The sequence below is a fragment of the Gavia stellata genome, chromosome 18, assembly GCF_030936135.1.
Source record: "Gavia stellata isolate bGavSte3 chromosome 18, bGavSte3.hap2, whole genome shotgun sequence".
Classification (NCBI taxonomy): Eukaryota; Metazoa; Chordata; class Aves; order Gaviiformes; family Gaviidae; genus Gavia; species Gavia stellata.
This window is the reverse complement of record NC_082611.1, coordinates 19,435,119-19,553,886: the sequence shown is the minus strand read 5'-3', so window position 1 is coordinate 19,553,886 and position 118,768 is coordinate 19,435,119. Positions and strand designations below refer to the sequence as shown.

At 44.3% G+C, this 118,768-nt stretch overlaps 3 protein-coding genes across 3 annotated transcripts; 1 reads left to right on the top strand and 2 right to left on the bottom strand.

Moving 5' to 3' along the window:
* The first annotated feature begins 33,170 nt into the window (after positions 1 to 33,170).
* Positions 33,171 to 45,443, top strand: LOC104263158 (major facilitator superfamily domain-containing protein 1-like). Its single transcript, XM_059826475.1, has 13 exons — positions 33,171 to 33,192; positions 34,337 to 34,437; positions 36,428 to 36,552; positions 36,650 to 36,705; positions 37,478 to 37,621; positions 38,111 to 38,269; positions 39,838 to 39,953; positions 40,831 to 40,931; positions 42,856 to 42,967; positions 43,610 to 43,747; positions 44,325 to 44,464; positions 44,632 to 44,743; positions 45,039 to 45,443. Exons 1-13 carry the CDS (start codon positions 33,171 to 33,173, stop codon positions 45,153 to 45,155), a joined length of 1,443 nt encoding a protein of 480 aa, XP_059682458.1. The 3' UTR covers positions 45,156 to 45,443.
* A 7,567-nt stretch (positions 45,444 to 53,010) lies between these two features.
* JPT2 (Jupiter microtubule associated homolog 2) lies at positions 53,011 to 63,576 on the bottom strand. Its single transcript, XM_059826377.1, has 5 exons — positions 63,503 to 63,576; positions 56,715 to 56,863; positions 56,076 to 56,218; positions 54,098 to 54,143; positions 53,011 to 53,351 (listed from the first exon to the last, which is right to left on the bottom strand). The coding sequence occupies exons 1-5, from the start codon at positions 63,544 to 63,546 to the stop codon at positions 53,167 to 53,169; spliced, it is 567 nt and encodes a 188-aa protein (XP_059682360.1). The 5' UTR covers positions 63,547 to 63,576; the 3' UTR covers positions 53,011 to 53,166.
* A 6,504-nt stretch (positions 63,577 to 70,080) lies between these two features.
* CRAMP1 (cramped chromatin regulator homolog 1) lies at positions 70,081 to 114,935 on the bottom strand. The gene is made up of 20 exons (XM_009807051.2): positions 114,586 to 114,935; positions 105,312 to 105,505; positions 103,507 to 103,660; positions 101,301 to 101,384; positions 98,519 to 98,567; positions 91,107 to 91,192; positions 90,217 to 90,340; positions 89,014 to 89,095; positions 86,705 to 87,970; positions 84,204 to 84,381; positions 80,712 to 80,893; positions 79,968 to 80,042; positions 78,650 to 78,731; positions 77,805 to 77,909; positions 76,611 to 76,789; positions 75,959 to 76,039; positions 74,363 to 74,597; positions 73,931 to 74,095; positions 73,120 to 73,265; positions 70,081 to 70,643 (listed from the first exon to the last, which is right to left on the bottom strand). The coding sequence occupies exons 1-20, from the start codon at positions 114,932 to 114,934 to the stop codon at positions 70,479 to 70,481; spliced, it is 3,981 nt and encodes a 1,326-aa protein (XP_009805353.2). The 5' UTR covers position 114,935; the 3' UTR covers positions 70,081 to 70,478.
* Positions 114,936 to 118,768: the final 3,833 nt, after the last annotated feature.

Genomic DNA, 118,768 nt, shown 5'->3' with positions numbered 1-118,768 from the left:
CAGCCATTTCTGCTGTGACGAGGAGGGTCGAGAGGAAGGAGCTGATGACAGAACGGTTAGTTAATCAGGCCCCACGCTGACGTGCTCTGGGCCAGATGCAACTGCAGCGCGAGGAGGGCAGAGAGGAGACGGACATGCTGCCGCCTCCTGCCACTTCATGTCGCACAGTCTGCACTGGACCGTCCCAATGGAAGTCACAGCCCTCAGATAAATCTTATTACTAGGACTTTGAAAAAGGCAATGTGGTGCTGGGACGCTCCCGGGAGCGCATTCACGCCACGGTACGAAGCACTGGTAAGATGTACCTGGAAAACCACCCATTATTCCTCCCAGCTCTCAGGGAGGATCAACCCAAGCATCAGATGTGGCGAACAGTTACTCAAGGAAGAGGGGAACGAGGGAATCTGTAATACAAGACTAGGCTATCCAGGTGATGCACGGGCACCTCCATGTTAGCAGGACGGGTGGCACAGGCCAGCTCGCCCACCTTCTTCGGCAAGGGAACAGAGAGCTTGGCTCCAACACCTACCAAAGGGAGACCAAGATAGGACAGGGCCAGTTTCCATCACCGCAGCAAAGACATAAATATTTAATAGAGGGAAAACTTAGTAAAGGACAATGCTGGCACAAGAACAAACCAGTAAAACCAGGCCATGAATAAAAAAAAAAAACCCTCCACTGCAATTTAGAAGGTGGTTACCTTTCAGAAGAGTAGAGGCAGGAGATTTAACTGATGGTTTTAAGTCATAGCTTGATATATTTATGAAATGGACTATATAACTCAATTGCTTGCAATACCAAGGGACTGGACATGCTGACTCAGGAAGTCCCACCCAGTGTTATTGTTCTACACTTTTAATTAAGAGTGGGTGTCTTTCTAAGAACGCTAGCGGCAAAACAGTTACAGATTTGGTGCAAAAATTACCATGCGGTAAGACGTCCGTAGGGATCAAGTCTGGAGTAACTCAACTTAAACCAGGACACTCCCTAGCGCTATAACTACACACACTATAGCTACATACGTATTTAATACTAATATTATCTTATGTGTGTGTGTGCATAAACAGACAGTACCAGATCATTCGGTATTAAAACAACGGGTTGAGCGGATGCTGGACGCCCATCACGTCGTGACACGCACAGACCTGCTTCACACAATGCTTCCCCACCAGGCTGTACAATGAAAGCTGGACACTTGGACAGAGGCGTTCTCGGTGAAATTACATGGTAAATAGTAGTTTAAGATAACTTGCCTTATTTCAAGAGCGTAGACGTTAATTTGCTCCCAAATCATAGAGATCACCATACCACAAGTGCAGCACGTGGAGGGCGCCCAACAACCACAATCCAAACTCTTGCCTCCCTGGTTTTTCTTTCTAAATTTTTTAACGTATGACATCGCATTATTGAAGTCACGGTTTTCTGCTTCCCGCATCGCTTCGCACAAGCCTCCATTCAGGGAGATAAAGAGATACTGATGCACTGCTTTTAAACGTTGAACAGAAACAGAGCATGGGTAAGAATGGATAATGAAACAAATATTAATGGAACGAACATTTTAAAAAGAAAAAAAAAAATCAAAATTATGCAAGGTAGTAATGTAAACTTTTCTTCCTTTCTGAGGACTAAAATGTATTTGTACGTATTTTTGTACCTGGAATTATGGTGCAAATTATGTGGCAATTTCGATCCAACTCAGGCTACACACTACGAAAGCCAGCCAGCTGAAGGAACGGAAAGGAAAGAAACCAGGGAGGTGAGACTAAGGTGGGGCTGGTAAAATGTAGGCAGTGGTTCAAATAGCTGGAATTACAAAGATGCTGCAGTTGCATTTAATGCTGCTACAAAAGGTGACTGTGATGAAAAACTGTGTTAAACCATGTAACTACCCCGAGAGGTGCTTAAATCATTATTTTACAGATGCAAAAATCTGTAACAAAGCGAGGGGAAGATTTGCCAAAGAGCACCACGCAAGCGAGCAGCAGCGCGGCCATCGAGACTCCAGCAGAACAGGCAGCAGGCTGGTGGGAAGGGCGAGATCTGCCGCCCGCGCGCCCGTGGCTGGGCCCTAGGACGGGCGTACAGCCCCCGCTGAAGCCACAGCCACCAAGGGAGGAACGCGGCTGACAGCCGTCCCCAGATGGCCAACCTCAACACCACGGCCGTGATCAGCGTGGCGGTCGATGGAGCCGGGATGTCCCTGCGGCTGAACGCGTGGCACGTGTTCTGCTGGAGCGGGACGTCCAGAGAGAGGACAACGAGTGAAACCAGAGACCCTGCGCAGCCCCAGTAGGCGCCCGGAGCCAGGTCACCGCAAGCTCCATCTCCCCTGTGCAGAGCCGGAGGTGCCGCAGGGCTCTGCCAAGGCACCGCACTGGGAAGCCCCTCCGAAGCGGACTTCTCCAGTTATGCTAGCAAGCAAAGGAGATTTCTGGAGGCAGAAGGCACCTAGTACAAGGTATACACAAATCTATAGATTAAAGTAACATTTTAGTTTAAACTGAATGTGCTTTTAAACATAAATGCTCAGATATCAAATGTGAAAGTACAGTAGTATCTGCTGAACACTATTATGATCAAATCACAAATGAAGAAGTATTATTTCTCCAACAAAGCCTTTCACCATTTTCTAATAAAATGAAAACGCAGTAAGAAGTATGACTAATATAATTTCTTCAACATATGTGTGTAAATACCATATCTCCTTATTTTATATGTACATAAAGCCAAATTGCATCAAACCAGTGAGAAACAATTTGTCTTTAAAAGATTACAGAAAAGCACAAAGTGATAAACAAAATAAAACAGATCATTTAGAACGGGAAATCTCTATTTAAATAATTAAAATCAATTCCTGGAGCTTATTTTCAGACACTCTGGTATACTAAGGATAAAACTGATACCAAATCCAATCTAGTACACCCAACACACCTTACAAACAAAGCTTTGGGTGTGCAAAGCGACCAAGCCACACACTCTTCCTGTAGCTGGAACACTGGAGATGACAAATTCCTTGTGCAAGAAGAGCCTATTAAGTATTACGTAAAAGTAACATTTCTCTCAATTTCTCTCAATGGTTTTTTTGTCATACTTACTCCATGAACCTCTCTTCTATCTTAAAGGAAAGGGTATTTCTAGCAGGTATGTGTCATACCCTACAGTACCGCACCCTCACGATCTAAAGAAAAAAAATAAATGTACTGGGTAGCTGCTCAGATCTTCATAGGAAGCAGTCCTGAGGTGTCTCAAAGCTGTACAGCAGAATCTAGCAACACTTTTTCGAAATACTCAGCAGACGTAGAATCCACGGCTGCTATAACGTCTTACGTAACAGAACATTTCTGCTTCCACAGCAGGGGCTTGGGGTCGGAATTTAAGCCTCCCATTGGAGGTAGGGCTGCTTTCTTTTCTAGCAGAGCTTCAGATGAGCTTTATAACTATAGTTTGGAAGGTCAAATTTAGACTGTGTAGAGAAAGACCTCAGAAATACTCCATTATACCCAATATAAATCAGTGGGTATTTCAGTAACAGAAAAAAATCCATTCCATGGGCTTCTGGGGAGAATATTGAAACTTAGCAACAATAAATGCAGTGAAATGGGAAGGCAGACCCTGACAGAGGCAGTCAATTAGTGCCATCATCACCATGAAATATAAACTCCTTAAGATTTAGTAAGAAAAATGCTACTTAATGTATCAGTTACTTGAGCTAAGAGCTCTGAAACCACTTGTTCTGATTTTAGCTCTGATACTCTGAAACACGATCCATACAGTTTCCTTAAGTACCGCTGGAGAAGAACATATGCACCGAATTAAAACGCTGAGAGCACCAGATTCCTCTTCATTTTACCACCACGGGCAGCTCTACAACGAATACCACCAACTCTGCCTACCCACTGCTCAACCCACGGAGGTTTCTCCTGAAAACAGACACTGCCTTCTCAGCTGCAGCTCTAAAGCAAAGAGAGAGACCCAGAACACGGTATACGAGATGTGTCAGGTGAGTAACCAGCAATTTTCACCGTCTTCTAGTCCTGCGCAGGCAGACATGCGCATCTGCACGCACCACACACCTCTCGCCTTACTCCCCGTCTCCGTTTGCTGTGACACGCTGAATTTAGATTGCTCGTTCTTCAAACACATGTCCTAGTGTCCCACTTTCTGCAAGACACAATGTATTTTACAATGATTAACAACTAAATGAAAAAACAGAGGATTCTGGTTTAGCTCAACCAAAACATGTATTTGGATTCTTTTCCAAAGCTATCATTGATCGGTGAAAGAAAACCGTAAAGTATCCTGACACGACACCTCTCTCCATAGTGGGAAGGGGAAGGTACTTCTCCATAACCGAGTTCTTCTAAATGTGTCGTACATCGTGTTGTATACTTCTTCCAAACGTGCTGTTCATAAACGTGTTGCACATGAGCCAGAAATTTCAGACAGATTCTGAAAAAGAGGGCAAAAAGCTAACGTGCCTCTGGGCCATGCACCTTGAAAATACCCAATCATTAACAGATTAGTTAATTTTCTTGGTTTACATTAGGATTTACAATTACTATGTACAATTATCTTTTGGGAGACACTCAGCATGTGTCCAACAGGAAAACCTTCCCGCAGAACACTGCAGATGGAAGGGCAGGCAAGCCTGTTCCGATGCCGCTACGTTCCTTCCCCTCTCCAGAGGGATGAGCAGGTCTGCTCCAGCACAGAGAGGCAACTAGCGTTCACGCCACAAAGCGGAGCGGCTGAGGTTGGGATGGCCAAGCCCCAGTTAGAATGGGAAAGAAAAATAAGAGCGTGAAACTGGTTTTGTCAGAGCCAGTTGAGCATCGCCATCCTGCCTTGAGCAGGTCCCTTCGAACCAGCGCGCTGGGAGAGAAGGCAGACTCCAGCAGCCGTCCCCGACCAGTGGAGACCACATCACCGTCCAGCTCAGGAGGAGAAGGTCCAAATGCTTCCTGTTGACACCTGAGCTAAAGCAATCTGTCCTGCAAAGCAAGAAACAGCTCCAGGGATATCATTCTGGACACCCAGCAGCCCAACGGACTGCACAGTGAACCGCAGACAAACAGAGTACCACACCCAATGCACCAGTTTGAAGGCTGACCACCTCCTTGCAGAAAAGAAGGGATTTTCCACCACAAAATACAGTAGAATTGCAGCGTTTGTCACGGCCCATGTGTGGCATCCCTGGACATGCGGATTAGCTGTCAATCTTCCTGACATCAATGTGCAACCTTTGGCCGACGGTCTACCTATTTGAAAGACTGGACTAGAACTGAAATCCCTGTTGGATCGAGAAGCAGACAGAGGAAAGAGCGGCCCTGCACACATTTGCTGGTCCTCGCACAGCCATAAGCAAGGGCTGAACCTACGAGGTGACACGGGCTGAGCCCACGAGGCTCGCACACACAACGTGATGTAAGTATTTGAGTACCATGGTGCAGTCTCCTGGACAGGACAAGAGGTAACGGGCACAAACTTGGTCATAGGAAGTTCCATCTAAACATGAGGAGGAACTTCTTTCCTTTGAGGGTGGCAGAGCGCTGGAACAGGCTGCCCAGAGAGGTTGTGGAGTCTTCGTCTCCGGAGATATTCAAAACTCGCCTGGATGCATTCCTGTGCAATCTGCTCTGGGTGAACCGGCTCTGGCGGGGGGTTGGACTAGATGATCTCCAGAGGTCCCTTCCAACCCCTCTCATCCTGTGAGTCTGTGAAATGCCGAGCAGGTTCCCACGGGGGACAGGCAGGAGAGGGTCCAGCTAGCTGCTCAGACAGTACTTCACCACCCGAAGGCAATGCAGAGCGGCCACCACCCGGCCAGCACTCCCCAGGTGAGCTCCAGGACTGTGCAGGAGGAGTATGCAGGAGGAGATAAGAACAGGAACAGAGCGGCTCCTCTCGCCTGGGACACCCCATGCTTCCTCCTCAGCGGCATGAAAGGATCTAGCATGCTACGTCTTGTCAGGGGCACCACGACAACCGATGACGATGGAGATGCGTGCCATCTTCATCCTCCTCAGCGGCTAAGAGGAAGAACGAAGGTGCCAGGGTGCCTCTGCTAGATGAAAGATTGCCTCATTCTCAAAAAAGTGAATACTGGCTAGGGATTTTTCTTGAACCTTCAGTCACCACAGTTATTTAAATCCATTTGCAATGGCAGTAAGTCCGAACCTTCCCAGACCTTGGCTTTTCTCTGGCAATTCTATTGCCTGAAACCCCAACGCTGCGTTCTGCCTTCACGTACCTAGCACGTCCCAACAACATCCTTGCAAAATCCACCTGCAGAGCCACAAACAGAGAGTGACTGCAAAGCAGCCTGCTTCATTGCATTGAGAGAAAAAAAAAAAAAGCTTCTCAAAGCCCACTCAGGGATTTCCATTTGACTTATGTGGGTAAACCTGTTGAGGGAAAACCTGGCCTTCATCCCAGATCATCATCATCAACCAACATCCACAATATCATCTTGAATTGCTGTTTAAATAAAGTAACAGCTCATAGTGCTCGCTCAGATTAATTTTACTTTGAAGGTAATTTCTAATAACACACGCTGGTATTTATGAATATTAATAATGTGCCATAAGCTTGCGTGACATAAAGAGGATTTGTATGAAGGATCTGTGTTTGGATATAGATTTTCTTCCTCCAAGATCAGTGAGAATAAAGTAAGGTAACCAGATGGCAAGGACTGATGGGCATTACGTTTGGAAAGCCCGATTCCTCATAAAGAAATACAGATCACATAAAGAAATACATAAAGAAATACACATCCCATGGTCAGCTTCTATTGCCTGTCACAAATCGACTTTGTTAGCTTTCTTTAAATTAATAAAACTTGTAAACTGAAGAGTCTCCAAATTCATTTCTAATGAGTGTAGACTTCACACCATTTATTAGAAAAATTTAGAAGAACTAATCAAATGATTTTAGGAAGTGGCTTTCAACAACTGTTTGTTCTATAACAGCGTCTCTAATATGCTAAAAAAAAGCTATAGTTTTTACATTAAAAAAAAGCATTCCGCACACAAACTTCTTACGAGGAACAAAAAGGCAGAGGGCAGGACAAGCTGCTTCTACATTTCCAAGAGCATTTTTTCCTCTGCCTAACCCCGAAGCATGACATCTTGTACTTTAGCTCGTAGTCTGCAGTTGGCACCCCCTCCATCAGAGCAGCTTGGCAGCTCACCAGCAGAAGGACACATCTCTCGCCTGCATCTCAAAACCACCGAGACAGAGCCCGTGGGGGACGGGGTCCCGGGAACAGACCAGCACATTCTGCATCTTTCAGGACGCCGCACTGCCGCCAGCCTGGCTTCCACCCGCATTGTCGCGTGCCGACTCGCCTTACTCCTGGAGCAGTGATGCACAAAGAAGGAAGCAAATAAAAAAAAGGGCAGGCTGCCATAATACTAAAATCACACTGCGGAGAGGGAAGAGAGCGGCTGCGGCTCTTAAACCTCTGCAGATGGTCTCGTCCCTGGTGTCACACACCGAATCACACACAGAATCACTAAGGTTGGAAAAGACCTGTAAGATCATCAAGTCCAACCACCAACCCAACCCCACCATGCCCATTAAACCATGTCCCACAGTGCCACATCTAGAGGTTTTTTGAACACCTCCAGGGATGGTGACTCCACCACCTCCCTGGGCAGCCTGTTACGATGCTTCACCACTCTCTCAGGAAAGACATTTTTCCTAATATCCAGCCTGAACCTCCCCTGGCGCAACTTGAGGCCATTTCCTCTTGTCCTATCACTTGTCACTTGGGAGAAGAGACCAACACCCACCTCACCACAACCCCCTTTCAGGTAATTGTAGAGAGCGATGAGGTCTCCCCTCAGCCTCCTCTTCTCCAGACTGAACAACCCCAGTTCCCTCAGCCGCTCCTCATCAGACTTGTGCTCCAGACCCCTCACCAGCTCCATCGCCCTTCTCTGGACACGCTCCAGCACCTCAATGTCCTTCTTGTAGGGAGGGGCCCAACACTGAACACAGCATTTGAGGTGCGGCCTCACCAGCGCCGAGTACAGGGGCACGATCCCCTCCCTGCTCCCGCTGGCCACGCTGCTTCTGACACAGGCCAGGATGCCGTTGGCCTTCTTGGCCACCTGGGCACACTGCTGGCTCATCTTCAGCCGGCTGTCGACCAACACCCCCAGGTCCTTTTCTGCGGGGCAGCTTTCCAGCCACTCGTCCCCAAGCCTGTAGCGTTGCCTGGGGTTGTTGTGACCCAAGTGCAGGACCCGGCACTTGGCCTTGTTGAACCTCATACAATTGGCCTCAGCCTCAGCCCACCCACGTTGACAAGGGTAGGGGCAGGACAGGAACCGATCTAGAACTGCAGCAAACCCTTCTCCCGCTTGCAGAGCCAGCTCTCGACCCTCACATCTGAGTCGAGAAAAGGTACCATTTCATTATTTCCCAGCAAATGCCCCTAGCTCACCTTCAGGGGACGGAAAGAATTATCTCCATCACCGTCACCTGCATTAACATCAATCCTAGTCCTGCATCAGGAGACATGCAGCGGGATGTTAAATCTTTGGCTTACAATCCTGTTCAGTTTTATCGCTACAGTTTTTTGTAAGGAAAGGCATGCTCAGAATCTAAAAATTACCATCCTTCACACGGTGGACGTGCTGATCGTCGGCCAAAGCAGTGACGAGGTTGTCACTCTTGGTAAGGATGGCCAGGATGTTTATCTTACCATTTAGGAGGGAAAGGAGAAAATTAGAATCGTTAAAACTAACGCTGTCTATACTTAGATATGAATTTGAAACACAGGGGTCTCCAGAAACATTTTTTGTTGTTGCTTACGTTCTAAATATACGGAGTTAATTTTATTATCTTCAGTTGTTGAGTTTTAATCATAATCTGCGATATTGTCATAAATTCTGAATCATGTTCAAGTGATATCACTGACAAAAGACATAGGAGAAAAATGAGAAAAGATTATTAATACCCCAATGACTTAAGGTTTGTCTCACCCAGAAAACATGGGGACACTTTACAGATGCTCACACTTGTGTTGCTTTTTATTTCTGAAGAACTAAACGGATATCTTTTGGAACCTTAAAACAATAAGGAGGAAAGTATCATAAATATGAAATCTAACATTTGCATGCTCAGTAGGAAAAAATCATTAGAAATATCCCAGTAGTTTTCACGAAAATGAAGAATCCAGTTTCTCTGGGCCCAACAGCTTTTGTAAATCAAGACAATTGCAAAAGAGGACTCGAGGGAAATTGGAAGAACCCTCTAGTAACGACACCGATTCTGCTGCTCCTTCTGTTGGCCAAACCTGACAGCATCCGCGGGCTCCGGAACGGACGAAGAGGGGTCTGAAAAATATAGAGACAGATCTTGTACGCAGATGACTGTGCGGTAAGTCAGCGTTTCATGCTTGCCAGTCACTTTCAACTGCACGTAGTGGAAAGGATCCATGTGATAAGCAAAGCCTTTCTTTATCTGGTGTCCGCTATTCCCAAACGCCCTTCTCCTTCGATGGTCTGAGGTCACCATCAAGCTGCAGAAAGTCCCGTTAATCAGCTCTTTGGGAGGTCAGGTTTCGGCGGGGGGGAACAGAAAGTGCCTGCCCAGGCTGCGACTCATTTCACGGAGAGAGAAAATACAAAGCGGAAAGGGAAAAAGCGCTCGGGGCGAGCACCGGAGGCTGAAGCCCATCACTTTTATCACCCTTCCTCACCGTGTCCTCAAAGGGAATGAGTGTATGAGGGAGGGGTAATATCTAAAGTATCCCTTAACAAACTGGGGACGGGGGGGCGATTTTCAAAAGCCTTTCTGTTGTTTGAGATGCAGACAGGAGCTAGTGAACTTGCAATATTGCCACCCAGCTGGAGAGCTCTTTAAGTACCTGAAGCCCCACAGAAATCTGCAGCAGCTACAGCCCGCGGCTCTCACAAAGGCCCATCTCTTCCCAAAGCGCTGCCCACTGATTTTCAAACAAAACACCGGAGGCATCTCCAACTATTACATAAAAATAAAAGGCTGGTAAGTAAGTGAACGTGCTTATCATGTAAAATAACAATGCGAATAGCAAGCCATAAAGAGGAAGCGATGGCCACAGCAGCATGCCATCAGAAGATGAAGATGTTGCTTTTTTTTTTTGGAAGTGGGAAAGGATGACACCCAGGCGCCTCTCGAACACGCGTCCCGCAGCGGCAATGCCAGCAAAGGGCTTTTACAGTGCACCTCCGTTTCGGGTCCTGCACCTGGGGAAGCACAACCCCAGGCACCAGTCCATGCCGGGGCCACCCGGCTGGAAAGCAACTTGGCAGAAAACTGGGGGTGCTGCTGGACACCAAGTTGACCAGGAGCCAGCAACGTGCCCTTGCGGCCAAGAAGGCGATGGGCGTCCTCGGCTATTGCCAGCACGTCGAGGAGCTGATCCTTCCCCACACCTGGAGTGCTGCGCCCAACGCTGGGCGCTCCAGTACAAGAGAGACAGGGATGTACTGGAGACAGTCCAGTGAAGGGCCACAAGGATGACGAAGGGGCTGGAGCACCTGGAGAAGAGAAGACTCGGGGGATCTCAGCAATGTGTCTAAATACCTGAAGGGAAGGTGCAGAGAGGACGGAGCCAGGCTCTTTTCCATGGTTCCCCGTGACAGGACAAGAGGCAATGGGCACAAACAGGAACACAGGAGGTTCCCTCTGAACGTCAGGAAACCCTTTCTCACCGTGAGGGTGACTAAGCACTGGCACAGGTTGCCCAGGGAGGTGGTGGAGTCTCCATCCTTGGAGACAGTCAAATGCTGCTTGGACACGGTCCGGAGCAACCTGCTCTGGGTCACCCTGCTTGAGCAGGATGGTTGGACCAAAGGCCCTCCAGAGATCCCTTCCAACCTCAACCAGTCTGTGATCCTGTGAAAGTACCCAGAGCACAGATACACCCACGGGGAAGCCCAGAAGATGACATCTCAAAAGACAACCCACTGGGAACATCACACACAGCAAGGCACACTGCTTCAAGGAGTCCCTGCGCTGCCAAAGCTCACGTCACATCACCTCGGAGCAGCACTGCCCACCTCTCGCTCGGGTCCAACCAAAGAACCGCAGCCTGGAAGGCTCTGCCACACGGTCCCATGCCAGCTCCTCGCTCCCAGAGCCAAGCAAAGGCCCAACCACGCTGACGTAGGCAGCGTCACCCACCCTCCAACGCCTGCAGCCCAGAAACACACCTACCACCCCAGGCAGAAGAGCCGTCGTTTAGAAACAGCTGCCACCTTTACTGAGACAGAGGTTTCTTTAACCGCTTTCCAACGGAGGTTGCTTCCAGGTGCTGGACTGCCATGGCGCAGAACGCAACCTACAAAAGCCTTTCACGAGCGGCTCAGGCCGCCTAACCGGCACCAGGTACTTATCTCTATACCATACCTATATGCATGTTTAACCAGCATTCATTTTTCAAATTCTAATGAGCATTAAGTGATGTTGCAAATCAATCGACCAAGATCTTACTTAGCTATTAATGCACTTTTTGTTTCTTCGGACAGCCACCGCCATTCCCTTGTGATGTATGAAATTTCCCTGGAAGCAGTTTTCATGCAACGAGCGGTCAGAAGGCCACCTCCGTGCCTGGCAGAGATCCACCTTGCTTTTCCGACCTCCAAGAAGCAACGCTAACGTACGCCAGCCTGCCCTGTGCTTCTGCGCTTCCCGTCTGTGAAAGCTTTTACGGACATTTACACACACACGTTCATCTTGGAATGAGTGCCCAAACATGACCGACAATCTCCACAAAAACCAGCGTTTAGGGCACACGGTGGTGGTTTTCTTCAAGAGAAGAATCCAGAACATCGGGAAAGCGGTTTACATAAAACAAAACGTCGCATTAAGGGTGGACCCAATAAAGCTTGTTTTCCCTGGGGATTTCTGCCGGTGTCTCCCAGCCCCTGCCCCATCCCAACTCTACCTCCGTGTCTTCTGAGCAGGCACCAGGAAGAGACAGCGTTTGCACGGGCGAAGGAGAGTTGGACCCACCTGCCCCGGACCCACGTGTCGACTCTCCTGCTGCCTGCTACTGACCTGCTCGCTGGCAAGCTCTGCTGTCTCTCCTCCAGGCAGGACCTTCCCTTGGCCTTTCTCTCTTTTGCTTTTCACAAAAAAAAAAAAAAAATAACTAGCCCCTTTTTTTTTTTTTTTACAAATATGGCTGAAAATAGCCACCAGCTTCCTAAGTTATTGGGGGCCACTGCCTAACAGAGCGATCACGTAAGCTTTATTTCCTTAAGAAATCAAGCTAAAACCAATACTTTTAGCCAGTAAAAATAAATAAATACACTGTGTTGGTATACACCACCAGGAATACCAGGGCCACAAAGGTGGTAAATGGACTGGAGCAGCTTTCATAGGAGAGGAGGCTGAGGGAGCCGGCGCTCTTCAGCCTGGAGAAGAGATGGCTTGGGGAGATCTCACCAGTGTGTTTAAGTACCTGCTGGGAGGGAGTGAGGACGAGGGAGCAGGACTCTTCTCTGGACAAGAGCGCAAATTAAACCACGTTAAATAACACCAGAACACAAGGAAGGCCTTTGCTACTGAGAGGGCGGTCGAACGCTGGGACAGTTTGCCCAGAGAGGCTGAGGAGTCTCTGTCGGTGGAGATGCTCAAACTCTGCCTGGCCACGGTCCTGGGCAACCTGCTCCGGCTGACCCTGCTTGAGCAGGGGATGTTGGACTGGAGGATCTCAGGAGGTCCCTGCCAAGCTAAACAATGCTGTGATTCCGCGAAACACCATACCACGCAAGCGATAATCACACAATGTTCACACACAATACAAAACAGATGGACGAAAACAAGATGACCGAAAATCTGGTGCAATCCCACACCTTCAGGACCTTGGAAGTCACGGAAAACTGCAATGTTTAAGCCCCGTAATCGCAGAGACTGACAGCACCGTCTCAGTTCAAGGAACTTCTATTTTCAATCCACTTGCCTCGGTGCTTCTGCTGTCCTATTTTAGGACAAGTGGAAAATATGGAGTCACTCTGCAGCCCAAGTGTTTAGAAAAATAAAGCAATAATTTGCTTTTGGCCAAGACTGTTTTAAAAGACAATATATAGGATCATCTTAGAGAAAGAGACAGAAGAGTACTGAGAAAGAAAACCTTCCTTTACAGCACTGAGCAAAAGTGAAATGAAAGTGGTTAGAAACAGCCCTAATTTAACAAAACATACCTATAGAGTCTGTTTGTGCACAATTTCTGCAGAAAGACGGAACAGCAAGGTTCGATGGTTCTGCAGCAGTGGTAACAAGACAATACAACGCACATTTTTATGCCAGAGAACAATGCCCACTTATGGTTTCAGTTACTTTGAAATTAATAAACTAATATAAAGTAATTATAACTCAGGGTCTTTTGACCCGATATTGCAAGAGAAGAACAGATCAGTTTTTCACCTCCAACTCCCAGCCTCTCAGTGTCACTTTAATTGTTGTAATTAGCGCTCGCAGGCAGATAGGAATGAAGTCTGGAGTCAAATCCTGTTCCCAGAGGAGGATCCTCCCCCCTAAAAGTGACGCTCTCGCCCCAAGACTTGTGGCACAGCACAGGACGCTGAACGTGGCTCGAGATGTGGGATGGACCTGCCCTGGTTACAGCAGGCCACATTCCGGCGGGGAAAACATTCTCCTGTTTTTTGATCGTTCAGGATTACCTGGCAGATAGCAGAATTCTCTGCAACACACAGATTTCCACCTCCGTAACATGTAATTTACTGCAGAGTAAGTGGCATATGGGAAACAGGTGCAGATAAACAACGTACTTTTTTTACATATACGTGCTGTATATTCCACGTATAACTTTGTAACAGGGATTACGTAGAGGCAGAATACTCATTTCTTCTCATAAAAAGCACATTATCGATTCCTTTTTGGTAACAAGTCTCCTTGCAGACACTTATTTCCCCACTTCCACTGAGCTGTGCATAAGGATGACAGAGCATCATCATCATCATCCTCGGTGCTTTTTAAATCTCAGCAAACGCAATCCTGCTGTGGTTCCTGCTATGGTTCCTGAGTTCCGTTGCAGGGAACGTAACTGTTGTCACTACATTTGCTTCCAGAAAACACGTCCTGTATCTACTAAGTCAGGAACAGAAATCCACCCAAGTCCAAAGATGCAAGATCATTCCAACTGGACTGCTCCATTCCCTATTTGTAGTTCCATTTTTTTCCCCCATAAATAGTGCGCTTTTAACAATTTTTATTTCTCAGGAGCTGCAAAATACTGTCTCTACGCGACATTTAGTAAGTCAAGCCTCATGTACTCAGAATCATTTTTCAATCCCTACGTGCATTCGAAAGAATTTTGAAAGATTATTTATGAGTCCATTAATACATAACTAAAACTCAGGACTAAAACTTTAATTGACCGGTTCTCGCTTTCAGTGTTAGTAAAGGACTTCAAGCGTCCTCCTCATCAAGTCAGCAAGATTCTTGCACGCGATTATTAAGCAACAAGAAAACGTCCGTGAAAATACCGCATGGTGCTTCACGATGTTCTCCGGTTCAAAGCTATTTCATTAATTACCCCTCATCGAACCAGAACTCGACTCCCAGTAAGAATACCAAATCTGAAATCTGCTGCTCTTTCTTAGTCTAAAAGATGGAAAAAAACCACTTTTTAAGAAGACGCGTAGTGGAACGAGGGCGACACGGTGGCGACGGACTTTTTCCACCACCAATGCTTTATCCCAGCTCACAGACTACCGCGTCAGGAGGCCGAGCAGCAAACCCCGCCGCTCGCAGTCCTCGGTTACGGCTGAAGAGACGCTCTTGATTTCAGCAGCGGCAGGCGCAGGCGTCGGAAGAGGCCAGAGCGTGAGTCGCCTCCCCTCTCCGTCTTGCCTGCATCTGAGTCTTTGTAAGGCGAGGATTTTCGTTCCCTTCCATCACAGAGGCTTGTTCTCCTTGTGACCCTCTTTCCGACACCCGCTCCCAGCCGGGCAGCTCCGACACGGCTCTTGCGGGAGTGAATCCACGCTCCAGGCAACCGCAGATGCTAACTTGGGAAACTATTTTATTAAGGTTCAAGGTGTAGTTGGGGCACAAACACGTTTCAAAGATCAGATGCGGGGCTCTAAAGGTAATTTTTCGCTCCACCTCAGTAGCTTACAGCCGACACTGAAAAAACTGTACGGCTGCACAGAGATTATCAGTTTAAAAAGCATTTTTTTAAACCGCAAAGCAGCGTAAGCGCCAAGTCCTCTGCGCTCTGGCACTCCAAAGTGAATTAATTCCCCCAGGCCCCAGACTGCCGCTGGTTTTCTTTCCGTTCTTCCCCTCCCGCGTTACGGCGGCGGAGCAGCCCCACAGGCACCCGCCCGGCTCCGCGCTGCCGCGGGAGGCCCCGGCCCGGCCCGGCCCCTCCAGCCCAGGGGCGGGATGCGGCCGCGGGGGCAGCGGCGGCCCCGCACCCCCCCCCCCCCCCCCACAGGAGGGGACACGTCTCGCAGCGCCCGCGCCGCCCGCGCTCCCCTTCTAGAAGGTACCGCCGGCCGCTGCCCGGGGCTCCCCCCCCCCCCGCCCCGGGCCCGCCGCGAGGGCCCGGGGAGGGGGGGAGCCGCCGGCGGCGGCCAATCGAGGCCACGGAAGCGAGGCCCCGCCACAGGCCCGAGCCGCCGCCGCGGCCTCGCCCCCCCCGCCCCCCCCCCCGTCAGCCGCAGCGGGGCCGCGGCGCGGTGCCCCCGCCCGGCGGGCGGCCAAGATGGTCGCGGGGCGGCGTCGCTCACCTCCTCGGCCTGCTTGCGCAGCGCCTTCTCCCGCTCGTACTGCGTGAGGAGCTGCTCGTTGTCCTCCCGCAGCAGCTCCAGCTCCACCTCGTGCTCCTGGTTGTCGGTGAGCACCGAGTCCAGGTTCTCCAGCACCGTCACCACCAGCGGCATCAGCTCCTTCACCACCTCCTCGTCGTAGCAGTGGATCAACCGCTCGAACTCGCGGTAGATGCTGTTGGCGAGGCCCGAGACCCGCTCCGACATCACCGACCCCGAGCAGTAATCGTCGCCCGGGTACCCCCCCACGCCGCCATCGTCCAGCTGGATCTCCAGCATCCTGCCGGCCCGACAGCCCCCCGCGCCGCTCCGCTCCGCTCCGCTCCCCCGCCGCTGCCGAGGCCGCCGCCGCCGTCAGGCTCCGCCCGCCGCGTCACGGGCCGCGGGGACCGGGCGGGGCGGGGCGCGGCAGCACCGCCCCGGGAGCCCGGCGCCGCCCCCGGGCGGTGACCGAGGGAGGAGGCGCGGGGCCGTTCCCGCTCCAACAGCGGCACCCGCCCGGCGGAGCCGTCCCCCACGCGTGGCAGACGCCGCTCCGCTGTAGGGCCACGCGAAGGTCGCACCCACCCGTGGCCAGTTGCTTCCCCACGGCCGGCCCAAGGGCGAAGTACGGGGAAGTACGAGGCACGAGATCCCCACGCGTGATGCGCCGGTGCCGCAGAGCGTCCCGCAGCAGAGGTGCCCGTGTCACGCGTGCTGCAAAGCCATCTGCCCTGGGCGCCGCGCTAAAGGCTCAGCAGATGCAGCCCCACGCGTTGGATGTGGCATTGTGGGATGTCGCTTGATGGACATGGTGCTGTGTGGTGTTGGGTGGGTTGGTTTTTGGTGTGTTGTGCCTTGTTGTTGTTGTGTGGTGGTTGGCTTGCGTGGTTTTTTTTTTGTTTTTTCTTTTTTTTCAGGTTGGACTTGATGATCTTACAGGTCTTTTCCAACCGTAGTGATTCTGTGATTCTGTGATTCTGATTCTGTTGGTTCCTTCGGTTCATCCTCGCTGAAACCCAAACCTGAGTCTCCCCATCCCGGTCTGAACCCCGAAACCAAAGGATTTAGGGGAAATAAGTTCTCCCAGGCCTGGATACGTTAACAAGCTACAAACTGGGAGGCCTTCAGAGTAAGTGGTCCGAAGGTCATGAAGGAGTCGGTTCTTCCCTACTCACACTCTCATTCCCCATCATCTAACCAAACTGCAAGAAGCGTTATCCAAGCTGGATGTCGTTCAGCCTGAGGCCTGCTCCAGAAGGACTCTTTTCTGAGGGAGGGGGACAACTTCCAGCCAGACGAGTATTAGAACCTAATTTTGCAACCCAACTATTGATGTAAAACCTCCAAACACCTTCAGCCGTGCAAGTCCCTTTCCAGTATCAGTGAAGACCAGGGCACGCCTTTGCTCCGTACCTGTTAGTTGTTTCACTTCAGTTACTCGGTTATGTTTCCAAGGTAAGGTAGCCGCAGTTAGTAGATGCCAACGGCATCCTGGCCTGTATCAGAAGCAGTGTGGGCAGCAGGAGTGGGGAGGGGATCGTGCCCCTGTACTCGGCGCTGGTGAGGCCGCACCTCGAATGCTGTGTTCAGTTTTGGGCCCCTCACTACAAGAAGGACATTGAGGTGCTGGAGCGTGTCCAGAGAAGGGCGACGGAGCTGGTGAGGGGTCTGGAGCACAAGTCTGATGAGGAGCGGCTGAGGGAGCTGGGGTTGTTCAGTCTGGAGAAGAGGAGGCTGAGGGGAGACCTCATCGCTCTCTACAACTGCCTGAAAGGGGGTTGTGGTGAGGTGGGTGTTGGTCTCTTCTCCCAAGTGACAAGTGACAGGACAAGAGGAAATGGCCTCAAGTTGTGCCAGGGGAGGTTCAGGCTGGATATTAGGAAAAATGTCTTTCCTGAGAGAGCGGTGAAGCACTGGAAGAGGCTGCCCAGGGAGGTGATGGAGTCACCATCCCTGGAGGTGTTCAAGGAACGTGTGGACGTGGCACTGCGGGACATGGTTTAGTGGGCATGGTGGGGTTGGGTTGGTGGTTGGACTTGATGATCTTGCAGGTCTTTTCCAACCGTAGCGATTCTATGATACTACAGAGAAAGGAGACAAGGACCTCTTCAGGCAGGGGTGAACCAACAGATAAAACCAGAGATCAAAACTGGCCATCTGAACTCCTAAAAAAATTTCCAGCACCTGAGCCCTTGAAAGTATCAGCACGATCGCAGAACTTCATCAACAGATCTCTGCGAGCAGCAGCATGCTCCCGGACAGGGGAGGCAGACTCCAGCACCCACAGCGCGTATCGCAGAAGGCAAATTGATCCATGCGGTCCTCATGTACGTAATGGCATTTGTGCCAAGCCTAATGACAGGGTTGAAATGGGAAATACTGCTCCAAAAGGCCAATGTCACCAGCACCCCCCAGGTCGCGCTGCTGTGACGAGGACATTTCATTACACCGTTACTCATCTCAATGCCCTTTTGCAAAACATCCTCCTGAATAATCTACTTGTGAGGGACACCGCTTTTCACGTTCGTAGCTGAGGAAGCAGAGAGATTCTGAAATACCAAGGACATCCTTTACTATTCTTAACAAAGAAAAGGCAAATAAATAAAATTCTTTACATATATCTGAAATTCAAAAGCTTCTCATTTAAGCATTCTAATTAGAAACAAAAGTGGTTTACACACTAGGTAAGTGATTTGCATCGCTGGAAGAAATAAGCATAGGCAAATGAGAAAAAGAAGAGATTTATTAATTAGCCAAGCTGTTGCTGTCTTAAAAAAAAAAAATCAAGCCCTAAAAAAGATTTTATTAGATGCAAAATAACTGTTCAATCACCTTATGATCAGAAATATTGAAATAAAGTCTCTCTAAAGTTCTCTGAAGGATTATTTTTTCCACTTCCAGGGGGTTTCCAACTGATTGAAATTGAAGTCTAAACCAAAACCGTTGCAGGTTTATGGTGGTAGTTGCCATCTCTAATTTTCCAAATGAAATATTTCAAAGTTACAGGGCAAATCTACGTGTAGAAAATATGACCAAATCATTCTTCAAGAGTTCAACTTCCCCTTGTAGCACCCCAAATTCCACTCCTCCGGTACGCAACCGCCTTGCAGCCGTGTTTACTCTTCTCTCTTTTAGGGGCGCAGAACAGCCCCCGAGAACTCGTCAGCCAGGGAGAGCAAATGGCCAAGCCGACAGCGCAGTAAGATTGCAGGTATCAGGGATGCGTTTTTTGATCTCTGGGGCAACACTTCAGCCTGAGTCTAACGAGCGGACACAGGACTTCCTGCTAATTGTGCTCATTTGTGTTCCTTGCGTATATATTGACACCCAGGGAACTACCGTCCGGTTACGTTTCAGGTGCCGCTCAGCCAAGCCCAGTCTTACTTTTTCTTCCTCAGATTTCTACGAGTCAAGAAGAGACACTTAAAAACCCAATTATTGGAGAACTTAGGCGTTTAGGTTCTTGGAACATACACATTTTACCGTCCCTTTACAGTCATAGAGCTTTTCCTGAAGAATCGATTCATATTTTGTACAGTGTTTTTAAAAAAATTAAAAGCAAAATGGCCAAAGAGAGGCTAAGAGAAGTCTGCAGCCCATTCACTATACGGAAACTTTCTCGCTTTGGGTGGTAAAAGGAGGAGACCAAACAACTGCTTAAATTAACAGCTTAAAATCAGAAATAGGTTCTCAGGTTTGGTGTTGTTACTAAAAGCTGAAAAACTTGGGTAAAAAAAGACATTCCTGTTTTACACCACCACTGAAATCTGCATTTTGCGATGCAGCTGTGTTTAGACTAAACCAAGATAATTTAACAAGTGTTTTTGGAGGCAAGCGATACTTTACAGCGGTAAAGAGTTGTTTGTATCTTTCTAGCTGCCTCTAAATAGTTTGCATCACTAGAGTCCCAAATATTGGCTTTTATTAGACAAACTGAACCAGCCAAAGGACATATAGTCTTTTCTGAATCTCAGCTGGGCACGGCTACAACAAACGGCGTGAAGACCATGACAAAAACCGGGACGTGCCCCAAAGTTACAACGGGGAACATTTTGCTCGCAGATGAACTGAGAGGCCCACTTCCATTTCTGCAGGTGTATTATGAACCGAGTTTCCCTATCTAACAGCCCCAAATACCCAGTGTAGCCTTCTGATTCTGGTGACTCATATTGTCCTCAAAACACGGAAAAATGATGTTTAATCTGAATCTCCAACTTGCTTATTAAACACCTAGAAAAGAAATACCCACTAAACCCGTATGCTAGTACTTAGATGTAGCTGTTTCCCCTGCATGCGTGCAATAAAGCACTAAATCAGATCAATCCAATTGTTTTTTCGACACTGTGTCACATGTGGTGAAGAAATATGTACCACTTTCAAACAGGTCCCCATTTAAAAAGATGTAAATCAGATCTCAAACATTTTCTTGAAAATTTTTTTTAAAAATCGCACAAATGAGTGCCCTCATGTTTTTGTAAACAGTCCAATCTAATATAGTTTTATGTGGATTTAAATGTTCCTTTCCTCAGAATTTATAGGTGACTCTGTTGCGTTAGCATGTGGGGGGAAAAAAGGGAAACAGAAGATGAAAGTGCATTGCTTACTTTCACAGAAGAGGAACGAGACCATCCTGATGATAATGTAATCAAAGAATTGTCCACAGTACCAGCTGGAAAATGTTTCTGTAGCCCATGCAAACTATACAGAGCTTAAGGTGGATGAAATTCTCATCGCCTAAATAGGGTCATTCTTTTATCATTAATAGGAAATAAGGCAGCATCTAAAACTCCAAGTACAAGCCACAAGAGCAGCACGCTAAACACGAGGCAAACACAGGCAGTAAGGTAAAAAACAGCCCCGTTCCGAACAATCTGGTGATCTAGGAAAACAAAATCGACAAAGAAATCTTGCAAAAACACGGGCAACTGGGAATTTTCCCATACAACAAATGAAAACTAAATACTAAGGCAGTTGTACAAAGCAGCGTATGTGTGGGCATACTTGACCGCACCTCGAATGCTGTGTTCAGTGTTGGGCCCCTCACTCCAAGAAGGACATTGAGGTGCTGGAGCGTGTCCAGAGAAGGGTGATGGAGCTGGTGAGGGGTCTGGAGCACAAGTCTGATGAGGAGCGGCTGAGGGAGCTGGGGTTGTTCAGTCTGGAGAAGAGGAGGCTGAGGGGAGACCTTATCGCTCTCTCCAACTCCCTGAAAGGGGGTTGTGGGGAGGTGGGTGTTGGTCTCTTCTCCCAAGTGACAAGTGACAGGACAAGAGGAAATGGCCTCAAGTTGTGCCAGGGGAGGTTTAGACTGGATATTAGGAAAAACGTCTTCACCAAAAGAGTTCTCAAGCACTGGCAGAGGCTGCCCAGGGAGGTGGTGGAGTCACCATCCCTGGAGGTATTTAAAAGACTGTAGATGTGGCTCTTAGGAACGTGGTTTAGTGGTGGACTTGGCAGTGTTGGGTTAATGGTTGGACTTGATGATCTTAAAGGTCTTTGCCAACCTAAATGATTGTATGATGTTATAGCCTGCAAGCAGAAGGAATACAGAACTGAGTGGGATTACAGCGGTATGTGTATTAATGATTTATGTAAGAAATATCTGTCTTTGGTATGTATGAGTCCACAGATTCACAGCAACATACTCAGTAACTCCCATTTTACAAACGCTGATCAGGTCTTACACCTTCTTGAGAATATTGTCTCCAGTTTAAAGATGGAAGAAACTGAGGCAGAAGCGTTAAATGGACAACGTAGGGAAGGACTGCTAGAGCCGGGATTAGAGCAATGGAGCTGTTGAGGGCTAAATGCAGATCCAGAGTCTGCATTTGACCTGTGTTTGCATCTTTCTACAGCAGCGTGAAGCACAGCCGTGGCCGACAGTCTGCCTTGGTGCACTGGAGCTTCCTGACTAATAGAGTTATCAAGGTAAGGGAAATGCCAAAAGGGTTGTACTTGGATAGGGACCAGCTATTCCCTTCTGCAGCACAGCTACAGAAAACCACTGCAGGCAAACCTCGGAGCCGTCAGCTGGATCTTGGGCTCAGCTGATCTTAGACTGTGGAGTTCAAGGAGGAAGGCAGCAGAAAGCCATCTTCTCTGTACTGAGTCCAACCTGGCAGGCTAGAGAAATGAGGTGTTGATTTGTGAAAAGGCTCCCAACATACACATTTGATTCGGAGCTCTTGAAGAAGAGTGCAATTCCAAAGTCGTCATTAGCAATGACCCTAAAAGCTTCATATTACACAAAGGGAAAGAACTTTAAACCTACCCAGAAAGCATAATTGCAATGGGACTATCACATCTCATCAGTAATTAACAGTCTTAAGTCTTATGACTGTTTCATCCTATGTTAGGTCATTATAGCTAACTATATTGCTGGTATACTATAGATTCATTGCATGACAGCTTTTAGAGACAGCTGCATTTATAGTGAAAAAATGGTTCGTCTCCCAAAAAAGGAGAATTGACAGAGAAAGAAAAAATAGAATAGAATAAGGAGAGGAGAGGAGAGGAGAGGAGAGGAGAGGAGAGGAGAGGAGAGGAGAGGAGAGGAGAGGAGAGGAGAGGAGAGGAGAGGAGAGGAGAAGGTAGGAGTAGTTCACTTGGAAGGGACCTAGAATGGTTGAGTCTGAGGTGTAATTAGTTACGAGATAGATCACCAATAAATCATGAGGCATCTGAATGTAACAGTCAGATTTTCAAATGTTCTCCACACAGCAGGTCCAGTCGAGAGCAGCGGATGCGATGGGTGTATACATATAAGCAACAAATGTGAATGCAAAAGATTTAAAACTCAGAAAGTTGACCGACACGTTGGGCCTCGATTCACGCTGTCTTGCATGGGAAACTATATAGACAGAAAGTTGTACTGTCATTCACAACAAAAATAGCAGGCCAGGAAACTTGACTGCATGCTTGATTAAATGCTTGATCACATTTAAAATACTATGAATAAAAATTTACAAGATCAGGTAAAAAGAGAGAGAAACAAGGCAGGTAAAGGGTGAGCAAAGGCTTATTCGCCAATTTATTTTAGTTCATCCCTTGTTACATCGAACTTCTAATTTCATATAATCTAGAAGGTTTGTAAAAAACATTTATGAAGTTTTCTTGCGTTTTGCCCACATACTTAAGAAACTGTATCAATGGGAGTGACACAAATTAAAACCCATTAAATTGCATAGCCTGGTGGGTTCATGGTATTACCCACACTTCTTGACTGTAATCCCAAAAGGTCCAGCAGGCATCCCTGAGGTGAGGTGACCCGAGCTTAATTACATTCTCCTTTCTACGAAAGACCGCTTGTTCAAGTCCTATGACGTTGTTAAAGCTCCTATTGAAAAGGATGGGTGATTGCCGTAACTTAAATTATACATGAAAATATACATTCCTGTATTTATAAATCCATAAGTAATTTAAAGTCTAGAGTTGAGTCACGAAACTGCAGAAATGCTAGGTCCTGCACATGTGAGAAAGAGTTAAAATCACCACTTCAAAATGAATGTTGGCCAGGAAAAATATTTCCTTATTCTCTCCCTCCTGGTTTTTTATTGCATCTAGCGTAGAAACTCATACATGATTCAAATTATTATTTGCTTAGCACTACCAATATGCTAAAAACTAATTGTTCTATAGATACGACTACAAGGTCCCTTCCCTAAAGAGTTTACTTTTCCAAGTAGATAATATAAAGGCAACACACAAGGAGTAGATAGAAACACTGAGACTGAGCAAGTGAAATCAGGATTGTTTTTTAATAACCACGCGATCTCCGATTAGCCTTTTTTTTTTCCTTTGGACAGTTGGAACCTTGCTGTGTGAAAGAATAAATGTTTTTAGGTTTTTATCGCGATGGCACGTGGCCAAGGAAAATATTAAATTGTTTTTAGCAGCTAGAATTTACCTTCAGATAATACTCAGCTGAAATCCAAGGTGCCAAGTTGTTTCTGCAGAAAATGATGGCATCCTATTACCAATATGACGGTTGTGGCAGAGGTGGGATTTCTGTAAACCAGACTTTCTTTACAAGTGATTATTCTTGTTTAAAAATACTCGTACAGCAGAAACTGCTTGTGCTTCCTTTCTGTAAGACAGTATCCGGAGAGCTGACTGGCAGAATTTAGCTGCAGGAATAGGATCGTGTAAAATCTTTTTAAAGATGTTTATGTCTGTCTAGCATAAGAACTGTTTAGTGGTATTCCTTTTCAGTTTAAAAGGAATGCTTGATTTGGCTTCAAATAATTTAATGAAGTTCCATAAGCATTTTAAAGACAATGTTCACAGAAGACCACTGAAAACCCCATGTAACAACAGCAACCAATGCACATATAGCTCATCTCCCTCTACAAAAGCTTCTTCCAAATTTGTTAAGGTCGGGAAAAAATATCCTGGCAGTTTTACAAAACCTCATTCACCCAGTAATTTCTGAACTGTGGTAATGACTTGTGCTTTGGCCAGAGGATTTATGTTACAGAGATATTCAGCCTTCATTTTTAAATAGACAACCTACCCTATCTCTTGGAAATCCTTAGTGGTATTTCCACCTTTAAATTTTTTACTTTTAATTTACAGCCTCGAGATCTTAATATACCTTCTACAGGACTCAGGAGCTGTTTCGAATCAGACGTCGTTCCTTGGTAGGTGCTCTCAGATCACAGACCCTCATATTTCTGTTTGTTCACTTCTCTTCTGGCTGAAGAAATCTGCGTGTAGTTTTCTACATTATTACACAGAGTTTCTATTAATTAAATGGACTGTAAAAAAAAAAGGTAGATAAAACTACATATTGGATACCTTCAAACCAATGAATTTTTTGTATAGACTGGCTATGTACATCTACTCACCCTACTGAGCACTGCATCGCTGTTTTGCAAATAATACTCTCATTTAGTCAAAATTTAATTAACTGCTTTGATGTAGTGCTTCTGTAACCAACGGAGAAACAGGCACACCAGTTCATCCTCTCTAATCTTTTACGTTTCTTCAGTAGTGTAAATGGCACTAGTATAAATAGCCACGACAAAGCAAGAAAAAGCGTTTTCAATCAAGGAGCAGTAGGCAAGACTGTGCAAATACCAAACACGTTCTCAGGCAGTTGTTAGGGGCCGTGTAACAGGATCCATTCCCTGCCTGATCCTAATGGCTAATCAAGGAGGCATTTTGATGTAACCAGAGCCTTACTCTTCAGAGGATGGTGGAGAGAAGAGGAGGAAGTCAGGCCTTGTAGGAAGGCTCAGGAGAATTTTGTTTAGTGTTCATAAAACATTAGTAAAAAGCAACTTCCATTCTGGGTGAAGTCCCTGAGATCTGCAAACGTGGATTTCTGCATCGCAGAAGGCAACTCTCCTTTTTTGTATTCTGTTTTATTTGAGTTCTTTAAAGAACGTAAGAAAGCACTGCAATTCTGGTTTTGAAATGCTTCAAGTAATTCTATTTTTGACAGTATTTTGATTGAAACAGTGATTTGTAAAATCTGACATAATTTTCTTCCCATCTGCTGGTTTGCTAAATTTTAATTGCTGTGATGGTATGGTTTAGCAACAGAAAAGTTACTTTCTCCTCTACCTCTCTTCAGCGCACTTCAGAAGCATTTTCTGGACACAGATTTAAAAATGGCATCTTTGCCTAAAGCAAATTTCTTTTTGACACAGTGCTCCAAAGTTAGCCTATATCCAGTTATTATGTGTCTTCGGATCTGTCACAATGAACTGCTCAACTTGTGCACTAGGTCACTTGTCCCCAGTACTCACAGCTGAAGTTCACTTGAGCTCTGCAATACAGCAGGAAATGATACGCAAATGGTTCAGTGTTTCCTTCAGATGGTCTTGTGCTAATTACCAAACCACTGAGTGCAGCGGTCATCTGCCCTAAGGATCTGCAGGATCAGAGCTCCATCTTCTACTCTGTATTTTATTAATTCTCATTTCTTTATTATTGCTATCCAAGCGGGCTTTTCAGGGCAGATGATAATTACATTCACAGGGAATATTAACACCAAAAACGCATGCAAAGTGTTAAGTTCAGGATATTATTTTTTTTTTTTACTAACTTGCATGTGGACTTCATTTTTTTTTTCTTGCATATTAAATCAATGAGTAGACCTTGAACTGAAGGCAAAAAGGATCTCCTGAATGAGGCCAGGATGTCCTGGCCCGCTGATCTCGGACCTGTTGCTCCCTGCCCTACAGAGAGGGAAAAACAACAATCCCAAAACCCCAAGCAAGCTACATTACATGAAAACCATGGCCGCTGCAAGGAAGTGCATCTCATGGTAAATTAAGGAACGTAGAAGAGTAGAAAGGTAGTAAAACGTGCCGAAGCTCATGATGTTTTCAGAAACGCTGGCTGCTGGTACAAGTTTTATAGTAGCCCTTCTGCACCCGCTACCCTTCCATGCCAGAAAGAGACAGAGAGAAACACGAAGGGAGTAGGATGGGAGATTTCAAATGTCAGGTTTGACACTTAGCTTCTGTGCCAGCGGGTTGCTTTCTTCCCGCGTCCTGGACCTTAACCCCAGCCCCACTTTTACTCCTGTGCTTTCGGCTGACAAACTGCAAGTGCAGGGACACGCCTGGCTGGCAACAATCTTTTCAAGCAGAAAGGGGCAGCTCCACACACCTGAGTGCCTAGAAGATTTACATCTGAAACAACAAAGTTGGTACCGAGCCCGCGATCGGGATGGTTTTCCAAGATGAATAACTCAATAACAACTAGTTTGTTATTAAGCAGGCATTCTTTAATACAGCGCTGGGCAGCACTGGGGATTTGTCCACCATGAGTGCTCCGACGGGTTAGCAAAGCACCTCAGTTCAGATACAGAAACATCATACATATTCATCAGAATTCTAAAAAGGGCGGTCTTATGTGGATGAGTTCCCGGAATTCATTTGCATAGTCCAAGCATGCGCAGTAAAATTAGGGTTAGGGTCTTTTCACCCTCCGGTGGTCGTTCATAGTCTTCCTCACGCTGTCCACTAGTTGAACTTCGGGCTTCCTTTGTCCATACATAGTCATGGGATTGGCTCATCCATCCTTTGGCCTCGGAATGTCACAAAAGGGTCACTTTGAACTAGTTCTTTGGCACTTATCTTGACACAAATGTCCCGAGTCCCTGTTATCAATGATATACTCAGGAGGCATAACGAGCTACCTCAGGGCCCATTTGATCTTGTCAGGAAGGGAGTTACACGTCTTGAAACATCCTATTATCAACTCTGCTCAGCAAATAATTAAAACTATGCAAGTAAAGCTTTTATGTATCACAGTAGGGTCTCAGCCAGGGACCGCCAGTGATTTAACCCTTCATTCACATCAACTCCCCCATTTCTTTCCATTTGCTTTTTCTAAAGTAGGAGAGAGACTCTTGTAGAGCCTCGAGAAACCTAAGCTACATTTAAAAGACACCTTCATTACAATTTAAGGTGACAGACGGATGCTCAGATATGGCAATAAGGGATGCAGTACAAGTACCGAAAGAGTCAGGTTGCCTTTATTACCGGTTCAGCAAAGAGGGAAAATTCTGCCTCTGTGACAAGGGCAAAGAATATAATTAACTAACAAGACTCCTTAGTTTAGTGCCATATTAAATCCACGGTGGGTTTTTAAGGTCTGTCCTGAACCCGTGGGAGGGACGGCTTCTAAGCTAGCTGGAATGAACATCAGCGAATGGAGCAGTAATGCCAGGGAAGGTTACGGTATTAATTATATTAAAGAGCTCTCCCGCAACAGCAGGACATTACAGAAAAAAAAGAATAGCACATCCCTCAGACACCGCAGTAAGCAAACACACACAAGTGTGGGTCTTCCTGCCGTGGTAAACCCTCCTCCTCCCCCCTGCTCCCCCCGCGCATTGGGGATTTTCCTCCCTTCCAGCCCTCGGCGGGGAGCGCACACATCATCTGGTGACAGAACCTCTGACAGCATCAGCAGCAAAAAGGCGTTTCAGAGCTTGGCAGCAGAACAACCTCTGGGGACCCAGCAAGCCTGAGAGAAGAGACGGGCTGGTCCGTAAGAAAAATAGGCCGTCATGAGAAGGATATGGCAAAATATGTTAAATGATCACACATTAATGCTCCCGCTTCCTCTGTTTTCAGAAGAGATACACAATTCCTTGCAAAATGAAGTATAACACCTGACAAATGGAAATCGCTCGTCTGCCTGAAAACGCTGTACTTACTACAGCTGTACTTTTACCTGTTTATGACTGAAGAGATAACAAAAACTACAGGATCTTTTCTTTTCAAAAAGATTTAACGCAACTTGTCACAAAACCAGTTTCACTGTTTTCTCTCATGTAAGGCAATCACTTGGAAACAGAATGCAAATCATGACACGTGCTTTAATAAGTTAAGCGTTAAGCTCAAAGGACTGTCCACAATACTTGAGGAGTCCCTGAAGCTGAGATCCTGGTGATGACAAACCCAGATAAACAAGAGGAAACATATAGCAGAGACGTATAGAGACTGCCTGTTTGAAGGTAGAAAATTGAAGGTATAAAATCAGAAAAAGTGGCACAAGAACTTCAAGGGCAGGAGAAGGACTCGATAGTACTTTGAGTAAGCTTTCTGTAAAACTGACTTACAATTATCTGTGTAGGTTTTTATGAGAGGACTAAAACCAGGACTTCTGAGAGCTTCAGGAAATAACAAAAGCTGCAGTTTTGGAATAAATTTACAGTCAAGGCAAAATGTTACGATGATACATTCATGGATGCACAGGTGTAGGAACCAGGTAACGGTTCAAATAAAAATCAGAATGACTGAACACCTACAAATTCAAGTGAAGATGAATGGAATTTGATAGAATATAAGAGACCTCATAGACAGGAGACACTATTAAAATCATAGGTAGAACCTAAGGCAAACCTTGAGTCAACCAGCGGCCCACAGCCATGCCCCAGACCTTACAGAGCCATCACGGAGCCTCTACATTAAAGGTTTTCCTCAGGGATGGTCTCCATAGGTTGTGTTCAGAATCTCCACCTTATTTGTCAGCTAATTGATTTTTCTTATCAAATATTAATTCTCTTCCTTGAAGCAGTAATGGAAAAAGAGCTCTCCTCCTTCTCTCCTCTGTCTGAATTGGTCTGGTTCTTGCCCAGTAAGTGTTGTGAGTAGATGAGGTTTCTGACTTCTTCAGTTTTAAATTTTTTGCATCTTCCTACTCCATCTGCGACGAAAGCCTATGCTGCTTCTACTACATAAAGACTTCTAACTGGATAGAAGATGGAAATAACAACAGTCTTCAGGGTCAGTGTTCTCAGGTGATTTCTGGATCACAGATTTTTAATCAGTCACATCTATTAGTTCTGATTCTCTTCTAGGAAGCTCTGAGAAACAGCAGAGACACCAGAGCTGCTGATGTACAGATTCAGCAGGAAAGTATTTCACCTGGCCATGCTCAGAAAGTTATCGTTAACTGACAAGACACCTGAAGTACTTTTATGCCTGTCCCCTTCCTCCCTAAAGACAGCCTAAAGTTCTTTTAGGCATGCAGTAACTTGAGTCTGGACAAGCCACCATTGCAAGTATTTGCAATCCCTCACGAGTATTTGACCTCAGCATCCTATATATTAAGTCTTACTAAGGGCTCATGAATCAAACACACTTCCATTCTCTGCTCCAGAACGTTTATGAGCTGGAGCTAAAAGGGGGAAAAAAAGAGTAAAATTCAAAAGGTGAATTAATTCCAACACATCAAATTCACATAGCCTGTTAGCCAAAGATTGAACGGAGGGAGGGGGAAATATTTCATATACGTGGAAAATACGTATTATCTATTTCCATGTATATAACATGGAATATTATGAAATATATATAATTATATATATATATTTCCATATATACTCACACACATACATATACAGAAAATATTTTTCATATATATATATATATATATGGAAAACAAAACACTTCTGAGGGAGAAAATTGGAAGTGTGTGTCCAGACTCACTATGCAAAGTAATCCAGTATCTTCAACCTATTATTTACATTGCAGGAAGCTTATAGGTATTTTTCCCTTCCATCCCTTTGGCACCACAGTGACTTTTGTCCAGCATATTAGTATTTTTCATAAGCGATGTGACTGCAACGCAGGTTCCTGAAGTGTGATACAAATACCGCTAGTGTCACAAACACGTCTTAGAAGTGCTACAAAGCTTCGTACAGAACGGGAACCTGCCGCTGCTCCCAGCAGTACTGGTACACATCCCGCCGCTGCTAGTAACGGTTATAGCCTGACAGGAGATCTGAGAAGCTGGGGGCTTTAGTACCCTGCATGTATGTATTATTTCCAAGTCTGGAATCTTAGATTCATTCTTTGAATTTAAAAAGTAGTGCTGCTGCAGTATATTGATGGCTGAAAAGGCTCTCCCAGATGCCACTGTAGCGATACATGCCAGCAGGCGTCCTTCAGGAAGACGTAAATCAGAAACGAAATGAGGGGCAGCACTGTTAGAAAGAGCTGGACTCGGGAGCATTTCACAGCTTTTGTAAGGAAGTAGCTAGAATCAAAGCCCAGCTAGTTTCCTGAAAATCTGCAAATCAGTAGGAAAGCTCTAAGCCTAGTTTTCAAATCAATCACACACGCAATTGCCTGTTTCATACACACACGCACACACATGCACACATACGCATGCGTATATAAATGTTATTGTTACCCAGACATGTTTAATTTTGCTAAATGCTTCTATAAACCATTTTTATTTGGCCAAAAGAGTTCCTTTCAGCAGCTGGTTCTTCATGTACTGGGTTTAGCTGGGAAGGAGTTCATTTCCTTCAGAGCAGCTGACACGGTGCTGCACTTCAGGCTGGTGAGGAAAACAATGTTGGTAACACAACCATGTTTTCGCTGACCAAAGAGATGTCCCACACCATGTAGCATCATGTTCAGCAAGAAAGCTGGGGGCAAGTTTTTTCCAAGGTAACGGTTGCTTGGGGGCCAGGTGGGCATCGGTCTGTTGCTGGCGAGCAATTGCTTGTGCATCACTTCATGGTTTTTTTCCTTGTTGTGGGTTTTTTTTTTCCCCCTTCACTTATTAAGCCGTCTGTATCTCAACCCACAAGGCTCTGTGGTTTTTTTCCTCACTTTTGCCCTTCCGATTCTCTCCCCAATCCCACTGGGGAAAGTGAGTGAGCAGCTGGGTGGGGGCTCACCTGCCCATCGGGATCAGCCCACCAGAGCTAGCTAAGGACGACAGGCATCAGCAACGTGAAGCACCCTCTGTACATAAGGTAACGATGCTGTTTCAGCGTTCTCCACACCTGCAGACCAAGGGAGCGAGAAATCATAGGGTAGGACAAAATAAAAACCTTCTACATGGCAGCACATGCAATGTCTAAACCGACAGCATTTATAAAAACAGACTTTAAGGATATCTTGTAGTCGGACTCTGTTCACAAGTCAGATGCTCCTCAAATTGTTAGTTCTTGAGCTATTTCCAGTACACACCACTGCTGAAAAACTTTAGTTAACCTGAATAAACTTTGTCTTACTGAACATGTAACATGAGCACAGAGGACATTTTGCGACACGTACCCAGGTTGCCCACGGTTATTTTTTCATCCTGTCCCTTTTCCCTGCTGCATGTGCACCTTCGACCCACTGACACAGGAGTGGGAAGAAACTTCTGGATTCCCAAATCCTGCTGCTTGCTGCGGACAGCCACGCCACGTAACAGAATCACAGAATCACAGAATCACTAAGGTTGGAAAAGACCTGTAAGATTATCAAGTCCAACCATAAAAAAACCAAACCAAAACACACACCACAACACAACAAACACCACGCCCATCAAGCCACGTCCCACATTGCCATGTCCGCACGCTCCTTGAATACCTCCAGGGAGGGTGACTCCACCACCTCCCTGGGCAGTCTATTCCATTGTGTCACCACTCTCTCAGGAAAGACAATTTTCCTAATGTCCAGTCTGTATCTCCCCGGCGCAACTTGAGACCATCTCCTCTTGTCCTGTCACTTGTCACTTGGGAGAAGAGACCAACACCCACCTCCCCACAACCCCCTTTCAGGGAGTTGGAGAGAGCGATGAGGTCTCCCCTCAGCCTCCTCTTCTCCAGACTGAACACCCCCAGCTCCCTCAGCCCCTCCTCATCAGACTTGTGCTCCAGACCCCTCACCAGCTCCGTCGCCCTTCTCTGGACACGCTTCAGCACCTCAGTGTCCTTCTTGCAGTGAGGGGCCCAAAACTGAACACAGTACTCGAGGTGCGGCCTCACCAGCGCTGAGTACAGGGGCACGATCACCTCCCTACTCCCGCTGGCCACACTATTTCTGATACAGGCCAGGATGCCGTTGGCCTTCTGGGCCACCTGGGCACACTGCTGGCTCATCTTCAGCCAGCTGTCAATCAACACCCCCAGGGCCTTTTCCGTGGGGCAGCTTTCCAGCCACTCGTCCCCAAGCCTGCAGCGTTGTGTGGGGTTGTTGTGACCCAAGTGCAGGACCCGGCACTTGGCCTTGTTGAACCTCATACAATTGGCCTCAGCCCATCGATCCAGCCTGTCCAGATCCCTTTGCAGAGCCTTCCTACCCTCGAGCAGATCAACACTCCCACCCAATTTGGTGTTATCTGCAAACTTACTGAGGGTGCACTCGATCCCCTCATCCAGATCATCAATAAAGACATTAAACAAGACCGGCCCCAATACCGAGCCCTGAGGGACACCACTTGTGACCAGTCGCCAACTGGATTTCGCTCCATTCACCACAACTCTCTGTAACCTTAGGCCTGCGTTTATCAAGCTCCGTTTTAAAATCAGGTAAGGCACTGGCCCCCGCTGCTGCTGTGCCTTATTTCATGGCTCTTTGTGCCTTGTTTGGGTAGAAAATATTCTTCAAAGAGGAAGAGAAAGATACGTACCCTTTCGATAGCATAAGAGCTTTGGGGGGTTTGTGGTTTTTTTTTTTTTCCTTCTTCCTTCTTTTCATTACCAGGACTCTGCTCTTGGGATAACTACAGACCTCTCATCTATGCTCGGCCGGTCTCCATCTATCTGCTCTTGTGCAGTATTGTCTACTCGCTTAACTAACCGCTCTCCCTCCCCATCCCTTACATGAGACACTCCCCGAGAACACGCCTTTCCTTCCCCCCGAACACCGCATTTTTTACTGCCGTGCCGTTCCGATGCGCCTCAGACCCGTTTCTTCGGCCCTGCTCTTCCCCCCGCAGCTCTTCCCCCCCTATTCCCCCTCCAGCTCCGCCTCAACCCGCAGCAGCAGGCCCGGGCCCCGGGGCCGCACCGCCGCCGCCCACCGCCCTCACCCGGGGAGCGGCGGAGGCCTCCGCGGGGCCCCGCAGCGGGCGGCCCGCGGGCGGGGCCGGGCCTGAGGCGGGGCCGGCGCAGCGGCGGCGGCCGGGGGCGGTGCGGGCTGAGGCATGGCGCTGGCGGCGGAGCGGGGTGAGCGCCGGCGGGGCGGGGGGAGGCGCGGCCCGGGGGGTGCGGGCCCCGGGAGGCCGCGGGTCGGGCCGCGTCCCGCCGTCCCGCAGTCGCCCGCGGGGCCCGCAGCCCCGGGCCCGGGTGGCTGAGCCGCAGCGGGCGGCTCGGCGGGGCCTGCGGGAGGGCTGGGCCGTGCCCGGGGGGCGAGAGGTGAGGGGAGAGGTGAGGGGAGAGGTGAGGGGAGAGGTGAGGGGTGAGGGGAGGGGAGGGGTGAGGGGAGGGGTGAGGGGAGAGGGGAGAGGTGAGGGGTGGGGAGAGGGGAGGGGTGAGGGGAGAGGGGAGGGGTGTGGGGAGAGGGGAGGGGAGAGGGGAGGGGTGAGGGGAGGGGTGAGGGGAGAGGGGAGAGGTGAGGGGTGGGGAGAGGGGAGGGGTGAGGGGAGAGGGGAGGGGTGAGGGGAGAGGGGAGGGGAGAGGTGAGGGGTGAGGGGAGGGGTGAGGGGAGAGGGGAGAGGTGAGGGGTGGGGAGAGGGGAGGGGTGTGGGGAGAGGGGAGGGGTGTGGGGAGAGGGGAGGGGAGAGGGGAGGGGTGAGGGGAGAGGGGAGGGGTGAGGTGAGGGGTGAGGTGAGGGGAGAGGTGAGGGGTGAGGGGAGAGGTGAGGGGAGGGGTGAGGGGTGGGGTGAGGGGAGAGGGGAGAGATGAGGGGTGAGGTGAGGGGTGGGGTGAGGGGAGGGGTGAGGTGAGGGGTGAGGGGAGAGGTGAGGGGAGAGGTGAGGGGTGAGGGGTGGGGTGAGGGGAGAGGTGAGGGGTGGGGTGAGGGGAGGGGTGAGGGGAGAGGTGAGGGGTGAGGTGAGGGGAGAGGTGAGGGGTGAGGGGAGAGGTGAGGGGAGAGGTGAGGGGAGAGGTGAGGGGTGGGGTGAGGGGAGAGGTGAGGGGTGAGGGGAGAGGTGAGGGGTGAGGGGTGGGGTGAGGGGAGAGATGAGGGGAGGGGTGAGGGGAGAGGTGAGGGGTGAGGTGAGGGGAGAGGTGAGGGGTGAGGTGAGGGGAGAGGTGAGGGGTGAGGGGAGAGGTGAGGGGAGAGGTGAGGGGAGGGGTGAGGGGAGGGGTGAGGGGTGAGGTGAGGGGTGAGGGGGGAGGTGAGGGGTGAGGTGGGCCCTCTCTCCCGCAGCCGGCTACAGGTTCGTGGTGCTGCTCTTCAACTGCCTCCTCACCTTCGGCTCCTACTTCTGCTTCGACATCCCCAGCGTCCTGCAGGAGCAGTTCCAGGGGGTAAGTGCTGGTGTTCGCCGGGGCCGCGCAGAAGAAGGCAGAGCCAGCAAAGCGGAGGCCTTGGGCGCCGGTGGAGTTTCAAAACCTTTTCTTACGCTGGCCGTACGGGAGTCGTGCTCCAGGGTCTTAATGTTCCAGCTGCCCGGGGTGAGGGGGTGTTACCGGCACGGTTGCTGGGAAGAAGGTGCAGGAAGCCGGGACAAGCCGTGAGGGGTTTGAGCTCTCACTGCTGCCTGGACAGCTGCAGATCTGAGAGCTGGCCTTGCTCCGTGGCTGTCAGCTCTCCGGCCAAAGGGCTGCTCGCTCCACTGCTGAAGGTCAGAGTTAGAATAGCGTTGACGCCATTCTGCACCTAGACGGTCCCTAGAATTGACCGTGAGTACCTACACCGGACTGGAAGAGTAGCGATGTTGGAGATAAGAGACTAGAAGAGACTTTCTGGGTCCTCAGATCCAAACCTCCCGATACTGCGGCTGTCACATCACGCGTTTGTTTGCTACCTGAAAGACAGAGCCCTGCAGGGAGATCATAGGAGGACTCTCTCACGTGAAAACTAGTTGTATTCTTAAATGCTAGAAAATCTTGTTGTTCAGGGTTCAGACTGATATCCCAGTTGATTTCTGGGATTTCTCCAGGGATGCCAGAGTCCCAAAGTTCTCACCTGAATTCCTGAATACCGGACAAATTCTTACTTGACTCATTTATCTCTCATTATTGCATCTGTTCCGTGTCTTTTGAGAGATGATTTTACTCCTATGTGCCATCTGCTGGTAGATTAGTCTGGGTAGGCTGAGAGTCACCATCCTCCTCTTTGTCTGCTTCAACAGCAGGGACAGAAATACATATAGCTGGCATGTAACTTTTTTTTTTAAAATGCAGTTAATCCATATCATTCAGACAGGGAACTCCAAGCTAAACTGGCTGCAGTTTGTCATCGCAAACAGGAGTAAAAAGAAAAAAAATAGGTCAGTATTTATTCCTTGATCCTCCACAATTTCTGTAGCTCTGTGGGAGAAGAGACATTTATTTACGGAGTAAAGGAAAGGTTATGTCATGCTTTGTTACCTTGGTAACTCTATAGGGTAGCGAAACCATGCCATATCCTTCTGTGTTAGGTACTGTGCAATGTTTTTATCTGGTGACACTCTCACCATAGTTTTACTTTGGGGAATTTAGCCTCTACCTGCCTTACACAAGTGGTGCAGTGGTAGTCGGAGCATCTAAGACCGGTGCTTGCAGTGAAAACTCTTTGTTCTAGAGAACTGTTTCCCCGCAACCTCGGACATTTCTACTACAGCAGATCTGAGGGGGTTGTAAATAGGATGGCTGTATAAAAATCACGTGGTTAAAATCACGCTTTCCTTGTGCTTATTCAAGACGTTAAGCTTGTGCCCACTGGTGTGGAAGACCTAGCATCCATTTCCTAATGCAGGTAGATTTTTAGTAGTTTTAGGGTTTTTTCCTGATCGTATGGTGTGGAGGACGTGTTGCTTTTCAGTAGCAAACCCGACGTTATTAAATCATACTAGGACTACCCAGTTTCCTACTGCTCAGTAAATGCTTTATAGCTGTGAATTAATATGGACTACTGCTAGGTTTCATATTTACACACTGCTTAAGACTGTATAGTACGTAATGAAGAGTCAGATGAAGGTAAAACTATAGCCAAGAAACTAAGGGATCAGCTAAACCTCATGGTGCAGTCTCCTGGCTTTTCTTTTGGACTGAAACGTGTATAAAAGTGCTGAGCCCCTGCCGCTACTGCCACAGCAAGAGAAAGGGAGGACGTGACGTGTCGATGGCCAGCCATTTCTCATTTGGCAAGGGCTGGCTTCCTAGGAGAAGACACAAGTCTTCTGGTCGTGGAATTGGGAACTGAGGAGGAGAAATAGAAATCTAGTAGGCAAGAACTTAACTTCCTTTTTAGAGAAATGCATGGGTTTTCATCTGTGTCTGCTGTCTGACGCAGGCTCTGTGACTTGTTACGCAGAACTTGACCTGCCCCAATGGAACCCGTCAGAACAGCACCGGGCGTAATAGCACGCTGGACTGCACTGAAGGCTTGGGAATGACACCTGCACAGTACAATTTGCTGTACGCGATCTATGCTTGGACGTAAGTCACTTTTCTCTTGCTTTGGGCGGGTGAGGTAGTTTGCTAGTTGCTTCCCCTGCAGCGAGACACAAACATTTCTGTTCTTGTTTTCTCCTAGAAATGCAGTAGTGGTTATTCTGGCTGGATTCCTGATTGATAAACTAGGAAATCGCTGTAAGTTCTGAGGATTGATGAATTTATTCTTGTACTGAAGCGGGATTTCAAGCTGTTCTTTCAGTGCAAAGGGATGATCAAAGGTTCCACTTCAGTAAGATCACAGAGAGATGGGAGAGGAGGGAGAGCTCTGTGTGCGGAGCACATGACGGTTAGTTGAACAGCTCCATGGGGGCAACTGAGAAGTTTTCAGCCTTTGACCGCTGACCTGAATTTACACAGCAGTGCAGTAAACGTGCTTTCCTCTGACAGGCATGTAACAGGGAATAGTGTTATCTGTTCTCGATGGGACAAACTGATAAAGTAGTGTTCTGTTCCCTGCTCTGACATTTGTTCTGGTGTGTGCCATAATCTAAGACCCCGCGGTCCCAGAACATGCAGTTCTGCTCCGTCTCTGTATCACAGAGGTAAACGTCGCACAGGTGAAAAGACAGAGGCACAGAGAAGGAGATGGCTTGCTCTAGGCCGTAGGCTGTAGCGCAGCTCAGGCCAGGAACAGGGACTCTCTAGAGTTTGGAGTCCTCTATCTGACTTACCCTGCCTCTCTAACCTTCCACCACAACAAAATCATCATTATTTTGAGGATTCACAGGTCATTTTACAAAGAGAGTAGTCTTTACAAAATTAAAATAATGGGAGTAAACTGACGGAAGCCCACAGGTTTACTGGCCTGTTTTGAGGTTGCTCTTTTGCTTTTTGACAAAGAATGCTTTTGTCCTGATCTCAGCATGTCTGTTAAGGTTTGTGCGGTTTTTTTTCTGTTTCTCCCTAGTTGGTGTCTTTGTTTTCTCTCTTCTGACTGTGCTGGGATCATCAATCTTTGCTCTAGGCTCACATTTCAAGGGGTCGCCATACCTCCTACCAATGATGCTAACAGGAAGACTGCTCTTTGGCTCTGGGAATGGGTCACTTACTAGTAAGTTAAGAATTCACATTCTCAATTACACCTCATCAGAGGGTCGTGATACTTTTTTATTTTGCCTCCTAGACCCTCGTCCTACCATTCAGCCTCACCTGCTCCGCACCAGGGACCTATGTTGCTAACACAGGAACACTGCTCCTTGAAGGGTTGCATGGATTTAATGTGTGCGGAAATGTTTAAAAGTCTTCCCCTCTAACAAGTTTGTCCTTCTCCCAAGGGTGGGGACTGACATGTGATTGCTATGCCTTTGGGGTTATTTTTGCTTGCCTTATTTGAGGGATAACTTCACTTCCCACGTCCCGCATGATTTAGCACATTTTAAAATGGACTGCGAAGTTGACACGTACTACCTCCACTTGGGACGCGCAGCGGCCTCTCACCCCCAGCTCAAGCACTCTAGCTTGAGAGGCTGTGTTTACTGGTTCTGTGCAATGCTCTTGGCCAAGTCTGTCTGTTCAAGAGAGGATTTTTGTCTTCTCCAAGTTGTGCAGAATCGTATCACAGCCTTCTGGTTCAAGGGGAAGGAACTGGCACTGGCATTTGGGATAACTCTGTCTTTCTCCCGTCTTGGTACTGTCCTCAACTTCTTCTTCACCCAGCAGTTCGAGGCAAAATTTGGAATGCAGTGGACACTCTGGGGAGGTGAGTTTCTTTGTCCTTTTGTTTTCTAGACCTGAGGCTAGCCTGTTTCATCCAGATATGAAAAGTACCTGAAAGAGATGGTGAAGTTAGGAGGAGGAGGCACATTATTTTCCAGTTTTTCCTGTTGCTTTGTGTATGCAGTGGAGTGGTGTTTTCTTCACTGACGCCTGAAAACCCTCTCTAAAGCTGTCGTGCCAGCCTGGCAGTGCTGTCTGCAGTTTTCCTGAGTTATTTTAACATCTGCAGTCACAGGTAGTCAGTACTTACTGTAGGTTTACTCCCATGGAATGGAAACTTCAGAGTGAAACAAGAGAGGAATCTAATGTGTTTGTTGTTCCGTCTTTTAGCTAGCAGAATGTGCTGGTTCTGTAGTAGTACCTGTACTGGTCTCAGCGTAAGATGCCTTGCACGTGGACTGATCAAAACTGTAGGTTTAAATTACTGCGAGAAGCAGAATCTGAATTACGTGTTTCTTAGTGTGAATCTGTTCTGGCGCTCATATCTTTGGAAGATTTTGAGTTTCTGTCCCCTCTTTGGAGCAGTGAGATGGGATCTCTCTCTAGTGGAAGGGATGATCTGTTTCTCAGTGCGGTTAAGTAGTGGCACTCAGGTACTCTGGTACGCTGGAATGGTGATGTTAGGGAGACCTGCCTCAGGGCATCCTTTGTCTACAAAGACTCAGTGATTATAGGAAAGTGTTATTTCCCAAACAACAAAACAGAGTGGGCCATCACCCATGGAAAAGAGGATGCATATGTGAGATAAATCTCTTGCAGAAATTGAAACCCAATGCTCTCCTCTGATTCCAGCTCTCAGAGAAGAAACAGACGGGCATGACATGTTGCATCCCATCTGACACTATTAGTTTTGTGCTCAGGCAGCATTTGCAAGCACAGCACAGCGACTTCAGTAGCCCGTGAAGCGATAGATACATCAGACAAAGTGTGTATGCGTCACAGAGATTGTTTTGGCTCTTTGAAAGACAAAAGGCATACAGATCTCTTTCTGAGGGAAGGATGTCTGCAGCAGATGCCCCTTCCCAAGCTTGCTCCTGGCACACCCAGCATGATCTGACTCACTTCTCTGGAGCTGAGGGTGCTAACAGGTCAGGTTGCTGTAGTAACTGCAGTAGGTCACATAAATGAAGAGGTATAACTTGGCTTCCAGTACCAGCCCGTGTGTGATCTCTCTCCTGCTCATGGGACCACGGAAGTTTCTGAATGTCTGGCTTGTTTTAAGCTTGGGTTTGTTACACACAGGCCTGCTGCAGTGTAGAAGGTGTTCTGGCCATAGTCCGCCAAAGTGGCCGTCGAGTGGGGCTTTAGCTTCACTGGCCTCAGGCAATTCTGCTGTGTGTTGGAAGCTTAGTGGACAAAGAGCTCAAGGACTCTGACAGGCTGGTAAGAGGTAAATGGTCCTACTATATGGCTGCAGTAGGGAAGGCTGTTAACCTTAAGATAAGCCAGGAGCAGGAGTCCTAGAGAATTCTGCGTATTACATGCAGTTGGTTTTGTCATTCAGCTGTCTCCACGCAGAGGAATTTCTAACACCTCCTGTGTCTTTTCCAGGTACCCTGCTCTGCGTGCTTGGTTTTGTTTCAGCCCTCACGGTCAGCGTACTAGATAAAGTGGGCATGAAGCAACTGGGCTTGGATGGGCTTATCCAGCAAGAATCCAAAAAAGTGGTACGTGGTGCACAGACAGCTTTTCCATCTCAATCCTGAAAGCCTGGGGTGCTTGAGCACTGCTTTGGCCGTGCAGGGGAGCCTGCCGCCCTGAGAGCTGGTCCTGGCCAGGAGAGGGCATTACCACCGCTTGCTTCAGCCTCGCAGAGCTACATCTGGGGATACGGCATCTGCAAGTGTAAATTTTCCGTTCAGAGCCTTCCAGAGCTGAGTTACCACTCTGAGCCGCATTCCTTTTCTGAGCCAGTTACTTCTTGACTGTAGGGGCTCAGAGGAGGATTTTGTGCGTAAAACTAGATGGTAGCCTCTCCCTGGAACTGCTTTTTGGCTCACAGGATGCACGATAGAAAATAGCTAATCTGCTCAGTACTGAACTACCTTTTGCCAGCTCTTCTCTTCCGTTGCTCCTTGCATTCCTCTGGCTAGGAACAAGCATTACAGGCAATAGGTTGCAATTCTTATGTCACTTAAATCTATTAGACAGCTTCCTTCTCAGGACAGTATTCTTACTGGTTTCTGTATCTCAGTGGTGTGACTCCTCTTTATACTGTGTCTTTCCACTGTGTTTCACTTAAGGTTTTGCAGTAGGCTCTTAATAGAGCCTGCTTAGAATAGTCTTTTGCAGCCATAACCTTTACAAAAATAAGAAGAAAGCTTTTTTTTTTGTTTTCTTTACTGAATAGCGTTAAAGAAGGAATGCTTTGGAGTCAGCACATGCCAAATTTCGCTTCGAGGTACATGAGCTGCCTTTCAATTCCCTTTTACCTGCTGTTACTACTTAACTTTTTTTGTGGCTTTCAACGACTTGCAGAAAGTGACATTAGTGTGAAGCTGAAGATTATTTCCTGGTGAGTGAGGGCACGTCTTGTCTTTGCAGCGGATTCAGGACATCCGGCAACTTCCCCTTCGCTACTGGCTCCTGGTCCTCACCATCATGTTCTTCTACAATGGAGTCTTCCCCTTCGTGGCAGACGCCAGGTATTGCTCTATGGCTGCAGTCCCACTGACAGATACAAACCTACCAGAGCCTTGCAGGCCCTCCATTCTTAGCTGACTGGGAAATATGGGGGTAATATGCTTCTTCCTTCCACTCATGAAACACAGAGAAACATGTCTTTAACACCTAGTTAAAGATATGAGGGTTCTTTGACCTTTCTTTCCCTTCAAAGATGAGGGACGCTTCTGAAGGAAAGCAAAAACAACTTAAAGGGAAATGATTCATCCAGTATTTAAAGCTTGGAACACTGCCAAAGGAGGATCAGAAGGATTTGGGAGAAGGGGAAGAAATACTTTATTTAAAAAATTGCCCGTAGACATTTCACCTTTGTGATAGTCCAACAAAGTGGCTGTCTTTTGAGCTGGGTGGAGTGTTAGCTCCACAGGCCTGGGGCAGTTCTGTCCTGCAGTTCCTGCCTATTGTCTGCTGTGTTTGGAGCAAAGCTAAGTTTGCATCAGCTTGGGTTTGTAAGTGAGGAAGCCTCTGCATCCCAGTGCAAGGCTTGTAGGCTTCCTTTTTCGTGCCTTCATTTGCTTAAAACAAAGAAGCAACCTGCCCGACTAAATTGGGACTCCTGCTTCTGTCCTGTGGCTCTGCCACAGACTTGTCATTTTGCTGCTTTTTTCCTATTTGTGGATGATGCGGCTTCTATCACATAATGAGTACCAACTTTTATATTAGCAAAGGCCTGCAGTGAAAAGAAGAAAATTATTTTGGTGGTATTTCATTAGTGATGTATAGTCAGCCACTGTGAAATAGGGAGTGAAGAAATATCATCAACATTGTCATAACAAATGTACAAGTGACCTCTTATTAGTAACGTAGAGCCATCCAAGATGGCAAGGATCGTCAAGGCCTCCATGAGATGGGCTTTCTATCAGTTGCCCTCTCATTTTAACTGAAAACAGTGTCTGTTGATCACACAGAATCCTCATTTCTGCAATTCTGCCTCCCTGTGGAATTTTTTTTTTGCTCCCTGTGGAGAAAAAGTTCAGGCACCAAGAGTCATGTTTCACACATCTTTTCTGGCAAAAAATGCTATGCTCCTTCCCAGTTGGAAAAATAATGGTCCCAAGGCCACCGCTCTTTGGCGAATTCTGTTGCAGTAAATCGTCAGGGAACAGTGTCTTGTTTCATACTTTGCTGACAGCACAGGCTATAAAGGCTCATTATTACTAATGGTAAGTAGCCATGCAAGTAGCCAAACCAGATTTAAGTAGCTACACGATCTCTAGTCTTTCTAAGCTGTTACAACTGTATGACTGTAAATTCTGTAAAGAATGTGAGTAAGTTTTAATGCCATTTTTGTGTGTCCCTAACAGAGGTGAAAGGCTGACTTCTGACAATGAAAATAAAACTTGGTTTGTATGTTTTCTGCTTTAACCAGAAGCCTCCTTAAAGATGTCAAGGGGGAATTCCTAGTACTTCTAAAATGCAGGTGTTCAATTTAAATGCTAATCTTTGCCGCTGGATTATTCTAAAATATTTTTCCTGCCCCTCAGCATTCTCACCCTTGGCTTGATAATGTTTTCTCCCTCTTCAAAGAGAATGTAAAAAATCCATCCGTATGTTTTGGACAGGTGACAGCAAATTGCTGCTTGTGAGCTGTGCTGATGTAATGGAACATATGCCCAACTTTAACCTGCAGTTTTACTCTGCACTTGCAGAAGCGTCTTGAAAGCGGCCATTTAAGCTACCAGCTTCTCTATGGTGTGCACCAATTAAAAAGAAAATAAAACAACAAAGGCTTGGCACTACAAACCACATGGAATCAAACTTGTTTACAAGTCCTCTCATTAAAACCCTTGCTGTCCATATGTTTGTGCTCAGACTTACTTTCTGTCAAAATAACCAGATCAAGAATCCTAATTATGTAATTTCCCCCCCCCTTCATTTTATTTTTAGCAAGTTTATCCAGGATAAATATTCTGGTTACAGTCAGCAGGCAGCCGCTTATATTGCTGGGGCAGTGTACGACAGCTCCTTTGTTCTCTCTGCAGCAGTTGGCATATTAATTGTGAGTACCCAAAAACAGAAGCGCTTGCTGATAACTTTTTCCTAATTTTTTGAAATGTCTTTGTTACAACCCCCTCAACCAGAATTTAGCCTGTTGTTGCTGAACAAGCAGTCCTTTAATTCCTTGCAAACTGCAAGATGCACTTTAGTCTAAATGAAATTACAAGAAATAATCTTAACCTGTTTTTTCCTCTGTCCCTTAATTGAGCTATGGTAGCATCAAACCATGGCAAATGGCTGTATGTTTTGAGAAGTCCGAGACTGGAACAGAAGGGATCCCGATAAGTTTTGCAGGTAGATGGGAAAGGACAACCTGCATGTAATCAGTCCCTGTTTCGTGATACTCTTCCTTTCCTTTTCTCCGTAATTTTCAGGGCATAACGGTGTGGTTTCCCTCCCTCTTTATTAAAGCCTGCCATTTCACATGAATACTGGACACTGATTCTCTGACAAGTGTTTCAGTCTCGGTTCAGGAGTATGCCAGAGGAACTAGTAATAGCTAGTCTGCTACAATATCAGCAACTAGGAAATAGCACCTTACGGCCACTCACACCAGCCCACTGTGCGCAGCCGCTCGCGTCACTGGGATCTGGGGGAAGCAAGGATCCCTTGTAAGAGGCCTTCTGTTTGTTTCCTTTACCAGGACTACGTTGGACTGAGAGGCGTCTTTGCTGTTGGCTGCGCTGTGTTGACGCTGCCAGTCTTCGCTCTCCTGGCATTTACGTTTGTTCCTCCATTAGTCTCTACCATCTGGTTGGGGATTACTTACTCCTTTGCTGCTGTAAGTTCACAACCCCACTGCTGTAGTTGAGTCTTTTGTGGCTGTGCTCCTTCTACATCCTAGATGGCATATATCCCTGTTCTTGCATCCTGGCGAGCAGGTTTAGCAGCCACAGTTTGAAGTCATTGGCTCCCCAACCCTGAAGACTTTGGTTACTAACAAATAACCCCAAAGAATCAATATGGACCAAAATGCAAAGCAGAGTAAGGGACCATTTGATACAGCATGACGTATTAATCTGTTTCTGCTTTTCATAGTGCTTTTTCACCATGAATGTACCCCCTGGATCTCCTTTGAGTCTTATGAGCTAAATCATCGGGTCTAACTCCCCTTCAGAAACCTGGAATCAGGTTATTTCAGTTTCAAATAACGTGTTGTCTATGCTGTTTCAGGCTGCTTGAAAAGGTCAGGGAACAGTCTAGAACCAGCCAGTAGGCTGGGAGGGATAAATACTAGATTTTTGGAAGAGAAAGTATAAATGTTTATTTAGTAGGGATAATTCCTTTTTAAACCAGTGACCATCTAACACCTTGAAATAAGGCTTCGAGTTAATTCCTCTCCTCCTTACTCCTACCAGGCTAGTATGTGGCCATCCATACCTCTTGTGGTCCCCCAGGCAACCTTAGGGACAGCGATGGGGCTTGCAACTTCTGTGCAGATGATTGGAGTTGGCCTTTCGAATCTGATCGTTGGACACATTCTAGGAACAAAGTCCAGGTGAGGATGCTGCTTCTTTTTTTTCAAGCAGAGACATCAACAGTGCTTTAGTGGAGCGGTGTGAACAGAAATCAGTGTCTTTGCAACCTGATGCTGCAAGGAACTATAGAGGTGCCTTAAACATCTTCAAGTGACTAGTTGTTCTATCCTGTTCTGGCCTTTTCTAGCGAATTAAAGATCCCCCTGAGGCGCTGGCAACAGATGATGATCTTGATGTTGGCAAACACTATTGCATGCATCATTGCCTCTGTTAGTCTCAACGTGGTGGACAAGAAACAGGTAAATGTGATAAAAGGTAAAGAATAGCCTTGCATCACCGAGTTGCTTTTATTGACGTAATAGCTGTTGGGTGTCTCTATAAGTAATTCCCCCGCCATGAAAATGGGACTGCATAAAGAGAACTATCTGCTAAAATATTGATGCAGTGCAGAGTAGTCTTACCTAGCATCAAGCTACTGGAGGCTGTATTTTTTTGCAAGATGATGAGGGGAAGGGCCAGGACACAGCTGTAGCAATGCAAGTGGCTGGGAAGAAGAGTATCCTTTTGTTACTAACTGCTTCTTTCAATTTCTAGGGTGGGACACTGAACAGAACAAGAAAGGGAGCAGCTGTGGAGCAGAAGGACCGAGACCCTGCAGATGCAGCACCACTCCTTGATGACGAAACAGGAAACGAAGGCTCTGTCAGCTGAACCTTTGCAGTGTGAGAATGGTGACGGCTGCCAGACACAGCACTGATCACTTCTGTTTGAAAGTGGGTTTTAAGCCTGTGCATTTTAAACATGTTTAAAGGGAATCTTGAAGGGAATTGTCTACAGAAAGGGAACATTTCTGCTTTCTTACACCTGGCACACAAGTGGAAGGTGTCTGCTTTATGGTTCTTAGGCGTTCTCCAACAAACGGAAACCTGCATGGGGCACTTTAAGAACTACCCTACAGTAAGTGAAACAAACCCAGCTGAAGCTTCTTCATAAACCACTAGATAGATAGCTGCTTTCACTCTTGCGTCAAAACTGCCCGCATAAGGTGTGCCTGCCTGGACCACCACTGCTTCTTGTCACAAGCATCCTGTACATCAGCACTTGCTAATCCACATACCTTGGTAGGCCTGCTGTTTCAGTTACTGCTCTAGATCAGCATGCATCTTTCACAAATTACATACCCACGCAAGTGACGTCATTATTCTTTAGGCAGGAGACTGAATTAATCACATTCATTACCTTTCGCACACAAAACTAGCTTAATTGCTTATTACCCTTACTAGAAATGCTTCTGTAAGCCGTGCCTATTCATTTGCCTTCAAAAGCATAAAAGGTTTTGATCTGAAATTCTGTCCTTTAAACCAGGGTGCTTTTACTCATGAATGCTAGAGTCTTCTTTTACTCAGCCAACTGCCCTTTTCACTATGCAAAACGCTCACACACACTCACACAGTGTTTACAAAAGCACAAAGGATGCTTTAAGAGTGAGGTAAACTTTAACATAGCCAAGTACAAAGAACGCTGAACTGAATGACTTATGTAAATTATTACAAATGCTTAAAAGAAAGAGCAGCTCTGCTCAAGTTGCATAGAATACAAACACTAGTAGATTGAAAGCAATTTAGGCACTGAGGGCATCCCGTGAAGTCACATTTTAAGTAGTTGTCATAGAAGGCAAATCCACCCATCAAAGCAAAGTTTTCTTAAACTGATTTACTGAAGAGAATGTGTTCAGAGAGCAAGGTCTTCTAAGTTACACTGTGAAATCATTTCACACCATAGACAATTAAAGGATTTCCCTGTTGGAGTCTGGTGCAGCAGAAATTTGGGGGTGGGGTGAGAAGTCACAGAACTGCAAAATCACAGACTCCTTTAGTTTGGCAGGGACCTCCTGAGATCCTCCAGTCCAACATCCCCTGCTCAAGCAGGGTCAGCCGGAGCAGGTTGCCCAGGACCGTGGCCAGGCAGAGTTTGAGCATCTCCGCTGACAGAGACTCCTCAGCCTCTCTGGGCAAACTGTCCCAGCGTTCGACCGCCCTCTCAGTAGCAAAGGCCTTCCTTGTGTTCCGGTGTTATTTAACGTGGTTTAATTTGCGCTCTTGTCCAGAGAAGAGTCCTGCTCCCTCGTCCTCACTCCCTCCCAGCAGGTACTTAAAACACACTGGTGAGATCTCCCCAAGCCATCTCTTCTCCAGGCTGAAGAGCCCCGGCTCCCTCAGCCTCCTCTCCTATGAAAGCTGCTCCAGTCCGTTCACCACCTTTGTGGCCCATCACTGCACTCCCTCAGTCACATCTCTCTTGTACTGGGGAGCCCAAAACTGGACTCAATACTCCATGTGAGGCCTCACCAGTGTTTTCACTTAGCTGGTAAATCACTCCTGCTAGACCGTGGCTTTAAGTAAACCCCTCAGCCTCCAGTCACTATATTACTCCTCAGTGCTGAAATCCTGCAGTTGTATTTTTTCCATAGTGGAAAATTCCCATGGTGAATTTCTAAATGCAATTATGAAAAACCATTTGCAGCAGTATTACATACTCATGTTGGAGGCTTGTGTACAGAAGGAGGTATGTGTTCAACGGAGCTGATTTTTTTGTGTCAGTACTACCAACACTTGGCTTAAAAGCATTGACTTCAGCCTGGCTGGCAGAAGTCATCAGCTTTCTCAGTTCATATCCTATACGATGCTGCAGCTAAACTCAACGGGCTTTTAGTCCTGTAATGAGTGCTGGGATACGCACTGAAAGTCCTGTACTTGGTTCTTCATGGCAGAAGCTCAAAAGCCAGCCATTCCTGTTTGCCATCCCATAATCTACTTCCAAATTACCGGAAAAGAAACTTTACTCTTCTGTTTTGAAGAAGAGTTGTGACATACTTTCCTTGAAATCTGCCACTGGTTTACGAGGTTCATGACAATGTAGCACTGGAAATCTCCCTGCATACTCTGCTAGGTTTCACTGTGAAGCATTCCTTTGTATTTCCTACAGTTGCCACCTAGGAGAGCTTCTGTTGGTTACGGAGGTTTTTGTTGTACAAAGATACCTACAGATGCTTTTAAAACCCCTTTAATATAATCTGAAGATGTGGGGAGATCCTAGTGACCTTTGAGTCTGCTGCACAAAAACCATCTTTAGGTTGGGAGGATTCTACTAGAGCCTCTTAGAGGCAAAGAGTTGTTCTTAAAAGACTGCTCATGTCTTTCAGCTCAGATTAATAAAGCTTGAAGCTGACCTAACAACAGTAAGGAGGCAGAGAGTGAGCCTTCCTGCAACAGTACCTGCTCATCCCATTAGAGTTCATCACCAGCTTCCTGTTACTCCTGTTTAACTGCTTTTTTGTTAATTACTCCACTGATGACAGGAAAGCCACCTTCACTTTGCCTATCTTCCCAGTTCTTGCTCAACACCTGCTGTTGAGATGCCAGAGCTCATTTCTGAGAAACTTTTTACAAAGTAATTCCATGGCTCTCTACTTTGAGCTTGTCATGAAGATGAAAGGATGGCATTCATAGAGGTTAATGTGCTGCAAGAAATGGAAAGAAACAATCAGCTGTTTTCATTTGATTTTTGTAGTGTTGCACTGATCATGTATGCAGGTAAGCGACAACCCCCACCCCTCACCCTCTCCCTAGCCTTGGGCCACCCTGGAAACAGTAAGCTTTTCAACAATAGTCTTCGGCAGAACCTTCCTCTTGCGTAAGACACAGTGGAGTGCAACTCTTAAAATATAAACTGTGAAACTTGAAAGTGGACTTCAGTTCCAGCAACTCACACCAAAGTGGATTTTCTTTTTGCTCATCATGCTCCAGAGCATGCTCCCAGAAGCCAGCACATTAAACACTTTTACACAGCGGAGCACACGTTTATGTAAGTTTGTGGGAGGCGGCAGTGGAGGAAAAGCCATCATCTTTATGAAGAAGCTGGCACAACACTAAGTTCCCAGTTACTTCCGATAGACCTCTATGCTTTCAATAGACTTTGACACAGAGCTGTTTGTGTTTTTGGCTTAAGTGGCATATAGCATACACCCAGCAGTAGCACGGGACAGACAGCAAAGGCAGCATAGCTACTATTTAAAATAGATGTATGTGTAGGAGGGAGGAGGAAAGCGGTAGGGTAAGAGACCAGAATTAGAAGTTGGCTGGAGCTAGAGGCTGATGGGTAAAGCAAATCACTGCGTTCTTGCTGGTTATGGCCAGCATTTTGACCTGCTGAGGAGGAGGTCCTGTTAACAATATAAGGAGTTGTAGCTTGAAAGAAAGGGAAAGCCAGATTCAAGAGAGGATAATCTTCACCCCCAGAAGCAAGATAAAACAATAAAAACAATCAGGGCTGCAAATTCAGCACAATAATTAAAAACCGCTCTTTCTGCTCTTTGACTGTGTTTTCAGAGGGAGGAGCAAGTAGCAACTGGGCTAGCAGCCTGAACAAGCCAGCTGGCTGTTTGTGGGGGCTCTGTGCATCAGTTCTTGGCTAGCAATAAATCATTACCCAGTCTACTTCTTGCACAGCTGATAACAGGTAATGACACAAATGGCTTATCAGGTGCCAAAGTCTCTCTGTAATCCTGCCCTCTGTTACCAGCAGATAGCCTGTGCTCACAGAGGTCAGGATCCTTTTGCTTTCTCTAGTCTAGCATAGCACAGCCTCCTGGTTGTGACCCTGCTTTATTCCTCAAGAAAAGTGAGGCTCAAGTTTTTCATTGCTTAACAACATTCTAAACCATCACCTTTTCCAACGGAAGCGATACAGGATTTCAGCAGAGCTTCAAGCCGAAATTCAATAGGAGGCACATCCAAGGGCTTGAACAAAGGGCTGGGTAGACAGCTGGCTTCTAAACTATGAAGATGCAAGTTGCCAGCTGAGCACACTCCACATGTTGACAGGCAAGCATCAAACTGTTCTCCACCACATGGTCACACAGGTAGCCAAGATACTTGGACATCCATGCTCCAGTGTGATCATATTATACATAAGCAACTGCGAGAATTTTTCAGGAAACATAACTACCAACAGTTACTAATTTAGTGCTTAAATAATTGTCTCCACACAACACTACTTTACATATGTCCTCTCACTAAACAAGCCCCAAGAACATACTTTAGATATTCCAAGTCTAATTAACCTCTATAAATCCTTCAAAAAACCCACAGTAATGCTACTTAAAACACTGACAGGGAGGACATTAATATTCCTCATTAAGAGTGCAAAGTGGGCTATTTATCAACAGTTATGCAGTGATGTAACAGAATGACAATATCAGACAGTGCTTGCCTAAAAGGTATTGCACGGAAGCTGGCAGTCTTAATCAGGGAAACAAGCCCTGACCTGGGTTAATCAGGTTCACAGGGGATCAGGAGAGATGACACCTTGCAGCTGGGCTGTTCAACAGAACAGTATTGTCTTGTACTGGGCAGGCACGGAGACATATCCGGAATGAAACAGCAGCTATGCCTAGAATTGTACACGTGACTTACGAGAGCATGCAAGTCATCCTTTAACCATGTTCCAAGCTAAGCTTATTATAACAGATCTCATCATTTTCCTTCCAAGACTGAAACAGTAACCTGGATAATAGTCTATCCTAAGTGTTTAAGCTACAAACCTTCAATTTAGGGGCAAAGGAAAGAGGTGATGTGTAGAGTTCCAAAGCATAACTATATTGTAGTCTACCAGTTGGCAGCAGTTCAAAGGAAGGACAATCCTTCACTGCTAATGTGTTATCTATCAAGGATATTCCCAAGTTCCCGCACTAAGTAGATCCTACCCAGAGTGCTGTGCATGCTCAAGAGAAGAGTTCTGAACTATAAATGGCAAAACTCTCAGTGCAAAATACAGGAGTCACTGTTGAAACAAGCGCTGGCCGAGAGGCTCTATAGGGCATCACAATCTGTAAATTGAGGGATGAAGGCAGCAGATTTAGAACACCCCGGCTGAGAGGCCACCACATCCAACTCACCCGGAACTGGAACTTCTGTAGCTGTAGTTACCTCCATGCTGTCAGCCAAGATAGTCTGGCACATGAGGAGAGCTTTATGCACTCACCACATAAAGAGTATTCCGTGTTCAAGGGGAATTACTACATTATTCTACAAATAGACTTAAACATTCAAAATATTTGCATATTTACATCTATTTGCAATGTTGATGAAGAGCATAACAGCATGCCTGCGTTGTACAGAACACCATGGAATGTTGCCCACATAAAGGCATTGGCCTGAACAGCCCGCCCTTGCTACCACCCCTTCACATTCCCCAGGGATAAGAGGTCTCATGAGCAACCCTGAGCAGGATGCCAGGATGCCACATCTCCAAAGCATACTCCCCGCTACAGAAGGCCTAAAAAGATTTGTGCAATTTTCTAATTTCAGATAACAAAATTCACCAGTATATCTACATTGAACGAGATTACCGATTAATTTACAAAAGCAGACATCTACAGCACACAATGAAGTAACAAAATACACAGAGATTTATTGACAATTGCATGATTTATCATTTGATTTCCAATCCCCTTCTGTCCCGGAGAAATGTTCTTACTTGATGAGTTGAAAACATGGTTTAGATTCCAAAGAAAGAAATGCAAGAAAATGAACACAGTTTAACTAATGTAAGGCCTAGCTGGAAGCCGCTGTTTAAAAGACAGGCACTGTAGCCAATGCACATCAGGTACTAAAAGACGCCAAGTCTAAGCTCAGTATTACAGACAGCCTCAATTACACCAGACCCTTCGTTGCAGAAAGCAGCTGCCGGTTGACTTTTCCACACGGTAGCCTCTTAAAACCCTGTCAAGCACTGGAACAAGGAACTGAAACAGATAGATGTGCCTGAGACTCAGCCAGAGGCTAGACAGCACAGACTCAAGAATAGCTGCTAGGAAATATATGTTCGGAAGTAACATAAATCCATTACAGGGTTGCAGTTAGAATCACTGTCTTGTTTTCCTAGGGGAGCAAATAACAGGGGGCTCCAAACCTACCTGAAAGGTACAAAGGCATTGAAGTCCCTACTTTCCATGGCTATTTCTACCCTTAGCATCGCCCCATATATTTCACTTTCACTATTTGAAAAGGCAACTAAGTCTTCATGCAGTCATCCACCACTTCTGACATCAACTGAACTGAGCAGTCTAGTAAGCACTATGATCACAGAGTGGTTTAGCACCTGGCCCAGAGATAGTCCCCTCTAAACAGTAGCAGTTCCCAGGGAACCCGGGCTAGAACAGCAGTGGATATACGCAGATAAGGCCACTTGTTCTTTGGTGTACCTGAACAACTCCTGTTTCGATATGTCAAATTTAAAAAGTCACTATTAAATACATTGAACAGTAAGCACCTAATGTTAACATTCATATATCAAAGCTCTGGATATGATCAGAAAGTCCATTCAGAGAACAAATGATGGGAGCTACCCTCCCCAACAAATGTTTGTGCAAAACATGCACATCTTCCAAACAGGATTTAAGACAGCCAGCACAACCAAAAGGCTTGTATTGCTAAAGTCTTTGTTTCTCCAACGAGGATAGTCTACAGCATGTCTCATAACAGCTACAGCTGTGGTTTGGGGAGAATCCACATAGTCCTCCCAACCTTACCAACAAAAATCTGAGGCAGTCAAAGGCAAACGTAAGGCTGACCAAAGACAAGAGAATTCACTAACAGAGTCAGCACAGGCAAACAAAAAAAAAAAAATGCACTGTGGTGAAGACAGTAGAACAGTCCTGGTTTCTGCAGGGTACAAAGTGAAAACCTTTGCAGAAGCTAAGGCATTTCAATACAGGTTGAGTCAAAGCTAGCTGGCTGGGCACCTCAGTATATTCTCCATGGTAATTGTACGCTTTAGGTTGCTTCTGTTCAAAGAGTACCACCAAAGCTATTGTTTGCACCCGCATCTCTACCAGAAAATGTGCAAGCACTCAACCAGGATACTTTAAATAAAAGTCTTCTAGAAGCACCTACATGAAACAGTAAGTTGGACTGATATTATCACTTGTCAAGAGCTAGTCATAGTAATCTGCAGATTACTGAAGGCATCAGAAAGGCCTGAATACTCTGGGGAGGGGAAGACCACAATATTTATGAACATATGATGGTTTATGAGTATAAAAGAAACTTTCAGCATGTTTTGTCCTTGTATCAGCAATCACATGCTGCAAAGCAAGGGAGAAAAAGAGAACCAAAGACTGAAGACACTCAAAACCATGGTAGCACTACTCGTTCCGGTGGAACGTATTTACACTAAAGTGACTGCAAGTCAACTCACACTGTGAAGCTGCATCCTATTGCCTAGAGGAAAGCATAGCCTACCTGCTGTGCTGCAGAACCTTTCAGATGTGACCTCCAGGTCCCCACCCATTCACAATGTTTCACGTGTTGACTGTATGGATAAGCCTGACTCCACAAGAGTGTCCTGAGCCACTAGCTAGCTAAGAACCTAACAGTCTGATGAACTCACCACAAAGTAGCACTGATCTTTCACAAAGTTACACTAATGTTCCCCGCTGCCACCCACCCAGGCAGTCCAATACTCGCATCTTCCACAGGGCACCCTTTCCCTCCCCAGCCCTCCCTCCCCAAATCATCAGGTTATCCTTCCTACACACTTCAGCATAACCCTCATCCACCCGCCTAAGAATCTATCCACAAACAATAGTCTATAAGCTGACCTCGCAACCACAGACAAGAGTTTCTGTGCAGACTCCATTAGTGAAAGTGAACGGATGACCCTAATAGAAAGCAATACTGGATTTCCCCCCCGGTGGATTGAGAACTTTGTTGTGTGAGCGTGGCCTTGGCCCTAATCGGGGCTCGTGATTGTCTATCTTGGGTTCTGGCTCCTTGCATCGCTCCTCCTTGCCCAGATCTTTTTTCTCGCCTCCATCTTCCAGCTGTGGTTTGATATTTTCTGTAGCTGAATAAAAAGAAAAGGGATTAGATCAACTTGTTATTCTGTAGTGCACGAAGTGCCTCATCCTCTGTAGGCTGCATTATTTCCCACCTCTCCCACCCATGGCACACTAAGGTTTCTCTATATCTGTTCAGGAAACAGGTGCTGAGGAAGAATTTCACTTTTTGCAACAACTCCTCTCTTCCTTCAGCAGTCTTTCTAAGAAAAGATACGTAGGCTAAGCAATATACCTTCAGAATTATTTTGGCAGTTCTAGGCAATTAAGGGATGCCACATACCAATGAATCCTTTCATATTGAGCTTGAAAGCAGCATTCCCATCATCCTTTAACAATAACTCGCTGAGCAATAACACATTTTGTCAGTCAGCTATTTGTTATTTACAACTACAGAGGGCCAAGATTATACACTTGAAGGAGATGGCAAGGGAGGAAGAAGCAATCTGATAGGATGTTTTTCTACATATACAGATTCCATATATATCTATATATACACACATGGTATCAAGCAAAGTGTATACACACAGACACACAGAGTATCAAGACTTAGGCCTGTGGAGTTCTTAGTAAGAGGAAGAGAATGATTTCCTTGAAGTCAAGTGATTAAATTTCTGACTAACAGAAGGAAAACTTCTCAGTTATATTATCCTAAACACCAGCCTTAGCCTTACAATTTTAAGAGAAAGCATGAGAAACTGTTCCTCAGAGCTTATCTTCACAAAGAACAGAGAAAGTAATTTCTCTTGCTGACCTTCTAGCTTCTTTGGTGTTTCATCTTCTTTCAAGACAATGTGATCCTGCAAAGAAACCAAGAACTATCTTAGTATATTATTGTTCTCAAACAGTAACTCTGTCACAAAATCCTTTAGAAAGTTTTCCTTTGTTTCTGATATAAGCTTATCTGTTTATCACAGTAAAAGCCAACAGCTGCAGACACCGTGTGCAGCCCTGCATCCCCCCCACCGCTACATAATCCCAAAAGCAGTGGTAGAAGGTAACTCCTATGTTATGTCAAGGTGCACATCTCGGACAATTCATTGAGACACAGATGAAGATACTACATTAGTTCATTAGAGGCTTAAAACTTCGTCTATGATAAACAGTTCAGTCCAAAGGTCTGGAATTACCATTCTTGTCAGGCACCCACTACCACCCAGGAGAAGCTGGTATGCACAACTACAACACAAGCAGCCCTTGAGCACCCTATCTATATTCAGCAATTACTGTCTTCAGCGCGTATCCACAGTGACCCCAACAGTCAGGTAATTAACAAAACCTTTTAAGACCATTTCCTTAACAATCCCAATTGATTGTCAGAAATACACAGCAATACTTCAGAAAAGCTTGCATGATTTCCCACCCATGAAATTCAGCTTGCAGTAATTTTTGCAAATATGCTATCTCCTTTCCATCCCAGCATTTCCCACAATTGCAGTGCTCTAATTAAAGACATAGGAATTTCTGAAATGTTGTTCTCCATTTAGTCAGGAATTCACAGGAATTAATATGTTACATTTTAAAAAAAGCAACTAAAAGAATCATAGACCAGCCCAATAAAGGGCCACAGAGGAACAAAACAAAGCCCTTTCCTACACCAACAGCACTACTCCTGACAAAACCTAGCTCCCAGACTTTTTTCTCTCTACCTTTCTTACAACCCAAATCCCCCAAAATACAGTCCAGAGTCTGTATAAAAATTTAGACAAAAGCACATTACCAGCACCTTCAAATTTAAGGGGAAAAAAGGAGAAAAAAGTTAAATTGGACTAATCTCTTCTTCCTAAGGTTCCAGGAAAAATGAGACTGCTACTACTTTTTCAGTACAAAGACAGCAAGCTGTGTTTCATGGGATGTTAAGTTCCCATGCTATCTGACATGTCAAAACCAATGCCAACATAGTAGCTACCCACTTAATAGTATCTGCTTAGAGCAAGGCAGCAGGTTGTAAATCTGAATATAGGGCATTTAAATACAGAAATAAAGTAATTGGCAATGTATCTTCCTTTCTTCCAAAACCAGACTTGGTCATAACTACAAGCCTCTCCAACTATTGCACATCCCAGCTTTAAGATCAAAAAATAACAACTGATATAGCAAGACACACTTTTGTCTGACATCACAAAATCAAGTGCATGCTCGACCTGACACTCGAAGCTGACCTTGAGTTAGCTTTTTCACTGTTGATCACTTAAGTTTAACCTCCGGCTAAGGTGCTTTCATGTTGAACATAGATACATATATTTAAGACAGGTGAAGGGCACAGCCAAGTCACATGAAGATTTATGACTGTAGCTCACTGGTGTTCACTGACTTTCCAGAGTTGGTATCAAGATCACCTCTGCCAAATTGCAGAATAAAGAGAAATACCTTCTCCCTATCTAGCTTAAATGCCTCTCAGCTGTGTGCCAGGAACTCCAGCTGTACCTCACTTACGAGGAAGACCAAAGGCTTGGGAAGCACTTTTTTTTCCCCTCTTTTTTTGTGAACACACATCTGCAGTCTAATTAATAGTTTTACTGCAAACTACAGAGCATGCGGAGATCCAATATACCAAAGATAACAAGCTATCAGAAAGAGACTTCAGGAATAACTGTCTAACTTGAAGTTACCCTATGCATAATTCAGGTCATCATCTTAAAAAGAATACAGGCATTGCATTGTAACAAGACTGTAAGATGACTCGCTGAGCTGCTAGCTTCTTGGTTTGACAGCGAAAGAAGTACAAATACCTTAGGCTTGTTTGGGTGTGCTCGCACAACACTGGTAGATACAGGAGACCCAAAGATATCACTTGTCTTCCCACCAGGTGGATTCATGCGTGGACGAGGCTGAGCAGAACTAGAATCCTCAAAAATACCACTTTCTTTTCCCCCTGCAAGGCAGTTGTTAGATTTTTTTTTCTAGATTACTTTGTTTTACCACACTATATTAAAAAAATAAAAAAGATAAGAATTCAAAAACTTCTAGAATCCTACTGCCTAGAGACTTACTTTTGCTTGCCTGAAGATACTAGTTGAAATCCTTTGTTACAAGAATTCACTAGAGGATCTCAGATTCACAGCTGTACTCACTGCAGCTAACTGATGACACAGCTCTAGAATAGAAGCAGTTTCCTTTCATCATTTCCTAGCCCTCAACTAGGAAAGAAGCAGACTTGGATGATGTGCTAAAAAGTCGGTGAACATGTAGATCACTGAAATATTCATATATTCAGAAGTCTGAATAGATTTATTGTTAAAGCCCACTCAATTTGTAAAAATGCAACATAAAAAGACAGACAGATCAGAGTGTTCCACTTTAGAAATACAAAACCAATTCTGTGCTGCAATTCAGATCCCAATCGCGCTGAAGGAGGTGGCCACTCTTACCTGGAGGGTTTGTCCTTTTTGGAATGTTTTGAGGTTCTTCTGATGCTCCAAAGATATTAGATGCCATCCGGTGTGGCCTGCTTGAAGAAGAAACTTCTTCTGTGCTCCCAAACAGATTACTAGAACCTCCTCCTGGGGGCTTCAATACCCTACGTTGCAGAATGAGAGAAGCAAGAGACAAAAGTTTGTTTGAAATTTACAGCATTCAACATATTTGATGTCACCTCCCCATTCTCCCTTGTATGTTATGAATGACTCTCCTGATCTGAACTCACTTCAGGTAATTCTGCTATGTCCATGAATGTCCATGCTATGTCCACTTTTCAAGAGCTATTCTAATAAAATATTCTCAAGTTCAGCACAAGTATTGCCAGCCTCCTAGTCAGTCAACTTGATCATTATGTTATCTATGATTACCTGGAATGGTCATAACACTGCCCCCAGAACAAATGGCTATGCTATCTGTGGTGTTCCAGAAGCAACAGATTAAGAGAAGACATATGCCTCTGGTTAGTATTTTAAAAATAACCATTACAGAATCAGAACTTCTGCTAAATGGCACATACCGACTTTACATCTGTGATACAATTAAAAACCATTGACTTTTTTATTTAAAAGCAGACATTTCATAACTACTGAAAAAATTGCTAGTTTCAACCATCAGTTATCATATCAGCTTCTGTAGAGTTTAGAATGGAAAGGTGGAATGCCAAGAAGCCAAATTTTTAGTGGTTGAGATGTAAATCCATTAAGACCAAAGCTCTGCATCAGAGGTATATCGAATGTATCCTCATAAAAATTGGAGGTTACAATAGAAATGGACTGACTCCTTGCCCAGGTTGGACTCGATGATCTTACAGGTCTTTTCCAACCGTACTGATTCTGTGATTCTGTGATTCTGTGATTCTTGAAAACCTACCAAAAGCCATGCTGTCCTTGAGTAATAAGTCCACAGTTAATACCTACACCTTGTTCAACAGACTTCAGGTCCTGTCCTGAAAAGAAACTGAACCACTATGTGGGAGCAGAATCAGTGGAATTAATTGGAAAACTAACAGAAAAAGCACAGGAAAGTGATGAATACCTAGGTATCAAAAATAACCTTTACGGTTATGTCTACTTGACCAATTACCTACAATCTTAGCAACTAAGCAAAAGTAGTAGCTGAATTATACCTCTTCTAATCTGAATACTTCATCTGGGACCTAAACTAACCTTTACTTTTATACAAAGAGAACAGTTACAAATTGCAAGGTCTTTATCCCACTCTACCTGAACAGAAATCGAACGTCAGTGAATTAATACAACTCATCCCCTCCATAGATCTGTGACAGAAGCAAGCCATCACAGGTTAGGTATCTGCCAGGCATAAAAAGAGGTTCCTCTCAGAGCCAAGATCTACTCCAATGTAACTCTAAGATTTAATTTCACAAAAGCAGAGGTATTTGGCTGCCCTGTGAGAAAATGAGCGTTGTCAGCATTTCCGATCTCAGGATGCAGAAAGCAGTTTTTTCTCCTTCCTCCCAAAGAGACTAGAAGTGCCTCTTTTAGCCTAGGAGCAGCTTATATAGTCAGAACTAGACCCAGAGAGATTGTCTTTACTGCCCAATTCCAGTATTTTAATCCTTAGTACAACTGTGGATTTAATGAACTTCTTTAGCTTGAGGGAGTAACTAGAATTTTAGCAGACAGGACAACTGTCTTGTCCACTGCACATGTAAGATCATATCTGAGCAGAAGGTTTATTTACAATTTAGTGTCCAACAGACTACAGATCCAACTATGCTATAGGCTTTCCACATAGAAGATCTAAACCCGCTATTACAACAGACGCTGTGCAGGCAAATTATGTATTTCAATCACTCACAATGATCCAGAAACCACAAGGCAGTTTAAACATTTAAACTTGGGAGATAGAAGGAAGTGAAAAGGGAACAATAAAAAAAAAGCTAGAGGAGTTTGAGAAGGAGCTCCTATTAAAAAAGTAGGTCTGCTAGTATCCCTCATATGATTTAAGCTATTTCTGACTTTACCCATTCTTTTCAACTATTTTTTTAACGCATCTAGTCTTTCTTAAGTTCTAAGTATACTATCAAAGAGACTGAAAGGAAGAGAAACATAGTTTATACAGATGGAGTTTCTTACACCATAGATTCACTCCATTTACCATGCTGTTTTCTTAACACATGCCTACAAGCGTAGGAGGGAATAACAAAATAACTACATTCAGATTTTTTTGGTTTAAGAAAAACAACCAGTCATAAGAATCAAATTACTTCCCATTCCTGCAAGTGGATTTAAGATCCATAGCAGAAAAAAAATTCTAGAGAAACCCCATTTTAAGATTAAAGGTCTTGATTATTCAGTTAACAAACTTAATTAAGCATCAAAAGAACTCCAACACTGATTAATCTTATATTGTGCTCCCATTTTCAGCTCAGTATACAGACTGCTGTTGCAGTGATTAAGTTAGAGGCACCACTTGAGGTGCTTACCAGGCACTTTGAAATCAGCACAATAGGTGAGCTTTTCTGCCAGCATCACCAAAAAGAATGTCTCGGCTCTACACTCACAAAGTGGATTTGCATCCTCAATTTCAGAAACTTCTAAGTGCTAGGATCCTTCCAGATATTCCACAAACTTTCAAGTGACTGTGACACCAGGTCCATAAAATTCTAACTAATGCAAAGTCAGGTAACTAAGTCATTCACAGGAATTACCAAAGGTAACACTGAAGTACAGCAGCAACAAGGTCTTCCAGCTTACGACAGAAAGAGGACAAGGTTCTGCGCTCCTTCACTTTGGCCAAAAACTGGGGAGAATACAAAGTATTTTCTTGCTGTGTAGCCTCTAGAGCATTGCTGACCTCCTTGTACTCCCGTGTCACTCAGTTCTAGATCAGAGCGAGATGCGCAGGTCTCCCACACCAAATAAGAAAGTAAGATTTAGCCTGTGAATCCTACCAAAGGAAAACAGCATGCTAAACTTGATAAGCCAGTGTGAGCTGCTTCAACAGAGTACAAGGAAATTCAACATACACTTTATAGTAATTTTAGTTTATACTTTACAGTCATTTTAGTTTATACTGGTATTATGCCAGTTTACATAGAGATATTTTTGTGTCTTGTAGCCAGATAAGTTAGATCTTCTTTCTTCCTTTGGGATGAGCAGGGAGGAAAGGGAAGGTGTTGTTTTATTCTTTTAAACAGTAATGAAAAAAACCCCTTTGTTTTCTACACAATCTAAACCTGCCCCTTCTCCTCCTCCCCTCCAGTAGACTAGAAGTCTGTCAATTCATCTAGAACAGCTAAATTAAGAACCCTACCCTGTAAGTTTAAAAGCCTCTACTAATTGCTTTGTTCTCTTCTGGCAGGCTTGAAGAATTTTAATTAGTTCTTGTGGTCTCTTTTTCCTGCATTCTAACACACTTGAATTTGAGTGCCCTTTCCTCATGAAATCTTTCAGCTGACCTATGGAGGAGGTGCCAAGGCTTATCCATTACTTCAAGACACTGGCTATATAAATAATTTTTTTTTTTTTTAATTCCGCCTGAAAGTTGAACACTGAAGTCCTACCAGTTTTCAGACAGTTCTAGTAAAGCTGGTAAAATAGAAGAGTTGCAGCATACATAAGAGAGCATCACTAAGGTAATTAGCAGAAAGCCAACCAGCAAGCAGGTGTTAAGGTTTGGAACACCAGGCTCTAAAGCAAAGACCAGAAAGTTACTGGGAGTGCTCCTGCTGTGGGATCAACACAAATTCATGGCTCATTAAATAGCTCACTCATCGCAAAACCAAACAGCGAGCTTTTTTAAGTCAGTTATGCTCTTGATCTGAAAGCTCTGGAATATTCTGCAGTAACACTGATGGGGAGGAAGGGAACGTGTATTACACTTCCAAGACAGCTACGTTTAACATTTTCAGCTCTACACAGTAGTTGTGAAACTGCTCGTATACTAGATGAATTGAGGATACCTAAGAGCAATGCATCTTTATAGTGTGCACCAACAGCAGAACGATACAATTCCATCCTCCTCTGCTATCAGAGCAACAGCAACTCTTAGACATGCAATTCCTTGTTTTATTTTGGAAAAGCAAAACTTCCTTAAAAATACAAAGTGTCATTGTTAACTTTTAATAAAATGAAACTAAGCAGTTAATTTGATTCAGCAAACTAGATGTTCGCTATATCACTGTACACATTCATTGGATCATTACGGATACATCTCACTGGACAATTATTTAAGTGGAAGCTTTCATTTAAAATATTTTTAGTATCATTTATTTCTAACAGTAATACCCGTGTATTATGAAGTTTTCAAAATGCATTTGCTTATAATTTCCTCACAAAGATTTTCACCTTAGGAAGAGTTATTTTTTCCCCACTTCCACAGCTGTTGGTGGTTGCTGCAGGAATTTTGAATCAGGCTCAGTTTTAATTGGAGAAACCTGTACACATCAAGAACTGCAAAAGCATTTGCATTATCATCAAATAAAGTTTTGTTCAGGGAATGAATAGAATAAGCTCTGGAAGAAGTGTCCTTAAACCAAGTACTTTTTGCTTTTGATGGCAAAGGCCATATGTCAATTGTCACCATCTCGGAGACCGCTCTAGAAAACCCAATAACGTCACGTATAGCAGTGCTGCAGTATGCGCGTTTGCTATGCCAGGTCTCTTTATATAGTTGTGTGTATTGCTATAGTTTGTTCTCAGGCAGGATGAAAACACTCTGCCACAATGCCAGAGAACAAGCTATAACAAGACGACGTTTGCTTCCTGTTAGCTAAAAAGTTATGATGGTCTGCATTCCAGACCCTATCCAGAAACCCAGTTGTGTTTCCAGTTTGTGAGTTAAACATGGTTTCAAAATTACCAGAACAGAAGCTTCTCAGAGACTATACTAAGGGCAGAGCATCCTCAGAAATCTTTTAAAACCAGGTCATAGCTTAGAGCAACTGGAATAAAAGGCAAACTTAAAGCACCCTTACGCAATTTCAAAACACTTCCTTCCTTGCCCTCTGAGCATATGATTACCTCGCAGACGGATTAATCACTCCAGCTCCAAGTTATTGTTAGACTTGAACGAGGGCATGTATCCTAATCTATTTCAACTTCGTAAGGTGAAAACAAGCTAACATCTGCTTATAGAGGCATTTGTGTTAGATCCTCTCAAAGCTTCGCAGAGCATAACCAGGTCCTCCTCCCTCCTCGGGGAGGTACAAACGCAGGGGAAGGAGGGCTTCCACAGCGCCAGGCCTTTCTTCCCGCACGGGAGACCCCCAGGATCCAGACCCCCTCCCCAGCTCGGTAACCCCCGGCAGGAGCTCAACCCTCGCTCCCGGCGGGCCGGGGCCAGGCTCCGAGCGCTGCGGCCCCACGGGGACCCGCCCCGCCCGCTCCCTCTCCGTGTGCCCCACGCGTGGCCCCGAGCCCAAGGCGGGGCCGGGAGCGCAGCGCGGAGCCGGTCCCCACACCGCCCGCTCCCGCGTCACCCCCCTAACCCCTGGGGCGCGGGAGAGGTAAACTGAGGCACAGCAAGGTCACCGGGCCAGCGGCGAGCGCCGCCGCCCTGCGCTGGCCTCCTGCCCCAGCGCCTACCGGAGCGACGGGGGGTGGCGTTCCCGCCCACCACGGCCGAGAAGGCCCCGCAGCAGGGACCCGCTCCCCTCAGCCGGACCCCCCCTCCGCCTCCTTCCCCTCAGCGCCGCGCCTCAGCCGGACCCCCCCTCCGCCTCCTTCCCCTCAGCGCCGCGCCTCAGCCGGACCCCCCCTCCGCCTCCTTCCCCTCAGCGCCGCGCCTCAGCCGGACCCCCCCTCCGCCTCCTTCCCCTCAGCGCCGCGCCTCAGCCGGACCCCCCCTCCGCCTCCTTCCCCTCAGCCGGACCCCCCCTCCGCCTCCTTCCCCTCAGCGCCGCGCCTCAGCCGGACCCCCCCTCCGCCTCCTTCCCCTCAGCGCCGCGCCTCGGCCGGACCCCCCCTCCGCCTCCTTCCCCTCAGCGCCGCGCCTCGGCCGGACCCCCCCTCCGCCTCCTTCCCCTCAGCGCCGCGCCTCAGCCGGACCCCCCCTCCGCCTCCTTCCCCTCAGCGCCGCGCCTCAGCCGGACCCCCCCTCCGCCTCCTTCCCCTCAGCCGGACCCCCCCTCCGCCTCCTTCCCCTCAGCGCCGCGCCTCAGCCGGACCCCCCCTCCGCCTCCTTCCCCTCAGCCGGACCCCCCCTCCGCCTCCTTCCCCTCAGCGCCGCGCCTCAGCCGGACCCCCCCTCCGCCTCCTTCCCCTCAGCGCCGCGCCTCGGCCGGACCCCCCCTCCGCCTCCTTCCCCTCATTGCCGCGCCTCGGCCGGACCCCCCCTCCGCCTCCTTCCCCTCAGCGCCGCGCCTCGGCCGGACCCCCCCTCCGCCTCCTTCCCCTCAGCGCCGCGCCTCGGCCGGACCCCCCCTCCGCCTCCTTCCCCTCAGCGCCGCGCCTCGGCCGGACCCCCCCTCCGCCTCCTTCCCCTCAGCGCCGCGCCTCGGCGGGACCCCCCCTCCGCCTCCTTCCCCTCAGCCGGACCCCCCCCTCCGCCTCCTTCCCCTCAGCGCCGCGCCTCGGCCGGAGCACGCCCTTCCCCCGCCCCCTCTGCCTCCCGGCCCTGAGCCAGAGCACCCGCCCTCAGCGCCGCGCAGCAGCCGGAGCCTGCACCTCTCCCGCCGAGCCCCGAACAAAGCCCCGCCGCGGGCTCTGCGCCGCCACACGGCTCTTCCCGTTTCCCCCTTCAGCCCCGCACCGCCAATCCACCCCCGCTGCCTCACCTGGAGCTGGGCTTGGCCGAGTCGGCCTCGGGGCCCTGGAACATGGTGGCGGACGACGACCTCGACTGCACAGCCCCGCGCGCGGCGCTCCTTCCCGGCTGCCTGGACCGCAGGTAGTGCCGGCGGGCCCGCCCTGCCCTACCGTTGGTTGACCCACCCGCCTATCATGTCGAGCAGCCTATCGAACGCAGCACGCCCTTCCAATAGCCCGCCTGTCCGGTGAGCCTCGCAGAGGGAGGGAAGCTTGAAAAGGGCCCGTGTCGTCATTCATCCTGGCCGCCTCCCATTGGTAACACCGCGCGTCCGTCAGAGGGAACGGCAGAGCCATTGGCTGAGAGGAGGAGCGGGGCGAGCGGCGGGAGAGCATTTAAAGGGCCAGGTAGGACAGCGGCGCTCGAGGGTGAGTGGTCAGGAGAGGGGCGCGGCGTCCGCAGCGGGCCGGGTCGCCTTCTCCCTGGGGGAGCGCGGCCCGGCAGCCACCCCGCCGCAGCCCCGGCTCCAGAGCGTGTAGTCCCTCGCAGACGGACGAGCCCCGCCGGCCCTGCCTCTCGGTTTTTATCCGCGGAGGAGTGGCGCCCGGTGGCAGCGGCTGCGACAGCCCCGAGAGGGGTCGGCTCCGGTCCGTGCTTCAGCCGCGCAGCCAGGCCCCTGGGGGCCTTACGTGGGCATTTCGCCCAAAAACATCGATGTAAAGCAAAAATCAGGAGGAAGACCATCATCATGAGGAATAACCCCTTCATAATGTGGCGAATTGAGCACCGTGTCTGCCAGGAACCTCTGCAGCTTCACCCGGCCTTGTCGGAGCGGACAGGGTTGCACGTCGGTCTCACAAAGCACAGCATACAGGGCTGTCGACCCAGGGTGTAATCTGATCATAAACTTTCTTTCTGCTGCAATTCCCCTCTTTCCCTGTCTCAAGAAACGGTGTCCATCAGTTGCTGACAGCTCTGCCACATGAAAGCCATTGCTTTCCCAGAGAATCTGGGCTCAGGAGGAGCGGGTACAGCCACGCTCAAGGAACCAGCGCTTGCAGGAGCTGGTACAGTTCCACTCGAGGAGCCAACACTGGCATGGCCTTTTTAACCAAACATTTGTGATTGATAGTAACATTACAAGTTAACATTTTCAGCTGAAGATTTTATTTAATGGCTCCACAGCTTTCCATATGCCAAGTCGTAAAGTTAAGAGGCAGCCCCATTGCTGCTTTTGTCGTGAAAGATTAAAACAACACACCAAAACCATGTATTCTAACTGCAACGTCTTGCTTTGTTTCCTTTCTTGCCTTGCTAATCACTCCTTAACACCGTAAAAACAGAAGGAAGTAAGTTTTGATCATTAAAGGCAAAATTAGATAGTCTGGGAGAAAAGAAAGTGGTAGGATTCAGTACCAGCTTTGACGTAAGGTGGAAAAGAATTGAAGGTCTCCTCTTTGCTGTGAGCCTTCATCACAGCATTGGTGGAGGTGAGAAGCTGCACAGAAAGAGCTCGAACTTGGTCATATAGTCCAGTTTTCTCAGTACACAAGTGGTAGAGATGAGTCCTCACTCTTTAGATGAAAAGGAAGCATTAGCAAATATTACTAATAAGGTTTTTGCAGAGCTTTTTAAAACATTCTTCATTTCTCATCATCTAGTTTAAGAAGGCTCTTGCACTTTCTCAATGCGTAATTAAACTAAAGCTGCCATTGTATACTGCAGAGATGAAAATGCTAATGTGTACAAAAGGGAATTAGCTAATGACATAGATCACAGGATAATTCAGCTTGAAAGGAACCTCAGGTCTGGACTCTAACCTCCTGCTCAAGGCAGGGTGAGCTAGATCAGACCAGCTTCCTCTGGGCTTTATTCAGTTTTGTCTTGGAAAGCTCTGAAGACAGACACTGCACAACCCTCTCTGGGGAACCTGTTCCTCTTCCTGATTGTCCTCAGGGTGAAAAAGTTTTTTGGTAGTGGCTATATAAAACATGGTGGCCTGAATACAACCTCTGCATCTAAGTTCCTGCTTATCTGAAGCTGTGAAGGAAAAAAAAGTTAGGGGGGAAAAAACCCAACAAGATATACAATAGCTTTTTTATTGTAGTTTTTGCTTGGTGGTTATTTTTGTGTGATTTTTTTTTTTCCTTCCCCTTGTTACTGGTGACCACGGACAAAGACAGAACATTCAGGACAGACAGCCCTCTTATGTGATGCATTTCTGACACTCACAATTAGCAGACACTACTGGGCATGGAAGCTGTAAAGCAAAAAAAAAAAACCAACCAACCAAAAACCCACCCAACCAAAACCTTCTCTCACCATGGTGAAAATCATTAAAATTCTGGGATGAAAGATGTCAATGGAAGTTATGTCACTGATTTCACTAAAATCAGAATTTCACCTTGGAAGGCTTGGTCTTACAGACAAATTTTTAGCACCCCCTCCACCTGGGGACATTATTATGTAAATAAAGGTTAAATGGAAAAATCTGATAGGGTATGAATGGCAAGTAAGACACTGGACATAAGTTAGACCAAGTATTAGTATGTATTTATGCACAAGAATAAAAACAGCTTTACAAGTTGAATTGGAAATTTAAACAGAGGAAGTTTAACAGCTTTTGTATATTATATTAAATAACCAAAACACCTTTTTCCAAAATTGGTAAAGAATAAATAATATAATTTACAATATGGTACAAAAAATAATCAGTAAGGACAGGCATTCTGCTTTATACATACACTATATAGGTATATTTATAATCTATAAAACAAATTCACATCTCAAACAAGCCAGAAACCTTAGATGATATGGCTTAACTATTCTTAAAAGAAACAGCATTTAATTTTGCTGCCAGAACCATAAGCTCTAAAGCAGTTATCATGTTTCAATAATTACTGATAACTTATTGCCGTAGTGCTTGCCAAGGTTTCACTTAGTTAACATTTACAAATTGCTGTAAAATTAAGAGATTCAAAGGTTTGAAAAGGTTAAAAAAAAGTGCAGTACTTTCCTTATAAATGCATCCGAAGTCTGAGTGTAAAAAAACAAAATGCAACTTCATTTCCACTCTGGGATCTGCGGAGTCAGTAAATGAGATGTCTTATAGATTAATGTGATCCAAGCCATTTCATTCAATTTGGAAATATAAAGAGGGGTGTCAAGAAAAGGCTTAACAATGCCATATTAAAACCAATTAGTATTCCTATGCTTAGTAGATTTAGTGATAAAGGATAAAATGGATTGTGTGGGTAATCAGGATGCAACCCCCAGCAGAAAACCCAGTTAGCGCACACACCGGTAAATCTAATTCTTGGGATGTAGTACTGCTTTTCACCCAGACTATGATGACAACAAATATTGAATTTTCTGCCATTCACCTTGCTGAATCGCTCAGAACTTCCTTATTATATATAGTCACTAAACCAACACGGGAAAAGCCTACAGCAACTAATACTAGAACTGGAGGTTGTTAGTGTCCATTTGTCCTCTCCAATCACCTCACAGTGCCCCAAGAAGCTATTAAGCTAACAAAGTCATGTTTACCTCAAAAACAATCCTGTGTGCATTTCAGTGTAACTTGCTTGAATGCTTGCTTAGGATAGGCTGGCATTGTTACACATACAGATTTTGTTACTTCCATTGAGGAAGCTGAAATAATTAAAATTGAAGAAGTTTTGTGTTTTACAAAAAATATATATATATACACACATATATGTGTGTGTGTGTGTATATATATGTGTGTGTGTGTGTGTATATACACCCCCCGCCCCCCAATTTTTCGCTTAGCAGTCTTAGGCACAAACTGATGATAACTAGTATTGTAAAGCACATCCACCTAAAATCTAGAACTGGTGGAATCAGAGGTGTGTTTAAGTGACCTTTCACATAATAAGGATAACAAATTCTGCATCAATTCAAAATTACCACAATTATCTAAGTTATTTTCAAGTTTTTCCCTGATAAGACTTACTTGTCCTGAAAGGGCTTTATTATTAAACTGCGGTTTGCAAAGCATTACATTTCTGAAATCAAATTCTGTTTCATAATGGCAACTTTTAAGAGGCTGATGCCAAACACATTTCTAACCACAAAATTCTGAGTGCTGAACTGACCCCTGTCATTTCCACTTTGTTATTACTTGGTGGTCCAAGTCTATGTGCAAAGGGTCAGGACATTAACGTTTTCTGATCTCATGGCATCTTCAAAAACAGCCACTATGCTGCTTCATTCTGCAATTCTATTATTCCCCTATGGCAACTGAATGGGCTGAGAAAGGGCAGCGTGGCAGCTCCCTGCATCAGCAGCAGCAGTCTTCACAGATCTTGGTGACGTGCTCTGCCATGTAGGTGCAGCAACACCGGCACTTAGTCTAGGCAACCTCAGAATCAAAACCAGTGTCACATCCACTCCATTACCAGCATGGGTAAACACGATGAGACATTTGTCAAGCTACCTAAACACACTGGAGACCATCAGGCTGGTCTTTCAATATTCGTAAGTTTAAGAATGAGTTCAGATTTTTTTTTTTTATACAGTACTTGATTAGAATGTATCACATCTCCTCCTGCATGTCCTGTAATCCACAGCCACAGTAGGAGCCCTCTACTTTTATCCTGCAAGTCCGAAGGATTTTTGGAGGTACGGCATATAGGATAATCAGCATTGCTAATGTAAGAAGCCAAAACCAAGAGGAAACAATCTGGGAAAGACCTAACAAAAATACAGCTCAACTCTAAGTAAAACTTAAAAAGTTTTAGAGGGAGCGACTCTTGACATTAATGGGCGTCCTCTCCACACCAAGGGTGAATGCTCAGAATGATACACTCCTCAGCATTCATTTTTCTGACAGCTTTCAACTTTTTATATTCTAGGTTTACATGATTTCCTGATATTTGCATCAGAATTCTCAAACAAGGCTCTGTAAGAATAATGAAAGAGAAATAATGACAGAAGGACTTGATATCCCACATGACATGCAGTCAGAATAGGAAGGTAGCCCACAGGTATGAAATTCTCCATTCTTCTAGTCATGGTTGTTTTCTTGCTAGTAATACAGGTTTGCCTCCCTGTTGGGAACATCTGGTTTTACACATCTGTACGGTTCCTATGTCAAAAAGGAGAACATAGCAACCTGATACATGGGGTCTTGGAATGTCATCCAAATCTCACTACTTCTTGAGTGAAATCAGGAAGGTTGCTCTGGGCCACACAAAAGGTGCATCAGAAAACTTGTTAATTTTCTCTTAATGATAGAAAGCCTAAGGCAAACTATATAGCAGTTAAAAAAAGTAACCTACATAAAGCAGGGTAAAGTGACTGGGAAAACAGCAAATCCAATCAGTGCATTGTGAGCAAGGTTACAGAAGAAACTCCCAGTCAAATGCCTTGTAAAAGTAGCTAAAGGTAGGCAGAACTACATCCACCAAGTATAGTGCAAGTTGGGAAAACGAACCCCTGATAATAGCCTAAGAGATGGAGAAGTTTTGTTTATTTATTAATAATATAAAGTTGAGGTTTATATAGGACTAGCCCCTTGGATAAATTCAGAGCTACTTAAAATAGCCAAGGAACATCCTCTTACTGGAGAAGCAGACAAGTGCTTAAAAAAGGGGCACAATAAAGGTATTCTCTCTCATGACCGGTAGGAAAGGAAATAGGAAAAGTCACCTGAGTTATAAAGGTAGAATCGATGGACAACCAGCTGTAGAGAAAGTAACTTTATATTCCTTTGAACCCACTGGTATCAGGATCTGGGTCTTTCAAATATTAAAACACTAACATTAAATGCATAGGGATTTTGTAGAGGGAGTACCAGATCCACTAGTGCCTGGGAGTCACTATAATGAAAAATGATGCCCTGAGGTGCTACAGAGCACCTGGAATTCACAGAACAAGGAGGAACTAAGGAAGGGCTGAGATTAAGCTAGGACTTGACACCTCTCCTCTTCATGACACAAAACAGATCTCAACAACTTCAGCATTAACATATTATTTGTTTCTTAACATTACAATAATCTTTCCTATTTCCTCTCCCCGGTAAATCCTCAGTTTTTGTGGAGAAAGATGGCAATATATACAGGTTTTCAGCAAAGCCAAGACTAATTATGACAAAGCTTTCATAGTGATTCCAAAAAGCTCTTTTGCAGTGTTTCCTGACTTAAAAAGCAACCGTTCTTCAGGGAAAGGAAGAAAGCACTCTCCCAACTCCTGGGATGAACTGTGCAATGTGATGAAGAATCTCAAAGGTGGAGAATATGAGCGCAGTCAGGGTGATGATGATTGTGACATATGATGGGGTTTAAAAATAGAGAAAACGCCCCAAGGATCCATGCAGTCTGGGAGTAGGGTGAATCAGAGCTCTCCCACAAAACAAGAAAGCAGGTACGTGCCCCTGCTGGAATGGTCAAACAACAAAACATAGCCAAAGAAACAGAATGGTCTATAAAAATGAAGCATTGTAGAGTCGCAGTGCCTTTGAAGAGAGTGCAAGAAACTTAAGTTTGACTCATTGATAAAAAGAGTGCCAACTAGGACATGCCAAGATGCAAAATGGTTCCCATACCCACCCCCACCCTTCATCCTCCACAACTTCAATGTGGATCCCAAATCATGGCATTTTGATTACTACGCAAAAAATAATTCATGTAGGGGAGCTTCTGGCACTACCCTTCCCTGCTTGAGCTTCTTGCTTAGGCCATTCCAAAGTACAAGTCCAGGACTGCCCCATAAACTTGCCACCTCATATTGCGGATGCAGGGGGGACAGCATTCTCTGTAATACTATTCCATGTTTTGTTGTTCCCAGTATATTGCACATTCCAGGACTTGCAAGTACTTCTTCAGACCTTTGAAGACAATGCTTCTCTTTTAGAAAGAGGCACACAAGAGAAGGACAACTGAGCCTCACTTGCTTCTCTACAACCTGCCCTTGCCATGATCCAGCGCTGCAAGCTCCAACTTTAGCTGAACAGTCTACACCAGCCTGCTGGTCTCATACACTCACTGTGAGAGATCCCCAATCGGAGGACCACCACCTCCTCCATCAAACAAAATTTCCCTGCGGGTTGGCTCAGGTATTGATAGTTCCTGGGCAAGGTCATTAAAACGTGATATGTAATCTATGCTGTTCTCATTCATCATGCAAGCCAGCTGGGAATCCACCACCTAGAAGAGATGTGAGAGAAAAGAAGAGCTACATGTCAATGGAAAATTCACAGAATCACACAGAATTGTTTAGGTTGGAAGGGACATCTCGAGATCATTTTGTCCAACCATCCTGCTCAAATAGGGTCAGCTAGAACAGGCTGCCCTGGACCTTGTCCTGTCAGGTGTTGAATTATGTCCATCAATGGATATTCCACAACCCCTCTGGGCAACCTGGTTCTGTGTTTGACTACCCTCACATTAAAAAAGTTTTCTTGTGTTCAGGTGGAATTTCATGTGTTTCAATTTGTGCCCACTGCCTCTTGTCCTGAGAAGAGTTTGGCTCCCTCATCTTCATTCCCAGCCTCTCCTCATAAGAAAGATATACTTTATCTCACTTTATCCAAATTAGAGAATAGCTCTTATCCATGGCTAAATGGAAGAGTCCAAAAAAAAAAAAAAAAACCCAAAACAAAACACAAACCCACCAAACACCTATAGTCTCAATGGGCCTTACCTGCCTATCCTTAATTCAGCATTAAGGTGCACTAGTAGATGCACTGTACAAAACCTCTATAGGTATTACCTCTAAAACGTGACTCTGCACAACACTTAAAGGCCTTTCAAAATTCTCCCATCATTAAAGCCATTTTAAATGATACTTGCTTCCTCTGCAGACTCTCACACAAACCCACATCTGCCACAACAGCTGCTCTGGTGTGCCTAAAATGGTGGCTAACCCCATTTTCTTCTAAGGCAGTTTGTAAGATCAAGGGCTGCAATGTCACTTCAAATCCACACAAATAAATTATCATCTATTCCATTAATTATCACACACCTTGATAGAACCTCACTACCAAGCAAGCAGAATCTTCATATTTATGCCAGGAAGCGGCGTTGTGTGAGGAGGCTGAAGCTGCCAAGGGCACATTAAAACAGCATGAGCTTGCTGCAGCTTCTCCTTACAAGGTCTGTACAGAACCTCCTTATCCAAATCCAAAGGGCAACAGAGGAATGACATTTTCCTTCCATGAGGGCAAGCCCCCACAAAGTTACAATGTATACAACATTACACTGAGTCAATGACTGTAAACTGTAGGATAATTAAGATTGGAAGGGACCTGAAGAGGTCTCTAGTTTAACCTCCTGCTCAAAGCAGGGTCACCTAGGAGGACAGACCAGCTTACTCAGGGCTTTATCCATGTTAGTCTTGAAAAGCTCTGAAGACAGACACTGCACAACATCTCTGGGCAACCTGTTCCCCTGCCTGACTGTCCTCAGGGTGAAAAAGTTTTCCTTCATATGTTGTCAGAACATTTCTCAACGGAGCTTTTGTCTGTTCCTCCCACCATGCATCACAACTTTGTGAAGGGCCTGGCCACATCGTCTTGATGACCACCTCCCTGCAAGTACTGGCAGGCAGTTAGGTCCCGCTCACCCTGAAGCCTCCTCCAGGTTGAACAAGCCCAGTACCATCAGCCTTTCCTCACAGACGGGTGCTTCAGCCTCCTAATCGTCTTGGTGGCCCTCTGCTGAACTTGCTCCAGTTTATTTATGTCTTTGCTGTGTCGGGTGCTCAAAACGGGTCACAATATTCTAGACATGGTTTCACAGCTGTTAGGTAGGGTGGGATAATCATCACTTTGTTCAATCTACTGGCTATGCTCCTCTTGAAACAGCCCACGATGCTGTTGGTCATCTTGGCTGCCACAGAACATCCTGGCTGATGTTCAGCTTGCTGTCTATCAAGATGCCCAGGTACTTCTCAGCAGAGCTGTGTCCTAAACAGTCAGTCTCCAGCCTATATTGCTGTCGGGGTTATTCCTTCCCGAGGGCAGGACTTTGCATTTGTCCTTGCTGAATTCCATAATGTTCCTGGCAGCTCATTCCTCCAGTCTGTCCCTCTGAAAGGGAGCTCTGTCCTCTAGCGTATCAAAGCCTTAATAACTCCTGGTCTTCACTCTACCCCTTCAAAAGATTTCAAAACAGAAGGGTAATTCTACCAACAGAAAATATCTCAGCAGCACAGAACCTTCTGCCATTCTCTCAGGTAACTTAGTATTAGCCATTCCCTGCTTCTTCCTTCTGGACCTGTTTTTCCTACGAGTCCTCCAACTGTACTGTAAGCTGCACCAGTATTAACTCTTCTCTCTAGTATTTTCAATTCCTGCTGTACAAAACAGGACACACAAAACAGAAAGATTACCACTCTCTCTGTCAAAACAAAGATAAGCCCAACAAGGTAAACATGACCTCCCCCAGCAAAAAGAACCTGGGTCGAAGGTGCTCATGACAGCTTCTTGCACCAGCTCTGGTGCAGTATACCCTCAAGTCATTTTACATCTTTCCGTTAAGACTGTAACCCCGTTTTAATAAGCTGAGGTGCAGACGTCAAAGCGTCTTTGCCCTAAGTATCTTGGGAAGGTATGATGGACAACATACAGTAACACTGCACTAAAAAAGGAAGCAGACAGCTGAATGCCATCTGATGACATACCTCTGCTACATCTGCCAAAGACCGTGACACAAAAGAGTCCCGTGAGTTTCCATCCAGAAGGCTGGGTCCCAGTAAGGAGGTGCCACTGGCAGTCCCAACAGGAGTTGGCAACATTTTTCGTCCCTTCTCGGGGGAGATGAAACTTGCTGCAAAGAATAGGCACATCAGTAAGTCACTGCACTGGATGTTTGCAATTGGGAGGATAAAGAGAAGGACAAGGAAATTGAAAATGGAGGACAGATGTCCGTTTCTTCTCTCTCTTAAAAATTATGTGTTACCAGCATGAACAGCATCAGCACACTGCTAAGAGTACAAAGACTCATTTCACTGGCCCCATTAAATACTAATTAAAAAAACCACCAACCAAACCCCAAACAAACCCAGTGATCTCATGTCTCTGAGATTATGCTCGCCAAGCACAGAACGAAGCCTATTTTTCCAACAGCAGAGCCAAGGGCATCTTTTCATTTTGGCAGAACAGCCAAAATGTCTCAACCTAACTGATGAGTCAGGCTTCAAACAGACTACAAAGATCTGCCAAGGAATTACTTGTCCCAAGGTATGGGCCCCAATCTAGCAACAGGATCTTTTCAGAAACAGACTTGTAAAGAGAAAGAAAGTGTATTGAAGACAACACTGTTGAAATGAAAGCAAGAAGTAAGGGAAGAATTCTACAAACATCCTACCGGGTTTACAATTTTCTGAAGAACTCACTTCTAATAAAGAATGTGGTGGTTTGTTTTTTTTTTTTTTTTTTTTTTTTGAAAGGCAAGAGCATTTTTGTTGCAGCTCTCCACGTACTGACACTTACAAAACAAGCTGCTGAGAGACGAGTCTGTGGAGTCATTGGGGTACCACTGGGGATCATGGCTGGGAGAGGCAATCCAGTTCTGTTGAGGACTACTGGATGGGGAGGGAAGACTTTTGGAGCTATCACTGCCATTCAGCTTTGCAGGAGAGAGAGAAACACCTTCACCTGTAAGCCAATGAATCACTGATTCAGTCAATGCGGTAAAGTTACAAGACACTGCACCAATTTACGTTTAGAAAGGAAAAAACCCAAAACAACAAAACCCCACCTATATATATGCTAGAAAATAAAGGCTAGGCACATAATTTTATTTCCAACAGATATTAAAAAAAACAACCCAAGAACTGCTTCCTGGAAAAGCTTCTGCTGACATGTAAGATGACAGGGATTTTTTTAATTTAATAGGAAAACTTTAGCTAAGCTCAGACTTACTGTATTGACCAGAGCTGATAGCTATTTCAATGATAGAATCACTGATCTGAGTGGCAGGTTCTCCTTGAGAAAGCACATCTTCAGGTGGTCCAGGCAGAGAAATATCCAAGAGAGCAGAAACATTGGGAGGAGAGAGCCGGGTACTGGAAGCCTCTGATGAAGGAAGTGCAGGGGTGGAAAGACCATTCTGGAGGGGAGTCTTGGACAGTTCCGACAGAGAAAGGACTGATGTGCCCTGTTACAAGAAACAGAGTGAATTGTTCATAAATTTATGAAGGACTTGGAAATCTGTCTGAAAAGCAACAGCTTAGCTCCTAAGCATCAGATTAAAATCAGACTTTAGGGAAAAGAAAAAAAAAGAGGACTAATAATCCAACAGCTAATATTCCTAAAATTTTAGGAATATATTATTGTATAATAAAGTTGTATTATTTTCATGAAAAATATCTGTTAAGCATAAACAAATATGCTTCAGCCCATATCCTGCCAAATCATCTGAAAAAAATATGGGTCTGTAACATTCCAAAGACTATTTAATACAGCCTACATAACAGAAACAAGCATAATAATAAAATTAACATGATTTCGATGAACCTACAAGACAGTTCTTAAAAATTAATAGTTAATTTGCCTTTGTATAGGCAAAAAACCTGTAACTGCTTGAAGAGTATAGATATATTCTAAACTGCTAACTCACTCCTCTTTACAGCCAGACTTCCCAAAACTCAACTGATCTTTTTTAAGGAGTCTCGTTATTAGTACCTCATCATAGAGGTGTTTGTGATTTTTTTTTTTCCCCCTGATGTAGTATATACAAAGCTGTCCTGAGAGCAAAGAACCATAAGGTAAGGCCCCATTACCACAAATAAATGCCTAGTAGGTTCATGTCCTAACATCTGTGCTATTAAAAAAGTCTTCCTCTCCTTTAGGTACTCCAATCAAATTACTTTGACCTTTTTCACATGTACCTGTCACAGAAAGGGTGGACAGCTTCCACTAAAAAAAAGAAAAGCCTGTATTCTGAGGCTTAAATATCTAACGCAAGGTCCCGGATCCCACTGGAGAAGGAGGTTGGGGATAGGATGACAACACTCTTATAACTTAGGTGCTGCCACAGTTACTTTTGAAGAAGTATCTATGTCTTATTGGCTCCAGCATAAAGAAAAGTGATCCTCTGAAGAGGATGCTGGCATTACAATCCCAGTTTTAGTCTTAATACTCCTCCTTCAGCAACATACAAGCAGCAGGACTGCCAATTGCTGAAATCCTTCTTTGTGATGTCTAAAATACACATGTACGATATAGCTATTATAAACTCCTCCACTGTATCAAGAAATATGTAAAACCTGTTTGTCCTTTAGAGGTCAGAGACTGTCAGCTTCACTTTGCTTTTTCAGAGAATGGCACTCACATAAATTTAAGCAGCTTTCCTAAATTTCTTTCACTTCCTCAGATGCTGGAGATGATTTCAATTCCCACAAAAGAGTACCAATAGTGTACAATCACCTGGGAAAAAGGGGTTTTAACTAGTAATACCAGTGGTGTTTTCAGAATGTTACCCATTTCATACAGCTGTTCTTTCAACACATACTCTACCTGGAAACCATCAGGAACGGCCTCCTGCTCATGCCGTGCTGGTAGGCTGATGAACGGAACCCGACACCCAGGGCCTGAGCCCTAGAAGCACAATAGAAATCACGTGAGTAACAAACATTTACACGAGATGCTGCAAATATAGCTGGGGAGGTAATAGACACGTGCCTATCACCGTTTATGCATGCTCTTTTTACATAGCGTGCCTTTCAAAATCGTCCATCAACTCCCCGAGAAAAATTACACGGACTAACAGGTATCTGGGTCTCAATGAAAGAAACAGCAAGGAGAAATCACAGTTTCCATTCCAAATACATCCCTAAAGGTCCGTGTTTAGCCCCAAATTCCCTCCTGAATTACTGTTTATTGAAATGCTCATGTTTCTTTTCAAGCCCAGATTTCTGGATGGCCAACTTCAACAGTCTCACAGCTGAAAACTGTTCCATAGGATGGAACTCTGTTCAATTTAATCATGATTTGATCCCTCAACCCTGAAATACACACTATACAATATAGATTGGGTTTGCTACGATAAAAGTGTCTAACAGCAAGTCCCAGGAGAAAGCTCACTGAAGAGTCATTAGTAACACGTTAATAATGCAATGAAAGAGAAGACACTTAACTACTTTAAAAAGCATGCTCAAGAGACTCTGACCTCTACAGCGGTGATGGAGCCTCCATTCTGATGTGCTACTGTTGACTCCTGCCCTGTTACCACCGTGGTCACTCCATCTGGTGACAATGGAGATACACCTGACAAACCATCTGCATCCAGGACAGACACAGGGCTACCAGGGATAATACCAGCACTTTTAGCTGCCAAGTCGATAGCACCTTTTGTAAAACAAAAAAGCAAAGAAACATGTTACAAGCCTCTTCTTCAGGCAATTACTTTGTTGTGACTCATCTAAAAGATGATTTTTTAAAAATTGCCTGGAGTCAAAACGTAACACATGTAAAAAGCAAAAATGGTAATTATCTGATCAGCTATATCAGTTGTTCCTCTTCACAAAGTATAACATTTCTTTCAGCTGAAACGTTTAATTCTTCTGCCCTGTTCCAATATATTATCAGGTATATCACGAGAGTTTAGAGAAACATCCTTGTTCTACCCCCCTACCCTTTCCTTCTATTTTTTTTTTCTTTTTTTGTCCTGCAAATTGTTAAGTTTTTGATTATGCAATTTCTAGAAATTTCCTATAGTTTACTAGAGGAGCTATAAAAACAACATAGCCTTATTTTGTCATCTTGCTACTAGCAGCCATTTAGACTCAATATAAAAAAACCCTTATGTTGTTGCAGGGTCAACCTCACCCAGATCTTTTAAAATCCACTTAAAACATCTGAATGTCTTCCCATCAGAGAATCCTTTAAGTAAAACACAGAGGCAGTCATTGTTTTCACCTCACTAATCATTCCAATTATGGGACCCATTCTTTTGTTGCAAGATGGTATTTGCTTGGGGGACACCAGCATGTTTTTCTTGTAGAATTCATAATCATGTTAGTAAATAAGCTGTTTTTAAGTTTCTTTCAAATAGGTCACAATCCCTTTTCAAAGCGGTCTTACAAGAGAACATCACAAAAGTGCTCAATTTGGGCAACTTCTAACCCCTTGCTTTGCCTGCAGGTCATTCACAGCGAAGGAACCTAGCTCAGACTGTTCCACCGCTGACTGCTCCCTTTCTGCAGTCACCCAAAGCCACAGAAAGTAAGATATCATTAACACAGCTGTTTTCTTTAACTTCCAAAGGCACTAATGATTTTACCTAGGAAATAGAAACCAATAATGTAACATCATACACATCACAACAGACGATGACTCCGATTCTGTTTAAGAAATAACTTACTAGACAGATGGTTGGTAGCCTGGGTTGGAAGAACTTTGGGCACAATTGGACGAGAAACAGCAGCTTTAGTCAGTGAGGACTGGATTGGCCGAAATGAACCTCTCCCTAGGGTGAAGGATTAAATACCTCTCAAGCAAATGAAATCTAACATCTTTAAAGCAGAGCAGTTCAGTGGAAGCAAACCAATTCCAAGCAGTAGCAAGCTCCAGGAATGCAAGTAGTGAGACTATGAAACAGACTTGAAATAGTAATGCAAGCTACATGCAGCCAGTGCCTTATCACAAAAAGGCAACAGCAAGTGTTGCTGTGTTATTGAAGCTACTTTCATTATTTTCAGTGAAGATAACCTTTAAGGTCTCATGTTGATTTTGAGATTTAAGCCGAGATGGGGGATCACCTGTACTACCATAGTACTCAAGAGTGTATCAGCAGAAAAGGACAAATGGGTAGTATATTGATTTACTTTATGAAATTTAGACATTATCCCAGGTACTAGGAAACATCCATTATAAAATCTAGACAAATTATTACACCCTACAGAAAAAAATTCTCATCTAAGTAATTTATTCCAAAATTTTGTCTCCTTGTAGAGAACTTCTTACTCTTTCCTGCTTTCAATACCGGGAAACGGAAGAAAAAAATTTCTGTCATAATCATGACTTCCTTAACAATGACCCAGGAGAACAATCCCATCGTCCTGTAGGAAGTGACTCAAGCAACCGATAGATGACTGGTTTTGAAAGGATATTTTCCTATTTAGAAATTATTCCTTTCTGCAGTTTTAAGGGACACTTTCTAGTCCATCTCATGGCAGCAAAGAAGTGATAGAAGATAGGCAGACTCACCTGTAATGGACGAGTTGGACAAGATAGAAAAGGAACAGACATGCTGGGACGGATTTCCAGATGGCCTGGGCAGCAGTGTTCTCTATGTGAGAAACAACAATAAACCAAAACATATTTAAATACAGACCAGAGGGTAAAGATCATCTTCTAAGGCACAGAAGTTCATGATACCTTCCAGAATAAGCAGAGTATCTACATGGCACGGCTATAATGCAACAGACACAGCAGTAAGGTCTGTGTAATCTTGAGAAAGAAGCTACAGATAGGAATCGTGTGTTTTCTCTGTAAACTACTGTAGACAAAATTTCCACATGGACAATTCTCAGAGAAATGCTAATTAGAACTATATTCCTTCCTGATTATTCTTGCAGTAATTTTCAAATCTCCCACAGAATTACAGCAGTGATCTTAAGGATGGGATCTAGTCTGTGTGCAAACTGATCTTCCGTCACAATTAAACAAGTGTGAATTAATGAGGCAACTGTATGTACTTGGGAGCTCTTAAAACAAGTGGAATTGCATAGACCAGAATATCTCAGTACCAAAAAATAGTATGTATGTAATTTCTAGGTCTCCTATTCTTATACAAAGCAGAAGAGACAAAAGGGCATATTGACACTTGGTAACTTGGTTTTCCCCAAATGAGTTTCCACTATTTTGGTTTTAGATTTCTCCTATTGTCTCCACCTGCCACAAGTCCCTATGACAAGCCTGTGGTTTCACACTGGCATGTGCCTTTTTGCTGGGTTATCAGAGTAGTCGAAGGGAGGTTAATGCCTGCCTACTGCAGAAGTTCCATGGCAACAGGCTACCTCTTCTATACATCTCTTTGCAAGTCCCGTTTTTTTCCAGAAATCATTGTTCTTTCAAGTAGTGTTATATTTCAGTACAGAGGTTTATACCGACCCCAGTTTAACAGCCATTAGTGAGTACAAAGCAGAAAAAAAAATACCTAAAGGGAGATCTTGTTGCAATAACACAGATCAGGATACCAGATGAACACACTGCTTGTGCATCACTACCAGCAGGCCCAAACAGCAGAACCTGCGTTCAGTTGAGGGGCTTTTTTATTTTTTCCAAACTACTTCCTGCACTGGACTACTACTATTGTTGACATTCCTCATATAGGGAATATAACATGGCTGGTTACAAGATGGACTAAAATGCTTGTTCCTTCATATGTTCAGCTTCACTCTTCCAGCAGATGTATGAGGGAAGTTCAGGTTTTTTATTTCAGTTAGGTGCAAATCATTATAGCCTTACTGATATCTATTCAGGAAGCAAAACAGGCATTTCACACTTTGCAAATTGTTCTGACCTGTACTACTAATGGCTTCCGCAAGTGCCTGTTCCGTAACTTCCTTGGCTTTGGCAAGAAGAAGTCTGACTGCATCTGGACAAGAATAGGAAATGCATTAGAAAGTATTGTAAGCATGCATACACAGAATAAATTATAACCCCCAAGCTCTGTTTTTCAATAAAGTTGTAACTGTTTATTAAAATACTGTGTTTTGTTTCAGACAATAGAATATTCTGTCTGCTAGAGTAGGAAAATTTTCCACCAGGAATGTATTTTTTTTTTCCTTCTTGTTTTGTGGAGATAAAGCTTTCTCCCAAAAAAAGCCATTTCACTACTTAACTACTGCAGCTTGCTATGAAGTTGTTACTGAGATTGTATATAAAAATATAAAACGAGTATTTGAATTAAATATAGCAATGAGGTTATATTAAAATTAGCTGTATGGTAAGAAGGGTATCAGTTTTGCTAAACCTGGCAAATGTATTTGCTGGAGCAACTTAATTAGAGAGTGAACCAGTTTCATCAGGCTGTGTGATGGCATTCAGATTCAAGTCTGAAGAGATGATGTCACTTCAAAGCATATTTATATAAGTAAAAATCTGACTAATTTCAGCTAATATAATGTTATGCTTGAGCACCCCTAGAAGCACTGCTCCATAGGGAAACCCATCCTTTCTGATGAACAAAAAAAATCCCTGTAATACTACTGGAAGCTGGCTTGGGCACTACATGCTACTTTTTTCATTCAGTCATCTCACTTACACTGATTGTGTCTAAGTGCTGCCGGAAGGTCAGTTCTGCTTCTTTGCTAGGCAAGAACAGTTTCCCATGGCGGCTGTTGGGTGGTAGAGTTGTAGGAACCGCAAAGAGTCCACCATCCGCATCAGTGCTTCCAGAACTTGAAGGACCAGCCACCAAGAGAGGTCTAGGGAGGTTTCTCAAACCTAGAAGATTTTAACAGTAATTTAAATGAAGTAAAGCGAAAACAAAAAGAAAGTAACTATTTAGTAATTGAAGGCTCATACAGAGAGCTGGGACTTATGGATTCTGGCTCTGCCACCATCTGTTTGTGATCTCAAATCTATGAAACTCTCGATACTTCAGTTCTCCCACCTGCAAATTGACAGTATTTACCTGCTTCACAAGGACACTGCAGACATTCACTTGCTCTGAAATCCTTGGCTTAAATGCAATTTTACGCTACTAAAGAAACTAGAATTTAAGCACCCAGTTTTAAGCCCCACACAGGCTGTGTTAACCAGTTAATCTATTCAGCTTGTAGAAATACTTGAGGGCCCTTCCCACTAAACAAACTATATATCCACCGTTCCTTTTGTAGGGGAAGATAATACAAACATAGACTCATTCTACAATGTTTATGTTTTATTTACACTCCCTTCCCCACCCCCGTGGTAATTCGAAGCACAACTCCAATAAAGTCATTCTGGTGACAGAGAAATGAAAGAGCAGTGATCAATTTACCAGAATACCTTCCAAAAGATGGATTGGCTTAGAAATGCGTTTGGTAACGTTGAAATAATAGCATCTGGTCTGAGTAAAACTTCTCAATTTACACTGAAATTTGAAAAACGTTGTAGGATTTCGCAGCGCTGTGCCCACTCTGCAGGCATCCAGCTAGGATGAAAACCAGTATTGTTGGTTACCTCAGAATGACGTACTAAGAAGCGTACCTGCCTCTCTTCCACAGAGGTGCTCGCTGCCCGTCTAACACCGGGTTTCATTACAATAGACAGTAACGGTTATTTTCACACTCACATTGCGCCCCTACTTGTCCTGGTACCCCAGCCTCTACTGCTGGGCTGGAGATCTCGGCTGGGAGGCAGCAGGCACCTGACTCACCCCGAGGGGAAAGAAGCAAGTGGGCAATGATTCTTAGTCATGCCAGCTGGCTGCCTCCCTGGGCAGGAAGACAATACAGCACAAGCTTGGGCCACACTAGTGCAGAGACGGGTATACGCAACAGTATTCCAGAAGTGTTTTGAAGAACAAACTTTGTTTACCTAACAAATAAACCTACAGATTTTATTATCCTCCTATTTAAAAGATGGAATTGCCACCTCCACCCTGCTGCTCTAGATTCTGCTGTTTTTCCAAAGGTTAGTTAAAACTGCAGTGTGACAACGTATCTAAAAATCAATTAAATGCAGAATAACATAGAAATTTGTGCCTCCTGCCTGACCAGGAGTTGGAGAGAATAGTTAAAGATAATACACACGATATTATCTTTAAAAAAAAGTAATAAAGGAGTGCAACTATAATTGCATGATATTCTAAGCACTGTAGGTGATGTTGCATCACAGCTGTTGCTTCACTTTTTCTAATCTCTTTGCATGATTCTTTTTATCTTCTTTTTCGTCTCTCCAGCTAGCTGTGTGGCTTTTGTGGAGCTGTTAGTTTGCCAAAGCCTTCAGTTCTGGAGCGGACACAGACTATCTTCTAATCTTTATTTTCTATTGAGAAGGCCTAATCAATTTATCTTTAATTAAAAAAACCCAAAGGACGAAACCCAAAAAGCAGTTAGCACCTAGACAGACTCAGGACCAAAGTCTGAGGGAACACACCTAGAAGGCTTATCACCAAAAGTAACCTAGCAGTTTACTTTCTGACAGCCAAATTACTGCAGTCATTTAATAGCACTGTATATGAGGATACAAAGAAGCTTGATAATTACTGTATACGACAGGTTGCAATCCAGACCACAAACAATCTTATTTTAGGTCCAGAACACCCTTATCAGGGCTGATAAAAAGGATTCAGTTTGTCTACCAAAACAACACAGCTCAGGGTGAAGATATCAGACTTCCCTGGGCATCCGTTTGACACACTGGAATGCCGCTACCTCAGGCCTAAGTCGAGTGCATTACCCCAGGCAGAACTGCTGAGAAGCTAGACTAATTAACTAGGTAGAACTTTGTACTGAACACACTTTTACTGCTCCTCTGTTCAAGCCACACAGCTCAGATGAAGCCAACTTGGCTATCTTTGGTACTGTACAAAAGCAGGAATACATAGTCTGTATTTTTCACTTCCTGACTTTGCACTAAAGACTACGTGCTTCATTATAGTATGTTAAACCATAGTGCTGCACAACCCTCCTTGTAATTCAGTGATGCGAATCAAAGACTGACATGGACCATTATATTTGGGTTTGAATCAATGAAGCTCTATGTAAGCAGAAGAGATGTCTGTTTCTAGGGGATCAGACACAAAACAAAGTATTACCATCTTGCTGTTTCTGTCTGGTATCCTCAGTGGAGGATCCTTACTCTTAAAATGCTTTAGAATGGATTTTCAAGGCATTAGAGAAGCATAAAGTACAATCTCATAAAAATGGATGTCGCAAACTAAGGAAGTTTGATTCTACTTGCAAGGCTGATTTAAAAAGGTATGTCCTTCAAGCCTGCGTATCAGGCTTGATACATGTAACAATTTATCCATTTGATCTATTAAATTATTGGCTTTTTACTAGATATTTAAGTACGTCCTTGTCTGCAAGTAAGCGCAATGAAGCTTTAGACAAAGATGAAATTTCTGTAATACCATTTTAAAATGAAAACCACACAGCGCACCAAGTGTGTTTTAAAGCATCAGTTAAATTGCTCATGGTCCATTGCTTCTTACAGCATGGTGTGAGAAGGACAGCGTATGAACCACAGTTGTTCCCAGTAACCCTGACACCTTCACAAACTTTTCTAAAGTCATAAAACATTTGTTGGCTAATGCAGCTGGACTGAAGAATAGAACCGAAATTCTTGGTCTGCATGGCTAGGGCTCACACGTTACAGCAGCTGTACCTTCTATTAAAAGGCAATTCATAATCATTCCGTATTTTATAATGGCAGAATGGCACAGAAAATGTTCAGTAATTATTTTCTCAACAAACTTCATACCATATATTCACTCTCCTGCTCTGTAAGCCTTCACTCTCCTGAGATCCCATACCCTGTATCAGTCAGCTCCTAACAAATACCAGCATCTTCTGTAAGAGTGACTTGTGAGACAACTTCTGGATTGTAAATCGTATTATTGATGTGCATTGTTTTTCAAGACTCCAAGAAGTATTGAATTTAGAACAACTCTGAAGCAAATTAAGATATACCAACGTTCTTAAATAGTTAAGTTTGTAAGAGTAAGAACATTCGTTCTCCCCATGTTACATTACTGGGATGTACTCATCACAGAATGAGGTACTAATGGTCTCATCTCTTGAAACGGATTTTTATGAATACTCACTTGAGGAGCTGGAAGCAGCACCAGGAGAAAAAGTCTTGTTGTTGCGAAGGGCAGATTGATTTCGTGCACAACCTGGACTCCTGCTGCTGATGGCAATCACCTTTCCCGGAGGAGTCAGTGACTGCTCCTCTTGAGCAGGCTTTATAGGTGACGTGGCAACAGAGCTCATCTCGGGCGTCTGAAAATGCACGTGCATTAAACGAATATTGTGTATTGTTACAACAAATACATTGTTAAACTCATTCTACTTAGGAAGCTTAAGAAAAATAATCTGTCGTGCTACAATATCTTTAAGTACTCTAACCAATACCTCTGTGTGTGTTTGGTGGGCAGCTGAAATTCCCCTCCTATGCACTTAGCAGTGTTAAATGTCATCGGTTCAGTATCGTTAATTTATGTTACAATCGGGTTAACACTCAACAAGCTTCACACAGTGTGCTGGACCACCCCAAGATAAAAATAAAAAACCAGAGGGGGAGGGGGAAAAATAAAGATAAAGACACAGCTTTGTCATAGTAACGGAAAAGGTGTTGTTTTTAATTCAGTGCAAAACTTGTTTTCATAAACTCTAACCATCCAGAGGGCTCCTCTGCTTGGAAGTACACCTGGACAAAAACATTTTGCTCTTAATTCTGATCAAGTAGAGACCAATAGTTTTGAATTTTTTCCCATCCCTTCTCCTATTTCATACTGTAACACAGCAATAACAAGAGGCACATGGCAAGGTGCTTTACTAATTTTCCAGGCCTGTCCAGTTATTTCATTACATTGTTTAAAAGCTTTTCTAGAAAACGCTCCCTTTTTAAGGAATCTGTGTGCAACCACAGGCATAAAATTACCACCCACACTTGACTGCAATGCAATTTGCTAGTTTGGTTTATGCTGGTAATCTTCATTTAAAGGAATGAACTACAACAGAGTTGGCCATTTTGACTTTGCTACATATTGTATTGAGAAAATAGCAGGGATCTAGACAATCAATCCTTCCTCTGTTAAAGCACCCTGTGGCAAAAATATTATGGTTCCTATCATTATTTGATGAAATGCAGAGGATTTAAGAGACAAAACTTTCAAAAAGTCTACAGTACTTTCAATTAGGCAGTAAATATCATCCTCGCCTCTTGAATATCTATCAGTCCCACGACATTCATTGCCACAAGAAGAGTATCTCTTTCTGAAACACAGCGAGTATGAAGTGGTATTTGACAAATAAAAGAAAAGGTTATGTTACTTCTTTTTATTGGAATGTATGATATGGCACATATCGGAAAGAGCTCCTTCATTTTTCAGTAGCACTATGCCACTTTGATTAAGATACTAAAAGTGCTAAAGTGACAGGAAAACACTTGCAAATAATAACTGCTGGGTTCCCCCCCCCCCTTCTCACCCTCTCCCCCCAAGCCTAAGGGGATGTCCTTTCTAGTTTGTGATTGTTTAATCATGTCAGCCCTGGCTGTCACATGTGTCACCAGAAGCAAAAGTAGATGCCAGAAGAGGAGACACTGTCACCGATCTGTGAGATGTCAGACCAAAAGTCTTCACAGTTTAAACAAAATCTATATCTGGAGCTGTATCTGAGCAAAGATGGTTTTAAATTTATAAAATCCTGCGTTCTATGTCTATAAAATCAAGATCAAAAGGAGCTTCAAGTCTGCACCAATAAAGAAAGATCAAAGAACTACGTGTGTTTGGGAATAGCAATACGTTTGCATCCTATGCTGGAATACGGTGCAAATGGTATCTTTAATTCATCGTATCTCCATCATGGGAATTAAATCAGATCTGTTGAATTCTGTGTCTTCTTGGTCTTTAAAAGGATGTTTTACTAAGTTTCAGACGGTTGCACTAGGTGGAAATGGTTGCCCAGGTATCATAGGGACAGATCTTAAACATTAGTTACAAGGCACAAGAAGGAAAGCAAGTTAATTCCCAGTTGTCTGCCTAAAGAAGAAGCTATTTTTCTGGGTCTGTTAAACAACTATCCTAGAGTCTGGGAATTTTCACAAAAATCACTGTGGCAGTCACAGTTATATTGGCTATGCTATCACAAAGAAATAAACCCTTTTCACACTTAAACTACATAGACATTGGAAGTTAAGGGTTGCAGTTTTCACATGGAATATTAATCTCATCTAGGCTCCATTTCCCACAAAATGTTGTGCCAGATGATCTTTCAAGGTCCCTTCCAGACTGGGCTGTTCTATGGTTCTACGAACCTGAGAGAATAGAAGGCACCTACCTAACCTAACGACTGATCTTTTCAGCAGTCACATTAAATGTTCACTGTAGTATCATTCAGACTCACAGCAAACCAGAAACTAAAGCAAATGCAGCAGCTGGGTTGTGTTGGTTTTTGTGTTGTTTGTTTTTTTTTTTAAACACAGGAATCTCCAAGATCTTGACAAGGCTGGTCATTGATTTACTATGAACACACAGCTAGGCAATTATTCCCCAGATCAAATAAGAGTTTAGGATCTGGAGTATGAACAAGAGCTACTTACTGGTTTGGGATTGACTTCCGTAGAGATGAGTTTTAAAAGGCAGTTCAGGAGTCTCTGCTTGTGAAAGGTGGTACATGCAGGAACAGCACTTGTTTCAGATGTTTGCTCCCTAGCATCCTGGGTTTCCGGCTCCAAGACAGCCAACCAGTCATATTCCAGCTGCAACTTGTTCGGTTTGCCCATCATGAGGTAGACTTCAGCCAGCGTAAGGCTCTCAGAAGTTCTTAGACTCCATCCTTCTTCTCTAACCTGTTGAGAGAGCCGGCTTGGGTCATCCTTGAGAGACTTTGTACTAGATTGTCCCTGAGGTGGAGGTGGAAATGAGGAGCCCAGCTTCTCTTGAGAATCCTCCATTACTGCATCTGTTATATCCTTGGTACAAGCATCAAGCTGCTGGCCCTGGCTGTGGTTAGCCTGAGTTTCGTATCTGGATGGGCCACTGCCGGGTGAAGCCACACCACCTCTCGGTAGCTGTGAATAGGAGTCAGATGCCTCTGTGCTCCTCCCGCTTGGAAAAGCCACAGGAGAAGTATCACCAGCTGCTGGAGTAGAGTCTTTCCCATGCAGTTTGTCTGTGCAAGAACATTTCTCTGGGACGATCAGGTCCTGACAGGACTTCATGTACCGTGGGAATGGATCGAGCAGAGAGAGCTCCTCTACATCAGGGATCTTACTGCAAGCACAAGCTGTGCTGCACGATGGTAGCACAGTTGCTTGCTCACTGGCCAGAGCCTCCCTGCCCTCCACACAGAAGGCCACTGAGCTCAGCTTTTCGTGGTTCCCTCCTGGATCTTGTAGTCCAGAAGGCAGTTTTTGGAGAGAATTAGTGATGCCAAGATTTGAGGCTGTTCCTTCCACCAGGCCAGTCTCTGGGGTGCCATCTTCAGCGCTTGCAGAAACTTCAGCTGTGGGCTGTGAGGTTCTGCTTGACTCTGTAGTGCTCTCCGCCCTTCCAACACCCTTACCTTCTGTTCCCCGCGTGTATTTTAGCTGTCCCCTAGCCGTCCCCTGACCACTCTGTATGCCTAAGATTTGTGCAGGGGGTAGTAAGTGAGAGTCTTTCGTGTTCTGTTTGCATTTGCCAGTTTCCTGCCAATGCACTGTGCAGAAAGCCTTGGAGTGGACCACTCTGGCTACCCCAGGCAGCGGAGTGAGTGTACAGTTCTCTCCTGGAAAGAGATGGAGCATCACTTTCTCCTCTGAGAAGCCGCCTCTTGTTTCTGAGTCTCTGGAGTCTTGAAGCTGCCGTTCTTCTAGTGTTTTACGCTAAAAAAGATGTGTCAAAGAATACAACAATCATCTGTCCTTTCCAAAAAAGCACCTGGTAGCCTATTTTGCAAGTTAAAAAAAAAAAGTAGAACATGTCCTTGATCAGCTTTATTCGGCATAGATACGAAGACCCTATGATCAGAAATTAAACCCCTTTGTGGTGATAAGGACTATACTGAAGACCTGCTACAAGCACAAACTAAATCTCTGTTCCAGACAAAATTACTTATCTCTGCTTCACACACCGTTGTAATTGTAGAAAAAACCCAACCAACCAACAATTCCCAACAAAACCAAGCAAAAAACCCCTAACGTCACTGCATAGCAAAACGGACTCCCCTTTCTGTGCAGTAACCTCCACCTCACATGTTTTGACATCCTTCTAAGTTTCAAGTGCTATGCTGCTACTTCTTCCAGGCTCACAAATTAAAAAGAAAAGCCTGAATTAAAGGACTAAGAACAGGATACAGCATACCAGTCAAGAGAGGAACAGAATGGCGATAACTCACAAATCTTTCTACTCCATGGATCAAAGTTCAGAGGCAGGGATACCTCTAACGTTGTACGGCTCAGACAGCGTACAGATACATAACAGGTAGCAGCAGCTACCTAGACAAGAAGCTTAAGCCTTCATTTGGTGAAACTGCATAAAGCAAGTGGAAAGACCTGTCCTTAACCTCTTTGCTGAATCTGGAAACAAAATCGTCAGTTATTATCCAGGCTTCTGTGGTGGTCACCCGTCCATAATGAAACCGAGTAAGCTCACTGTTTAAGGAAATGAAATAAAGGCAGGGAGCTTCATTTATTACTAACTAGCTTTTCAGGGGATCATAGTAGAGAAGAGTTGAGCTAAAAGTGGAGTACTATGGGATTTCCCATGAAAGGCTCCATTAGTGATGCTGAGATACTGACCTCTACCAGCACGGGCTGGTCAATTTATAAGGTAGAATCACATTTCCGTTGCAAAAATGAACTTAGTATAGGAAGGGAATTGCTCCCAGGACACAGCATACAAAACAGACTAAGCAGGAAAAGGATACAATACGCACTTCATGGAGAGCCCACTTCTGCTTCAGGAACTCAATAAGGCTGGAGACCTTCCGATGTAACTCCACAATCATTCTGTATACAAGATACACAAAGCAAGGGAACAGAGAAAAAATGTCAGCAGAAGTTCAAATCACAGCCTTGATGCCAGAATGGGAATTAAGGGAAAAAAATGGCATTCTGTAATACAAGCACAGAGAACTCACTTACCACTCTCAAGCTCTAAATAAAAAAAAAACCCAAGAAAAACAAAAACATACGTTATCTCGCAACTTTAAGATCTAGATAACTCACAACTGATAAAGATCTAAAAGCCTATCAGATAAATCTGACTACCATGATTCAAGATACAGATGGAAGAAGACAGAAAAAGATGGCAAGATTTAGCTAAACTGCAAAAGTGCAGGCAAGGCACAAAGCTACCACATGAAGCATAGAAAGAAGGAGAAAAAGGGGCACAAAAAAACCCCCAAAATTTACTTTTTGCTCTCAAAGCATTTTACAAAATAAACCTAATGCTAAAAATCTTCACTCTCCTCTCTGCATGATCTTTGGTCATTATATGGAAGGAAGTACTTTTAAAAGAACAATCGACATTACAGAGGCCTCGTGTTTTCTCCCCCGAGTCTTGGACTAGATGTAAGTACTAGGGTGAACAGCCATTGATGACACTGAAATAGCAGCACCAACTACATTTTGCAGGGAGCAGATTAAGCAACAAATACCTTCCTTTCTGCTAGCATCACTGCATTGCAACTGACGTGTTCAGAGTCAGTGCAGGCGACTGTAGTAAAAAAAGTGGTTTACTTCCCTCCCCTGTGCCTCTGTCTCATGGTACGTTCAGTACAAATTTTAGTAGAACTAGTGCTGCATATCTCCATTTTACTTGCGTTCTGCTCTGACAGCTGGGTGCAAGTGGCACAAAGTATAGTCATCTCCAACTCTAGTAGCTTCTATCATTACTCAAAAGATATAAAGAATGGTAATCTAATTTTCAAATCTGGTATCTCATGTTTACAACAATCATGTACTCCGATTGAACAAAGTCTTCGGAATAAGTACATTTAGGCAAACTGCATTATCAGAGATGAACTGCCCAGTTGGCAAAGAGAACACTGAAGAGAGAGAAAGATGCTAGAATGCTGCTCACATATTTCCCTATTCTATTCTGAGCACCACAATCAGTTCTTCATTACCTAAGCCGTGGATTCTGGGCAAGACTCTGTACTCGAGCCCATGCATGATTATTTCGTGGCTGCAACTCCACAGGGACCTTGAGAGGAAGACGTACTGGCTTCTGGTCCTCTTCATCACTAACGCCTGAAGGGAGATGAAGCACAAAGGGCATGGGTCAAAGCAAGGACAATTCAGTCGGAACACTATATGCTCAATTTACACGAAAAAAGCATCACAGACATCAGCATCACCTACAGACAATTTACGCAGCTCAGCTTCACCTGCGGAGCCTGCCTCCTTAAGATTACCGCCTGTTCCAATATGTTTATTTTTTTCCTTCGACACTGCAGTGGTACTGGAGCTTTCAGTTGAGCAAGCAGTGTCAAAATCAGGTGGCTGGAAACTTCGAACAAGTATACTATTTCAGACCTTTAAACTGCACTGATTCTACTTATTGGGGGGGAAGGAAGAGGAAGAAAAAACCCCCAAAACAAAAACCACACAAAACCCAAAAAATCACACAGAGCTGAACTGGAGAAGGTAAAAAAGAAGTCTAAAATGCTCATTGCTAAACAACATACTACTTCTTATTCACTGGCACAAAGGACTAAACTTTGCATATGGTGAAAGCACAACTGGCAAAGCAGTAGCAATTGTGTCTCGTGTAGCTATTTCCTTTTCAGTTTAGCTAGTGACATACTGCAAGACTTAAAGACCTGGGTGGGTCCTATTTGGATTATACAAGCAAACAGGATAAGTGAGACAATAGGAACATATCTGTGCCCCACACAAATGTGAAATAGCACTAATTCCCCTGCCAGTGATGTACACATCAGAACAGGCCTACTCACTCTCTTATTCTTCCAACCATCTGTTAAAACCCTTTCACGTTCCAGCGTCTCTTACTTACCATCTGGATCACAGAGTTTCTTCAAAGCCCTGCACATCGGAGCTTTGATACGAAGATTTCTGCCTTTGTAACGAACAGTCGTAGCCCTGAATACATTGAAAGAGAAGTATTTACAGGCACCATTAACAAAAGTTTGTGAATACGTACATATTAGGGACACAGTCAAATACAATCATGGCGATAGGAATGAACAAAGAAACGTAGGGGTTTGCAGTACAGACTCACAAGAGCATTTAATCTTTTCTATCACCTTACTTTTCATTATAGAAATGCTACTCTTGTGATCCTCCTCTTCCAGACTTTCAAGAAACATTGGGCTGTCCACTGAGGAAGGGATTGCTATTTTATAAAGCAGACCAGAATTATGTTATTTCAGTTGAAGAGTACCCTCAGAGACAGTTTCTTCATAAAAGACAAGTGGTTTTGCTTTAGTCTCCTCTTTATACTCCTAACTCTTAATTACGGGAAGAAAAAGTCTGAAGTTTTTGAAGAGTCTTCCATTCTGGAATATCAACATCACATCTATTGCAGAAATGAGGTCTAACAGCTTGTGCAGGAATCTGAACAAAATAACTTTTACAGTATGATTTCACTGGCTTTTACCTTCAATATCACATTAACAGCTATAAAGATCCTTAAAAGCAAGAGTCCATTTTTGTTTTCACACAGTGGAGCTATCTGATTCCTTCACTCAGACAGCCCTGTTTTCTTGTTAGAGACTTAAAAGGCAGGCATTGAGACCAACAAAGTTACTGATGGCAGTATTTGCTACCTAATACTTCAAGCAGTAAGGAGCAGCTAGCATAGAAGCAGCAGGACTGAACACAGGTCCTTGCAAGTGAAGTGAAAGAAATTAGGGAGAATATTCCTATAGCAGGATCTTATTTTTTCCTATGCTGTAAGGAAGGCAACATCAGGCAGAAAGATCACTTGTCTACACTGCTAAGAGGGAAATTCACAAAAGGGCAGCAGAAGTGAAACCAGACCTGAGAAGATGGAGCTGATGAGGTGAGCAGATCAAAAGTTTCACGTACTAAGCTGTGAGCTTCTACAGATTCAGAATATCCCAGGGCTGGAAGGGCACATTTCCTCAATCTGCACTGAGCTACCAGAAGCTAGAGGGAGTATGTTAGCCCTCACTCCTTCTAACGAGCTCTGACACAGAAGCAGTGATGGCTTAACTAATGAAAAGAGGAGAAGGCTCTCAAGTGCTGTAGAGAAACTAGCAATAGTACTACTTCAGAAAAAATAAAGGTGATCCAAGAGCTACTTGCCTGGTTTTAAATAGTGCTTCCTATTCCCACATCTGCAACAGCAGACAACACTACAGCTGCTATAACAGAAGCACTGTTGTCACCTTTCCTCTTTCAACAGAACCCTAACTTGAATTGGTTGAAGACAGCTGGTCCCACCAAGTACTATGGTCAATCTCTGCCAGTGGAAGGACTCTTTAAGGAGGAGATAGTAACATTTGTGGATTAACGATGAAAGGTAAAACTTTCCCCTGGTCATTGCGATGGACACCTTAGCCTTAATGCACGAGGCTTAATATTCTCTTGTCATTATATGAAAGTGCAAATATGATTTTATCAGAAAATCAGCATTTTTTAGAAAATAAATTGCCTGAAAATAAGTTTAATCATATGCAGCTAGCGCCCTTTTATTTTTTTTTTTTTTAAATGTGTAAATAAACCAAGTTTCAATACAAGTGAGGACAAGTTAACAGGGACTGCAATTTATAAAAACAGGAAACTCTACTACAAATTCTGCTGCTCTCAAATTCAGCTGGTCAATGTTTGGACAACTTCTCTCTGGGGTCTGAATCTTTCGGTGGAGAATCTCTGCTTTTCTTCACGAGTCCAGACTTTGGTCTCAGCCAGCACTCAGAAGCAGCAGCTTACTATAAAAGTGCCTGGTACAAAACCCAAAGGATTTGGCAGAACCTAGAAAATTTGCAGTAAATAAAAACTCTAGATACATATTACATTTCTTTGTCCAGTGCTTATTATAATTTTCTTCAAGAACAGTAACTGAAAAAACAGCTGAGGACCAAAAATCTTCACTTTTACTATAGCTCCTAGAAATCTCTCTTCCTGTTACATAGTTTTACACTAAAGTAACACATCCTCATGATTCACAACAAATACCCTTTGCCTTTAACTACAGGGATTCAATGAAAGCTACATTTACTCTATTGCCACTAATCCTGTTCATCACAGTAAGTAATTTTATAAAGCTTATGTTGAGATCATAGGATGCACGAATACATCCAAACGCTAGAAAACACGAAGTCTGGGAATGTGATAGAATGGTTGTATGGAAAACAATGCTGCTGCATGAACACGCCAAAATTATTGCCTTCCTTGTTCTTGCAAGGAGTTAATTACAGCAATCAGAACTGCTGTAATGATTTCCTTGCTTAGTGAAGATATGCCTAGATGCTCTCTCCCATTCTAGTGAAAAACAGTTTCATAATAGCCTCATACAAAATCCACTAAAGCCAGTGAAAAGAAAGCCAGTAATTCAATGCACCTCGAAACAGGTTGCTAAATTGCAAATTTACAGTACTTCAGGACAGCAAATTCTTTTGACTACTTGTGCAAGCTGAGACTCTCCTGAGTCTTGATTTTAGCTAACACAACACCTTTTTATCAAATGGGCCCTTGAAGTAGCTGCACATAAGTGAAGAGTCAGAAATAGCATTAATATTATTATTATTGTAACTTTGACAGTGTAAGGGTATAAGCGAGAAGGGGTTTGTGGGGAGAAACAGCATTTCTTCTTAGATTACCCGATATGACTATATAAAACAGACAAGCTTTATGGAAATTGTTCCGTCACAGTACTTGACAGTGACTGAAAGAAGGGCCTAAATGCTCAAAAGGCTATTTGATCCACCTAGAACAGCTAAGCTAATTTGATCAAGAAAAAGAAGGAAGAAAAGCACTACTGTTCATTTTTCATATTTTCTATTTCTCTTCAAGAGCCTAACTGGTTGGTCGTAAGGCATTTATTGAGTCAGGCTTCCTGGCAGTTGTTCCTGATCAATTTGTCTACCACCTGCTCAGCTGCACCTTGGGTTGCAGATACCCGCTATCTGTTACCACCACAGAGCAGCTCACAAATGAGCAACAAATCAGCGTCATAAGCTCCTGATCACATTTGTATCTGTGCTTAAAAGGCAGAGAGGGAAAAAAAAAAAAACCCCACCCACGAAAACTTAGGATAAAAGCCAGAAAAGAAGTGTGAAAAACACAAGTATATTATAGAAAAGATATTAAAAAAATAAATCTAGGAGGAAAATCATATTGGAGGAAAGAAAATAAATGCAAAACTGCTGATAGCCCTAAAAGAAGAGCAGAAACTACTGTATTCCCCGAGTACTGAGTGAGAACGGCACAGTTTAGAAGTCAACTAGCAAAGTACACTGTTCAGTAAATGAAGGAACACAGAACACACAAATTTGACAAAACAGCATTAAAAACTTCACATGGAAGTTATCACCCTGCCACTACAGCACTCTTCCATGACTACAGCAATCAGTATTTTTTTTTTCATTGTTCCCTAAAATACTTTTTAGAAGTAGAATTCCAGCTCTCTATATTCAGGTGTTCTGCTTGGAGGGTCAGGAATAATTCCCCTAATTCCCTTTTGCATTAAGTATGATGCGTTTCAAGCAATCCAGGCAAAGTCTGATAAGTTATTCTTTAAGCTAATATAAAATCAGATATATTTAAAAGACTGTAGTTTCCTAATTGAAATCCATGGCTGGGAAGCTGGGAAAAGAATAGCTCTAATTTAAAAGAAAAGCACAGTAAAAAGGAGACAGACTGCAACAGAACTACTCTTAGCCTAAAAAGACTTCCTTCCTTCTCTTCGCTTGCCTAGATCCTGGATGTTTCCAAATGCAGAAAATGGTAAATCTTAAAAAAAGTTATTCTACTGAATATGCATTAAGAACTACTAGTATAACTTGACACCAAGAACATATTCTACCTACTTGAAAAGATAACTTTTGTATACGAATTTTTTCAGGATGAATTGCTATTTTATTATCAAGATTTTTAGGGAGTCACAAATTCCCCCTCAGCATGCCAAACGGTGTTTACAAGGACATCGAAAGCAAGGAAGGATCACTCGCACTCCACACAAAGCACACCCAGGAACCGAACCAGACAGATCGATCAATACCTGTTAAAAGTTTCTGTCTTTAATGGTCTTTCTTACTTGTGATATGAAGAGCCTCTCGGGTTGGGGGGCAAAACCACATATGCTAACAGACACTGAGCGGTACTGTGCTTTAACAGTTGCGTATTTACGGTATTTCTTTAATTATGTGTGTTGTGGGTTGTTGGTTGTTTTTTTTTTTAAACTCATCCACAAATCCTATAGATTTACAAAGACATCCAGAAAATACTTTCAATAAAAAAATACATTTGAGGAAATAAATGTAAAGATTGTTGCAAAACCTAAGTTAAATAAAAATGTTTCACTCCTAAAAGTGAAACAAACCAAAAAACCTTTGGTTTAAGTTCATTTAAATGGGTTTCTGGGTAGTTCTAATATACTGTCATAAATCTTTGTTTCTTGTTATATATCCTAATCACACAATTCAGCAATGTATCGCTGCTGTAATAAAAAGCTAGCAACAAAGGACCGGGCAGAAAGTGATTCAGATCCCCTGTAATTTCTAAGGGAGCTTTCTTTCATAGTTGTCCTGCTTAGTGATTCTGAGAACTTCTTTAGGCAGCTCGTGTGGGCCAGTGTTGACATGAGTATGCTGAACTACCCAGACCAGTTACAAAAGCCGATAGAACAATTCTTTTCTTCCCCTTGCATTTATAAATACCTAAACTTTGATCTATTTTCTAAAAGATCCCTGATTCATTCAACTACAACTGTACCAAAGGCTACGGATTAGCCTGATTTCACATGTTCCTGAAATTCTGAAAACAAGTACGGAGACGTACAGCAGTGAATGGCCTTAACTTCAATGACCAAACAGGGACATTTCACACAAAGATTTTGCCATTACTTGAATTAGTCAGTTCATTAAGTTTTCAGGCACTATTTAGTACCTGTGACCTGGGTTATAAGCTCAACTAGGAAGATTTTAAATACAGCTTCCTTATGAGCACTTCACAGGGTCATTTGTTTTTCCATACACCATGCAATTATTACAGAAAGCCATGCTTATGTATAACATAAACAAAATAAGCACTGATTTAGAACGTGTAACTCCGAGGTCTAGAGTTGTCCTGCAAATAAATTGCCAGGTAGCTCCTCACAATCTTAGCCTCTCTTGACTTTTCTTACCAATTAAGTGAGGCTAATGTTTACCTACTTCAGGAGAAGATCATCAGAACAATGCATGTTCACATTCCCCATCTTTAAGCACTTTGGATTCGCTTTCACTCAAGACTTCCAACACAGTGACAAGCTTTACAAAGCCCACTGCGCTCAGAGGAAAAGGGGGAGTATCACACTTTAAAGAAACATGTTAGGAACTGAAAAAAAAGAACCGCTTACAAATAGAGAGGGGTATCACAGAATTGTAACATCACTGAGCAAGATGGAAAGTTTAATCTAATGGGATATATGCAATGTGCTTGCTTGTGTGAGTTATGAGGCTGCCCTGCATGTGCAAGGGATTAATTCAGATGCTGTAGAGACATCCAGGTGCTAATGAAGACAAAAATGTGAACATCATTTCCCTGCACAGTTTGCTGCTCTTCAACTGAGCACCAAATGGGGTTTAACCACCAAATGGGGTAAGAGGTGCAGGAGAAAAAGGGAAGTAAAGATGTGTCTTCCATCTGGTATACAAAAAGCCTATGCAAGAGCAACTGTTTCTGAAATTAATATTATGTACAGTCTAATTTTTGGTTAGAAGGTTAGCATTAATATTTTCAAATGCAAAGACTCCTGTTTTCAGAATGGTTTATTACAAGACTGGCTTCTATAGAGTAAACACCTAGACTTCATAGAAATCATTAGCCCTCATTAACAATTAATTAGAAGAACTAAGGCCTTAATCATGCAAAGTGCTAGACTGAAGCTAAAGCTTGCTAAAAGTCAACAGTCTCATTTATTATGGTTTAGTCTATTTGGATGACACAGTGTTAGAAAGGCTCTCCAGTACAACACAGAGAGACCAAAATGACTGCCTATATCCTGAACTCTATAGATATTCAGGACACTAGGGAAACAAGGCTCATCCCAGGCCTATTTTAACTGATAACTCCAATTTAAAGAAGTACTTTGCTTTAAGTAAAAATGTTTTTTTCATTTCATTGTATGAAAAAACTTATTGCTAAGATTTTCTTAATTGTACAAACCCAAACCAAATGGCAATTTTTCTTCTCATTTCAAACTTCGCAGTTAACAAAAGAATGAACAACTGATTTCATACATAATCACATTCAAGGCCTGCAACAGAACAGCACACTGTATGAAGTACATCTCCCAGGAGATAAAGGTTAATAAACTGTAAGGAACTCATTTGGAAAAAACAAAAAGGCACAACAACAAGTAGCCATTTTATGTAAAGTCAAGTCAAAAAGTCAACAGCTGCTGAGTGGGCAAACTCTTCCTACAGTCTTCAGTAAAGTTGACTTGATCAATAATTTCTCTGCTACAATGAAGCACCCTAAAAGCACAAATGCCAAAAGTAAAAAGGGACCTGCAACGGACAGAAAATATTTTCAGATCATTTTTAAAGACATGGTTAGGACAAACCAATGCTGGCTGAGTAACTACAATGTGAAACAAAGTTCAATGATCACGGTCCTTAAAATAATATCCTTTGGAAGAGATTTCACTGTAGAATACACAAATTCTAAAAGCAGGACTACTTCAGAAAATTTTACGTATAAATATATCAGGTATTCCCTCATTTCTGATAGTACAGCAACTCCTAAGCCCACCTGTATTCTAAAAAGTACACTGCCAAGACTGAACCCACAAATCCTGTAATTCTTTCTTGAAGTGAAAGAGAATACTCATTCTTAAAGTCAAGCAGATGCAGAACCGACTGGAGGGCTGAGACCTACAGTGTACTGGAAGTGTCGTTCCACATCTGAAAGTCAGGACTCTACACTGTTGGCAGAACTGTTTGGAGATGAACTATATTCCCTATAGTGAATCAACATAGTTATAGTGCCGTAACTTCCACAAAGAATTCTTATTTCTTTACCTTCTTAAACTTCACCCATCATTTCTTACTAATAACAATTAATGGCTTCATGGAAAAGGGGAGAAAAACACCCATACAAAACAAACTAAGAATGGAAAATGTCAAACTGCAGCTCTAAAAAAGTAAGAAATACCCCTTAGACTCTGGATGACCAATTCAACAACCAAGCTGCTGAACAACTCAGTTTTAAAAGCTTCAGGAATAAGTTCTTACTTACCCAGCTTGAATAAGCTCATTGAGTTTAGCTGCATTCTTGTCATCCATACCTTTACGTGAAATGGAATAACACAGTGAATTAGGATTTAAAGTGATACAGTTTATTCCGTTTTCAAAGCTATTACATTTTATTCTCACATAGGATTAATGTGCATAAATGTGCTATAACATACCCTTTCTGAAAAGTTGCTATTTTCATGATGTGCAAGCTTTAAACAATCCTCGCCATGAAAATTACATTTTACTCATGGATTAAATGACCCTAGTTTAGGTGCTACAATCATCTTGGGTTGCTGGGCATTAATCTGACACTGCAGTATTAAAAGGAAAAGCTTCCTCATCTTCCTGCTCAATCTCTGTTGCTAAGGCAGCACAGCATAATGAAAGAGCATCAAGCCCTCACAGCGCTGAATGCAATAAAAAAAAGTAAATAAAAATAACAAAATGCACATGTAACCCACACTTTTCTTCTATGCATTATACAGCACATTTTTAAATGGACATTATCGTAACTTGATTTATATTCCCTATGACAGTTAGGCCCAGATCTATTTACTGAACAATTAACCTCCCTCTGGCAATGCTGAAAGTATTCCTGACACGCTTGTGTGTCTCAATAGCTCTATGTAAGTCATCTCAATTTCTGGGAAGACAGGCCTGGGTGAATACCACAAGAGAAAAAAAGAAAAAAAAAAAAAAAAAAAGAGAGAGAAAGAAACTACTTTCACCAGCTGCAGAGCAGACCATTCACAAACTGGGTGCAGAGCCTTGCAGCTTAAGTCCATTTGGTCTTGGAGACTAGAATTTTCCAAATGACAGTGGGTAAAATACGTAACCAAGTACCAAAGTTATAAAAAGACAGAAAGAAGCACAGAGTATGCATGCATTGCCATGGTGACTGTGTGAAACCTTATCCCCAGTCATAGCAAGGAAGGTCTGTTGATGCTTTTAAGACAAGACGTGGATATAGGGAAGAAACACTAATACTGATTTCTACTGACAATGCAATCTGTCTTGCCTCTGCACCTGCTTTGTCATAAAACAGTTCAAAATTGCTTCTCCAAGATGAATTAACACACTGGAGATCTTTGAAAAAACAGAATAAAGTCAGTATGAACATTCACAACAGCCTATTTCATTACACATTACAATAAAAATCTCAGGTGAGGAAATAATATAGCAAAAAAAATAATCTGCCAAAATACCACAATTCTGCTAGGAATTGTACATGTCCACGTATTAAAACTTTCTTGGCTTTTTCGCTTTGCAACTAGTATGACTTTACAAGGAAGTGAAACTATTTTGATGATTTTCCATGTCTCACAAATTAAATAAAACACGTAGAATATACACTATGATGTAACACTGACTCTACAAAAAGCTTGGGGACGAATGAAAACATACACAGATAAGAAGGTACACGTGGATGGACCAGCGCATACAGTGCATGTTCCGCTGCCCATTCTCCAAGCTAGCCACATTAGAGCTCTCTCTAGTCTGGAAGCCATAAAGACCATGTGAACCATATCCTGGGCTGCATCCAAAGCAGCGTGGCCAGTGTGTCGAGGGAGGTGGTTCTGCCCCTCTACTCCGATCTGGCGAGACCCCACCTGCAGTCCTGCATCCAGCTTTGGGGTCCTCAGCGCAGGAAAGACATGGACCTGTTGGAGCGGGTCCAGAGGAGGCCACAAAAATGATCACAGGGATGGAACACCTCTCCTGTGAGGACAGGCTGAGTTGGGGCTGTTCAGGCTGGAGAAGAGAAGGCTCTGGGGAGACCTTCTTGCGGCCTTTCAATATTTAAAAGGGGTTTATAAGAAAGATGGGGACAGACTTTTTAGTAGGGCCTGTAGCAACAGGACAAGGTGTGATGGTTTTAAACTAAAAGAAGGCAGATTTAGACTACGTGTAAGGAAAAAATTTTTATGCTGAGGGTGGTGAAACACTGGCACAGGTTGCCCAGAGAGGTGGGAGATGCCCCATCCCTGGAAACATTCAAGGTCAGGCTGGACGGGGCTCTGAGCAACCTGATCTGGCTGAAGATGTCCCTGCTCACTGCAGGGGGTTGGACTAGATGGCCTTGAAAGGTCCCTTCCAACCTAAACCATTCTGTGATTCTATGAACATGGTACTAAGCCTAAGCTCAGATATCTTGCTAATACAACCAATCAATTTCCAGAAAATGGGCAAGCATCGGTATGGCATATACTCATCCTTCTACACTAATCCTTATGGACAAAACCAGCCTCAGGGATTGACAGGGTCAGAATGCACCTTCGTTAGCCAGTAAAGTTGTTATTTCTGATTATGATTTGTAATGCTTTTTCATCTTCAGGGTTCAGTAAGTGAAGATTTAGAGAATGACTTAGAGCCAGGCACCATCCCAGACTTTGACTGCATAGGCAGAAATAATTGTGGGTACAAATGATATAATTTATACATTTAATTCCTTAGTTTTCAAGAATAATAAAGTAAACAGATCATCTAAGCTGCATATACATTTACCTGTCATCTGTGGGTATTACATGCACTGCATTCCACAGATAGCAAAAGCTAAAGAAATCCGTCAAAGAAAAAAAGGGGACTAATGCAACAGACTAAGAAGGTCTTTAAAAATAAAAATACATTTCATGAAAAAGCAGTACCACAGATTACTGCAATAGAATACAATGAACACAAATTCTGAGTAATTCAAAAGTGAAACTGTACTGGACACTGCCAACTGAAGGGTAGACACTTCTGATTCGGCCATATAAAAATAATTTTAAGTCATTCATACTCACATCCCCCAATCTTTTTCCTTAGTTCCCCATAGCAGATTAAGCCATAAAGCTCCAGGGAGGATTTTTTCAGCCCTTGAGAAAACACTGAAAAGCAGAAAAGGTGTAAGTGAGATGCAGATTGCAGGTACTCATACACAGCAACATTGCAGATACTCATTTCAACACTGAAAATGAGATGATTTGTATTTTCCATGATGAGACAAACATCTCATGGAAGGTAAGACTACATTCTGTTTCAAGAAACACTACAGTGAGACGGGTTCACCAATTTCCTTTTGGTGACTTAAATATCTGGTAAATGCAACATTTTTTAGATTACAGAAAAAACAAAGCAGCTTCCACAAAATTTAAACAAATATGCAACGGTTCAATATGCAAAATAAAGCTAATTCATAACAAAGCTAACTCTAATATCGCTTAACTGTTTACAGTTTCTACAGGAAATGTCCAGATGCCTCCAAGAAAATGTATACAGAACTCCTTCCTATACAAAAATTAAGAAGTAGGTCTGAATTTCCAGAAGACAGAGAATGTCTTCCGTGCACACGAATGCACCTTAGAATCTAGAATTTGCATTAGATCTCTAATTTTTTATATGAAGCATTGCACACATTTTATTCAACTTTGCAAGTTTCTTTCCTCCTTTCTCATCAACACACGATGAGGACGTTATTATTGCTAATAGATCTAAATATCTATGACAGCAAGGAAAGACAGTCTTGTGGTTTACCAATCAGATGAAAATATTTATTCTTGTCTATTCATCAAGAATTCAGTTCTCTGACTTGCACACTCATTTCATCTCAAAATCCAGGCACATATATTTCTACCAACACCAAAACTAATCAAACTACTGCACTAATTCTTAAATTCCTTCAGTCAATGAGATTTCAGACCTTACAGGTATAGATACAGAACTTTACATTATCCAGAAAACAGATTAAGTTCCTCCATGACATTTTTTTTTTTTAAAGTTCTTCCATACTTTGTTTGCTGTAACATTGGTTTTTAAATAAAATACTAACAGCTTGTTTCATCTTATAATGATGTCTTATTTTGAAAAAGGAACTCAAAAATACACCTTGTGACAGGCGCTTTAGATGTGTTAAGTCCTCCTTTAAATAACCTAACCTCGCGAGCAGACTAAACAATTTCATAGACCATACCATACACTATCTTTGCATTCCTTCAGCTTTTTTCTAGTCATAGCCATTTCTCATTAATGAGTTGTTTTTAGCTTGAGAGGCTCTGGTCACAAATCGTATAGATGAATTTACTATCCAAACTTGCGTTGATGTTAAAGAGAGTTGTTTAAAGACCAAAAAATTCAACCACCATGAAACTGCCATGATTTCTGCAACTTAGAATATATCATCAGAAGGACAGGAAAGCCCTGGAGACCTTACTTTATCAACAAGCTAATGGGAGGACTGACATTCTTCATACCTTAAAAAAGTCAAAAGAACTGGGTCTTAGTTAAATCTGTTCACTCTGAAATAGATTTCTTTAACCCGCTATTCAGTTTAGGCTACCTGCAAATTTACTTGAATTCTCACTGTCCGTTACTGAATAGCATGCATTTGATAAAAGTCAACTACCAATGATCATATATTACTACTATTGTTACAAAACACCACTAGCAGTTCATATGACTTCCCAATTTCCTTTTCATTGAACAAACTGGGGAAGGAGGGAAAAGAATGGGAAGAGGGGAATATGGCACTGGAAATCCTACGTTACTGAACCAATGATACAATTTCAGGCTTATTTGAAGTGTGAGCAAATACTTCACCATTTACACTTGTATCGGACTGTTTAGTTATTTCTTTCTACCTTCCCCCAAGAAGTGCAAAGTAGTGCTGGAGTCAATTTGCTCGATGAAGTCATGCCTGACTAACATTTAGGTAGCTGTCCTCAAGGGTGTGTTCCTGAGAACAGAAAGATATTTCCTTGAACCCAGTATTAATAGTAGGTTCAGCATTTATTATGGTGTGGTAAATTGATATAAAAGCAGTGATACAAATACCAGGTTTTGAGAAGTATTTTTCAGAAAACATGAACCTCATGGCCATGTTCACAGACATCCTATTCAGTACTTATTTTCTCTTCTCCACCACTCCTACACTCCATGATGGCACCAAAGGCAGGACTCCAACCTTCACGAGGCTGCGAGCTCTACACTAAGCCCATTTCATTGCATACTAACCGTTATCAAAGTCAATGTACTTTGAGATCTTGTGCCAGGTGCGGTAGTAGAAATGGCGGACCTGTTCCTTATTCTTCACCATGCTTGCTGGTTTGCCTTTCTTCTTGTATTTCAGGGCAATGTTGTTCTGGATAGCTTCAAAGTCTTTCCCATGCTGAAGAATAAATGAAACAAATCCAAATACTCAAAAACCAAACTTGTACCTTGTCAGAAGACAACTCAAACAACATGAGGGACTTTGGGGTTCTTCGTGGGAAACTAGATTTCAATGGTCATAAACAAAATTCTTGGGTATCAGAACTCAACAGCAAAAGAATGACACCGGTTTCCTTTATTTTATATAAAATGTATTGTAGATGCCAAATAAATTACTTTCCAATATCTTGAACTGTTTCAAAATAAAAGCTGTAAGTTGCTAGCAAACTTTTTAAAAAAAACCCAACACTTTACTCATACTCTGCTAAGTAGCAGACTGGAAAATACCTACTTTCTCACTTAACTTTCTTTGCTTTCCTCTGCATTTTCCCCACTCTCCCTCCTACCTCCCATTTCTGACTAGGGTGAATAAAAAGCCTATTATAGTTAATAGCTTCACTTTCATTTACAGTAAATTTCACGTTCCAGTGATAAGGAGTACAAAATTTGAGTTTCAAATAATGAATGAAAATATTAAACAAAACCCAACAACAAACTTCTACCAGAAAACACATCTGCACACCCTGAGAAGTTTATTCTAAGGGTAAAAATAAAAATGAGACACCTAAGTGTCCCTTTAAAACTAGCTAAGGCCTATAAAATCCTTGGAGTTCAAAAGAGGAAAATTTCATTATATATACATTATCACTGAACTCCTGCTATCACAAAATTTTTTAGTATTAAAAAAAAGGTCGGAACTGAATTAAATACAAAGTGTGAAAACATCTTTTGAACATCAGTGACACAAAATGAATGGAAGTGGGGAACCAAACAGAGTTCCAAATCCAACTTAGAGCAAATTCTTGAACTTTTTCCTCAGCATTCAAAAAAACCCCAACGTTTTCTTTGAGTGATGAAGGGACTTAAAAATTACATGATTCCCAGGAATACTACTGCAAGTCAGAGGAGTTAAAAAAGGAAACAGTATTTAAGTGTTCATTTTATCCACAAAATATATATACACGTGAATGATGCCTACCACTAAAAAAATATTTTTAAAAAGATGCACACATGCAAAGAAAACACACCACCACTTCTTTTGCTTTCACCTATAGTATGTATTTTCATAACAGAAGTGCTCTTAAAATAATCACAGGAACAGGACAACCAGGAATACATCATAGGAGATAAAAGATCTAACTTTTCTTTGTCTCTCAGCCCTAACACTGAACTGGCTCAAACCTTTTCATGGTCATAGACTAAACGCAGTGCCTACAACTCTTATTAGAATAGAATATATTTTCTTGTTTGCCAATATTACAGCGTAAGTGTGTTGCTTTTGAAAGTTGAGACAGGAACATTATTTATTTATCATTTGAAACAGAATCATAATTAAGAAGTAATTTAAATTATTATAAACATTAGTGAATAACACAAATATTTCTTGTGTATTTCAAAACAAAACAAAAAAAACCTTGACACTTGTAAGATGTGGCTTTGATTGACAGCTGGTTTATAGCCAACTGTACAGACACACATGCATAGACAAACAAACGCATATGTGTACGTACGCATTTTGCTCCTGCAAATCTCAACTGAATCAACCTCCTTTAGGAATATCCAGATACTAAACGAAGCCATCTAAGCTTGTTATTTTCCTCTACATGTACCTCATACAGTCCCTCGAAGAAAGTATTTTTGTCCTCTGTGCTCCACGATTCCCACTGCCGTCTGACCTTCTTTCCTTCCTCCTTCTCTCCAGCTGAGGAGCCCAGGTTCCTTGCCGCTGACTTGGAATTCCCAGCAGGATTGCTGGGAGGAATTCCCGATGTGCCACCAGATGCGGTCCCTCCATTATCTGCTGCTGCAAAAAAACGTGACCAGAGTGAACATAAAACCAACAGGAGGATTCATGGATAGAGATAAGGGAGGAACTCAGAATTTCCTCCTTCTTCACCACTCTCATCTATATCAGGTTTTTTCCAAGATATTTCACCTGAAATACAATAAGCAACCAACAAGGGGTTTTTTAAAGAAATAAAATCTCAAAGAGCAAAAAAAGGGGAACGTTTCAATGGCTCAATTTTGTATTTCCAGAGATAAGACAGATAAGCAGGAATATACCAAAGCAACTTCTAAAAGAAAACACACCCTCTGATGCTTATACCCTGGTGTGCTCTGCAGTTGCCCCTTTGTAGCTGAGGGGAACTTCTGAGCAATGCTGAACCAATAACACAAACTAATGACCATGAAAAAGTATACGTAATTTCATATCCTTGTCTTCGCTCTTTGTCCTACTGCCTCCAAAACAACTGTGGTAATGAAAAGACTGAAAGATGTCTGCTTCAGTTCATTACATGACAATGGACCAGCATTCTCAAGACCTGATCCTCAGTATAAAGAGCACCATCTCTGACACAGCCCATCTAGGATAATTCAAGGTATCCCAAGGATGGCAAGTCCCAACCCCTTCTCCTTCCCTAAATCTTGGTGGGGCTTTTGGAAAAAGGCACAAAAGTGTAATCTTGTTTGTACCTTTGTCATCTATCAGCACCCCAAAGAACATGGATCAGAAAAAAAAATACAAAGATCGGCAATGTTAAAATAAGAATAAAGCCTGATGGAACTAAGAGAATTTGCTGTTTATGCAAGTAGGGACAGGGAAGAAAATGGGATGGAGAAACTGCAGGAAGGTGAGAGCTACATATAATACAGTAAGATTCCATTCCCTCACCTTAATTCATAAGAAAAACCCTCTTTTTTAAAAAAAATCACCTCTGAAACTATTAGTCTTTCAAAAACATTTTAATCAGCAAAAACATTATCAACTAACCTTAAACCTGTGGTTTATTCACAACAGAGATCAAACCAAACATCATGGCTGGTTTGACACTGTAACAGGTTATCAGAATGTTAATCCAGAAACCAGGGAGACCTCCCAAAAAGCGCACTCATTTTTTCCCATGAAAATGTAATCATTCTCAGTAACTTACATTTCCAGAATACATTCTCTTCAATTTTGCTAAGAAGTATTATTTAAGATTTGACTGCCCTTATCAATGCAGAAGTGTACTTAAACCAGAAGCCTTTTAACATTATAAAAAATGCTTATTACCATTTCTGTTTTTCTGGTTACTATCCTTTATGTTTTGTCTTTTATCTCATGATAAATTGGTTTGCCTTAGTTTATTTGCTTATAAATCTAGCTTGTACAATACACCAGTCCCAACTAGTTTCCCAAACTTTTATACACATTAGCACAGTTCTCCCTTTCATTTTTTTGGGCTTTATAATTGAATTTTACAAGATAACTGAACTTCTATGAACAGTTTGTTTACCTGACAAAGTCAGTGTTTTTATATACATACATACCTATCTCCCTCATTCAAGAACCACGATATCCCAGCTTGATAATCCTAACATTATTTAAAAAAGAGTATCAGAAGAATCAACTGTTATAGGCTTACTATGCTTTAGAGATTTGAAAGACTTGTATGTAAATCTTAACTGTAACTATCCAGTTGCAATTTGAAAGTAATTCCTTTGGATGACAAAGACATATTGCTCCAAATCCTAAAAATGCTGTTCATTCAAGTAACAAAGTACATTTGAAACCAAATCTGGAAGAGAATAAGATGCGTGAAAGTACATTTTTTTCCCTGCATACAATAAATATTTACTTGATATAAAATATGATATTGTGACCATTTTAAGGTTAATGTTTCTTTTATTTCTAGGAATGACTATTTGAACCTTTCAAAGAAAATTACTGTCACCACAGGGAAGCATGTATAGGCAAAACATGAAATAGAATTGGGCATCTAGAAGAAAATGCACTTAAAAACAACTTCTCAAATAAACACCTTCTCTATTTCCTAAAGCCTTCCTCAGCCACTGATAAAATAACTGAAAGTTATGCAATTTAATTCTGGTACTGTGAAGGTAAATCCTTTAAAAAAATGAAACCATTAGAAAAACCTGAGCACTTTAATAGATGGCTGAGAAGAAAACCAACATTTTTAAGACACAGAATTGCTTCTTTATTCTGCAAATGTGAGATTACCATGCAAATTGTGATATTCCAAAGAAATACAGATCTTGATATTTAAAATCTTTGGTCAAGAAAGGGGAATTCAAACCCATCAGTCCTCAATCTCAATCTACAATGTCCTGTTGCTACTAGTTCCCAATGCAAAAGACGTCCTTTATCAAAAGCCGGCTACAGGATTCTATTCCAGAGTTACTGTTCTGACCACAGACCTCTAAATTTCTGAGAAATCATTTAGAGGAACCACGAATGCAGGGTTTTGTTCATTTGTTGGGTGGCTGGGTTTTGTTTGGGATTTTTAGGGGGGTTGTTTTTTTTTCTTTACATCACTGTACATACTCAAATAAGTAAAAACCTGAAGTCAGCTCCCTAAAGTTCAGCTCTTATCAAGGATTTTCTAAAGATTGTACAGGACACTTGGTACACATGAAGTTCTCATTATTAAAAAGCGTAAGAAGCAGAAGTATCAGTGAGGACTTTAAATTCCAGTAAGACTATAAAGTGCAGTAGATTTCCTCTTAGTTGTGTGTAAAAGAGGAAATGAACAGAACAGTTCTATCGAGGACATGCTAAGGACTCCACCGATTCAACTCCTACAAAGGATGCGTAGCTCGTAACTGCTTTTTTGTTCCTTTATATATACTTACTATTCTGCAAGACAAACTGTAATCCTGGGAAATTTATCATAGCCTTTCTTGTTTTAAACACAAATAAATTACTACCTAGACAATTGTTTAGAGTATCGTATATGAAGATCTAAAAATTCTAATATCCTGTCACCTCTACAGAGGCCTTATATGCCATTTAATTCTTCCAGGAATAAAGGAGTTTGCTATATCATCGCTTTGCATAAACTTTCTTACTACTGTGCATGGTAATATTTATCACTGGGTTACCACAATCCACTCTAGAGTTCACTGGATCTCAGTAAGGCAATGGAATGCAGTATATTCTAAAACATGGTATTATAAACCACTTCAGGATAAAAGGCAAAAGAAAAACAGTCATACATCATTAAATTACACCCCAAAAATTCATTCTTTCGATCTTACTGTAAAAGATTTCTGAAACATAGAAAAGAGCTAACAAGTTTTCATCCCCTCACTAATGATAGATGATGATGATCCTTAATTCCCAACAATAGATGATTTAAAACTTAAGCAACACATTAAAACAAAAAGGTCCGTTGAGGCTAGCCATACCATTACTGCTGTAGAATTGCTGGAGGGAGGAAGGGGACTTACTCTAACAACCTGCTTAGCGGCTTGTTCCAAGGAAAATCATTTACAAAAGGAGATGACTGCAGATGAGACAAAGACAAGATGGTCATTCTCACTCTGCCTACCTATCCTGCATCACCCAACCACTGGCCTGGACGTCCGTACAATTACAGCTACGACAATTCTTTCCCTTCACTCCAGGATGCAGTGGAGCACCAGCACCTGCATACGAGGTACAAAGCAGCAACTCGCTACCCAAAGCGCAGGATGCAAATGCCAACTTGTAACATGCCAGAAAGAACGTTCTGAAGGAAGCTTTCTCCTCTTTTGGGTTCTGCAGGAGCCAATAGCAAGGCTAAACTACTCAAGGTCACCTTCAAAAGCGGTTTTGGTAAAGACTGCCATTAAGGAGGCCATACCAGAAAACACCTTCGAGTGACTGTTTTATTTTCACAAACCTACGTTAGTGCTCAGTCTTATGAAATGTACATCAAAACATCTGTTGCTGACAGAGCTGGGTAAGGTGCTATGATCTATACTTTCCAGAAAGCTCCAAATGCATTCTGCTATTTTCATGGCAGAGCATTCCTCAATGAGCATTTACTCCTTGATTTTAATGAAAAAGCAATCAAAGACAAGCATCCAAACTTTCTTTCCGATCGCTTGGTAAACGAGCCCCATTTCTAGCCACATATCTTTCTAACAGCAGATACTACATCACATACTTGAGTGAAGAAACGAATCAGCTGATCCATAGAAAGTGTGCACCTTAGGAATTTAAGTGAAGCCACTTGCTCTGCAGAAGGACAACCCAACAAAGCTGCAGGCTGGATCCAATTTGCTTTTGTCTCCAAGAACTGTAGCTGAGAAGAGAATACAGATAAGGGAGAGAGACAGAAACATTCCCTGCAAGTCAACGCTTCCGTTTGAGTACTAACATTATAATGGGAAAACAAGTTTCTACCTTGTATGCCTCCACAGTAAATAGCATGGATGAATGCCTAAGAAGCGTAAGTCTAGGACAGCTTATGCCGTATTGTGTGGTTATACCATATAGCGTTCTTGTTATGAATTAACATCCAGAGTTTTAAACACAACAGGTAACCATCCTACAAGGATACAGACTAGTCTAGCTTCTTCTGCCTCTTATTATTTAGAAGATTTGCACAACCAAGATGTAGCTGAATGCATTTAAATATATAGTGTCAATTATCAACAGGAGTCTACAAACAAAATGATACTGAAGGTTTGCTTTTCTACAGACAGTATGTATTTAATACATAATACATCAAATGCAGCACTACTGAGCTAACCAAGCACAGCTGTAAAAAATAAACACGGTTTATTATAAATGTGGTTACTCTCCCATCTCCAGTAAATCATTATTCTCTTGCTCTTCCATTAGAAAACACCCCTAAAGCCTAGTATGAAGTTCCATCTAAGCCACACGGTTGTGCAGCCTTGCAGGCAGGCACCTTTCCAAGTTCAGTACCTACTGCACAGGGCGCAGGAAAAAAAATCCTCCTCTTGTGGTGTCGGATGAGAGAGATACTGCGGAGTTCTGGTCCAGAGCCACTTTCAAAGGAAGGAAGGGAGAACTGGGGTAAATGGGAGGGCAAAGAATGAACGTAAGCGTGTCAGGGTAGGATGGCAGGAGAACTACTGAGTGTAAATGAGATGGACAAAATTAAGAAGAATATTAGAACATGGGACCATGCCAGCAGTTTTTAAACAGTCATTCATGCCCGAGAGAAATAATGCTGGAGGAATGACATTTCACATGAGGTTACAATACATTTTGCAGCATACAAATTTGGGAAGATACAATGAAATCGTATTGTAAGTACATACATCGGCTATCTTGGTATATATACCCACTCCACAGAAGACAGTAGTTAATTTAATTCACGTGCTATGGGACATGCAACTTTGGTGGGCTGAAGCAAACTGGACTGCTTTCTACTAAGTTTTATATGATGTCAAAAGACAGAATGTTTTAATTCAATTAATGCTTTCAGCTGAATAATTATTTTTTCAAGAAAGAACTGCTTATTACTGCAAATACTTGTCCAAATACTTCTTTGGGCCATTCTACACACTTTATGAATAAATCTAGAGCAACGGCATGAAAGACATCTTCAAGCTTCAGCTCATCACCATTAGACTTTGTCACTATTTCCTCCGGACTTCATTCTGTATTCAGAAAATGGATAAAAACACGGAAATGGGAACACTCTACTCTAGTTCAAACTAAATCTACAGCACATGATGGCCACGTATTCTGCATTTGCTTTTACCAATGTGGTCACAACATACACACGCATATTCTAACCACTTTCGCTTCATGGAAAAAAAGCTCCAAAACACACCTTAAAACCTGTGCTCAGCAACCATGTGGCATATTTGTATTTGAGAAGTAAACTCTCAGAAATACCTCTTTTTCAGCAACCTTTTATTGGTCTGCTTCTTCTCCCTCAGTGAACCTCCCTGCTTTTCAACTCTCATAATAATCTGCCTCCACCCCACGATTTCTTCAAGTTCCTCCTCTGATTTCATGCAAGTTACTTTAAGACTTACTTCCAAGCATTCATACTTCAAAAGGCGTGCATTAGTTGAGGTGTAGACTGTGAACTTGAACATACACTAAAAAGATGACCAACATTTGTAAACAAGATAATAATCACTCTAAAAAAAAAGAATATATTTAGATATTTGTGCAGGAAATTTTATAAACCTTTCAGCAATTCAAAATGGACTGGCTTTTTGAAGTGAAATAGTTTTCAAATTTTATTTTATTATGCTACTTTATATGTAATTTTTGCCCTAAACTCAAAAGTGCAACTCAGTACACAAAAGGCAAGAGACAGAATCCAAAGATGCAATTACAGATTACATCAGGGTAATGTGAAAATTAGCAATATGTTTATACATTCTACCAGGCAGAACGTAAGAATTATTATTAACAATCTTCCCTGAACCATAGTAAGGTAAAGTTGAAAAGTCAGCAGCTGCTGAGTGGGCAAATGCTTCCTACAGTTTGCAGTAAAGTTGACTTTATCAATAATTTCTCTGCTACGATGAAGCACCCTAAAAGCACAAATGCCGAAAGTAAAAAGGGACCTGCAACAGACAGAAAAAAAAAATACTATTTTCAAAACTCTCTTAAAGACATGAGTAGGAGAAGCCAATGCCTGCTGAGTAACTACAATTTGAAAGAAATTAAGTTTATTGATAGCACTCCTTAATAAGAGCCTTTGAAAGAGTTTTCACTTTAGAATGCACAGATTCTAAAAGCAGGGCCACTTTAATAAAATTTCCAGGGTTACATAGCATTATTGAAAGACCATGACAAAACCAAGTTTCTGGTTTCACTGGACCCAGTTTAAGTGTGGCCTAGACGCTCCTGCTGGCTAATGTTAAAATTACCTTTGCAGCTATCACCTTGGCTGTGACACGCAAAATGGAAAAGCTTCCAGTTTTCAGAGCTGATCCAAAGCACATGCATTCGAGCTTTTTAGCATTTTTATACTTACAGGGGGGAGGAGCAAGTTGGTGGCACAGCAAGTGGAAGTAGTCTTCACCCTTCAATTAGTTCCCTACTGGAAGCTAGCTCTGCGAGACACTTCACTCAGAATGCAAAGCCCTACAAATTCTGATCACAAGACATTCCATCAGGGAGATTTCAGACAAGCCTGGAAAACCTCTCAGTATGCATCCCTGGATGTAAAGAACTCAAATTAGAAAGGATCCCATTCCGTGGCTCTGTTCTCCAAAATCTGACAGTTACGATCTCAACCGTCTCAGAGAAATCAACTTCAATGCATTCACATCAAAACTAGCCAGGCAGAGCTGTGGCTGGTCTTACAATTCAAGAAGTGAAAGCGTAACCGTAACTCTGCCACTGACTGTCAGCCCCAATGATTTAAGAAGTTTCCCAAACCTGACAACATAGTCAGGTACAGCGATTACAAGCACTATCTATGACCGATTACTGAAATAATATTTTCCATTCTGTATAGAATTTTATTAGAGTTATTTTAGAATCTGAATTGCAAAATAAACAAAGTTTGCTTTTCAATTGCCTCGATACACCTAGTTAAAAATCGTTCTGCTGCTCTAAAATTGGAAATTAATGTTTATGTACAAGTACACAAACATGAATATACACATGCACAAAGATACATGCATTTTGTTCACACGTGTATACGCTTTCAAAGCAATGGAGTAATTTCAAATGCATGTATTTGACTTGTCAGTCATGGACAACACGTATTCCAAAGAAACACCTCCTCGCATTTAATATTATTTACAACCTTTGAAATAATTATCCATAGCTAAAGACTCCTGGGTATTCCATCTGTTTGTTTAGTTTAATGCAACCGGGAGAAAAATTATGTAGGCCTTTCTCTTCTATCCTCCAACATCACACATAGGAGTTTTTCCACTTAAAACAAAAAGTTTAAGAGATTAAAGAGGACTTACTAAGGTGTTAATACTTCAGCCAGTTACAGAAACTAACTGTCAAGCAAATGAGTTCAAGAATTGTTTTGTGATATGGCAATAACTAAAATATCACAATTCGCACCGCTTTATTACTGTAACGCAAAACTATCATCATCCATAACGTTTACCTAATGTCCAGCGCGCGCATGCCACTGTAATGGACCAAAGAGGTGAGGTAATCTCCAAGACACATTTATGCTACGTGGACTTTTATTTCATTTTAGCAGACGAGAGTAAACTCTGTTATTTCAAGTGTTGAAGAAATCTCCGAAGCGTTGTTTTTCTCAAAAATTAACAGAAAATAACACTTGAGTACTTTTGCACAAGGTATCCAAAATTAGTCTCAAGTGCAGCTCAACTACAGTGCCAGGTGTCATCCACTAACTGCTGAGCACACACAATAGCACCAAGATATTCAAATATGCCTGCTGTCTTCTAGCTACTCAAGTAAGAAACAGCTTTGAAAAAAATCAAATTCTTATCCACAATGCGAAAGTGAAAAAGCATGTGTATGTACATACAGACATTCAGATGTACACAAAACAATCTTAATAAAAACTCAGATTGCACGGAAATGCCCAAACTGTTCTGACCACAGTAATGCAGGACTCACAAAACCTTAGAAACAAGTATGTCAGTATGTGCATTTCGTAGCTGTTTCCAAAATAGTTCTTTGGGTAAAACGGTCATAGAAATAATTGGGGGAAATCACCAAGATCTTGTGGGTTGTTTTTTTTCTTCTTTTTTAACTAGCACCCAGTGAATATTTTGTTATTATCCAAGAACAGAATTCAGAGTGCAGCCACCTGATTACACAGCTAGCTAGTGTCTCATTTCCTAACCAAAATACAGGAATTTCCTAAAACTCCAGAAAGATGAACTGCAGGAATTAAAGGTTTGCTTCAGTAACGGAGATTTTTCTCCCTCCTCCACACACAGATCCAAACCCCCCATTTCTGCAAGCGCGGAGAGGATCGTGGGCAGCAGAGAAGCTGAAGCCTTGGGACACAAAGAAGATTTCAGCTACTGTGAGAAACAAGCCCCAAAACACCTTCCCCAAAACCAAACAAAAGATGGCATCTACAGGAGGAGAATGATAACCCCCAAACCCGCAGGTGACTCCCCCCTGCCGCCCCCCTGCCCGTGTGTTTTAAGGGTGCCAAAACACAGTACCTTTGCCTTTTGCAGCAGTGCTGCTGCCAACTGAAGAGGATGCCTGGGAATCCTTCTTCAGCCTCTTGCTCTGAGGTCTGACGCTGGACCTGAGAAAATGATGCTGGTCCTGGCTGTGGGAGGGCTGGAGGGAGGCCGGGGCCTGCGATAAGCTGGGGTTCGGTGGGGGGCTGCTGTTAGTGTTGCTGTTAATAATCTTCTCTTCTTTCTTTGTGCTGCTGCTGCCTGGAGCTGCCTCTCCTCCTCCTCCTGCCCCTTCTTCTTCCAGGGACTCCTCATCTCCTCCTGCTCTCTTGCCCAGCTTTTTCACCCCTTCCTCCCCGCTGCTCTCTCCCAGTTTCACTGTCATCCTGTTGGGGAGGAGAGAGAGAAAAGAGGGGAGCCCAAAGTCAGGCCAGGGAGCCCCCCAGAGAGGGAGAGAAATCCCTGGGCTGAGAGGGGAGAAGTTTAGCTGCAGAAATTCCTCTCAACATGGCCGCCGTTGTTTGTTACTAAATCCCCTTTCGTTTGCTGTCCCGACCCAACAACCTGTGCCGAGGGCGGGAGGGGGAAAGCCCCGCCGGAACCCCCCCCAAACCGGCCCAAAAGGCAGCCGGGCTCCCCCGGCAGCCCTCCGGCACCCTCCCGAAGGGGTTCGGGGCGCCTTTGGCGGAGAAATCGCCCAGCCAAACTCGGGCGTGTGGAAGCGCTCGACAGCCGCCGAGAGGAAAGGCAGCCGCCGAGCCCGGCGGAGCGGAGCAGGGCAGCGCGGCCGGGCTGGGCCGGCTGCTCGCCCCCCATCCTACCCATTCGGCGGCTCCTCGGGCCCAGGGGGGCTCTTCTTTCTCCTCACCATGGAGCCGAGGTGGTCCGACCTGCCGCGGGGGGGGGGTTCATACTCCTAGATGCGGCGGCGGCGGCTTCTCCTCCTCTCTGTGCGTGTGTGTGTCTCTGGGGCTGGGACTGGCCGAGGCTACCGAGATTTCCAGCTCCCCCTCCGCCCCCACCCCCGCCGAGGCCCCGGCACCTCGCCGCTGCTCCCCGCGGGGCAGCCCCGGCCCCGGCTGCCTCCTCCGGGAAGAGCATCGCGCCGCGGGCCGGGCGGCTGTCAGCGCCGGCCTGGGCAGAGCCACCCGCGCCGGGGGCGGCCGGCTCCCCGCGGCCAGCCCCCTCCGAGCCCCCAGCATTTTGGGTCTCGCTTAGCGGGGCCTCCGTCACCGCCGTCTTTGCTCTGAAGGGCAACGAGCTCGGCAGGCGCCTGCGGCGGCTCTTCCCCCCTCACCTCCGTGGGGGCCGGGCAGCCCCCGGGGATGCTGCGGCCTCGCGGCCCAGCGGGGAAGTTTTAAGAGCCCCGTTGGTGGAGGGCCGCGGCCGGACCTTCCGAGGGGCACTGCTCAGCGGCCTCAATTCCAAACCCGGCGTTGGGACCGGCCGCCGGGATGACCGCTCGCTCCGTGTCTAACTCCATAAACCCTCTCAGTACTGAAGTTTTTTTGCTCACGCTTGGAACAAAACGCCAGTAGACGCAGAAAAGCTTAGGGCATTAAACCGTATTATCTGCTGAAACCCAACAACTGGGTTTTTTTTTTCCTAAAGAGTGTAAAGATCTTTCCGACACCGTATCTAAAAGCGGCCAACTTCCAAGGAAGAAACCACTTCCAGCAAAACAGAAAGACGCAGCAGTGGCAACGCAGCTGCCTTATCACCGGAGCAGGAGCCGCAGTCCAGCTTCGATTGAGGGAAAAGATAAAAACCAACAAGAGAAGGAAATTCCGAATATCACAACTAAAAAAATGGAACTCCTACGGATTAGGCTGACACCAGAATAACGTGGTTTACAATAAACGAGATGCATCAGCATTATATGGCGTACAGGTTTGCGTGATTACAGTGTACGGATTGTATTCTTACTATTAAAATGATACTTTTCCCTCTAATGATTTTCAGCTAAACCACTGAATCTACCAATTCAGAGTTACTTTGGGCAATGTTCCGTTCTTTGCAAACGCTCAGTAAACTGATTTGAACTGTGGATCTAAACTTGGTTAACTATTCACCTGAGAGGTCCCTAATTACAAACACAAACTCGTTCTCCGCACGACAAAAATTGCGGTGTTTTCAGTTCTCTCGAGGACAGAAATCTTCCAACTCCGACAGCCTGTGCTCAAAGCCTTCTTAAACCTCCTCGAGTTCAAGTTTAGTTTTGTTACCGCAAACTAAACGGTGCATCCACTGGCATCCCCCAACCGTGAGCGGGGGGGTGCCAGAGAAACACACCTCGGGGACGGTTACTTCCAAGTGGAGAGTGGCAAATCCCATAACCTGCCCCACAGCCGGCTCCCCACCGCCGCCCTCCCGGACCCTCCGGCAGTGCCCTGCACCCGGTTTACCCGTTTCAGCTGCCTTCTCCTTTCGCTTTCACGTTGCGCCTGCTTTCCCTTTTTTCTCCCAAAAGGAAAAATCTTCTCCACCTCGCCGCTCTGGCCCGTCAAACCTAGCCGCCGTCCCTCCGCCCCGGCTCCCGTCAGAGATGCTTCCCCCCGCAGACGCCGGCGCTGCCGCACCCCCTCGATCGAGGGCCCGGACCGGAGAGCTGGGCCGGGCCGGGCCCCCCAGGGACACGCACGCCCCGCGGGGGCCCGAGGCGCCGTCTCTCCCCCCGCGGGAGGCCCCATCCGCCGCCCCGGCTCTCACCTGCCGCATCAATGCCGCCGCGCAGCCTCCGCGCTCCAGCTCCCCCGCCGGCGGCCGCCTCGGGTCTTCCGGCACCCGCAGCCCCAGGCACCCCCAGGCTGCGCCCCAGACCCGCCAGCTCGGGAGGAGGCCGGCGCGCCCTACGACCACCGCGGACCCCGGCGGCCCTCCCAGCTTTGCTGGCGGCGGCAGCCCGGCGCCCGGCCGGGGAGGCGACCTCTCTTCCCCGGGCTCCCCCGAAACCGCGGCCGCGGTCCCGGCACCGCCGGCTCCCCGTTGGGCCTCCGCGCGCCCAGCCGGAGCCGCGGCTCCCTGGCGCCCCCGGCCCCGCACTCGGCCGCAGAGCGGGCCGCGATGGGGTCCCGGCCGCGGCGGTTCCGCTTCCTCGTCACCCTGCGCCGGGCCGCGGGGGCGGGGCAGGACGCGGCGCGCGGGCCCAGCTGAGCGCACCGGCACTCCCCGCCCCGGGACCCCAAACAAGGCGCCCCATTGGCCCGCGGCAAGCGGGAGCGAGGCGGGAGGCGGGGCCGGGGCCCCAACGCAAGCCAAACAAAGCGCGGCGCGGGGCCGGTGACGAAAGCTTAACGCTTTAAGAGGCGGCAGCCGGTGTCTGTCAGAGGGCGAGACGAATCCCGAGAGCTGGCTGCTGATTGGCTAAAGGAAAAACCAATTGAGGGCCCTATAGCTGGGGCCCTTGGACGTGCCCTGGGGTTCCATTGGTTAGCAGGCTGGTGATTTGCATGCGGCGTTGCGTTACGTTCTGCCGGGGCGGGCGGGACGCACGGCGGGCGCCGCCTGTGGGCCGGTGCCGCTGGGGCGGGCTGAGGGTGAGGCGCTGCGGCGGTGCTTTGCTCGCCGCGCTGCTCCCCTGCGGCCCCGGTGCTCGGGCGCCGGGCGGTGGAAGCAGTGCGGGGCTCCCCCGCGGCCGTACCCGCTTTCCCAGAGGGGTCCGCTGGCGCAGGCGGGCTCTGGCTCGCGGTGCGGGGGCTCGCTATCCGGCGGAGCCGCATCGCGGCGGCAGCGCCGCTGCTCCCGCTTTTCCCGCTCCCTTAGGCCTGTCGGAGCGTGAGGGGGAGCCCTGGGGCCGCTCTCCGCCCGGAGCTACTTGGGTTTTGCTGGGCCGGACCTCGGAACCGGCAGGGACAGGCCTGGGGCCTCCGCCGGCGAGGCGGGTCCTTGGCCTGCGGCCCAGCGTCCCTTGGCAGCGTGGGCGCGATGGCTCCTTGGTGGCCAGTAAAGAGCCCACCGCTTCTTCCTAAATTCCTGTTGGGTTTAGCAGTTCTAAAGGAGAAGGGCAGTGCCCGGGAGCGGGGCTGAGCGCCGGGGAGCGGCCTGCCGCGGCTGGGGAAGGCTGGGCCGCCTGACAGGGCCGCCGTGCTTGGGAGAAGCCCTGAGCTGAGTGGGGTCCCCAGGCCCGGAGCGCCGCTGAGGCGCTTGCTCTCCCAGCAGCACGCTTGGCAACGTGCTTCTTACTATTAATGTTTAAAAGGATGTTAAAAAGGTCTTTATT

Coding starts and splice junctions, on each gene's coding strand:
- LOC104263158 (XM_059826475.1), top strand. CDS start 33,171: ATGGCGCTGGCGGCGGAGCGGG. Junction 39,954..40,830: donor AGCAAGAATCCAAAAAAGTG/GTACGTGGTGCA, acceptor TTGTCTTTGCAG/CGGATTCAGGACATCCGGCA. Junction 43,748..44,324: donor TTACTTACTCCTTTGCTGCT/GTAAGTTCACAA, acceptor TACTCCTACCAG/GCTAGTATGTGGCCATCCAT.
- JPT2 (XM_059826377.1), bottom strand. CDS start 63,546: ATGTTCCAGGGCCCCGAGGCCGACTCGGCCAAGCCCAGCTCCAG. Junction 54,144..56,075: donor CACACCCAAACAAGCCTAAG/GTATTTGTACTT, acceptor GTTTCTTTGCAG/GATCACATTGTCTTGAAAGA. Junction 53,352..54,097: donor AACACCAAAGAAGCTAGAAG/GTCAGCAAGAGA, acceptor CTTTTTATTCAG/CTACAGAAAATATCAAACCA.
- CRAMP1 (XM_009807051.2), bottom strand. CDS start 114,934: ATGACAGTGAAACTGGGAGAGAGCAGCGGGGAGGAAGGGGTGAAAAAG. Junction 101,385..103,506: donor GTACATTGACTTTGATAACG/GTTAGTATGCAA, acceptor TCTGCTTTTCAG/TGTTTTCTCAAGGGCTGAAA. Junction 70,644..73,119: donor CTTTGGCAGATGTAGCAGAG/GTATGTCATCAG, acceptor CATCTCTTCTAG/GTGGTGGATTCCCAGCTGGC.